This window comes from Sylvia atricapilla, chromosome 1, assembly GCF_009819655.1.
Source record: "Sylvia atricapilla isolate bSylAtr1 chromosome 1, bSylAtr1.pri, whole genome shotgun sequence".
Classification (NCBI taxonomy): domain Eukaryota; kingdom Metazoa; phylum Chordata; class Aves; order Passeriformes; family Sylviidae; genus Sylvia; species Sylvia atricapilla.
The window spans coordinates 1243-123138 of NC_089140.1; the positions used below are offsets into that span (position 1 = coordinate 1243).

Genomic DNA, 121896 nt, shown 5'->3' on the forward strand with positions numbered 1-121896 from the left:
TCAGCCAGAAGAACATCCTGAAAAGAGAAAACCACCTCCAGCAGCAGCTGGAATGATCCCATTTCTGTCCTTACCTGGTCTCCAGGTGCTCCTGCCAGGGCTCCCAACAGCCACTGCCCTTCCTGAACAAGGGTATGGAAGACATTCCTGCTCTCCATGAGGGTGAGGAGGCGGTTTGGGATGTCCTTTGCTGTGGAATCACACAACAGAGTGTAAATCATCTTCGTGCTCCCTTCCAAGCCAAACCACCCAGTGATTCCACAGCAGGATCAGCACCTCTCCCGATTCCATTCCAGAAACATCCTCCCACTAACCCAGAACTTCCCTTTTCCTGCATCTCATCAGGGATATGCTGCCCAGTGCCCTGGGCAGGGGATGTCTCGGCACTCCAGGGATGTCTCAGTATTCCCTGGGATGTCTCGGCACCCCCGGCATCTCTCGGCACTCCCCCGGCATCTCTCGGCACTCCCCCGGCATCTCTCGGCACTCCCCCGGCATCTCTCGGCACTCCCCCGGCATCTCTCGGCACTCCCCGGCATCTCTCGGCACTCCCCCGGCATCTCTCGGCACTCCCCCGGCATCTCTCGGCACTCCCCGGCATCTCTCGGCACTCCCCGGCATCTCTCGGCACTCCCCCGGCATCTCTCGGCACTCCCCCGGCATCTCTCGGCACTCCCCCGGCATCTCTCGGCACTCCCCCGGCATCTCTCGGCACTCCCCCGGCATCTCTCGGCACTCCCCCGGCATCTCTCGGCACTCCCCCCGGCATCTCTCGGCACCCCCCGGCATCTCTCGGCAACCCCCGGCATCTCTCGCACCCCCGGCATCTCTCGGCACCCCCGGCATCTCTCGGCACCCCCGGCATCTCTCGGCACCCCCGCATCTCTCGGCACCCCCCGGCATCTCTCGGCACCCCCGGCATCTCTCGGCACCCCCGGCATCTCTCGGCCACCCCCGGCCATCTCTCGGCACCCCCGGCATCTCTCGGCACCCCCGGCATCTCCTCGGCACTCCCCGGCATCTCTCGGCACCCCCGGCATCTCTACGGCACCCCCGGCATCTCTCGGCACCCCCGGCATCTCTCGGCACCCCCCGGCATCTCTCGGCACCCCCCGGCATCTCTCGGCACCCCCGGCATCTCTCGGCACCCCCCGGCATCTCTCGGCACCCCCGGCATCTCTCGGCACCCCCGGCATCTCTCGGCACCCCCCGGCATCTCTCGGCAACCCCCGGCATCTCTCGGCACTCCCCCGGCATCTCTCGGCACTCCCCCGGCATCTCTCGGCACTCCCCCGGCATCTCTCGGCACTCCCCGGCATCTCTCGGCACTCCCCCGGCATCTCTCGGCACTCCCCCGGCATCTCTCGGCACTCCCCCGGCATCTCTCGGCACTCCCCCGGCATCTCTCGGCACTCCCCCGGCATCTCTCGGCACTCCCCCGGCATCTCTCGGCACTCCCCCGGCATCTCTCGGCACTCCCCCGGCATCTCTCGGCACTCCCCCGGCATCTCTCGGCACTCCCCCGGCATCTCTCGGCACTCCCCCGGCATCTCTCGGCACTCCCCCGGCATCTCTCGGCACCCCCGGGCTGCCGCTGCCCGCCGATCCCGCTGCAGTTCCGCGGCTCCCGGCGCGGCGGCACCGGGCGCTGCCGTGTCCCGAGGCTGTGACCCGCCGGAGCCGCGGCCGCGGGCAGGATCCAGCCGCTCCCGTCCTGGCAGCCCCAAAGGATCGCAGCGGGGCCTGAGCCGGGAGCGACCCACACGGAGTCCGGATCCTGGCCCCGCACAGGACACCCGAGAATCCCCCCCTGTACCCGAGAGCCTTGTCCAGACGCAAACTCTTCCCCAGAGATCCTGAGAACGCAGCGGGGCCGGGAGAAGGATGGCGGCGGAGGGTTTTTATCTGTGTCTCGTTATACGATCGTTCCGTAGACCCGTGGTGTATGGCTCCAGGTAATCAATCCTAGGATCCGGGTGTCCCTCACATCCCGCTGTACATCGCTGCACGGTTACACACCCAGCGGCCGGCGGAAGCCCGTTCTGACCCCGCTGCCATTCCCGCAGGAAGGCCGGGTTCCGTCCCGGCTCCAGCCCCGGATTCCCGCGGCAGCCTCGGGTGCCTCGATCCATAACGCAAACTAATTCTCCCCAGGAACACAGAGGCAGCCCGAGCTGGTCCCTCCGCTGAGCGCCCATCGCCTCCTTCTTACCCCAAACTGCGCCTTCTCTCTCCTGCACATTCATTCAGATTTTACCCCAAAATGTTCATTTTGGCCAGTAGAGAATCCGCCCCAGAGCGGCGCCCCGGGACCCGCTCGGCCGAGGCAGCTCCGGTGGCCCGTGCTCGCAAATCCCGCTGCTGCCGCGTTCTCTCTCCGTGTCCCGGGATGGGACAGAGATCCCTGGGCAGGGACAGCGATCCCCGTGCCGGGACACCCATCCCCGTGCCGGGAGACCCATCCCTGTGCCGGGACAGCGATCCCCGTGCCGGGACACCCGTCTCTTAGATGTCTCTTAGACATCTCTCTTAGAAATGTCTCTTAGAAACAAGTCCTTTTTGTGTTTCTGTTCCATAAGCTTTTTGAAGGTTTTAATACCTTTCCTGTCCCTAAGCTGGCTTTCTTACCCAGAAACAGCTCCCATCTTGTCCCTAACCCATAGCTTTCACACTAGAAGGGCACGAACTAAGAGAACTATTCTCCCGGGCTCAGTGATTATGATTTATAAAAATTTTATGCAAGTACTGGAAATTGTCCCAGGTATGTTTAGAGTTTCTAGTTCAAACCACACGTTTTAGAGATTCATAATTGCACTCCGTTTGTTAGAAGAAGAGTAGGAAGTAAAGTTTTTCAGCCTCACCTTTCCTTGTTCTCCTTCAAATCAGTTACAGCACTTCAGACAATGTTCATCTGAGGTGAAGCGATACTTAAAAGACAACTGCCATGGTGACTCTAAGGAGAAAAAGCTCATTGCAATAAGCTAGGCTCTGGCACATGCTTATCACACACTGCTAGATACTGTAAGACAGCAGATAAAGGCAGGGAAGCAAAGAAATAAATCAGCAGCTTCCCAGTTACTCAGGCTGCAGCCAACAACCCCACAGCTACTCCAGTTGTAGCTAAATCAAACAGTGAGCCTCAGTCAGCAGCTACACCAGAGAGTAAGCCTAAGACACCAGCGGTCACTGCGAGGAAAAAAAAAAAAAAAAAAAAAAGCACACACACCAGTAGACGATAATCCAAGGGAGACTCCCTATCAGGAGCTCTTCAGTCAGTCTTAGATATTGCTAAAAGAAAAAAGTAGCCAAAGCTCTTCCTCTATACTAATTCCCACTTAGTAGCCAATGCTCCATAGGAACTGTTCAAAAAGGTAAAAAAGGGCTAATTAGCAATGTTAAAACCTCCCCATTTAATGCCAGTAAAAAGTAGAAAGACATCACTACCAAGGCAGAGAATCTATCTGGAAAAGTTCACCACGTAGATACCCATGTCCTCAAAAGTAAAGCTAATAAGGACACCGAAACAATAAACAAGTAAATCAAGCTACAAAAATAGAAGTGTCAAAAATAAACTTAAATTACCAACACAAAAGAAAGCTGTTCCTAGCTCACTAAGCTCATGATACCTCAAGTGATCAGGATAAAAATGCCACCTATAAGTAGGCACAAGGCCAAAAATAGATCTAACCACAAACAGTATTTCTCAAGCTATCCATAACTATGAGACATGGGCTACAACCAAGCAAGCCAAGCAAATGAAGCCCTTACAGGATAGTGCGCAGTAGTCGAAACATAAGCATAAGAAGGCCTAACAAATTGATTATATTACACTGCTCCAGACACACCAAAGTAATAAGCACTGTGTACTCACAAGAATAGAAGCCACCACAGGATGGCTGGAGATCCACTCTGTGCCTCACCCTACAGCCTGTAACACCATTCTAAGCCTTAAAAAGCAAATTCTTTCAAGGCATAGTACCCCTAAGAGAATTAAGTCACACAATAACACTCATTTTAAAAATAACCTTATCAACACCTAAGCTAACAAACATAGCATTAAGTAAGTGGATCATATCCCCTACCATGCACCAGCTGCCAAGAAAGTGGAGAAATACAACAGACTATTAAAAACCACCTTAAAAACATTGAGCGATCTTTCAAAAATCAGGAGCAGTATCTAACAAAAGCCACCCGGCCAGTTAACACCCGAAGTTCAACCAACAGAGCAGGCCCTGCCCAGTCTGAGCTCCTACATACAGCAAATGGAGACAGAGTCCCCGGAGGACATGTAAGAAGTTTGTTAATTAAAAAAAAAAAAAAAAACCACACAAAAAAAAAAAACCACCAGTTTAAATCAATTCTACCTCAAGTACAGACAAACCCATCCGTGGGATTGTCTTTGCTCAAGGACCAAGTTGCACATAGTGCAATACAGAAAAATGGAAGAACATGATATGTACTTCAAGAAAACCTAATTGTTAAGTAAGAACAATGTGTAAATAACACTGTTCATTAACTACCATTACCACTGCCTGTATATAGCTATATATATTGTTTCCACAGAGATACATGTACGTGTAATGGATGTGTTTGGAGAGTTAGAATTCAATGTGTTTTGAGAAGTTTACTATAAGGGGGTAGATAAAGGGTAGAATGCAATAAAGTAACTTTATGATGCTGCTATCCCCAGTCATCTGTTCTGTTTGTGCTGTATGTTGTGTTCGGTACCTGTCGGACTGATTTTGAGAACGAAGCAAGAAAAAAACTGAAAATTGCATGGTTTGTTTTAAGAGAGAATCACTCCTGTGCATTCCCTCTCCAGTATATTCAGCTCAAGCACAGACAGACTGCAGCACAGAGAGATGCCTGGCTCTTAGCTTGTTCCACCTAACTAGGGCAGAGAAGTCCCTTGGACTATTTTGTTTCCTTTTTCTTAGGGCTGATTAAACCTGCTGCAGACTGACAAACCCAGAGGAGCACGGAGAGCTGGCCCCTGCAGCCCACGGGGCCTGGGCCTCAGCATTTTATCAACACCGGAACAGCTGATAAGAGACCAAAGGAGCTCAGCTACAACCCACAGCAAGGACTTTCTAATTTTACCATCTCACTAAAAAATAGCAAGAAGTTTCATTATTTCATGCTATTCATTCTTGAGGCTTGTGAGCGCTTGGTTTGTTAAATAAAGAGCTTTGTCCACTTTTCTCCAAAGAAGTTCTTGCCCAAACCAATTTAAGAGAGATGCCCTTTGGGTTTACTTTCCAAAAAAGCTCAGTGCAAAAGATTCCTCCCATATTTACCCTAAGCCACGACAATAACAAACAAGTCAAAGTACAAAAAAAAAAAACAAGAGCACATATACACTGAAATTAACAACACCAAAAACAGTTACTCCTAACTTCATAAAGCCACAGTGCCTCAAAACCATCAAAACAAAAATACCATCTATAAATACACAGAAAGCCAAAAGATCCATTTGACTGTAAACAATATCTCCCAAATTATCCATAACTACAGAACGTACACTGTAGTCAAACAAGCTGAATATATAAACCCCTATAAGACAGTAAACAATAATGCAATTATAAACATTAGGAAACCCGAAGAAATTAACTACATCACATTGCCTCAAACCCACCAAAACAAACACTACACACTCCCCATGATAAGCCACCACTAAATAAATAAAAACCTCCCCTCTACCTCACACTACAGCCGGTTACACCACTGGAAACTTTAGGGGACATACCCTTGGAAAATATTAGACACGACCAAAAAAATTCAACAACAAATCTCAGTTCAAAACCAATCTGATCAACATGGAAACTAAGAAACCTAACATGAAATAAATACACCATATGCCTCATCATACACTATCTATTAGCAAAATAAAGCTACACAATAAATTATTTAAAACCACTCAACAGAAAAAGCTTGAAAAAAATTTAAAACTGCATATAACAGAACACCCAAACTTTGACCAGCCTTCCCCAATTGGAATCCTTAAATACAATAAACAAAACCCCCATAACACGTATCAGAAGTCTATCCAAAAAAGCCACTTGAATTAATTCTACCTCAAATACAAACAAGCCCACCCGTAAAAGTTATTTCTTTGAGTGAAAGTTATTTTCACTCAAAAACCAAATTACACATAAATAAGACCAAACCAAAAAAAAAAAATCAAACAAAACACTATATACCACCAAAGAACATCATATTGAATAAAAACCCACATGTAAGTACCACTACTTATTAGAAGCCACTACTTATTAGGTGAAGAAGGATTCCCTCCAGGCTAAACACAGACAATAACAGAAGAGGAGTTTCTTCCCTCAATTTCAACTCCTTTTATCCTCACAACTCCTTTTTCTTCTGGGAGCACCAGGGAAAAATTGGCAAGATGGAACTGAAAAGGCAAAGGAGAAAAGTCCCCCCTACAAACCCACACTGGCTCACCTGCTGCTGCTGCTCGGCACAAAGGTTTGTCCCTCAGCACCTCCCGAAGCAATGTTCCACATCCAAGTGCTCCCCATGACCCTGTGACAGGCTCTTAATGGCGTTCCATAAAAGATGTAGGAACCCAGAATGAGATCCTCTCCTCGCACAGCTCCATGCCAAAGGGAGCGGAGGCTCCTCTCTTCAGCAGCCCTGGCAGGAACTGCCCCCTCATTCTCCTTTACAGCTCTCACCTGGGGCTGCTCTGTGCCCTCACCATCCCGCGACAACTCGCACCTGCAGCTGCTGCCACCCCGAGTGTGAGGGCGGGGGCAGAGGGGACTTGCTGCTCATTCCCTGGACAGTTCATTGTCTGCACCTGAGCCTGCAGGGGCTCCGGGCTTCCTTGGTATGGATTAGGACCCGTCTTCTCCCGCAGGTGCCCAAGGCTCAAACTGGCATTCGCACCTCCAAAATTCTGTATGTGCTGAGATAATTCCTAATAATTCCTAAGGAATTTCCCCAGCAAGCATTACCCTCATTTACAACTTTTCCTTTGGAATAATTGCCAACTTGTCTTTCTGTGGAAGTGTTTCTAACATTCATTGAGAGTTCAGGAGCTGAGTTGGCTTTTTCATGACTCAGCTGACAATCCCAGGCTAAATCCAAATACCCAGAATTAAGGAATGTGTGGGGCAGGAATAGGGGAAGGAATCTATGGGGCAGAGATCTATGAGGCAGGAATGGGGCCAGGAATGTGTTGGGCAGAGATATGTGGGGCAGGAATGGGAGCAGGATGGGGGGCAGGAAAATCTGTAAGGCAGAGCTGGAGGGAGAAAGATGGGGTCAGAAAATCTCTGGGGCAGAGCAATCTATGGGGCAAGAATGTGTGGGGCAGAGATCTATGGGGTCAAGATGTGGGGCAGGGATCTATAGGGCAGGAAGAGGGTGAGGATGTCAGGCAGAACTGAGGGAGAGAAATGGGTCAAGAAAGCATAGGGCAGAAATGTGTAGAGAAGAGAAAAGGAGAAAAAAGGGGTGAGAAAATCTCTGGGGCAGGAGAGGGGTCAGAAATGTGTGGGGAAGAAATGTGGGGCAAGGAATGGACTCAGGATGTGCGGCACGATTTGTGATCTGTCAGGAAGGGAATGTGCAGGAATGATGTTCCCTGCCCCACATATTGTCGCCTCATAGATTTCTCTGCCCCACAGATTTTCTGACCTCATATGTCCCACCCCCCAGCTCTGCTGCACACAGGTCTTGGGTAGACCTGCTGTCCCTGGCTGGCCTTTGTACCTGCCTCTGGGCTCCTGGAAAGACCAGTTGTCCTAGGGCCTTTTTTATACCTCCCTCTGGCCTCTCAGGTTTCCTGTTGTCCCTGGCTGGCCTTCAGACCTGCCTCTGACCTCTTGGGTAGACCGATGGTCCCTAGCTGGCATTAATACACGCCTTTGAGCTCCTGGGTAGACCTGATGTTGTTGGCTGTCAATACATTGTTGTGGGCTCCTGGGTAGACCTGTTGTCCTACGGCGGCCTTCGTACCTAGCTCTGGGTTCCAGGGTAGACCTATGTACCAGGCTGGCCTTGGTACCTGGCTCTAGGGTCCTGCGTAGACCTGTTGTTCTAGGGCCAGTTTTGTACCTGCCTCGGGCATCTCAGGCATTCCTGTTGTCCCTGGCTGGCTGCCAGACCTGCCTCTGGCCTCAAAGGTAGACCAGTAGTCCCTGGCTGGTCCTCAGACATCTGCCCTCTCAGGTAGATCTCTTGTCACCAGCTGAACTTAGTACCTGGAACTGGGCTCTTGGGCAGACAGAAACACCTCAGAATTCAACCACAAATCAACCCCAAATTCACCCCACATTGAGCCCAAAAATAGCCCAAAATCAACACAAAATTACCCCACCCAATGGCCAAAACATGTTGAATATTGTCCCAAAATTATCCTAAAATTGTCTTAAAACAACCCCCAAAACACAGCCCCAAATTTTCTACAATCAGCCCAAAATTGCCCCCAAATTCAGACACAAAATCAGTGAAAATTCACCCCAAAAATGACCACAAATAAAATGAAAATTCTCCAAAAAATTACCCCAGAATTGTCCCCAAATTGTCAAAAATTGAGCCCAAAAATCAGACAAAATCGGCCCAAAAACCACCCAAACATCTACTCCAAATGGTCCCCAAATCAGCTCAAAATTCAGCCCCAAATGACACAAATTTCTCCCAAAATACTGCAAAAAATTACCTCACAATCAGCTCAAAAATCAGCCAAGATTCAGCCCAAAAAGCAACCAAAAATGGCCCCAAATAACCCCCAAAATCATCCCAAATTTGGCTAAAAACTGGCCCAAAATGCAGTCCAAACTTCAGCCCAAAGTATCCCAAAATCAGCCCCAAAACAAGCCCCAAATCACCCCAAATGTGGCTCAAAATTGGACTAAAATTCAGCCCAAACAATCCAAAAATTAACCCCAAATTCCGCAGAAATTGCCCCCAAAATGAGCCCACATCACCTCCAAATTCTCCTAAAATTCAGCCCCCAAATCTGCCAAAAATTCAGCAAAAATTAGCCCAAATTGTCCCAATCCCAGCCCAAAAATCAGACAAAACCACTTCTACAATCAGCCCAAAACCCACCCAAACATCTACTCCAAATGCTCCCCAAATCAGGCCAAAATTCAGGCCCAAATGACCCAAATTTCTCCCAACAGAGCCCAAAAATTACCTCAAAATCAGCTCCAAAATCAGCCCAGGTTCAGCCCAAAATTCAGCCAAAAATGTCCCAAATCACCCCCAAAACCACCCCAAATTTGGCTCAAAAATGGCCCAAAAATCAACCAAAATACTCCCCAAACCAGCCCCAAAACCAGCCTCAAATTACTCCACAAACCAGTGAAAATACAGCACAAACTCACCTCAAAATTCAGCCAAAAATGACCTCCAAAATAAGCCCACATCACCTCCAAATTCTCCTAAAATTCAGCCCCCAAAGCAGCCCAAAACAGTCCAAAATTCAGCAAAAATTACCCCCAACTCAGCCCAAAGTTTCCAAAGTTCAGCCCAAAATCAGCCGCAAATTCAGCCCAAAAACAACACAAAATTACCCCCCAAGTGCCCAAAACCTACTGAATATTTTTCCAAAACTCTCCAAAATTATCCAAAAATTACCCCCAAAATTCAGCCCCAAAATCTTTAAAATCAGCCCTAAAAATGATCCCAAATTCAGACCCAAAATCAGTGAAAATTCACCCCAAAATTGACCTCAAATTAAACCCAAAATATTTTCCAAAATATTAAGTTCCAAAGTTACCTCAAAATTCAACCCAAAAATCAGCCAAAATCAGCCCAAAAACCACCCAAACATCTGCTCTAAATGGTCCCCAAATCAGCCCAACATTCAGCCCCAAATGACCCAAATTTCTCCCAAAAGAGCCAGAAAAATTACCCCCAAATCTGCTCCAAAATCAGCCCAAAATTCAGCCAAAAATGGCCCCAAACGACGCCCCAAATTGGCTTTAAATCAGCCCAATTTCAGCCTGAACAGTCCCAAAACCAGCCCCAATAGCAGCCCCAAAATACCCCATAAATCACTGAAAATTCAGCCCAAAATGACCCCCAAAATTCACCCACACCAGCTCCAAATTCTCCTAAAATTCAGCCCACAAATCAGCCCAGAACCGCCCAAAATTCAGCAAAATTACCCCAAAATTCAGCCCAAATTTTTCCAAAATTCAGCCCAAATCAACCTCAAATTCAGCCCAAATATATCCACAACTAAGCCCCAAATCAGTCAGCATTCAGCCCAAATTGCCTCTCACTTGTCCCCAAGTCGGCTAAAAATTCAGCCCCAAATCAGCCCGAGAATCCGCCTCCAAAGACACCCCAAATCCACAGTCGGGCGGCAGCACTGCCCTGGAGCTCACAGCCCGGGGCTGCCGTGCGGCTCGCTGACGGGCACGGGGAGCAGCTGCAGTACCGCCCTCTGCCCACACGGTGGCAGCACCGCCTTGAGCGCAGCCCGGGGCTGCCGCGGGCTGGAGCTGCAGTACCGCTCTCTGCCCACACGGTGGCAGCACCGCCGCACAGCCCGGCCCGGGGCAGCGGCGCACAGCGGGAGGCAAAGAAGCGCGTGGCCAAAAATGCCCTTCCGAACATCCTCTGGAATAAACGACCCAAAAGACCCCCAACCGCAACTGCAAGAACCCAGCCATCAGCCAAACTGAAACCAAAAAAGCCTTTCGTTTAAGCTATGTTCCAATTTTTTTTGTATTAATTTTTTATATATTTTATTTATCATCATTACCATTCGTCTTTTTTATTCATATCTATGTCTACTGCATATAATACATTATAAATATATTTAACATGTAGCCGTATATATTGTACTTATTTTAATTATGGATATTTTTTTAATTTATTTTTCTATTTTTTTAACTTTTTTTTTAATTCGTGTTTAACATATTAACAAATAAACAGTATTTTAAACTAGATGAAATCATCAACCTAACACATCAGAACCACACTTAATGAGGATTAAATGCACCTGGGTCTCTAAGGGCTCAAGATGTAATTTTTATTTGAAAATTACTGGCATATTTTCTCTTTCAGTGTTTTGTTCTTCGGGGAGTGGTTGTGAGGGGGTTTTTTTGCTTTGTTTTGGATTTCTTTGTTAATAAAAGTTATAAATAACGAGTCAAATTTCATTTAAAAATGCCAATTCATTAATAGAATTTTGTGAATCAGTATTTTGTGGAAAAAGCCAACATCAATGGGACAGCATATAGCCCCCGGGATTAAATGCTGGGTGCACACCTCAGGTGTGACTGCAAAGCTGCACCCCTCCCCGCTCACAGATTCTGCCCCAGACAGTCTCTGCTTGAGGAAAGAGGTTGCCTCTTTCTCTTGTCTACTCTGCAGCTGTTTTCAAATCTACATTTCTTTTCCTCTGCTGATTGGGGCTCGGGGCAGAGCCGATACTTCTGATTAGTTTTTCGGGAACTGGGCATACCCACGGCCACGGGGCAGAGTGTGGATAAAGGCTCAGTCAGGCGAGGAGCATTGAGTCATTAGGAATGTCATCTCAGGAGAAGGCCCATCTCCTTCAGGGAACTCCTCCCTTTAGTTTGTAGATGGGGGGTTAACGTCATCCTGGAAACAATCACGGAGCTGCAGAATACTTTTATTTCAAAGAGACATAGGCATTAGATATCGTACGTGTTTTATACAGAATGTTTTACTAAAAGAACAAATTAATTCCACCATGGCTATAATAATAACCAAGGAGGTTCGGGGAGCTACAAAAGAAAGCGTCGACTTTGTTTTGTGGCTGCCTCTGAAATACACCCCGACATCAGGCTGCTGCTGGCGATTCTGTGCACGGGTGGGACGAGACCTGTTCGGGGGCTGAAAGGAATAAAACGGCCCCGGGGGGTTCAGGGCTTTCTCCGTTCAGCTGTTTGACCCGAGCAGAAAACACGGAGCTTTTGCTGAACTGCGCCCTCCATTCTATCCACACGTCCAGGGCACGGGGAGGTCGTTTCTCAACTTCTTTCTTGCCAGCAGCCAAACTTCCACAGCCCCGGGGACAGAAAGAGTCTGGGGAAAAAAGGAACAAAGAAATACATAAGGTAAGAAATAAAACTAAATATAAAAAGAAAATAAAATGTAAAAGTAATAAAAAATGAAAAATAAAAATAAGTAAAATTTTATAATATAAAATTACGAAAAGTAATTAAAAATTAAATGAAAAACAAATAATAAAAGAAAATTAAAAATTAAAATTATAAAATAGGAAGAAAAACGTTTTAAAAACACAATACTAATGAAAATAACATAAAAAACCACAAAAAATATACATAAAGAAGACAAAAACAAAACAAAACTAAACCACAAAATGAAATAAATGCAGCTCTGCCCTCATGCCCCTGCCTAACACAGCTCCAGGAGTTTCCTGGATTATGCTGCAGTATGGAAAAAAAAAACCACCCAGTGCCTCCCACAAACTAAGGTTTTCTAGACAATTCCCAGTTTTGCTTGCAAACAAATTCTATCTTAGCGGGAAGCTCACTTTGGATGAACATCCACACGTCTGCCACGGCAGGAAAGAACCACCTCACTGTATCCCAGGAACAGCAGCCAGGCCAGGACTGAAGTTTTAATGGAATTACAAATGCAGCAAATTGAAATTTACAAAGAGATGAATCATGGCCATGAAACACTTGGCAAGTTTTGCTGGGAATTCACAGAATTCTGTGGGTACGGTGCTGAACAGCGCCTGATTTACCAACATTAATTTGGTATATTTCCTTGGAAATGTGCCCTAAATCGTACCAAAATCCCAATCAGGATGGAAAACTAGCATTTGCAATAAACATTCCCTTCCTAAAACCAGGGAGAGGAGAAACATCCAAGAAAAAAAGGAATCGTATCAAAATCTCAGCTTGCTTGGAAAACAAGCTCACAAATTCCTAACACTGAAAACTTTTGCAACAGTCATCAAGTCAGTGGAAGTTCATGGAATGATGATTTAAAATCTGCTTCCTTTGCTCTGATTTTAAAGGGAAGTGAGAATTCAACAGGTCTACTTGCTCCTATCCAAGATTTACCTGTATTTTGTGGGAGTAACAATCCAAAGAAATTCCAATGTTACTTGTATTTGACATCTGAAACTCCCAGCAGAGTTGGGAAGTTTCAATAGAACAAAAGAGCCACAACTGCTGGAACAACAAAATTCAGCTCGGAAAAGATCAGGAATTCTAGTAACAAATCCATGGAGGAGGAGGCTGACACCAAGAACACACTCCAGCTGAAAGCAACAATTTATCGGAAAAGGCAGGAAATGAACCGGACAGTCTGTGGTTATGGCCAAGCAATTATCCAGGAGTCAGTGAGAAAAGTGGGAACCTTGGACTGGGATAAGGCCTGCCAGCGCCTTCACTTCCTACCGGCTCTCTCCTTCTTGGCCTGCAACCATCTGCAAGAGGAAAAACAACAGCAATAAAGTTTCAAACGTGGCCAGGACGCCCTTGCTTCAGGCAGACTCAAGTGCAGCTCCCAGGCAGAGAGGCCGGGCCGTGCCTCGGGCAGCTCCGGGAATCCGGGATCGCCCGTGGGATCCGAGGGCCGGAAAAGCGCACCCGCCTGCCGGGTTCAGTGCTGGGACACGGCGAGGCCTCGGCTCAGGGGCCGAAGTTGGAGCCGGGACTGCAGGAGAGCACCCCAAAGCCCCGTCAAACATCCAGCACTGCACGCAGCACGCTCCAGCAGAAACTCGGGTGGGATCCAAGGCCCCCGGACGCTCCGTGTTCCTTGCCCTCGGCAGCTTTGCCAGGGCCTCCCTCAGAACACTCACCTCACCGTGCAGCTCCTACAAAAGAGGAGAACTCACGGCAATCACCCAGCAATCCACGGATCTCCAGTAATTATTAAGAAGCAAAGCTGCAGCAAGATGCATCCGAACTCCACTGCAACCCGGCAGGTCTGAGGAGACGCAGGAATTTATTCCAGAGGGGTCACAAGTGTCCCTCAGCCAGCCAGGATTTCTCTCAGCCTCTGCCCACTGCTCTCTGAGGACACAAACAGCAGTTTTTCCCTGGAGCTCCCCTTTCCACCAATGCAAAGACTTCTGTCCTCCTCCAACTCCAGCGCCAGGTAGGAAAACAGGAATGTTACCATTGCACAGACCGGCCAGGAGAGTGTGCCTGAGGCAGGAGCACCAGCTCCCAATGCACTGCTGCCTCTGGATTTCTAAACAGTACCTTCCAGCCTGCCCTTCCCAGCACCACTCCCTGGGTGCCACGTCCACAGACACCTTTCACCATGCAGCTTAAAACCCACAGAAACCAAAAGAAAGAAGATCAAAAAATCTATTCACATGTTTCTAGTCTGGAGTGAATGAGGGAGGTCTAAAATCTGTATTTTAGAACAGCAGAGCAATTTTTTATTGACCTTGAGTATCAGTGGAGGGCAGCAAAAGCTGATGAACACCTTCATTAACTTATCAGCAGCAAAAAAAAGTGGGTTTATGTTTAGCAAAGATCAAGTTTTGCTGCTAAAAATTAAGGAGGTAGCACGTTGGTGTTAGTGCTTTAACCTTCTGACATTAGAGAGCATTTGTACAATCAATTCATTATTGAAGCAGCTAACTTTAAAATAAGATTTCTTTAAAATAAAGTTGGCCAAAGAAGAGAGGCTCAAAATCAAGATTTAAGACGCACAGCTATTTAAAAAAAAAAAAAAAAAAAAAAAAAAAAAAGCTGTCCTTGGTCTGTATAACTTGACAGCCCCTCATGTTTTCAGCCTTTACCATTTATTTTTACCAAGTTGATGATTAAAACCTTGTAGAAAGCGCAAAAAAAAACCAAAACTCCGGGACAAAGCTGGTCATTTTGCCAAGTACCCCCAGTGTGGAGCAGCATCAGCCCCAAGGGGTTTGCTCCCTCAGCCCAGCCCGGAGCAGGCTCCAGCTGCTGCCCAGGGGGGGTTAGCAAGGGACTCACTCGTTTGAAGCTGTAAATGCAGGTGGTCTACAGTGGAGTGCCAATAAATGTGAAACACGTGACTCTCCTCTTGAGCAGTGGCTGATCTTCCAAGGGGAGCCCCCTCACCCGGCATGGGGCACTCTACCACCGACTTCATACCTCTGCATCTGAAAGAAAGTTACGACATGAGTCAGAGTGCTGCAGGGTAACTTGACAGCTCCAGACATCTCGTGTCAATCTAGAGGTGCCATCTAGGGTCCAACTACACCCCACATTACAAATTCCAACTCCCCGGGCCTTGCCCTATTACCCCTAGCCCCAGACTAAGCAGCAAGGCAGAGCAGCTCTGGGCCAAACACACACAGACACCCGTGACACAGGACAGGACAAATGAAGGGACAGAAATCTCTCGGCAACAAGAACGACCACAAGGACCGAGAGAACTCGGGATGAGATGACCGAGGTAAGACCCATGGCAAGCCAATGAGGCTCAGGGAACCCTGCAGGAAGAAGATGCCAATGGGATGACTCATTCCAGGAACCACAAAGATGGATGCCCAAGAGTCCTACGGCCAGAATCTTCTATGTGCACATTTTTACATGTCTTCATCTGCCATAAGGGAACTTACATACCACCAAAGAACGTAATACTGAATAAAAAGCACATATAAATACCACTATTTATGAAATAGCACTGCCATTATCTATCTTTAACTGTATCTATATATAAATGTATATATATAATTAAAATATATTCGTTTGAGCATTAAGCTGACAATACAAAGTAAAATGTCCTAAAATGACATTATAATATATCCTCTATCATCCTCCCCCCAAATTATGTCTCAACTATATTATCTAACACAAACAAACAAAAAATCCATTTTTTACTTTTTTTAACTAACTTATCACTTAGAAGCCAAAACGAAAAATTTTGCTAAAACTGTTTCTTCTTCTTCAAAAATTACTGAACTTTACTCCAAGCAAAAAACCAAACTAGCACCAAAAACCCCATGCCGCAGCTGAAAAAGTCCCACGCCACAGCCCCAGTGCAATTACCGCTGCCGCTGTGTTGACACAGCAACGAAGTAACGTAGACCCGAAGGTCCCACGGGAGAGTGCAAATTGTACCGGACACTGTTTCTAGAAGGTGCCCACTTTATTATTTACAGGTGTGCCTCGGTTATAGAGCAATACCAACAAAGCCCACAGACGAAAAGCCTCCGGGGTCGGGGCTGGGGTTTTTTCCTCTCCCCTCCCTTCAGTGACTTTTGCGAGCACGGTCTGAAGCTGACAAGCCACAAGCATCCCCCCGCGCCCCCTGCCGGGACTCGCTCCCGGGCTGGCGCCGTTGCGCGGTGCCGGGGGACCGGAGAGGCAATGGAGTGGTGGCACCGGGCCCCCGGGCGGGATAAGCCACTCCTCCCCGCCCGCCCCGCGGCACCGGGCCGAGGGGACGCCCGAGCCCGGCGAGGACAGAGCGGCCGGGGCGGGCAGAGAGCTCCGTGCCGCGGGTCCCGCCTGCCCGCCCGGCACAGCTCGCCTCGGTTCCGTACGGCTCGCACTGGCGCGGCTCTGGCAGTCACTGACGGCAGCCCTGACACCCCCAACAACGTGGAAAAGGCAAGTTTTCCTTCAATCAATACCCTTAAAATCATAAGTGAACGGGGACTGCCCCAGTTTAAACACAGACAACAGCGGAAGAGGAGTTTCCCTCAATTTAAACTCCTTTTGTCCTCATAACCCCCATTTTTTCTGGGGGCACCGGCAAGATGAAATTAAAAAGGGAAAGGAGAAAAGAATTCCTATTCTTTGGCAATGCCCATAAAACAAAAAACTTGACAGCTTTTAGTATTCTACACCCACCCCCGCTCCGTGAATTTTTTCGGCAGCTTTGGGATCCTCTGGGGGAGGGCACCCAGCATGACCCCTCCTCATTCCCCACTCACTGGGCTTCATTCCAGCCCTTTTCACATGTACATCTCTCCAAAAAGGGACTCTGCCGCAACAAGAAAGGGGGACAGCCCCCAGAAGGATTGCAGTCCCTCTCCAGCCCTGCAGTCACAGGTAAGAGGCAGAAAGAGGGAGTGGCAGCAGAGAGGACACAGGAAGAAAAGGAAGAGGTGCAGGATGAAATTGAAAAAAATGAAAACAACCAAAACCTGGGATGGGGAGCATGACAGAGGGATAAAAAAAAAACAGGGAATGGATCAAGGATCCCGTGAGAAACAACGGCACAAGGAAGCACCACAGAGCCACAGAGAATAAAAAAGTAACACAAGTGAGGCATGGAGAAGGACGAAGAAAAAGAGCGTCAAACACACAGCAAGGACAGAGGGATACAAAGAGAGAAACTCACTCAAGACCACCTACCCTGGTTGGGCGGTGGGCAGCTGTGCTCCTTCCCTAAGGAGCAGGGTTGTTCAAGCGCTGCTCTCCAACACCTGGGTGCAAGACTTGGGGACACTGCCCTTTCCTGGAACTGCTGCCTTGCATAACTCTTGAGATGGGGAACAGCTCAGTCTGTCATTTGAGCTCAGTGTTGGTCTAGGTGGCTGCAGCATCAGCCAGGGGCGATGTTTGGTGTCAGCAGCTCCACACTAGGAGGACAGAGAGCACACGGCAGGGTGTGAAGCAAAGCCTCAGGCCCTGAGGCTCCAGTGGCAGGCAGCCCTGTGCAGCCCAGATGCTCCAGGAGGTCACAGCTGGGGGGCAAAGCACAGGGCTGAAGGGACTCATCTCCACCACCACACACCTCCAGCCCTTCTGCAGGGACTCGGAGCATTGCCTCTGTAACAGGGAGGGAGGTCTGGAGCTGGGTGGTGACTGTGCTGCCATGGGCCTCATACAGCCAAACCACGAGAGCCTCAGCTCTGTCCTTGGCCTTTGGGGCAGTTCAGATAGATGAGACTGGCACAGCCTCTCCAACACAAGCTGCTGTGCTCAGCTGAGCCTGACCACCATTCAGTGTGGGTGAAAGAGCAAGCCCTGCCCAACAACAGCTCCTTAGCCCTTCTGCCCTCCCCTTCTCTACCCCAGCACAACGGCAGGTGAGCTGACAGAAAAGGCACTCCAGGCTGGGCACTGGGCACAGCTGGCTGGGACCACATGGAGGGGGAAATTCAAATTGTGGGCTTGCTGAATCACTCCTGAATGGAACCTGCAGCTCAAGAACCTCTCTCTAAATCTGCCTCTGTACACTGATGAGCACCACGACAGAGATGGATTAAAAAAAGAACAGGGACAGCAAACAGAACACAAGGATCCCGAGGGAAACAGTGGCAAAGGATGCACCACAAAGCCACAGAGAATAAAACAGGAACAGGAGCGAGGTGTGGAGAAGGATGGAGAAAAAAGACAGAGTGCCAAACACACAGCATGGACAGAGGGATACAGCAACAAAGAGGAAATCAAGGACCCAGAGAGGAAATGACCAGGGCACGTGCCGGTGGGGGGAAGACAGGCAAGATGCTTCTCACTCCAGCCACTACACAAGTGCAGCATCCCTGGAATTTCACACTCAACATATCTTCCAAGCTCATCATGTGAACGAACAGGTACTCCCAACATCTCCTTCCTTTGGACAGACCCACTGGGAGAACGTGGAATCCAAGGATGCATCTTAATATGGGAGTCCCACTTGCTACTCTCTCTCGCCACCTTTTCTCCAGCTTAGCCCTGGGCTGGGAAACAAAAGACAACAAACATTAAAAAAACCAATCTTGAGGTGTCTTGAGGATGCCCAGGCCTGGGAGAAAGCCCTTCCCATCACCCTCTTGGCCTTTTCCCACTCTGAAGAACTGTGGAAATGCACATCCAGTCCCTAGGCAGACAGCCTGGGATGTTTTCTGCACACCAAATGCCACAGCCCCAAGCACCAGAAACCGGAAGATGCTCTGGATTGCAATTCACAGCCTCAGTGAATCCTGCATGGGACAGCCAAGTCATTTGTGTGCAGAGGAAATAAAAGTCACCATTTTTAATAGTTAAAATATCCGTGGAAGTTACTGGCTACTTACAACAGTGAGCTTCATACAGCCTCCCATACTTACGCATTTATCAAAAGAAGCAGCTTCAGGTTCTTTCCTTTTGGAGCCCAACTCCAAACAAGAAACTTCTCACGTCTGCTCCTGAGAGAGGCAAGTGGAACTTCAGGAGCTCAGGAAAGCGACTCCCTCCCCCGAGTCATGTCCCACTTGCCCGAGCACCCACAGTGCTTTTATACCAGCTCTCTCTCGGGCTTTCCACGTTCACTTAAATGTAAGAAGCCTGCAAGCTCTGCCCCAGCCGCATCTTCCCTGCGCCCCACCACTGCCCCACCTGCTCAGGTGCTGCTTCCTTCTGCTGTGCTGCCCCTCGTCACGGGGCCGAGGTAGGAGAAACCGCAGGTTTTGTTTCCCAGGAAATGAAATTAATAAAATGTAAGAGATTCCCATTTTCTTACACAGTCTGTCATTTGTTAAAAAGTTGTACTGTTTCAAATGTTATGCCAGTTGTAACCTGTCTGTTAAGCTGTTTGTACCAAAGTTTGTACCCTCAAAAATCTTATTCCGAGTTGTATACCCCCTCTAAAACCCCGGGTTCCCTCCCCTTCCGTCGGGCTAGGCTGTCGCCATTCGCGCCGGCTCCTCGAACTGCTGGCCCCGCCTAATAGGAAAATCCAAGGACTCTCATGGTGCACCGCTCCAAACCGAAGTGCAGTTGCCGGCAAATGGACCCAAAAGCCGCGACCCAGCACAAAATCCAGATAAAAAGGAGACACTACAACACCGAGAAGACCCTCAGCTACCTAAGGACTGAATTCTGCTTCTGCCGCCTTGCCATGACCACAAAGAGACTGGGAAGAAGTGACGCCCCTAGACCACACGAGCCCAGTACAATTCCTGGGGTTTCCCGCGAGACCGGAACCCCCGACTCTGCTGCGGCGAGAGCAGAAGGTCCGACTGACACCTGATCCTCAGCGGCGACAAGAGCGAGGACAGCGACAAGAGCGGCGACGGCGCAGGCGACCCCTCGAGTTCCCCCCTTGAAAGAGCTGACTAATAAAGGCTTTTCAAAGGAGCAGGTGTACTGGCCCGTTTACAACAGGAAAGGCTCTGCCGGGCGGCTGGCAGCCCCGCTGCTCCTCCCCGGCTCCGTGCCTGCGTCGGGACAGCCTTCCTCCCCCGCGCAGCCCCAGCCTCCTGCTCCCGGCCCGGCTCTGCTCCGGGGCAGCCCACCGCAGGTGCCACCGCCGTCCTCGGGGCTTCTCCCGGCACCTGCAGTTCTCCGCTCACCTTGAACCTCGCTGCAGCCACAGCAACTCCCGCCCTCCTCCACTGTCAGCACAACCCTCACCCGCCACTGCCGCAGGCGGGAGTCGCGTGTGGCGCTCCCGAGCCGCTGACGGTAGCTCCGCACAGTCGACCCGGCCCCACCGCGCGTCCCCACAGAGCAACAGCGCCGCATGAAATCAATGCGCATGCTCAACGGACCAGCTCCATCCCGCCCTGAAACACCGCGTGCCGGGCACGTCACTGCGCATGCGCTGCCTTTTTCCCACAACACTGCGCATGCTCACGGGTTCTCGTTTCGCCCTGTACCAGGTGACGGGCTTCCCCAGACAATGCGCATGCGCGCTGTCCCTCTGCAATACCGCTTCTCACCAGCAGATGCCACTGGCGAGTCACTGACCGTGCCCGCGTCACTGCGGAGCCGGCCGAGCGCCAGGCCCCGCCCCGCCCTCACACGGGGAGCCCGAAGACTGCGGGCGCTGAGGGACCGAGTGCCGGAGCGAATAAATCACAAACGACTTGCAACACTTCGTCCAGGTTCCTCTCCAGCCATTCGTAAATGGAAGTCCGCGGTTTTCCCGCTTCCTTCTAGAAAAATGAAATTATTCCTCAGCTATGGAGTGGTCTCAGTCCAGTCCGAGCACCTGAGGAAAAAACATCTGTTCCCTGTGTGCCAGGAAGAGCTTTTCTAGGTGAGATAACTGAAAAAGACGGCCTAGCGCATTTTCCCCCTGGAATAAGAACACAGGCAGACACTGCTTATCAGAACACACTGCACTCTCTTCTCCAAACACAACTCTGGGCTCCTTCATAAACTGCCTCTGCCATGTGGTTTTCTCCAGGAGAAATTAAGGAAGATCTCCTGGAACTTTGGAGATTATGTTATCACGAAGGAAAGAAAGAAGAAATATTCCCAGTAAGAGCCACTGGGACATTCTGGGCTGAATTTGGAAGGGGACATTCATTCCCTGCAGTGCAAATGCACAACCTCCAACACAAAGCAAAGATGTCAAGTGAGGTCTGAAAGCACAAGTTTGACAAACCTCGTTGACATTCTTTTTTTCAGTGACTTTTGCAATCAAACTCTAAAACTGACAAATGACAACTGTCCCCAGTGCTCTATCCAGCCCCTCGGGAGCAAAACAATATTCCCAGCCAAATTGACAATGGGCAGGCAGCAGGGGTCTCCTCTTCAGAAGCTCCTGGCCTGATCTGAAACTACAATGACATATTACACATAGTAGAAGAAACGAATTTTTTTTTTTTTTTTAATTTAAGCAGAACCTAGGGAGAAGTGCTACAGAAGCGGCATCTACCTATTTGCTACCACAGTAGAGGTGGTGACTCTGTAATTCCTACACCGCCTCTCAGCATCCAAACTTTAGCTCTAGGCTGTCCAGAAGAGGAGCCAGATCTCTCCAATGGAAACGATTTCTCACTTACTGAGTACAGAAATGGCTGAAAGTGGAACCTACTGAAAAAAGGAATTCACAAGAAAGATCTAAGGCAATACACTTCTCACCTTTGTCAAGTCCCATTAAAATCTGTAAATGTTTGCCTGTCTTTGTGTGCATTCACAAGTGAAGAGAAATCCAAACACTAGAGATCATTATTAAGAGCAGAAAGAAACAAAGGTACTGGTCTTCATTAAGACACACAAGGTTAGTGCACCAGATACAAAGAAACAAAGTATTTATTGTTAAAAGGTCTTCAACGAATCACTCAGCATCATACAATGGATATGGTGGCTACAGAGTAGAGGGAGTTTCTCTCTCTCCCTTCCCCCTGTTCTTTATACACGTATTTGCTCACTCTCACAAACCCACTGTTGTAATTTTTAAATGGACTTCCTCTCTTCAGTGAGTTTGGAAAAGATGCTTATAATAAAGGATCTGGCAGAACAGATACATCCTATTAAACAACAGAGCAGTTACACAAAGGAGACCACTTTCTTTAGGAAAAAAAGAGCCTTCTTTCCCTCCTTATCTCTTTACATTGCCATGAAAGAGTTCTCCACACAAAATCAGACCAACAACCCACAAATACCTGATTAGCATTTTGGCAAATTTTGGAGCCCTAGGATATGCACTAGTATAGATTTATACACTAATATTTATCACTTGGCTTCCACAGGATAAGTGCCAAACAATGTAGTGTAAAAAAGCTGTCAGCCAAGATGTCTGCATAACAGCTACCAACCCTGCTGTGTCAAACAACCAAATCCCTGCTGGTGACAGTGAAAAACCTTTGACAGGGCGTCTCAAAGTTACCTGCAAAATTTGGTTCTGTCCTTGCTCCCCACTTCCCAGGCTACACACCGACTGCCTCTCCCACGTGCTCTCTGTGTCCATATACAGAATGCACAGACTCTCGTGGGCTGCACTGTTTCCAAGAGTACTTTGCATGTTATATTGTGCTCTGTCTTACTAGTGCTTCAGTGGCACTCTGCTCCATTTTTTAATTTCCTTTCCCACTGTTGTACTGTTCTCTTTATTCCACAACTGAACATTTGCTTCCCCTTCGATCTCTAAGAAACATACGATCTAATTCCTGCCTCATAGCCAACAACCCAGAAGACTAAAAAAACCTGTTTCTAACCTGCCATGTCAACACTTCTGCTTCAAGATACATTTCCCTCCTACTGGTACTCCAGAATTCTGATGAACCCTTTCCCAGTTTGATGCTGTATTTTCTAACAATCTGTATTATCATCTATACATAAATTACTTCTATGCACAGAATATTTTTTTTTTGCAGTATGCATAGATTTGAATTGTACTGTGGCAACTGAAGGTCCCAAAACATCTTCTTGTAATCTTTTATACACACAAAAAGACAACCATCCCAAACTTAAACTCCTCAATTCAGAGTCTGCCATAGTTACCTGCCTGTTTAGTGCCACTATCTTTCGCTTTCAATGCCCAAGCAACACTTGGTCTAGGCTGCTTCCAGTATTGCTCCATTATTTCTCTTCAAATAAATTTTTTCTTTGTTTTGCAAACAAGCTCTTAGCTTGCTTGTGCCTATGGAACAAACGATAAAATTTTTCTCTCTCCGTCTTCAGTAAAAGACCCGAACAGCTCCTGAACACCAGAAAAAGGCATCAGAATCTCAGACCCCAGTTTAAACAAAGGGAAGACACCTGACACCTATTCCTATGTCTCACTGGTAGTGAACAGTCTTTTTTTTATAGACAGTGAAATGTAAGAATTTAGATTCTGGACTGCTATCTCCAGTGCCATCTTCAGTGGCTGATTCATGCACATGCCCATTTCAGTGTAATGCTGCTGCTTGACAGAGCTCCAGCTTTCAGTGGTGCAGTTGTGAACACTGGCACCAACACCACATTAGTTTTTTGCTCTGAAAGAGACTTGGAACCAGGTCCATCCAATTAATTCTGCAGAGGCTCTAAAAGCAGGATGGACTTCAGTATGTTGTCAGCTGTAGCAAATGACTGGTATTGCTCTCAAATATCTTCCACTTCAGTGGGAAGGCTCTCAAACCCAAAATTCTCTGGCAGATATTCTGAAGGCACCTATCTCAGTCCTGTGCCCTTCTCATAGCCTTGCCTACTTTTCTCTGCCTTTCTTATTCCTGCAGACTGAGCAGAGCCCCTGAATGTAGCTGCTCTGTTTGCCAGATACAGACAAGAGTTTTATACACTGAGCAGCATGCACACAATGGGCACAGCAGCGTAACAAATATGGAAGCACAGTAGATGACTCCCACCATTTTTTCCTTGTAATTCTTGTTTGTAGTCCAATAAATGGAGTCCTAAATTAAGTAACATTTCAAGTCAATCACTGTGGCAGCCTCACAGCCCCTCAGTATAACCCGTTTAAGACTATAGGATTTCACATTTTACTGTGAAAAGATGTTTTAACATGAAGGGGAAAATTCCGAATCAAACCATTCCCAGGTAAAAGGTCTCAGACAATGAGGTACTGCCATACTTCTCACACCAATAGTTTTTGTGTGAGAATACTGCCATCACGTAAATTCAATCAAGAGTAAGTTTTCCAAGACATCTCTGAACGTGACAGATGGACTAAAAGCTATGGCACTATTAAAGATATTAAATAATAAAGGGGTAAAGGGATGACTATCTCTTCTGTGACTGAACAGCAGAAACTTTTAAATTAAACTAAGAGAGAAATTGGCAAAGACAGCAGAAAACACAATACTAGTGAAAAAAGCATTTATTCAGAAGAGCTGCCTTCCTTTCATACCACATGTGAATTAGACTCTCTTTCCAAGGAAGTGAAAGAAAGGAGGTGAAAAGGAGTAAGCTGGAAGAGGATTTTGAGCGCCATATCAAATGCACAGTTATACTTTGGCAGCTTCTTTTTGGACTAGAAATCATGTTGGGCCTTTAATTACAACTCATCTGTGCACTACAAAAACGAGGAGGGGAAGGATTTAAGGAAAATGTCCCTGCTTCCAAGTAATTGTTCTATAAATTCCCAATGTCTGAAATTGTCATACATTTACAAAGAAGATGATTTTCAGGGGGTATGTACTCTGTGCTATTTAAGGCTGACAGTGCTTTATAACTCAGCAGCATCTAAAATAACCAGCACATATCATATATGGGAGAGATAAATAATTCATAGTAAAAGGCAGTTCACCTATGATCAAAACGTGAGACCAATCCAGGACTCTGTCAACATCTTGAAGGAAAGAAAAAATTACCATGTGACATGAAGTTAAGCTTCTTGGATTCTACACCAAGAATTAGGAAGTTCTTTTCAGTGATGAACCCTACTAGCACACAGAGAAACACTTAATTTATCTGGTATTTTACATACATAGTTATTGTTAATATCTGCTGTGTTAAAGGCAGGCATCAGCAAAGCACCATTGCGTTATTTTTATTTGCTCTGAATGCCTCATTTGTTGCCAATACCACTGATATTAGGGATGCATAAGAAGCTTTTATCTCAGGGATGATTCTCTCAGTACAGTGTATGGACCATACCCATCTAGTGATATGTGATTCAATCTACCTTTCACTGCTGGGACAAGGGCAAGAGAAATTATTTGCATCTGCAGAAGAGTTGGCCTGACTATATGTCTTTCTTCCAGATGGGCTCTGCATTCCAGGATGCAAAGGCTCCTAGTTTGTTCTTTCAGATGGTGAGATAGCTTCTTGCATTGGTCCGGCTGAAATAAAAACTCTCTTCAGGAATCTAAAGCATTCTACAGCTATAAGAAAGGCTATCATGTCTAATTCCAGATAAGTTACTGTGTGAGACTCTTGTGTACCATAGGGTAAGAACTGCATTTATTTCTCTAAATCTGTGGTCGACTACAACACCTATCTCAACCTCCCCCATCGGTGCCACCCATGATTCTAAGCATAGCCCATTAGGATTTGCTGTGTAGTGTCTAACTTTCCACTAAAACTTAACGATGTGCGTTGATGAGTGAACCTTTAGTCTTCTTTCACACTGACACTTGTATGGTGCGGTCTCTGGCTTGGAATGGTTTGAGACACCCGTCCTGGGCAAGATTCTCAAGGGTCACTCTAAAGCTGGTGTTCTGACTGGTGTGTTGATGGCATGTTCTCACCCAGTCAGGAAGCAGGTCCATGTGTAACAGTGAGCTAAGTAACACTGAGAAGTCCACTGGTTTGGTGGTCATGATGCCAATGGAATCTTGTGAGCACTCTTTATGTGTTACGCACTCCCAAAGATTGTTCCAATTCCTGTCGGCGCTGCTGGATCTGAAAGAAAACAACACACTGTACAGTTTAGCACATTAAATTGCTCAGTGGCAGGAGATGCACTTATAAGTCAGCCGTGCGGATATTTCTTTCATACCTTGCAGTAGAAATATCTGCTCACAGCTTCTTGAGACCATGGCTCGTGATAAAATTCGGCTCTGCGTTCTTCCTCTGGGTTTCCAACCACATCGGTCATCACCTGTGACACAAATTAAACCATTTTTCACCATAGCTCTTCTATCACATAGAGAAACTTTTAGATTTACCCAGAGTGAAAACTTATCTACATTACACATAAAAATGGTCAGAACTGTTCTCAAAGCCCAAAGCAAATGGACAAAGTGTGCTTACTGCCAAAACAGGATCACAGAATTATCAAATGGTTTGTGTTGGAAAGGACCTTTAAGCTCATCTCATTCCACCCCCTGCCATAAGCAGGGACACCTTCCACTACATCAGCTCCAAGCCCTGTCCAATCTGCATTCAAGGATAGGGCAGCAGAGGGTTGGAACCGTTCTGCAAAAAATAGAATTCTGATGACTATGTGTCCAGCATCACAGAATCACTGCTAAATATAGTTATTGGTATATTTTGCAGTGTTGCGGAATCACAACTCTGATGCCAGCAGGGCAGAACATTAATAGAAAAGGCTCTTGTAAGACTAGTTGTCTGTCAGGGAAAATTCTGAATAATCATTCCATGTATGTAGCTAGAGAAGCTCCACAACACCTTGTTTTAAGTTCCTCAAGACAATGTCTGCTTTATTTAAACATGCTTTCAGATGCCTGTCCCGTTTGAATGCAATATAAATAATAAAAACCATAATCTTAACAGTAGATTTTTAGAAGACTATTCAGTTAACAATAGGTGTTTATATAAGAAAGACACAATCATTTTATTAAAATAATCTCATGGATTCAATAATACAACTGATTTTTGAGGCATGTCAGCTAAAGACAGAAAATGTGAAACTTAATGAGAGACAAATTATTAATTTTTGCTGACAAACAACTGAACTTCTCTACATTGCATTTCTTGCATATCTCAAAGATAAGCTCAAGGACAGCAGATAAGATTAAATTATGAACCAACACCCAAATTGTGTTCTCATACTATGGGATGCTCCTGCTGAGTTTTATACAGCTTTGAATTTACAGAATACATCAACAAAGCCCTGTGTTTTGAACTTCCTGTCTGGCCACAAACTGACCTACCACTCCCATGAAACACCACTGTTCCACTGAAATGGAATACAACCTAAACTATCTTTCCTGCATACTGTCTACTCTGAAACCACAGTAGTCCACTCATTGTTTGCCTTCCAACAATTATCCATCCTAGATGTTTGGCTATATGCTCAGTGTACATTTAAATATAATTCTTCCATTCTGGTTCCACTATTCAATCTTTTTCAAACATTAGCTCACCTTAAGATCCCTACTTTGGGACCGGAGAAGGTCTTGGATGTATCCTTTGGGATCTTTGGAGAAACTCAGCATAAAATCACGTTGTATTTTTAGTTGATTTATGGACTCAATTGTCTCATGAATCTGACAGAAAAAAAAAAAATCAAAGTGGATATTCTTTAATTTCTCCCATGCTCCAGTGACCATCAGGTCAGCTCCGTTACTGTCTTTGTATTCCTGGTAACGTACAAAGGTGACAATTCTACACCACAGACTTGTGCAGCCCTTCCAAGGGCTTTTTCAACTCAAAAAGCAGCAACTTAACTGCAATCCTGCCACTACATTTTGGTTTCACTTGTACTTCTGCAATACAAGTATGTATAGGATTGTCCTTCACTTCCTGCACTGAACTCTTGCATGGCATGCAGAACCAAGCCATCACTGCACAAGGTCATAATTTCCTGCCAAGACTGGGATCTTTCAGGAAAGGTGCTACGTAAATATGCAGTTAAGCAGTGCCCAGTGCAAGAAAGCAGTTATTCCCCTGGTTACCATCATCACCACATCTTCAATATCCTACTGTAATCCTTAAAAACTCTAGCAGTTTCCTGATCAAGTCCATGTCAAATGAAAAGCCATGACTTCTAGACTTTTTCTTAAGAGAAAGCCTGTCAAAGTCATGATGGCTGCAAAAAAAAGAGTGTAAACAATGAGAAACCATGAGTATGGAAGGTTTATAGAAAATTAATCATATCTTTAGATATATTATGGCAGAAATATTAACTAGCAGGGAAGAATGAAGATGAGTCAAGGTCCTATAATGAATAATATCATCAAGTATGAACAGGAGGAAGGCAGTTTATGAATCATTCGCACATAGACACACACAAAAACAAACTTTTGCTATCCTGTTCCTCTAACATTCTAGTTTGAAATAGTAAACCTATCTTGTTTAGTTTCACGTATTCAATCTCTTTTGCCAAAACAGCTAAGGTGACCAAGCATGTCAGAGAAAATAATCATCCCATGATCTGGTTATGCCATCAAGGCCACTAGTGTAGGTAATATGTGGTGCATTAAGAGAAGAGAGCTGCTGTCAACTTAAAATCATTCCTTCTTTGGGAAAATTCTGTAGTTGTGTGGAGTGAACTCCATTGGTGTGCGCTGAATTCCCAGGAGGGGACTCCATGGCAGCACAGCAATGCAATGCACAGAGTGTAGCAGGAGCAGCTCAGGCCCATTCTTTCACCCAGCAGTGACTTCAGTAACTTCACTGATCACAGCTTGCCCTGTGCTGTAGCAAACATTAAAAAAAGAGGTGACACAGAGAGGAGAAAAGGTGACTGGCACTGGAAACAGAATAACCCTATGCATGCTGCTTGCAAGCTTATAAAGGCTGGGAACCAATTGACTGAGCAGCTGAAAAGGACTGTCCTCAAGAGCCATGACAGCAAAGACGCTGCAACAGTTACCAGAATCCATTGTATTGCTGGTGCCCAGACCCCCTTTAAAACTGCATGAAAACCAGAGTTTAACATATTGTTTGTATCAGCAGTAAACAAAGAGAACCTGTGCCTTGCTCTGAGATTTTTGTTTATCCCTTACTGATCCAAATCAGCCAGTGACACATGCTGGAACTGGCCAACAGCCCCTGGGACACGAACCCCTAAAACAGCCTGCAAAACCCACCACTGCCTTAAGACAGATATTATTTTAAGTGCACAGGATCCTCTTCCACTAACACTTAAAACCCCCAAAGTGCTCCAAGTGATGTTCCTGACATGCATGTTCCATATTTCAACCTAATGCAGAGAGCCATTCTGCAGTTATGAGTACAAAACCCACAGCTGAGTATGACATTCTCCTAGCTTTGGCTTAGCAATTCAGCAAGATACCATGACCTCTCAATAAAAAGCTAGTCATACAGTTCAGGTGGTTCTCAAGTGTCAGGGCACTCAAAACACTACCTGTGAAACTCTACTACCTCAACAACCACGTTGGGCCTTAAATCAAATCCTAAGTGGGAATGCCATTCACCCTTGATGTATTCCCACTGCATTTGGCTGGTTCATCCCTTGAAAGCACATGCCCTTAACAAGTCCCCATCTCAAAACATTACTGTCTTTGACACATGACACCAAACACATGTGAAGCTACACAGTGAGTACATGTACTATGGGATACTTTACTCTTGGGCCAATACCTTGTTATCCAATGCTGTAATCTCCTGTTGGTTAGCTGTTGAGAGAAGAAAACTACTCATCTGGCCCTTTAATGGGTCTTCAACTTCTACATCTATGTCATAGCAAGCCGTCTTCTTCTGATCGTTGGGGTCAACACTATGGAGAGTATAACACAAGATCATGAGAACTGCCATCATGAATCAGAAGGGATTTCCATCCAGCCCAGAATTCACTCTTCAATAAAACCTGTTGCAGATGCTGTGAAAAAAGTCTAAGAAAGTCTAAAAAGTCTAAGGGTATCTTTATTTATTTTCATATTCTAGTATATTCTCTCATCTTCTGTCAGTCAGATTTCAAAGACTTTTGAGCTGGAGCTTTTGACCATCAAATTTAATTTCTAACATCCTCCTGGGACCTGTTACACTAAATATCAGCATCATTCTTCAGCTTGTCCTGTCCTAAATTCATATTTAGTTTGCCAACATTTAGACTTTATTGTTAGACTAAAGTTTCTTAACACGAAAACAGTCCTCAGTGCAGTTGGTAAATCAGACTTCAGTCACTGTCACTCGCAATATAAAAATGCTTGGCTGCTCTGTGAAATGTGAAATGTGTGGGCTGTTTGCCTCTGCAGTAGGTAGTAAAAAAACCTGCTCAGGATCTAACTGAGTTTGAGAGACTTGGGGGAGCAGAAGGCCTTCCAGGCATGGAATTGCATTAGGTGTGTTGTAAGCAGGTGGACGAAGGTGATCCTTTTCTATTCTCAAGACCAATGAAGACACGCCTCTAGTACTGTGTTCAGTGCTGGGCTTCCCAATGAAAGAGATACATGGAGCTACTGGAGCGAATTTTGCAAAGGTCCATTAAGATGATCAAGGCATTAGAGCACCTCACGGCTGAGGAAAGGCTGAGAGGTCTGGGACTATTCAGCCTAGAAAACATGAGGCTGGTGGGGAGAGAACTTACCAGAACTTGAAGGGAGGATTTAAAGAGGATAGAGCCAGAATCATTTCAGTGGTACCCAGTGACAGGGCAAGAAGCAGTAGGTGCAAACTGAAGCAAAGAATGCTCCAAAATAGAACACCAGGAAACACGCTTTTACTGCAAGGGTGACCAAGCAATAGCATAAGTTGCAGAAAGACCCTCAAAGCTCATCTCCAGTTCCCCCAGCTCAGAGTGTCACATGCTGGAGACATTCCAAAGCCATCTGGATATGGCTGTGGCCAAACTGCTACAGGTGGGTCTGCATGAGCAGGTGAGAGCATTTGACCAGAGGATTTCCAGAGAACCCTTCCAATCTCAAACATTCTGAGAATCTCTGATGCTGTGGCCACCTGCAAGAAGTTCAGCAGCAGAAGGAAAGCTAAGGAAAAACCCAGGTGCAGGTGTGGTTCTGCTGCTCATGTCAAAAGCCACAGAGAAGGCTCCATGTCGTTTTTGGCTCCACTGCTCCTGGCTGAGCCCTGTGCTCAGGCCTCTCAGGGTCCTGAGCCCAAGTCCGTCAGGGCAGCAGGGCTGTGCACACGGACCCTGACAGGCTGCAGCAACTCCTCAGCACAGAGTTCCGCACAGGAACAGCTCTGCTGCTGGGACGGAATGACACCATGCAGGGAGACAGGTGGGCATCGGCCGGGAAAAAAACAGGTTGGCAGGAGAGGACTTGGGCACCCTGATGCACAGACAGCAAGTGCTGCAGGAGTCTGTGGGGTAAGACAGCCGTAGCAAAGGGCAGCTGCAAGAGGGGCTGCATTAGCACAGGCGCTGCCATCCAGCCCAGGAAAGAGGCTCTTTCTCGCCCGGTGAAACTGGATCTGGACTGGTGGGCACAGGACCACAAAGATGTGACACTCTGGAGCGAGGCCTGCAGAGGCTCAGTAGGATGCTGGGGGCTGGAGCGCAGACCTGCTGAGAGAAGCTGCAAGAGCTTCTCCAGCCTGGAGAAGAAAAGGGAAAACGAGATCACCTGGGAGAGTGCAATGGCTGCATGGGACCGGTGAAGCGCAGACAGGGCCAGCCTCCCCTTGGAGGTGCATGAGATTAGGGTGAGAGGCAACAGAAGCTCACTGCAGCATGGGCTATTCACTCCCTATAAGGAATTGGTTTGTAAAAAAAATCATGACAGTAGTCAAAAAGGAGGAAGCCAGTGATAACCTGTTTGGACTAGAAGAATATTGGAGAGCTATGCTTTGCAGTCTGCTTGTGTTCTTTTATAATGTGGAAGATGTCTCGCCTCTTTGCAGAAATGGAAATCCTACAGAGGTTATTCTTTTTATTTCTGACTTCAGGATCAGCTGTGTGTCAGCTGCAATTAGGAATGCAACTCAAGAAAATCTCCACTTCTAGCTTGAGCTCAGATAAGATTTGACTTCTATCAGTTTTAAATTTGATGCATTCAGTATCGCTGGGATCAGAAACCATTACAGAATCTATATTTTTAATTGCGTTCTGCATGTTTAAGTCTACCTAGTATTTATAATATTTGTCAAGATCAGAGACTTTTTGTTCATCTCTACGTCCACTTCAACCCCATTGCCTTGTTTCTTCCTTTTTTTGTGAAAAAGGAAGGTTGTTGGTGCCCAGAGAGTGATTCTACAATACTATTATAATTTCTAGAATGCAGTTAGAATGCTTCACATTTTTATCTCTGTGCATATCTTCTGAAACTAGAATGAATATTTGTGATCTACTTGATCTCCCTGTAAAAGGCAGGTCTGAGGATTTATGTGAATTAGGAGCACATGTATTTATGATCACTAGTGATCAAAAATTCCCTTAAGTAGTGCGCTGGTTTTGGCTGGAATAGAGTTAATTTTCTCCATAGTAGCTGGTATTGGCTGTGGTGTGAATTGTGCTGGAAATGGTTACACAGAGATGTTTTCATTATAGCTGATCACTGCTTACAGCGTGTTGAGACCTCTTCTGCCCCTCATACTGCCTGCCAGTGAAGAGGCTGAGGGTGCACAAGGAGCTGGGAAGCGACACAGCTGGGACAGCAGACCCCCAAGTGACCAGAGGGATATTCCAAACCATGTGGCACCATACTGAGCAGTAAACTGAGGCAGGTGTTCACTGCTCAGGGTCTCGCTGAGCATCACTCAGTGGGTGGTGAGCAATAGTTTTCATCTGTACCACTTGTAGTGCTGGGTTTTGTTCATCACCATCATCATTTTTTATACTGTCTTCTTCCCTTTTCAGCGCTTCCCCCTGCCCTGCTGGAGAGAGAACGAGTGGATGGGGAGCCTGAGCTGAAGACTGGATTAAACCAGGACAGGGAGTTGGCATATTGTTTCAGCGGCTGACTACATTCACTCCAAAAAACTGAACACAGGGTGACAGGGCATTTGTGAGACCCTGTAATAAGCTTGGCTGGACCAGGCCCTTAACTATCCTGGATAGACTTCAAACCTGATTTGAGTTTTGATGAGGGAGCTCTCAATGACCACCAGCAATCTCTTCTACTGTAAATTATTCTGTGACTTTATGAGTCTAAAAGTTACCTACTTTCTTTAAATTCAGTGATGGACTTCCAGATTTATTTTATCTTAGCCCAACACTGTAAAGGCCTCACTGCAAAAGTACTGCCTGTTCCCAGGAAATTAATTCTTCCTTTTTCCACACTGTTATATGAATATCGTTTAAGGCTGTCAGGTGCTGTGTGGTGCACAGTGTACCAGAGAATGCTGCCAGACACAAAGCTTTGCTTTGTGACACACACCTGTTCTTTAGCTGGCACCTGACAAAAAGCACTTCCTCCAGTACCTTTTTGTCACCTCTCTGCCCCTGGAAACATAATCAGCATAATCATTTTTCTCTAAGCAATGACTATCTGTCTCTGAGTACTTCAGCTTTTTTGTGGTCCACCAGACAGGTCACTGAGTTGTGCCCCAGGTACACAGCTCTCAATCTGCATGGGTGTCACCACCCTGACACCACCAAGCTGCTTTTTCATTACTCTGTTTGATATATTCAAATAAATAAAGAAATGTGCAAATTTTATTTTCATAGCCTATGTAATATTTAAACTTCTTAACACCTGTTACAAATTTAAAATAAAGAGCCCAATTTTAAGCAAATTCAGAAACATTTGCTTAAAAATATATTGTATATATTCTGTAGGAAATCAAATCAGTATCTTAAGTAATAATAACGTTTTAACACCCAGAATTAGAATTTTAACACTGACCACAAAGAAACTTAGAAAGGACTGAAATATCTGAACAGTAAAGTTGCAATCCCCAGAAGTCTCTTTATCCTCCTCCTCTGTGTACACAGTTGTCACTTAAATAAGGCACATGCTGGAAGAGTCCTAGAGACCTGAAAGCTGTGTTTCGTCTGCTGTGCCCCAAAGACTTTTGTTTTGACAAGGATACGAGAGCTCAGTATCTTGGCCACAAGGATGTCCTCTGAATCCAGGCATTCTCTGTTGTTAATCTCTGGAGAACTCTCGACTCCTTGGCATTCTCAGGGTAAGACTAACAGTCAAAAAGCTGACCCAATCCCAACAAAGCATGCATGGACTGGCCCTGCGTTTGAAATTGTAACGTTGATGTACATTTTACATAATATATCAGAGATCAAAATGGTTGCCCAAAATGTACAATACCTCATTTCAATTTTTTTATCTCTTTTTGTGGGTTCAAACTTTCATTCCTCTCTCCTTAGGAAAAAAGCCCAACCAACTCTCTCAATGGTATTCTAGTAAATATAAAAGTTGGTTTTCATACTCTAAGAAAACTGGTGCTGTGCTAGTGAAAATAATTCAGAATTATACAAACTAGAATAACACAAACACAAAATGACCTTCCGAGGTACTCACCTGAAAGTTATAAAAAATGGATTCTGGTCACTACAGCTACTGCAGCCATTTCTGTACTTTATCTAGAGAGTATTTTGCACATGACAGTGCTGAGCGGACCAACCAGCTTACCTGATGATGTGGTTTATCACTATTGGGTCTGGCGGCAGCAGTAGGTTAGTGAGTCTCTGAGGAATTTCAGAAAACTTTAGCCGTGGGCAGTCAAAGATCTGGAACACAATAAATAACAAATGTTTGTCCAAAGCCCATCTTGAAGTTAAATGAGAAAGTAAGAAATCTGCACCTCACAAGTAACTGAGGCAATTACAAAAGGTGATTTTGAAAGCTGTAGTTCAGGTTCCTTGCACAGATTAAATTTTTGGTCACTTCTGTCCCTGTACTTTCACCTGGGCTTGCAGACATATCCATTGGGTCATGACAATTTCACAAGGGTCACTGAGTTGAACTCCTGGCTCTGCCCAGAACAACCCCAAAAATCACACCATGGATTTCTGCTGAACTCAGGAAAAAGAAATTCTGGAAAGGGCTAAAAGCTGTAGAGTTTGGAAATTTTCTGTGAGCAATTCCAGTGCATTGCTATGAATATAGAAACAACACTCTTTACACCTCGAGAAATATAATTATTACAGTCTTTGTTTCCTACTGTGATTTTTAATGCTTTGAACAGGCAAACAGGCTTTTCTCTGGAGATTCTCCATTTAAACTGACCTTAAAACAAACAAACAAACAAACAAACAAAACCAGCAACCTGAACTTCCTATATATTAACATTCGCCTTAAAATGTGCCCTTATGTGGAGGCATTTGTAAAAATGTTTAGGCCTATGCAGACGCTAACACCTCTTGAGGAAACTATTTTCACCTGACAGAAGAGATACACTACTCACAGTAATGTATCTATGAACAGAAACAACCTTTGCAGCTCTAGAGGCAAAGGATGCAGGCAGGGTTGAAAATAATTTCCATGTTGTGTAACAGACATACAAAGTCAGATGCTCTGGTTCCTCAGATAGAGTATCTTTTGAAATTCACAGTTTTCTCAAGTGAGTGAATTTGGCAGCAGAAATACCTAGGAGCCAGCTCTAGCAACCATTTTCAAGGTTCTATTGCTTTTGAAATACCTTTGAACCATTTTCCTTGCTTTTGCTTGTAACACAGCAGATCTCAAATCTCCTTGCTGATGTAAATATTGTTTTTAAACAGAAAAGGATACATCTTCATCAACTCTAAAACCTGTGTTGGACTTGCCTGCATCCAGGAATTCAGCCAGCTAGTTTCTGAAGAACAAAGAAGTAACAAAACCTACTGAGTCTGCAGCTCACTCCTTATTTGAGTTATGAATTCTGACACTTGATAGAGATGACTGTGGAATTCCAACCCAAAATCTCTCCACGTCAAGCTCCATCCCATCTGCTGTCACCACTGGCTCAACACCCATGTCAAACTCCTAACACAGATGTGTGCCCAAGCGACAAGAGCTTCAAGAAGGGAAAAGGGATCAAGGACACACATTAGTGAGAGGAGAATGGGAGGCTGGAAGCTAAGGGTGGGTGGAATTTTCCCAAAGTTTCTCACATTCCTGCCTAACTGGAGTTAGTGGTCTGAACTAAGTTAGGCTCTGAAAGCCTCTCCGGCTACAGTGATGCTGATGGGTCAGCTATCTCTTTCAGTGGTAATTTTTTAGTCTGTACTGCTGCCTTGTGTCCTTAGACACAACCACAACAACAACAACAACAAACCACCTCAGAAAAGGTGGCATACTAAATGAGAAGACCAGTATCTCAAGCGGAATGCCAGAGACACTGATGCATTATGTACTGATCCCCTGAGTGATACACACACTTCCAGCCAGGACACCACTTTTCTTTTCAGGAGTTATGTGGCTAAAACGATAGAATCTACAGAAATATTAACAGATTGGAAGGCATTACTAACCCAAATCTTTTGACCTCCATGTCTCAACCTGAGAGTATTACAGTGAAAACCAAAATTAAAGCATAATGAAATATTTCATTTATTGTAAGGGGATTCAGATTCCTAAGCAGTAGCGTCAGCTTTGAAAGCAAGATCAGCTAGTTAGGACAATTTTGCCAGAGACCTAAGGAAAACAGAAACACTCAAAACAATCCCATTTATGATTTAAATTTGTGCAAGCACTGAATTCTTATGAAACTATTCCAGATTAGCCAGCTCTTGCAGGATGTGAGATTCTAGAGTCTTCTAGAAAAGCAATCAGCTACTTCCCAACTTTCTCACTTGACTGATCTTCTGAGGATGAGAAGACCATTGTCAGGTGTCATAGCTTTCTGCAGAGTTCTAAGAGAAAGGAGTCCTAAGAGCAAGTAAGTCTTCTAATGAGATGCACAAGGAGAAGATAGCTTCAACAAGTTCTTATTCTAACCAAGTTCTTATTCTGAAAGTTAAAATAAATAAAATCAACAAGGCCCTCTTGCTTAAAAAAATATGTACATCTATGGAGGGTCACACAAAGGATCTGCTGCAAATCTACCATAATATCCTACCCTTGGTAGTGGCCAAAAGCGGATAGTAAAGGAAAAATGTAAGAACAGGAGAAACATACACTAGTTCTTCTCCCAACTTCGTCAGCTTTGCATTTAAAACAGCCCAAGATTTTTCATCCATTAGTTTGTCACTTTTGTCACACCTATATACACTCTTAGCATTTGCAAGGTTCTATTGCAAGGAGTTTTGAAGTTTAAATATGCTTGAGTCTTTTTGTTTGTTTTCAATTTGCTACCTCCCAGTTTTAGTTGATATATAGATATATATATATATAACATATATCATTTTATATATATATAATATAAAAATTTATTCCTTTTTCACCTTTTTCTTTCTGCTCATGATTTTCTGAATGTTTTTCATGTTGCCTTCCCCATTTCCTCTCTGGGCTGGCAGAAACAAAACTCAGTCTAAATTTGCTATAGAAAAATAAAGAATGGAAATCAAATAATCGAATCAAGAGAACTAACAGAATTGTAATTTTGCCAAAAATTCTTACATGGTTTTAATATGGAGTTTTCACTATTTGTGAAAAAGACTGTATGCTGTAATTCTCAAAAAACCAAAACCCAAACAAACAAGTGACTATATAATCCTGATCACTTTGGTTCTATATTCCTATAAATACCCATGAATTTCACAATTATGTTGTTGCATTTTGTATTTTCGAATGTGCAAATGTGTCCTCAAGTTTACTTCAAGCATTGGCTACTTTGAACTGTCATAGGGCAAATTAATATACAGAAAATAAAAAGAAAACCAGGACACAAGTTTCATCACAACATTTACTTTCAGTGCTTGCTAAAACATTATTCATTCATTGTAACTGCCAGTACTTTCCTTACATGGAAGTGTGTCACAAACCCTACTATTAATTCCTTTCAAAATAAGTCATGTGAGCCTGAAAAACAAAGCCAGGTAAGACACTGATAGCTCAGTTAACATTACCTTTAAAAAAAAAATAAAATTAATCGTATCTACAGAAAGGGTGGAGATGCTTTTAAGTGGCCTTCTTGGTTAATTCCAGAGGTCATTGTAAAAGACAAAAGGTCTTAATGTTATTTTCAAAACATCATGCAGATCATTAAGGGTATTTCATTATCTGAAGAAGATTTAAGAAAAAACAGCTTTTCTAATTATATCTTCCACGCCTTTTTCCTTCATAAACAGGGAAAAAGAAGGCAAGAAAACAGGTCTACATATGATTTGACAATCAAAATCAGCAGATTATTTTATGTTTCCTAGTATAAAAGGATACAATGGAGGAGAAAACCCCATCTAATCAATACAGAAGTCCTCCTTCCTGGAAAGGCCACAACTTTTGTGGAAGTGCTAGACCAGATGTAGGGAGTTTTGACAACACTGGTACACGGAAAGAGTGTTAATGACATTAGTTGTAGTGACTGCTGAAAGCCATTCGGTACTGAGGATACCGCAAATCATTAAGGGAAAATAAAAATCAGTCATTTTCATTCAGCCCTAATTTGTGGCTGGATGTTACAGTTTGCTTCTAAAGAGCTGCTGTGTCCAAAAAAGTTACCTGCTGGAAGTACTTGTCGCAGTTAATGTATTCCTTATCGTGGGAGTCTTGCAGCTTGTTTGTTTTGATGTACTGCCAGAGCGCCTGGATGATGGCTGAGCGTGTCTGCGTGTGGATCCCCAGCAGCCGCGCCAGCCGCGGGTCCAGCTTGAACTGGGGAGGCTGCAAGGGAAAGCCAATGAGGTGCCAACACACAGGAAAGCAGACACATGCACAAGCCTGAAGTTTCAGTTTTAATTCTCGGACGACTCTGCTCCTCAGGGGAAGCATCCCATTCAGTGGCAGAGATTGCAGAAATATAAGTTTCTATTTTTGTGTCCCACCATTGCTGCTCTGGAAGAGGGACCTTGGGCCTGTGCTGTGCACACAGACTACCCGTAGCACATGCTTCAAATAATAAAACTTGCACAAAGACTCAGGAAGAATTTTCCCTTTCAACACTGATGCAAAATTTGACTTTTGGAAATGAGAGAAGAAAAAGAACATTCCTTCCTCTGAACTACTGGAAGTTAACTACTTCCAGAGAGAGAAGGAGGGCAGGATGATGCTTCCACAGTTGCTAATAACTGCTGTCTCACATCAACACACTGTCTTTGAACTCTGTTTGTTCAGGCATGTTCCCACCATTCTGGTGCACACCAAAACATTTACCCAACCACAATCAGTCAGTGGATTTTATTTCTTTTCCTGATCTCAGTGATACAATGCAACTTTCCTGTTCTCCATCTCTTGTAACATAAATTCCTTGGGTAATTTGGAATTTGATGTTTATTCAAGTGTGTACTCACTCAGGTTTAGTATCCACCACATTATTGAGCAAGGACTAATCTGATGGGTGGCAGGCCACCCAAAGCTAGCTTTAGAACAAATCAAGACCCAAGGATAACAGAACATCTATTTTAAAGTATAAATTTATAATAATGGTGAGTGTAACGAAGATCATTATATTGTCTTAATAGTAAAAATTCTCGCTGCCTATATCAGTATTTCAGTTAGCCCATATGCACCCTAAAATGAATAAAATTTTCTTTCTGTTAACATAGAATGGAGTGTCTATATCTTGAATAGATGCTATTTGCCTGCAGACAAAAGAAGGTGGTAGAGAACAAGTTCTTAAAGTTGTACCATCAAAATGCATCTGAGCCTGAGCTGCCATCTAGTCGCAGCAGTGCACTCTTAACAGTTTCCTTAAAACAGCAACATTTCTTCCAGGGATGGTTTCAGATTAGAGGGTTCCACAACTGCAGTATCTGTCATTTGAGCCAAGGTAAGGCTGCCACAGCTACACAGCTAGTTCAGGTACCACTAGCAAAAGCTTCTCCTCTGATTTTTTTTTTTGAAGAACCACATGTGTAACTTGTGTGCAATTTATCTGACTATTCTCTAGGAAGTTAGAGGAAGAAATACATATTTTTTCTGGGCAATAAAAATACTAACTATCATAATGCAAGGATCAGTATTTTGCTAGACTGTATTAGAAACTCACTTGATTTGTCCCCTTTAAATTTTAAATAATCTGTCAGTTTGGTATCATTCTAACTTCAATGGACCATGTGACATGGCAAGTACAAGTACATTGGGTTTTGAGGCGTGTGACAAGACGAATTTGCTCTGTTGCACTAGGTCCCAGTGGCTGTATGTTCCAGGCCAAAAGCAGTGCACTGACCTGGTAGTCCAACATGAGGAGTAATGTGCATCGCACGCTGACATCCCCAGGTCTCTTCACCTGGAAGCCATCTGTTTCCTGGGTCGTGGGAGTTCTGTGCCACTAACAAAGGGAAAAGCAAAATTGTTGGTCTTTTTTTCACTGATGTCCATGGATGTGCACCTTGTGCAGTACACCATGCCACAATTAGACAAGTACAGGCTTTCTAAAGATCTGGCAATCTAAAAAAGAAACCTGACAACAACAAAACCAAACCATGACAACTCACCCATCCACCCCCCAACAATTTCAATTCAGCTTTAGTGCAGAATCTGCTCTGCTGTCAACATACTTTACTTGTTAGGAGAAATATGCACAACATTTTCATCTTTTCACACATTCTGTTCTAAGATGTGCACTGCATCACTAAATCGTCTATGTTTTTAGAGTAGATTCCTTTAGCAAACATTCTTAAGAGGAATGGAATTTTGAAAACTTTGAAAATACCTTAAATGAGATAATGAATGCAAGGTCCCTTAAACAAGGGAGGCAACAGACACGAGGTGTTTATGCGTGCCAGTAACTTGTTTGTATGCAAGGAGTGCACAGCATTCTCACCTCCACAAGATGATTGTCAGGTCCATAAAGATCTTTGTCCAGTTCAATAACCAAACTCTTAAAAAAAGATGAAAACTTCCGTTTCTGTTTGCTGAGCTGTACAAGCAGAAGAACCAGACATGTGTAAGGCTGCAATTATTAGCTTGTGTCCTAGACTTTCTTCTGAATCTCTCTGACTTGAACATCAAATCCCATGTAAACCACATGTGTGATCAATCTAACTGAGTTCTCCCTCTGACAAACACAGGGTAAGATGTGAAAATCTCAACAGTACTGGAACAGTGCACACTTTGGGGAAGATTTCCTTGACTCTCAACGTTATTGGAAAGGAATGGCTTCTAAGGTGAACATGGCATCTGTGAGAAAGGTCCAGAGAACATGAAAATTAGGACTGGAACACCTCTCCTGTGAGGACAGGCTGAGAGAGCTGGGGTTGTTTAGGCCAGAGAAACACAGGCTCCAGGGAGTATTTAAAGGGGGCTTGTAAGAAAGATCAAGGGAGACTTTTAATCAAGATCTGTAGTGACAGGGTGAGGGGCAATGGTTTCATTGAAAGACTGTAGGTTTGGACTGGTCTTAAGAAAGACATTATTTACTCAGAAGGTGGTGAGGCCCTGGCACAGGCTGCCCACAGAAGCTGTGGCTGCCCTATCCCTGAAAGGCTCCAGGCCAGGTTGGATGGGGCTTTGAGCAACATGGGCTAGTGGAAGGTATCCCTGTCCAAGGCAGGGGGATGGAATGAGATGGTCTTGAAGATCCCCTCCAATTCAAACCATTTTATGATCCTAAGTCCTCTGTATAGCTTTCTTTTTAACAGCCTGGGTTTTTTTGATGAATGCTAATTTCTTGGTCTGATTTATCAGATTACAGTAAATTTTGCAGACTGGTCATACACTAAGCAACACTATTTCCTTTAATTTTTTTATTTTTATTTAATTATCAGTATTTGTTGTTTACTGCACAGCTCATACTGTCTATATTAAAAACTAGGTCTACGATTACCTAATCTGACTTTCCACAGCATACAGGTCACAGGACTCCAATTTATTTCTTTGTATTTAAGCAGATAATATTTTATTTAAAAATGCTGGTAATTTAATAGCTATGTTGTTCCAATAAAGAATCTCTTTCTTTATTGAAATATATGCTCGAATTTCTAAACTGAATTTGTCTAACTTCAAGTCCCAAATGTTGCACTTTATCACCACTTCCTCCTCCAGCAAAACTCTGATTCATAAACAGTTACATTCAGACAGATTGAAAGCCTTGCCTTCTCCATGCATGCATGTTTTTCATCTGTTTAGCCTGTAAATACTTACTTGTGAAGTCTACTCAAAGAGAGGATGCCTTTATTAGGAAAGTCCAGCCTTCCCCAAGGACAGCTAAATTCATCACTGAGGTTGCAGAGGATTTCATAACGGTAAAATGTTTCTTCCATCCTTGCTCTAACCATTCGTTCATCGTGTTGTACCCCCTAAGAATATGAAGTAGTGCCTTCACCTTATTATCCTGCTCTTCACAAGATACAATGACCACCGTAGGCCAGAATTATTGCACCTCTTGCAACCTGAACTCTGCCACCTCTGTAAAGGGATTAATCTCAGTCCTCTTCTCTCCACTTTCTTCTACCTGTCCTGTCCTTATGTCTGCCTCATTTTCTGCTGCACTCTCCAACATTCCCATCAGGGCCCTATCCCTCGCTTGGGTTGGGCGCAGTGCCTTCCCAGCAGCAACAAGCCAACGCTGCCATTCCAACAGCTTGTCTCAGCTGATGGCCCCAGTAAAACCTACCACCCCAAAGGAAGTCTTTAGACTCCTGCCAGCCCCAGTGAAGCAGAGATAAGTCATACATCATCCAAGAGCTTCCCCTCCACACGCAGCTCCCACGAAGCAATGCTGCCATCAGAGTCATCAGCGTCTGATTTTGCAGGATTAAATGTGTTGGAGATGTAAAGTCTCAGTTTCCGCTTTTGCTGTTATGCACATAGACAAGGGAAAAATACATATCCAGTTTAAGTTCAGGATCTGAGGAAGCAGCAGGAAAGGTGATAATTACACATTTAATAGGGAATCTCCATGATTTGCACAGTTGCACTGGTTGCATTAGAATTTAAGATTCTGTTACATGTACAAAAATACATTGAAAAGCTGAATCTGAAAATTCCTTTCAAAAACTTTTGGCTATACAAACATGCTGAAATTCACTGCAAATGGAGGAAGACAGGAGGCTGCCAGGCCTGAGAAGTGATACATCCTGTACTTCTGGATTAGATATTTGAGAAATCATTGTGAGAAAAGCATGATATGATGTCCTTTTTGGCTTCAACCTAGCTAGGTTGCTAAAATTCAGCCGCAACTCTGTTGCAACACAAATGTCTTTCACAGTTGCATCAGTTCAAATTTGTAAATGGCAGTCACAAATACAGCTCATGCTGCAGACTACCTGCTGGGCACATCTGCACCCATCTGCATTCTACCATGATGCAGTATCTGGTAAAAGCCTCCTGCAGACACACCTGAACACACCGACACACACACACTGGCTGCCTTATCCCACCTCTTTACCCTCAGCAAACATGCTGCAGTTCCAGCTTGCTGGGAGACCTGAGTGAAGAAGGTACCCTCCTACCTCCCTAACCCAGGTGCTCAAGCCTGTCAGAGATACACTCATGCCTACACATTGTTATTTTTACACACCACCAGAAGTTTCCCAGTCACTGCAGTGGCTTATGGCTGTGTAATTTCTCAGCACCCTTCCTTCCACGCACCATGTGGAAAACCCAGCTATTAAGTCTGATGCATGGATTCCAGAAAAGATTATCACAAAAAATTACTTTGAAATTCTCAAATATCTCCAATACCTACGTACAACACAATGTCAAAAAGATTACAGTTGTCAAGTTAATGCCGACAAAACAATGTAAGAAAGGAGCAGTCTTGTAAAGCTTTCACACACACACAGGAGAGAAGGAAGTTACATACAGCAGACTATACAGCATAATCTGGCATAGAGGAATGGAGAAGGCAGAGATGTATGCCTGAAGAGGAACAGAAAATTACTACATTTTGCCAAATCTGGAGAAGACGGTGACAGAGAGGTTTGACAGAAATGGCATGTCAACAGTATGCTCTGACAGGGAACAGGACTTTCCAAAGTGGCATCAGTGCAGAAAATGACAAGTTTACACAGGTAAGAACAGGCAGACAGGCAGAAAAATATTCTTGTAATCCATGTTTTCGCCATCCTTTCCTACAGGATTTCTGTTGCCAAAGTGGTCTTTGATACTATAATTATTTTAATGACCCCACATGTCTATTTGGTGTGGTGGACTTGTGAAGGACTTCACATTTCTAAACTCAAAACTCTTCAAATTACCCTGCACATTTTATGGACCATTCCTAAATTCTACCCCCACCTGAATTACTTGCAGAACTGTACCTACATACACAAGCAGGCTTTTACTTATAGGGATCTAGTGTCACCAGCACCACTGGCTCCTTGTAAGAGCTACATGGGAATGATTCTCCCAGACATTTTGGGAGGCTGTCTCCTCTTCCAGGTCCAGGAGCTAGACAATGGCACGTGAACTTGCCCTACATACCCTTATCACCAACAGTGGTTGTGCATACTTGGTACAGCAGAATTTAAAGAAAATAAATTTAGAAACCCCTAGCAAAATTTCAGGACTGCGGCTCTACAGCCAGGAACAGTTACTTTGGACCCTCAAGCTCCTTCTCTCCTACCATGACTATTTTCCTGGGAGCTGATTCAAACAACCATCAAGCCTGGGAAGCAAGACCCTTGGCAGAGACCCAAGAGTATAGTCTGAATCCTACCTGAAGGGATCTATCCAGTAACAACTCCAGCATGCACAGCTACACCGCCATCATAAAGATGTCCAGGCTTGGAAGACACCACTTCAGAGACGAGATATAGTCAGAACTGAGCTCAAGAAAGAAAGACACCAACATGGTGCTGGGTGGGGTTTTAGAGTACAGGCCTCAGAGTCTCTTCAGCTGCTGACATACACAAAAAACAGTGCATTTGGTTCATTCTCAGTATCCCCGTGTTCCACAATAATGTCAAGTTCATATCCAGAAGGCTCTCAGAATGACATACTCTTCCATCTCCAGTTGAGCAACTCCACCTCATCCAGGCAGGAAATAATAAAATTTATGAGCTACTTGATTGCTTTGCAGTTTAATAAAGCAGTGGCAAGAAGCCACTGCCCTTCAACAAATTCTGCAAATTTCTTAGCCCTCTGCTTTATCACAGAGACCTAAAATCTGTTCTCCTCTTTTTATGGTGGATTCTCAGAGATCAGAAGAGCAAGCAACCAAATGATTCTCAGTAGCTGAGAGCAAAAACTAAAGAGTAGACTTACAGCTCTAGAGCAAAAAGAAAGCATCACACTTCATCTCCTCAGACACATCAGAACTTTACCCCCCAAAAACGCAAAGCTAAGAAGGGGAAACTTCACAGAGATTTGATCAACATTGTGAATCAAATCATCTCGTGTCCAAAAATCAGTAAATACTTGATCTCCTTGCCTTCTAAGAGTAAGATACAGATCTTTGACTAAGCTTCAGCAAAAGGAACTTTAAATAGCAGTCATATTAAAATGAAATGTCTTCCCTTAAACCCACTGTGTTTCACTTATAATTTCTCCATGAGAAAACAAAAAGGAAAAAATAATCATATGAAACAGATGAGTGGTCATTTCAGAAATGAACTCCTGCAAAGGTCTCAGCACAACTGATGGGAGGGCTCATGTGAAATCAAATAGATTTAAATGGGAGGCTGAGAGGAATGGTGGAACAGCACACCTACAGCTTGCTCTCTCTCCAGGTTCTCTGATGTCATCTTCACACAAATCAATACAGCTTTAAGTTCAAGTAAATGGGTGAAATGCTGAAATCTGTCAAAACCTTCAGAAAACTTCCCCTGGTTTCCAGCATTACTTTTTTTCCCCCAGTTTCCATTAGTATTGAAAATCTAACAATCAGGAAGTAAGTATCTGATGATCCCATGATCTGTGTGCTGCCCCTCAGACAAATCTCCATCAACTGCTGAAGTTAGTTCTCTTCAATGAATTCCCAGGCTGGACACAAACCCTCCAGGACACTTCCAGGGAAGTTGGCATTTCAAACAAAGTTATTAGCAGATACCCTATTGCTGACTGACTCAAAAAAAATCTGACTGCCAACTTTATAAGTAGCATTGTATTAAGAGTTCTCTAAGTATATCTTAAGGGTAAATTTCTATGAATCTCAAGATAGCATAAAACCTTCAAGCCAAAAGCACAGAAAAAATTAAAATCTGTGTTTCTCCCTTTGCATATAGAGTAACTGTTTCCTGGTCTCACATACACACACAAAAAAAAACATTTAGGAAGCAAAATTAACAGTGGTAGCATGGAAACTAAAAATCAGGAGACAGAAAAAACAATGACCACTATCTGTTTATTATAAAAGACCCAAATTAAACAAAGAGTGTCCATATCAGAGCTGGAATATAGGGGCATCCTACACAGAGCAGCAGCCAAGAGATGTCAAAATTTGTAGAGGAAACAAAATTAGTTAGGTAACTCCTTAAAAAAATGGACAAGAACTTAAACATGGCCAACCCAAAGCAGAAAAACCAGTGACTTGGTAGACTACACAAGTATGAATAATAAAAGGAATGAGACAATATTTGCTGAGTTCAAAATTGCACTGATACATGAAAAGCACTTGTAGACAGTTCTATAAAAGCTTAAACAACAACAAAACTCAAAGGTGAAGCAAATGCTACAGAGGAAGAAAGTGGAAATTAGTATGCACAGCAGTACAAAATCAGCTATAGCAGCTTATTTCTCAGTTGTATATTGCACTTTCTCAGGAGAGAGTGAGGTATTGTATAGCGACAGGTAATAAGAAGCCAGGTGCACTGAAAAATTCCCTTTCTGCAGTGATTGGCAGGAATGAATTTTTACCTGAGAAAAGAGAACATTAAAGAACCTGGAAGACATATTTAAAACATTGACTGATCAAAGGAGGAGATTAGGTGTTCACATTTTCCTTATCTCATAATGCAAATAGCAGAACACATGAAATTAGGCCACAAGATAAGTGTTTCAGAAAACAACCTAAACTGCTTTCTGGCAACAATCAGATATCAATTCCTCAATCATCTTAAAACCTGGAAGTGGGGGGGAAAATCTCAATTCATGAAACTAGGGAGAGAGACACTATGATGGTATTCTGATGCTACTACTTGTTTTTCACTAAAAATGGAGAACCTGGTATCAGATAATTTAGTTTGGAAACTGCAACTATACACATATCTGGTAAACTGAATGTCTCACACCAGTTCACTGCAAAAGAGTGACAGTCCCTGGATGACAGTTTCTGGTTTGAGTGAGACAAGAGTATTGTCTGTGGTGCCAGGACTTGGAGTAAGGAGCCTTGCTTGTGATATGGGTCAGAGCCCTCTTTCAGTCAGGAGACTCTGGTTCAAGCTTCAGGATGAAAATCGTCTAGGTCTTAGAATTATGTTTATGGCCACAACTGTCTAACTCAGGCTTGCACAATGGAGAGAAAAAAGACATTTTTAGGGTGTTATTTATCTATATTCTTTTAAACGTCCACTTCTGTATGAGAAGAATTGTGCCCTGAACACCATTGCCTACACCAACTTCATTCCTCAACTACGAAGGGAGCCAAGAGTGACTAGCTCACAGATCAATGAATAAAACAGCTATGTCTATACTCAGCCAAATAAATCCCGCTCCTGAAGTCCACCATGGTCTTAGAGCTGCATAGATTTTCAGTAATTCATTCTTTAATGCCATCTACTGGTCTTTTGAGTGTACTGGTTTCTGTTTCCTTCAGGCCATGGAGCTTGCTGTATCTGTCCAACAGCCCTGCCTACCTGACCACCTCCTGTAGATTCTTTCTGGAATTCTGACCATGTGGGTCTCCCATGAAGTCAGTACAGGGACTCTTGCTAATGCTTCTCTGCAGACAAGGAATTCTGAGACTCTCATGACAGATGTAATCCAAGAATGCAGGACTGGCTGAGGAAGAGGACAGTACACAGCAGTACCCAACCAGCAGAAAACAGCCAGGGCAGGATCTAAACTGGAAAAGCTGGCAGCTGAAGAGGGCTGCTGACAGTAATCAAAGGAGCTGACAGGTGGGGAAGGCCATTTCTCCCTCCAACAGCCGCACAAACCCCAGGTCTCCTCACTCCTTGAGCCCTCCCACAGCTGTCAGCTGGTTCAAGAGCACAGCTGCTCTAAGGAGATCCAAGTAGGACCAACAAGCCAAACATATTTTATGCACTGTCCTCTTGAAAAAAAAAAAAAAAATGCTTAAACCACTTCTTCCTAAAACCTCCCCACAATAGTTAGTCTTCAGACAGAAAAAAAAAAGCCAGCCTGAGTGATACTAGACCATAAATCTGTGGCTCCTTATGACTGTCTCCAGCTACAGCTCAATCACTGTGACAAACACTGTAACTGCAATTACAGCTAATAACTCTAAGAAATCCTGCATATTGCCTACATAATTTCACATACCTCAGACAAATTCATATTTCTCCCGGGATTACAATCCCAGTTTGAGAATCACTGTTTTAAGGCAAATATTTCAAAATTACAGGAACTTTGATAAGAGATGGAAATGCAAAGATAACTTCTATTGCTGTTACCAATTCTGTAACTGTAATAAAATGGAAATACTTAACATTAAGAAAAACCCAAGTGTATCTAGGTTTAGCCCTATTTTGACAGGTCTGATACCTATATGCTAGGACTACATGAATTTGAAAAACATCTGTTTGATCATTCTCTCGATGTGAGCTGAGTAACTGATACTTAAAATGTGTTTGCTGAGCCCTAGATGGAAACAGAATTTTCCCTCTACAGTCTCTGTAGAGTTTTGTGCCTTCTACACTCTTCCCTATCCCAGACACTGAATTTCTCCATTGCACAGCTTACAGCTAGGGCCTTGTGGACCTGTTAATTCCCTCATTAAAGAGTTTGCCACAGAATGAATAACTTCCTGCTGATTTATGAATTCAAGTCAGTCTTCAATCACCTTTAAATCACCTTTAAAACTTCAATAACCTTTAGCCAGATTCCTAGCTAGTTTAAAAGAACAGTGTTCTACATGTAGCAAACAGGTAAGACAAATCATTTCTTTCGAGAGTATAATCTACTATGCACAACACTTTTTAAGACTTAACTCATGATTTAGATCATCTACAATTCAGTTTCCTATCTAGGTGTTAATGGAACTTGATTATTTCTTTTTTGTTTGTTTCCCATATAGCAACTGGTAAAACTGGAAAGAGGTAAAAGCCTTGCACATTTTATCAGCCTATCCCATTTTATCACCTGTACAGTAACAAAGACAACAGAATATTGATCTTTGTTGGGCGTACCCTCCTCACTGTGGTACAGACAAGAATGATAGCTATAATAGCTTTACGTCATAGCAGACATACAGCTACAAAACCCCTTATTCTATTGCAACTATTAGAGGAATAGAATATAAGCTACCTAATACAGTCACAAGAACTTAAATAAAACATGAAAAGAAATTCTTCACAATGAGAGAGGGCAAAAATTTTAACAGACTGCCTGACGACGCTGTGAAATCTCCATCCTTACAGATCTTGAAAACTCAGCAAGGTCTTGACAGCCTTGTTTTTAGCAGAAGGTTGAACTAGAAAACTTCCAGTTTCCTCCTATCCAAACTCTTACATGATTCCAATGAACAGACTCCGAAAACTTAGAAAAAGACCATTTCAGTGGGAAATTACGAAGAGTGAAGTGCTGGACTTGATCTAATAGAAAACGCAGAAAATGTCATCCATTCTTTTCCTACACAAATAATAATTTCTGTAAGTAAATCTTCCCATTGTATGCTCTGTTGTTCCACAAGTTCCACTTCTGACCAAATCTGAATTGGAAACGTTAATACATACCTTCAGCACAACCCTCTAATCTCTTATTTTCCCATTTTTTATCATTTGAATACAAAGTTCCCAAACCAGTGTTTATCTATCCTTTATTTATCCCTAGGCTATTATTCCCCTTATTAAAGACTTTCAGAAGCTAGACCTGGTAATAGCCACAGAATTTTCTCTACCACTTTTCTATGCATGCTGATTCCCAGCTGTTTGCTCACTGACCCATTCCAAAGCATTTCTGCTAATGGGACTTCTACTGGAAACGTATTTCCACCATTTACTATAAGAATTATTTTCCTCCCCCGACAGAATCTACAAATTTTTCACATCATACCTTCATCGGCCTCTTCAGCGCTTCCTGAATGTCCACGCGCTTCCGCATAATGGTCTGGTCCAGCTTGCGCTCAAAGGCCAGGAGATCCATGTAGGCCTGGGACTCGGGAACCAGCTCCCGGATCTGAAAGGAAGCAATCAATAGCCAAGCACAGGAAGCACCAATCTGCCGTGTTCCAGAACAGCAATACTGACATTCCCAGCCCTTGGACAGATGTGCCCAGAGGAGTTCTCCCTCCGACAGCAGTTCCCAGACAGTGGGCAGGTCTCAATGGCGTGGGACAACATGGCACAGACTGAGAAGCGAGAGCACAGAATCAAGGCTAATGCATTCTCGAAGACCCTGCCTGAATCCACAGGACCTGAATCATGGTTGTTTTCTTCGAGGGAGGCTTAGCTGCCAGCGGCCACGGAGCCACTACTTTGAGCAATCCGAAGTAAAAACTGTCACGTGGGATGCCAGCCTTTGTTAGCAAATCTTCCTGGCAGAGGTGACACTGACCTGCACATCCAAGTTTCAACATGACCAGGTATCAGGTGTCAACTTAGGATCCTGCCAACGTTTATTGGCACTTTAATACATCAGTTAACTACGTTAGATCTATTGAGAAACCCCCTTTTTCATTTTCTCTTTTACAAGGAAGTTAGCAGAGGAGTGGATATGAAGTAGGTTGGAATGAAGACCTAATGAACAGAGCTTAGAAATGCTAAGTATACCCTTAAATGAAAATGTGGAATAACTCATGCAGGAAAACCATGAAAAAAGGGTACTGTAAGTAATTAAAATAGATCTACAAGACGACCTTTTCTATTTCTACGATATTCACTCTAGCTTTCACTTCTTTAACTAAAATAAGTTTATAGTTATATAAACTACATAAACTGTTATAGTATTTCCATAGGAATTAGAAGTGAGTTGGTATTCCTGTTTTGCTTTAGAATCACACTTAGTTACAGTTACAACTACAGTTTATATCTGGTGTAAGGCACAAACACCTATGTGAGAGACACTAGGCATGCACCTGTTCCCTGTGTCCAGCAAGGACATGAGCACTATTGCAGGAGGTCATGCCAACCGCTGGCTCTCCTAGTATTGTCTCTGACAAGGTTTCAAAGTTGCTGCCTTTTAGCAGCAATAGCCCAAGGCAGAGGGTTCCAGAACCTCACCAGGCAATGTGGGAGGAAGCTTCTTTTGCCACGGGTGAGTTTCATTTGATGCCATTTCCCTGCACTGCTGGAGCAGCAGTTGGCATGTATTCCCTAGGCACCTTTGCCCTAGGTTCTATGGGTTTTTGCCATCCCTTTCTTAATAATTTTCTTTTCCAGCCTGAACAATTTCTCCCTGCTGTATTTAGACTGACTAAGAATACCAAATAAATGTCTCCTTCAACCTACTCTGTTTGTTTTGAGATGGCAGAATACCTGCTCTACTTACAGCAAGAGTGACACTTTGGAAACCACAGAGCAATAACTGTCCAGCTTTAGCCAAACCATGATATTTTTAACTGCTTATATGCTTTCTCAAAACGTTCATATCAGCAGAATAATAAAAGAATCATGAGCACGAAGAGCAAGCATTACCCTGGAAACATCAAAGAATTGACAGGCAGTTTGCAGAGCAAGGGCAGCAACACAGTGAGTGCCAACTTTTGGACACAACAGAACACCCCAATGTTTGTTTCCTGTTCTGCACAGATGAAAAGATTCCTCAGTTCCTTGCCTGAAGAAATTAATCATGGTGTTCTGCAGTCAATTAAAAATTCTTTAAATTTTTACCAAGAAAGTAGTTTCCAACCTTTAATGCCAAGTTCCATCAGAAACAGTTTGTGAACCTCCCGGACACAGGGTGAAACAGGGAGAGGCCCACAGAGTCCTTAAGATACAGCCCATACAACACAGGTGATCCAGTCTTTCCAACTAGTTCAATGGGTACTAGACCCAAGATCTAATGAAAATTCTAGGACATTCATAGAAACAGCAGAAACCTTCAATAAATACTTTTATTCCACACGTTCACATCTTTTGTAACATGAAAGTGAAAGGGCTATTTCCTATTCCATTCCTATAACCAAACTGGATGTTAAATATTTTAAGATGCTAAGAAGTACAAACACTTTAAAATCAGCTAAAGACAAAACTGCATCTAATTCCATGAACTGCAAATGGCCAGAGATTGGGAGAGCATTTGAGAGAAGAATTGTACTTGCTATGTTTGTATTCTTCTTGAAGATGTGTTACGGTCACAGCAAAGATGAGATTTTGGGCTAGATTAAAGGTTCACTCAGGCCAGTTTTGGCAGCTCTCACAGTCTTCTGCTTTCTCACCCTACTAATGGAATAACCTTTCAGAGGCATGATAGTGCATATGTTATAAGGGTCTGTGCAGCCTGCCAAATTCCTTCTCTTGCATGGTTTGCCCTAACTGAAAAGTTCATGGCTCCATGCAGGTCTACGCGCTTCTACTGAAGTTCTAACAATAAATGCAAAAGGAGTATTTCAATACTTAAATTCTCCATTCTGGCCTTTACCTAGTTGAAGAAATTCCAGAAAGCACCTAGCAGAAGCAGCATCTTGTCAGCCAAGGTTTTGAAGCATATATTGTTGCACTTTATCTTAGAATTCCATGGATAACTGTAAGAGATTACTATTAACATTAATAAGAGAGTGTCTTCCTTGAGGCTGGAGTTATTTTTCTATTATGAAAATTCATAGGTTTCAAACTTTTACAGATTAGTAAAAAAGGCAATTATAACTAAATTATGCAATTTTATCCTTGATTTCCAGAGGTTTTTTATCAATGGCTAACTTGCAAGTGGGGGCAGTGAAGACAGTGTGCGAGAAATGGCATGATGGGAAAATCTCACAATTTTCTTGTAGAAGCAGCACAATGTGGAGGCCCCACCACACCTGCCTGTAAACAGATGTGCAAGGCTTGTGAGATGGAATCAGAAACCAAGAAAAAGCTGCAACACTACAAATTCTGGGATATGAACAACAGCTTTGGACAGCTTCTATGACTGTCAGAGTATGACAGCTTGGAAGGCAAACAACTGCAGTCAGCAGGATGGGAAAAGCAACAAGGAAGCTTTCTACAAGAAGTTCAGCAGCAGAAGGAAAGCTAAGGAAAAACCCAGGTGCAGGTGTGGTTCTGCTGCTCATGTCAAAAGCCACAGAGAAGGCTCCATGTCGTTTTTGGCTCCACTGCTCCTGGCTGAGCCCTGTGCTCAGGCCTCTCAGGGTCCTGAGCCCAAGTCCGTCAGGGCAGCAGGGCTGTGCACACGGACCCTGACAGGCTGCAGCAACTCCTCAGCACAGAGTTCCGCACAGGAACAGCTCTGCTGCTGGGATGGAATGACACCGTGCAGGGAGACAGGTGGGCATCGGCCGGGAAAAAAACAGGTTGGCAGGAGAGGACTTGGGCACCCTGATGCACAGACAGCAAGTGCTGCAGGAGTCTGTGGGGTAAGACAGCCGTAGCAAAGGGCAGCTGCAAGAGGGGCTGCATTAGCACAGGCGCTGCCATCCAGCCCAGGAAAGAGGCTCTTTCTCGCCCGGTGAAACTGGATCTGGACTGGTGGGCACAGGACCACAAAGATGTGACACTCTGGAGCGAGGCCTGCAGAGGCTCAGTAGGATGCTGGGGGCTGGAGCGCAGACCTGCTGAGAGAAGCTGCAAGAGCTTCTCCAGCCTGGAGAAGAAAAGGGAAAACGAGATCACCTGGGAGAGTGCAATGGCTGCATGGGACCGGTGAAGCACAGACAGGGCCAGCCTCCCCTTGGAGGTGCATGAGATTAGGGTGAGAGGCAACAGAAGCTCACTGCAGCATGGGCTATTCACTCCCTGTAAGGAATTGGTTTGTAAAAAAAACCTCTGAGAAAACAAACAAGACACATGATGGTATTAAAACCTTGGAACAGTCTGTCAAAAAATGCTCTGGGGTGTCCATCCTTGGCTGGGGCTATTCAGAACCAGTCTGGTCAAGGTCATGAGCAAGCTGATGTAACTTGAACCTGCTTTGTAGAACAGCTGGCCTGCACAACTTTCACAGGTCCTATTGTTGTGTACCTCCAAGTTCCCAGAAAAAAACCCAGTAAATAAAACTGGAAGTATTTCAGGCAGAAACAGTTGGAGCTGCATTGTTCACTGCCTAGGCAGGACAAACAAAACAGTTTCAGCAATCTTGATTTTAAAAACCCCAAAGCACTAATAAATAGAGATCTGGAAGCTTCTTTAGAATCTGGCTACCCTAGAATTCCCATCTTTGAGTGAGGTAACAAAATCCAAGACCTCTTACTACCTCAAGTCTGACAACCTCAATTTGATCCTCAGCTCTTTTTTTACTATCTATGGCAGGTGGACCTAACCCACACATTTCACAGGTGTAGTTGAGAATCAGAATTTTTATATCTTAAGTGGCAATGACTGAAGTCTGACTTGGCAGCTACTGGACAGTTTCCCTGCTAAGAAATTTTAGCCTATAGCTGATTGCCAAAAGTGTCTCTACCCCTGAGGCTTCAATGGTGGTCAAAGAAATCCAGCTAAAGGCTGACACTCCCTATAAATCATAACTGTGCCACCCTGTGACCCCTTAGAGAGTGTGGTTTGAGGAGGATTTCTGATTCACTGCCACAGGGCCAGTAACACAGTCCATTAAAATGGCAAAAGCAGTCCATGCTCCTAGGTAGGAGCTGACAAGACATTGCTGTTGCCAGGTCCCCTCAGAGCATTCTTCAGACTGAACAAGGCCAGTTGCCTCAGTCTTTCTTCATGTGCTGATCCAATCATTCAATCAACCTGACAATCACCCACTGACCTCAGTCCAGTTTGCCAATGTTTTTCTTGAATTCAGGATCCCAAAACTGGACACAGTGCCCTAGCACTGAGCTAATGAGCACTGAGCAAAGAAGGGTAATCAAGTCCCTCAATCTCTTGGCTCTGCTCCCAGCCAGAGAGCTCTGGACGCTGTTAGTCATCTTTGCTGACAAGGCATACCTCCTGCTCACACTCAGCTCACTGTCCACCAGTGCCTCCAGGGCTTTTCCAGCAGTGCAGCTTCCCAGCCAGGCAGCCTTCCTCTTTGCCAAGGAAGAACATTTGACTTACTTGACTTTCATAAAGTTCTTGTTGGTTCATACCTCCAGTGTGTCCACAAGCACATCAACTGGTTTCCCCACCCAGTGATTGGTGTAATCTGTAGATTTTATAAGCACTGCCTTTTGCAGTTGCAAAGATGCTGCACTGAACTGCTGCTATGACACATCCCTGCAGTACTCTGATGTCAGTATCTTCATGGCCAAGTGCAACCATTAGCCACCTTCTCAGCCTCATCATCCAACCAGATGGTTGTCAGCCCTTTTAGACCAAAATGTCCCAACCTGAATACAAGACTATTACGTACGAGACAGCAGCCTTGAAAGGACATTGGCCAGCTCCCTCAGATGCAGCCTGTTGGGTATCATGGAGTTGTACAGGTCAAGTTTCCTTAACTAATCCCTGGCCCTACCCCTGTCCGCTGTCGGCTGTTCCCCTTGGGTGTGCTCACTGATCACAGGCATCATTAGTGCAGACTGAACAAAGAAGGCTTTTTGAGTGCTCCAGACATACTGCCTCTGTCATCACTGGATCACCGAGCCCATTCAGCATGGGGCACACATTTTCCTTGGTCAGCCTTTACTACTAGTGCAAGAGGAGAAGCTTTTCTTGATGTCCCTTGAAGATCTCAACTACAGCTGACCTTTGACTTTGCTGATACCATGCCCCCCTTGCACCCCAGGCAATGTTTCTATACTCCTCCTTTGTAGCCTGTCCCTGCTTCACTTCTTGTTACATTGCCTTTTGAGGTTGGGACCACCACTGTTCTGGGCTCCCTAATAAATCTGCTCATTCTCCTGCATTTTAAACAGCTGCTCTTAAAGGTCCTTACAGACCTCCCAGCTTTCCTGAGCCACTCTGCCCTTCACAGCTGCTTCTCAAGGAATCACACCTACTAGTTCCCTGAATAAGCCAAACTCTGCTTGTCTAAAGTCCAGAGTCTGTACTTGACTATTCTCCTTCCTCATCCCCTGCAAGATTTTGAATTAATTTCACAGTTGCTATATCCAAGGCTACCACTGATTATCACACCCCCTAAACTCTTCTTTCTTACAAGTGAATGGTAGATCCAGGTGTTCCTCACCTCTGGTTGGCTCAGATGGAGAAAGAGGTGGACAACAGCCATGCAGTGACCAAACCACAGTAGGACAGCTATTATGGCATGGGATCTGTGCAGAGAATTCCACATGGTGGTCAGTGAACAGCAGCAGCAAAATTGACTAAATATTTGTGTAAAGGAAAATGAAGCAGAGAAGATGAAAAGGAGAGGACAGCTAGACAAAAAGTCCCCAGGAATTTGGGGCTGAGTGAGAAGAAGGGCAGCTAATACTCAGACAAGCATGCCACTGGAGGAGGGGCAGTTTGCTGTTTCAAAGTTGCACCCCACTCAGCAAGCTAAACAAGAAAAAGCAAAGACAGGCACAGCTATGGCACCAGAATGGTTTTCAGCTGAGATTCTTGCATCAGAATGGGTAGGCAAGGAAGTCAAAGAAGCAGAATGGTGGATCACATTCACAGGTCCCTGGGAAAAAATGTAATGACTCAATACTAAGAGAAAATAAGACTGACCAGTGGTAACACAGAGGCAAGGCCTGGAGAAAGAGGTACAATCTGAGGAGTAGTCATGTGTCCCTACAGACAATTTGTGGTCTGAGGTCAAAATTGAGGCACAACTGCTAAACTTGGGTCACAAGAGCAACATCAGCTCCAAAGATTTAGGTCCTCAACTACGAATGAAGATGCCTGTGAACTTCTCCAGAACTTCATGAGGGTTTCAGCAACAGCCAAGAGTGAACAAGAGAAAGATCCGGAAGTGACCAGAAGTGAGGAAAACAGGGCAAGAAAGAGCCTGCTGGACAGAAAGAGAGTTAATGTTAAATACACTATAAAAATACTATGCCTTGTAATGTTACAGTATGTCAATGTTAGCGTAACCAAGTCCTTGTGTTCATTTAAAATTGTGTTCATTTTGCATTTTAGACAAAAGATATTCAGTCAATACAATCAATTTGCATTTAAGTAAAGCATTTGACATACAGTCATAAAGGGAACAACCCCTTAAGACTGAAAAATGGGAGTTGGAAGAAGACCCAGCATAGGAAAAAAAGTGCTCTTGTAAAAACAGGAGAAGTATGCTAAGAAAACTTAGTAATGATAAATTTGGGTGTCACTGTCATTGCAAGGCAGAGGATAGTACAACGAATCTAAGGAAGCTCAGAACTGTATAATGGAGATGGGATGAAATACAGCATTACATATAGCCTCATGCCTCAGTCTAAATCCTGCTCTAATATGAGACTTCATCAGTTGCATATGACAGAAAGCAGAAATACCCATATTAGCCGATCACAGAATGACCAGAGGCTGTATCAATGTGAAAAAAAAAAAAAAAAAAAAAAAAAAAAAGCACAGCACAGCAATCCCAATTTGCAGTGCTATTTCCAATAGAGTTCAAAATGCACGAGCAGCATTCAAGCACTGGTGATACTGGCAATCTGTAATATTATGTATAATTCTGGTTTCATGAGAGCTAGATTTTAAAAGGTTTGAAAGACATTAATTCAACCTGGATCAGAAAAAAAACAAATGACTAAGAGGATTTCAATGGGGTGCCTGTCTAACTCAGTGAAGTAAAAGCACTTTCCTTGCCAAGCCTAGCAAAAAAAAAAAAAAAAAAACCAACAACCAAAACAAAAAATAACAAAAAAAAAAAAAAAAAAAACAAGCAAGCTGCCAGATCAAAAGTATGTCTCAAGTAAGGATCTTAACTAGTCTTGAAGTGGCAGTTGTGTTACAGCTTCCATGACAGAGGGAACCAGACTGAAGTGCCAGGACTGGAAGTGCCATGCAGTTCCCTAATCCAATCACGCTATGTGCAATAGTTTGCTGGATTGAACTTTTCATACAATTATATTTCTGCAAAATTAAATCCTTCTCAAATAGTTGACCTGTAGTGGCTCAGTGATCCTAGCCAACCAGCACTATGCTCCAGGACTATGGCACAGGCTTGACCAGAGAGTCTGGAAATCCAACTAGAGGTTACCTGTGCCAAATTCCTGAGTCATTATTGTAGTGAGGAACACTGAGAACCCACCTCCTCTCCCACTACTACTTAAGATCATTTTCAAGAGTCAAATAAATTTAATATCTTCCCCTCTTCCCTTCAAAGTTCCTAGAAAGCATAAGCAAGAGTCTGCAAAAAGTATGTAGGTAACAGGTGCTGACTGGTTGGAAAACACTCCAGAGGTACTTCCAGAAAGCTGGAAGTTTTACCCCGTGTTTCACGTACATTCCACAGCCACCAGTGCAAATCCTCCACTTGACGGGACAAGGATGTGCACAGCATTTCTTCATCCCACAGATGGTGTTAAGGATTTCTGACACACTGACTGCAGCCTAACAGAGCACCTTAACCCAGACAGAGGTCACATCATCAATACCAGCACTGCAGCTGCACTAATAAAAACCTCACTGCAGAAAAGATCTCTAGCAAATGCCTTATTATCCCACCAATTAAAGCTATTGGCTGGTAGCAACAAAGATACTGAAAAGCAAGACTATGTGGTGACAGTATGGTTCTAAAAGCATCTGTAAAGCTTTATGACACACCTATATCGGACTCTATCTATTAAAAAATTATCATGGACTAGGTAGAGTCAGTGGTCTTCTGCTGGCAAAAAAAAAATTTGATGACCTCTTATACCTTTTAATCTTATAAAGGCAACAGGCAAGATAAAAACACTCCCACAACCAACCAACCCAAAACAAAACAAAAGCATCTTGAAATAATTGACTTATATTTCCAGCAACAGCCTCACTATACAGGATGTATCACTGTCTGTGAAAACAGTTTGTGTGGGACAGACAAAACTGACAGTGCCAGAAACCTAACTTTCATTATTTAAAAAGTACAGACCACCAGCAGAGCAGGAATGAGGCTTCAACACAATTACTAGTGAGGCTGCAAGTAGTTCAAAGGTCTGGGTTTAATGGTAGCTTAGTCCTTTCAAGACAGCAACCTGAGAGATCTAATGGCTTACATATGAAAGGCTCTGCTTTCAGCAAGTAGCAGGAATAACAAGAGAAGAAGTGACAGTATAATATCAGGAGTACCAAAGTGGGCTCATCTCTTTGGATGGCTGGTAGTAGGCACCTGTGAAATGTCACAGAAGTGACTTTGGAGCCTGCCAGCAAGTTTAGGCTCACATTAGCAGTGGAGCTTGAAAACTGGAAAAGGATATGGAAGAAAAGGACACACCTGTCCAAGGGATTCTGAGCCCAGTAAAAGTACCAGCACTCAAAGTAACTGAGACTAGGATGTGACAAGGGTGCATGTTTTGAAGCCGTCAGGGACCAGGCAGGTTCTTTGGAACTGTACTGAAGAGGGTAAAGGAAAGGAAAAGTATGGGAAGAATAAGAGAGGAGAGCAGAGAGAAATCCCAACATTTAGAAAGGAAGTAGAAGATGTAAGCATTGAGGATCAAACACAGGCAGACACCAAAAGCTAGAAGTATCCCCAGGGATAAGAGAATTAATAACTCTCCAGACAATACAGACCCTTTGGACTCTGTTGTTTATACGGGTTCGCTTCAGCCCTAGGGTGACACAACCACAAAAATCACAACCTGGCAGCTCCACTGGGTCAGAGACCTCACTCTGAAGTCTGAGCCCACCCCCTCAGATGCAGGCACACTCTGGAGCAGGTTTTGGCCAGCCTCAAGAAGGGCTCCAAGGCACCGTGGAGCCCCGAGGGCCCCGGAGCCGAGCTGTCGCCTGGCAGCCCAGCCACGGTCCCTCCAGCAAGCGGCAGTGCTGGCTCGGCTAAGCCAGGCTCCAGGCCGGGCTGCTCCACGCTCCCAGCCCCCAGCCCAGCCCCAGCCTGCCTCTCCACACTTCCACCCTCTGCCGACTTACTTTCTAATTAGATTTTTAAACAAAAAGTGAAAGAATTTTCTAAAATTCCTCTAATTACACTAAGATGCTGAACTGATTGTGATGGGAATAGGAAATGAAAGCGACTCACCCTCTGAGGGAGAATTTTGTCAGCCATCTTCCTCCTCTTGGCACTGTACATTTTTTAAAGAAAAAAAACACGTTACCATGGTGACAGATCTAGGAGTAACGAGGCCACCTGCTAAATTATCCTGACATCTCCACATGCTGGTGCACAGCTGTGCATGCATCAGCAAAAGGGTCTCACCCATGGCCAGGACCTCGTACCCCTGCTCTCAGCAGCCTGGGGAGGCAGTTAGGTAAGGACAAATCAGGGCTGTCTGTTATGCATCCTGGAAAGAAGTCTGTAAGTTCTTTGATCACAGCATCTTGTGTGGTGCAGAGCAGCAATGTATGCCAGTGCAAGTGCACACCCTGCTCGTAGCTACAGACCAGTGTGCAGGGACAGTCTCCAGTGTGGTGTGCACAGACACACCTATACCTGTGCACATCTGGGTGCCTGCAAATGGCAACTTTTTCAAACAGGCAACACACGTTTATTCAATCATGCCCGAAATCAAGTGCTGAAGAACACACACACAGATGTGTGTATTTCATATGAGGTATGAAAACACACACATACAAACACCTTTCCTTCCTTATGTACATACACACTTGTTTTAATGCAACATACTTGCATGAGTGATGGACAAAGGTAAAAGACATTACATTTCCACATTTCTTCATCTTTATGAACACATGTGGGGAGATGTATGTGTGCTTGCAGCGTGTATACACACTGTGTCCATACCCACACACAGGCACACTTCTATAGCTATGCTTTTAAAAACACATTTGCACTCTCGTACATAAACACAAATGTGTATGTGCCCGAGAAATGGTACTGTCAAAAAGACTGTCTTCAGATTCTAAGAACTGCTCATGCCCACCAAACCTGTCACCCAGCTTTCTCTAACAGGGCCAAGAGGGAATTCAGGTCCTATTCTTTATCTCTTTAATTTGTGAGGCCTTTATCTTAAGCAAGAGATGAATCACTCCATCTGTGACAGACAAATGGGAGAAAGCAAACCACCTGCTGCCACTCTGCCATGTTACAAGGACACCCCTCCTTACTGTTCTCACACTGGAAGACTGTCGTCAGCTGTGTCCACATAAAAGCTGTTTCCATGCACATTGGTGTGGCATATTCTCGTCCTATGTTTGTTATTAATAAGCCAAGGCTGAAATATCAGATTCTTAAGACTCATCTCCATCCCCACATAAGCCAAGGCTGAGGAACTCTTTGTGCACGGAGGTGCAGAGGGCAGAAAATTCAGTTACACCCAACTTAATAGGTGAACAATGTCCCTTTTAAAAAGTGTAGGAATAATGGGAACGGAATGTTACATGGTGTGAAACTCCAACACCTTCCATAGCTCAGAAAATCAAAGCTGCACTGAAACACTTCAAAGAATCTGGAAGTAATGGCTGAGCAAACCCCAGCCTCACAAAGGGACTGGGATATGCATGTACCTGCAACAACCCTAGAGGCCTGCAAATAAAAAGCAAGAAAGAAACCAAAGCAACATCCCCAAACAATTTAGATCTCAGCAAGTTCTTCAATAGTCTGTTACCGAAATGAGACTTTTGTCTCCACCAAACCTGCCAAGAAAGGACAAGTGCAACTTTCTTGGCCCGTGCTAGAAAACATGGAACTCATCTACCCCCAGAACTGGGCCAAAGATGCCAGAAAAGCGTGTCTTAAAAAACAGAATGAGAAATGACAGGAAAGTGGAAATGAAAAAAGGGGAAAAAACATTCATCACATTATCTGAAGGGAAGGCAAAGCACAAGAAACAGACAAACTCTCTCAGTACCCAGGGAGCACTTGTGTGAGCTGGGCTCCAGATAGTAGACAGCACTGCTGGGTCCCGAACTAAAAACACTGCAGTTAAGAACAGGGGAGGGGAACTTTTGTTTGTGAGTCAGGTCACCAACTTTTAGCAAATACTGTCCTTTAATGCTCTCTGGAAACTAGTCAGTGACTAAAGTTTACCTTAATTATCCAGCAGGGGCAATTTTTCAGGTTATATCCACCCTGCATTATTTTGTGCAGTTTCCTGGAGAACCTCCTGGGAGGTGCTACAGAATGTGCATTTGTGCCAGTGCTGGGCAAGGCCTCCAAGATGCACACACACTTCTTGTGCTCATCTGCTGCACTCACACACGTTCCTTCAGTGTCCAACCTTTTTCAATTGTAATGTATTAATACTCTCAAAATCAGTGTCCTTTCCAGATGCATCCCAGACACAAGCATTCCCAAATCTGGCTGCTGATCTACACCACCTGGATAGAGCAGGGCTCCTGAAGACCTGAGCTTAAAGAGTCATGTTTTACCTACAGCTGGATTCCCTGACACCACCAGAACACTGCCTGAAGCTGTATGTACATCTACAACGACTTTGTAAAAGACAGCCCACAGAGATGACTGCCCCCTGTGTGTGTGGATCATACTCAACACCTGAGACTGATCTAACACACTGCAAAAAGAAATCAGTTAATTTATTTAAGAGAGAATGCAATGTACAAGGTGGGCATATTTCAAAAAGAAAGTTCCTTATAGAAATTCCTCTAATTTTATTAAATTACTTCCAGTGCATATTTATTCACCTTATATGTAAAGACACTTGGGACAACTGCAAATTTTATGACCACCCTTCTGAGTGACCATAGTACAAGTACTCAAATGACAAACCAAAGTTTTTTCCACTTGTGTCATTTACAAACTACTATGCTAGCCAGTCAGAAATCATAGCAACTATACAGAACAGGCAACAAATAATACAGTAATTGTACTATATTAGAAAAGAACTGTTCATTAATTCCAAAGGCTAAACATACTCGACAGATTTATGGCCTGACAAACCTGCAAAGTAAAAGCAGAGTAACTTCAAAACCAGATATTATTAACGGTTGGTTTGTTCAAGCCCACTCACAAACAAAAAAAAAAAAAAGTAAAATTTACCAATGTTTTTCCTGCTTAAAAATCTGACAATACATGGATCTTCTGTCCTGTCTCATTTGATCTCACAGGTCTTACCTACTGCTAAACAGGTATCATCTTTACTTCTTCAAATTGTCCTCCTGTGTTTTCTTTCCAGAACACTCACCTCCTAGCTCGGTTCTGAGTGGCTTGCTGCTGCTGTTGCACCTGCTGCTGCACCTGCTGCTGCTGGACCTGCTGCGGTGCAGTGCGTTTTCTTGTTGTCTCCATCACAGTCTGGGGCATCCCAGGTCGCACAGAGGGGCTCCCGACGTATGGGGGGCCTGGAGGACCCATTGGAGCCCCCTGATGGGGCAGTCGAGCTCCTGATGGCATCCCAGGGCGCTGGGAGAAAAGCGAAACAGAAAGAAAAGCCGGTCTGGTTCCTGCTTCTGCAGCCAACAAGACATTTGTATATCATGCAACACTGGCCCCACCAGATCCCCAACGGTCTTGACCATCCTCATGAGCACTAAGCAGCAACCCAACGCACACAAGCTCTGTGATTGGTGTATCTTGGATGTCATGAAGAAGTATTCAGGGATCAAGCACACAGGAAACAGGGAGGTGAAATACTAAGCTTGGGAAAACAGTCAGTGGTCAGCAGCATATCCAGCCCAGGTTAGAGGTGGAAGCTCTACCTTCAGCCTGAAGAGAGCACCCCATGGCAGCGCCATGCAGCCCAAAGTGGTGCAGCTCAGGCGCTGCTCAGAGCTGTGAGCACGCTCCCACTGCACACACTGCCCTGCCAAGCAGGCAGCTCTCATCAGCTGTGAGACAGAACCCAGCACAGGCAGAACACCAGGAGAAACATCTGCCATTTAGAGCCTTCTACTTCGCCTGCACCAGAGAGCAGTGTAAGTTCATAACACAACACAAATCTTTTAAGAAAAGGGTCATGTCTCCGATCAAGCCTTTAAAATAAAAAAAAAAAAAAAAAAGAAGAAGATGTGGTAGTTTGTCAGCAGCCCCCTAGGCATTCTAACGCCCTGGCATTTATGATGACTTCTACATGCTCTTGAGAGACAGTGATCCATATCACCAGCTTAATGCTGCACAAGACACAGAGTAAACCTAATTCTGAATTCTGAAAGTTTATAGTCATCAAGGAAAACCACCAGTAAAATAATTACCACCTGTAAAATGTAATTCAAAACAGAGTGATCAGCTTAGTCTCATACTGAGAATTATCAATATTTATACGTCCACATATATGCAAAAATACAGATACACACTCTCTAGGCATTTGAACAAGGATGAGAGTAAGAGTAACCATACAACAAAAGTCCTTTGAAAGCCAAGTCCCTTTACAAAATCTTTTAAGGAAACCAAAAGACAATGTCATCCATTATGGATAAACAATTGGTTAAAGGATAGAAATGAGGCAAAAGTAATTGGTTCTGAAAATACAAGAAAGAAACATGTAAAATTCTGCTGAGACTCCTCCTTTTCAGCATATTTAAAACAACCTGGGGGAAAAAGAAGCAAAAAAGCCAGGAAAAAAGCAATGAAGTGAAAAAGTTTGTTGGTAATGCTAACTTGTTCATGCTGGAAGGATGAAGGTCAGTTTAAAGAACTTCAGAAGGATTTTATGAGACAGAATGAACACCTAAAAGGAAGATACAAATGTAGTTCAATACATATTAAACTGAATTACAAAAGGAGAAAAAACAGTCCAAGAATTACAGAAAAAGTGTTGGGCCCTAAGCTGATTGCTTGTTCTAGCAGAACCAAGATCTTGTTTAAACAGACACTTCCAGAAAAGTATCAGTTCACTGGTTACTAGAGGTCCAAAAAAAAGTCATAAAGAAAAGAAGTAAGTGTGGAAGGAACAGAAGGTATCAGTGTGCCACGGCCATGGCGTGTCCACAAGGGAAGGTCTGTATGCAGCTCGGGCTCCTGCAGCTCAGTGATGGCAGAGCAGAGCTGAAACAAGGACAATGAATGGCACAGAAACTCTTAACGTGTGGAACCCCATCAATGGAACTTAAGGTAAATATATTGTGACTTCTCATCTGGAAAGAGGTGATCCAAGGTGATCTAAACAGGCATTTGCCAGAGCTCTGCAGAGTCCCCCGGGGCCTGGGGAGGACAGTCAGGTACTGACTGCTCCCTGCCCTGCTAGAACAGCGAATCCCAGGGGGGTCAGGCTCAGAGCCCACTGCAGGGGTGAGTTTGTCACACTGTCGGTATCCCTGTGGGATCCTCTTCCAAACGGCTGAAGACAGACTTGGCTCAGTAACTGCAGACTGAGAAAGTACTTGGGAGAAATACACTACTGGGCCCCAAAGTGAGATGCATGCACCCCTGAGGGTATGCCAGTCCACTGGGGGTGGGAGGAAAATATGCAGTGCACAGTCAACATACATAATTATTTTTTTAAGTTTATTTCATCCTTCCCTCATAATTTCATTGATTTCTAAATATATAACTATTATAATAAAACATAATTCTACAAATAATTTGGACCCACATCTCCAAATTAACCACCCAAATCCACCATAGCTCTCAGTGCCCTCCCTAACAAGTCTTAGACATTCCTCACACTTGTATCTATAAAGGAAACTGGAAAAAGGAGAGGAACGGATGAACAGCAAAGAACCAATATGGGCTATAACTGGTACAGACAGAGAAGCAAGGCAGGAGGTAGGAGAGTCACCAGCACAGGAATCTAAGCAGGTGAACTCAGCACGTGTCGACGTAAGAAAGCAATGGCAGGTATGGCCATGGAGGGAGCAGCAGGCAGCAGACAGGCCAAACTGCAGCTTTGTGCAAAGCTCCAAATGTCTTCTGCCATGAGCTGGGAGCCCCAAGAACAGCTGAAAGGGAACAGTGCTCTCTGTTCTCGTGTATGCACCCTGACCCTCTGACCCAGGCAGAGTCAGCAGAAAGAAATGGCCCCGAAAATGCTTTTTCTCTTGAGCCTGCATTTAAGATCTGTCATCTGTCAAGCCACACACTGTGGCCTCCTTCCAGCAATGGGCAGACCACCAGGCCAGCTGCTGCCTGTCAGTCAGCTGGGGACATCTGACAGTCACTCAGAAGGATCTTGAGCACAGTCATCTCATGGAGACTGACTGGCCCACTGAAAAAAACCTCAAGGCCCATTTGATGCTGCTCTAAAGGACAACTTAGGGCTTGAAGAACAAGGTCAACAAGCTAAATCTACTCTCAGTCTTGGTCTTACGTTTTTGAATTTTCTTCAGTTTCCTTTGTTAAGAACTAAAATAGAGAAATATAGAGAAAGGACAAACATGAGAAAAAAGAGGCAGCTCTAGCAAACGCACATTCGATCTCATCCCTTGACCACCTCATTCCTTTGCCTCTGTTCTCATGTTCCTACCTCCAATATCACTCATAGATAAAACATTACTCACTATGCAACTGTGCAACTGTCTTCTTGCTGCAAGCCTACTAGACTGCCAAGATACAGAAATGCTTTACCTATTTAAATTTTATAGAAGAAGAACATACAAGCAGTATCTCACCTTACCTGAGAGCTTATTTTGCCCTCAAATGCATGTGCAAGACAAGACTGTAATGGACAATACATCAAATTTTTCACAAGAGTGACATTGAAAAAAAAGAAAAAAAGTCCTCATACTAAAGAATATTCCAATACCACTATGGCTTTTGAAAGAGATCTTGAAGTTGCATCTATCTACAGGTTGGGATCTGTCCCCAGTTGAAGGGACCACTCTCACAGCTCTGAGAAGGTGAAGCGGAGAGCAGAGCAGAGGCACAGCAGCAGGGCAAAGACAGAACAATGCACAAAGGCACATGACCAGTATTTCATGCACATGTACTGGTCCCTAAGAGTTCTGCCAATTGTCTGTGTACATGTGCACAGCCCATCACGGTTCTGGCTACAGCTGTTCAAACCTGAGCACACTGTCTGTGCAGCAGAACACCACCCCCAACACCTGAAGGCCAGAGCCCTTCCCTGCTCTCCACTGAACAGCCACATTTGGCCTGTCTGCTGTCTTCCTTGCCTGAACTTCCTGTCACATCAGAGCTCTGCCTCTGTCCTCTTTGTCATCCTTAAGTGAACTTCCATCTGACAGCAGTAACAAGACAACATTAGAGCAGTGCTTTTCTACATTCTTCTACTTCGAAGTCTTTTCTCAGGGGATGTGCATCACAGCAGTCAAAACACAGAAGTAGAAAAAAGGAGTCCTGTCTGGACAAACCAGTAAGAGGAAAATAACCTGGAGAACTGACGGATGAAAGTAAAAGGAAGTGTCAAGAAAAGTAAAGCAAAAACAACCACAAGAGGCCTCAGAAAGAGACAGAATGGAGAGCCAGGAGTTGCTGCATTGCAGTTGAGGGCTGAGTGCTGCACTTACAGCATCTTCTGTCCGGACAAACTCCATCCACCTCAGCACCACACAGGAGGCTCAGGAGCCACAAGCTTCTCGTTAACACAGACATGGACAGATTTTGAGAATAACCACCACCAAGAATAAAAACAGCTTATTTCTTAATTAAAAAGGAGTCTCCAAGAAAGATGGAGAGAGACTGTTTATAATGGCCTGGAGTGACAGAACAAGAGAAAAGGGCTTTAGTAGGTTTAGATTAGAAAAAAATTCTTTACTTATGAAGGTTGTGAGGCCCAGGTTGTGGCTGCCTCATCCCTGGAAGTGTTCACAAGCAGGCTGGATGGAGCTTGGAGCAATGTGGTCTAGCAGAAGGTGTCCTTGTTGATGCCACAGGGGTAGGATAAGACGATCTCTAATGTTCCTTTCAATCCAAACCAGTCTATGATTTCTATAGGGCGTAAACATAAGCAAGAGGAGATACCTGATGCTGTCTGGAAGTAAGAATGAGTAACTAGAAGTGCCCGGAACTCTTAAGAAATTTAGACTAGATTGATACTGTGTGATGGGAACAAGATTCTGACTGGACAAATGGTTTCCCAACTGATGTGTTGTTTCAAAACGGACTCCTAGAAGTACAACCAATAAAAACCAGCACAAGGCTTCTCTCCTCCTCACAATTATAGATGTTACTTCATAAGTTCCCTTTCTTAATGTCTATGAATGTTTTAGAGGCTTAGTAAGCTGAAACATCAGTATTGCAATTCTTGCTTCCTGCTATATTCACCTTCCTCCATTTCCCAAAAGCTTTCAGTCTGTAAGCCCAAGTGTTCCAGGTACCACGTATTTTAACATAATGTTCACAACAATCCAGAAGTCTTTAACTTAGAAAACATCCGATTTACAGAACTGTGAATTGGAAAATGAGATGAAGTTCAGTTCTTTTTCATGTATGTCTGTTTACAGCTCAGAATAATCTGCCACCAAGCTCATGCAGAGCACTTGGATGTAACAAAAAACCACAAACAAACAAACAAAAAAACAACAAAAAAAGCCCCCCCCCAAAAAAACAAAACCAAAAACAAAAACAAAAAAAAACAAAAAACACAAAACAAACAAACAAACAAAAAACACCAGTCTTTAGAATTGAAACCTTACAGATTAGCTTTGAGTTCCACCAGCTTTATTAGATCTGATCATACCACTGCTGTGATCTAACGTATGGAAGGGATTTTGTACGAAGAACTACCAGAATACACCTCTTGAAAGGGATGGCTTTGGGCGGGAAAGGAACAACAGAGCTCTGCAGCACAGTGGCTAGCCTGGAGAGAGAAGTAGATGGTCAAGAGCTCGTTGCCTCTGCCCTTACAATAATCAAACAAATCAGCAAATCCAAGTTTTCTCAACCAGCAACTCAAATTTTTTTAACAAGCCCATATTGCACAAAATCACTCTGATCTCAATTAAAGCCTTGACTAGCATTAATATGATTTTATTTTCTTCATTATGTATGAACCTTTCTCTGTCTGACTGCCTGAAATCAGTCCATGGCTAGAAAAGGACAAACCTTCCATCTCTACCAGCAGCTTGCTCACACAGTTGAACATTGTACAAGGTTTTCACTCTAGCTGTCCTCTGCAACCACCTTCCCAATCAAATTCCTTGCTGTAAGGTCCCTTGATTTCTCCAGGCTGCCCTGCTCACCCCAAATACCTCCCTGTTCACCCCAACAGGGAACATACACACAGCAAACCAGTGCCTCCATTCCAGGCCTGTTCCCTGAGGATGCCCTGCAGGAAGAATCAGGCAGGGAGCTCTGTGGAGCCGCGAGGGCTGCACCTTCTGTGGCAGAAAGTGGAACAAACTGTCCAACACAAACAGTTCATGAGGCTCTTTTCTAGCCATTCCAGCGCTAGCTGGCTTATGCTCTGACAAGACAGCATCTACATGCATGACAAAAGAAAAATTAGTAGGATATTTTTAATTAGCAAAGCTCTACTTTTTTCAGACTTGGCCCATACTCTCTCTTCACCTCACTATTGCCAGTAGTGATCTCTACACCCTTGTGACTGGCTGGGAGAAACAGTCACTTTTACTCACTTACAACTAAAACAGGCCACCATTCAGTTTTGGGAAAATATCTTTAGTGCTTTCCATTCTAATAAAACCTCCACGATTTTTATAATATACTGAAATATGAGTCCTTGAGGTCATGCAGCTCTTTCTCATCTCAAAGAAGGATCACCAGTATCTCCATCATCTTTGATAGATGCTTACTTCTTTAACCAGTACCTCAGAGCCCCCAGTGACAGAGATTTTTACAACTGACATAATCAGTCTCTATACTTAGATATTATAAATAAAATCAAAAATCCCCGTATTTCCCAACTGATTAAGCCTTCAGAGGTCTCCCATTACTACTGCCCTCTGAGTTCCCAGTCTTTTGGCTTGTTAGTCACACAGATTACCAAAAAAAGAAAAACATTCTTGTAAGTATATGCCATGGATTTACAATTCCTTCTGCATTATTCCCTGCCCCACTTCCCAATCAGGCTAATAGTTTACGTGATTTCTTATTAGTTAGACACTAGGCAGCTCACAGGACACCCAAGCCTTTCCCCTGAATGCTGACATTCCATTTACACCCACAATTTATCAGGAGATGCAAAAGTCATTTATGAAATTCACTGCTTCCCCTTTTTCCAAATCACAAATCAGATTTTTGATAAATCTGTTATAGATCCTCCATACCAATCAGACCTGTTGTTTAGTCTGTTCTAACACTGACAAGTCATTCATCATATATATTAAATATTTGTTTACATGCTGGCATGCTCTGACACTCTCCTTTTACTGTTGTAAATGCCATTTCATATAAGACAGTTTGTGTATTTACCATAAAACCCTATGACCAAATTTGAGAGGTAGAGAGCCAAACAAAAGGAGGACTGAGGATAAAGCAAAGGAGTCACATCAGCGATACACAGGTTTGCATGAATTAGCAATCTTGGAGTGTAACTAATATTAAACTGTAGAGATTAGCAGGAACTATGAAATAACACCTATTAGCAGAAAATAAATATGGATAAGGACTTATATTGCCACAGAGAGCTTCCTAAGCGTAGCAAAGAGGACAAAGATCAAGATCAGTATGGGAAAAAGGTGATTTGAACTGACAGCAAGTACATTGTAAATACAGCTGTGCCTCCCGAGTTAAGAAAGTCACACAGACATTTATAGGGGTATCTGGTGGATAAAAGGCAAGAAGATTGGCTTTGGAAGGAAGATAAAGTGGGAACAGGAAAAGGACACAGAAGCAGATTAAAAAGGTCAGAACAACGGGAGGAGAAAATGAACCTCTCAGCAGGTTCTTGTGTGCAGATGACACAGTCAAGGTCACCAGCACAAGGCACCAAGCGAAGGCTCCTGCAATCCAGTCACAAGAGGACAAATGTCTGGACAAGAGTTTTGGCAAGACCAGCACCACAGACCTTCTGAAGACTAAACAGGCAGATACCTCTTTGAGTAAGAAAAAGCAAAAAGAGACAAAGAAAAAAGCAGGGGAGGGAGACGTGGGCAGGATCCATTATGGGATCCAGCCAGCAATGAGGCCTATGGTAGGGACCAGAGGACAAGAGGAAACGGAGGACAGGAATGACCTCCAGCAAGACCAGTAACTTGTCCAACAAAATATAAGGCAACAGCTGGACACCTACAAAAACGTCATGAAGACTGCCTGAAATGTATTACTGGACAGCAGAAAATGCACTGATAAAAAGATAATCAACTTAAATGTGGTTATTAAAGCCATATTTGTCCACACAAATGCTAGAAAAAGAGAGGACAACAGCAAAAGGATGAAGTACAGGATGAAGCCTTTGGAGGGAAAAAAAAATTCTTCCCACAAAAACAATCTGCAAGACGCAAATGAAACTGGAGTAAATGTATAGTAAAAATAAATAACTGAAAAAAACTTAACCTTTCTAAATGCCCAACTGCTAACCAGAGGCGTAACAAACGACCAAGGTCTCAAGGAGAAAATGAAGCGTCCTACTTTAGAGTTTTAACCTTTATGAGATTTCACCTTTCAGGGGGATCCTTTCTGCCTGGGACAAATGAGGAAGGAGACATCATCTAAGTGGCAGTATGGAAAAGCACAAAAGCAGGATCAGGTGCACAAGAGCAAAGGGCAAAGTGACCTTAGCAAAGGAACATATGTTTCAAGAAAGATCAAGTGAATCCAAGAGCTAACTGCCCTTAGGAAGTACTGCAGAATTATCCTCCTCATGTAAGTGTCAACAAAGCAAAAAAAGATTTCTCACAACATTCTACCTCTGCTTCTCCTTTTTTTTTTTTTTGGGTGGGGGTGGGGAGGAGGTGGGAAATTAGCCATTGGAGGAAGAGATTGGTCTCTGAAATTAGAACAGAATCTGACTCCAAGAAATTCCACTAAAGTTTGCTATGCAACTTGATTTTTCAAGGAATTAATTCAGGCGTTGACACACATTGGGTAGTAATAAAACAGAGGAGCCAGCACTAGGTAAACTCCAGGAAATGGCTGGCATGGCACATTCTCTTATTTGGCAGGATACAGGACCTGGAGAGATAAATAAAGTTATATTTTTTTTCTTCTTTTTTAAGTAATAGAAGAGTGACTGCCCCAACCCATGTTTTGATCAAAATGAACCTGAGATGAGGGAAAAAGCAAAAGGAAAGAACAAAGCAGGCACCAAAGAAGAACTGAAGGAGACGATGATGACGGAAAGGAGAGGCTGATACAAGAGCTGTTCAGGCACCAGAACACCAGCCAAGAAGCCCCAGCCTCAGCAACAAGAAGCAAGAAGATATATACAGATATTCCAGGCTAATGCATATATTCAAATAAGATGCCACTAGCAACAAAACTTCCAGGGCAGAAAAGGCAGACCCTCCTGGCATCCAAATAAATAATGGAAATGAGTTCGGCTTTTTTTCATTCCAATATAAATTTAAAATCCCCAGGCTTAAGAGCCCTGCTGCATGCTGCTTTCACACGAAGGCCAGCTAGATGTAGAATAAGCAAATTCATGTAACTATTTTTGCTGCTCTTCTTGATACTGAAGGAAGAGCATTGGTGTACAAATGCCAAGGAAAACTTTAGAAAAGGCAAAATCATCCCATCTGCCATCCTCCCCACTTGCTTCTGGTTCTGGTCAGATACCACCATCACAATCCAGACCACCTTGGCAAACCCACACGTCCACAACAAAATCACTGCTGCCACCTGCACACCCACTCTCCATCACCCCTGAACAGCTGCCCACCTTGCACAGCCTGTCCCTGTACACTGGCACCACATCACCTCTTACAGCTCTCCCAACACAGCGTCACCTCACAGTCCTTGGCCCTTCCGGTGCCATCACACCCAGGATCTAACGGCCACACGCAAGATCCTACACACCTGGAGGAAGCCTGACTCATGGAGACAACTCAACAGTCTGCCACGAGTCACACAGGCTTTTGTGATCTCTGTACAAGAGCCCCCACCTGATGTCTTCAAAAAGGTGTCACAGGAGGTGCCAGGATCCTCAAGAAAGAAGCACTTGGGACTATCAGTATCCAAACAATATCACATTCCTTGGGGCTCTTTAACAGCCTTATTTCTGTTCCATATATGTATCAACGACAGAAATCCAAATGTTTTAAATGGTGACTGCTCTCAGACATTAGAGTCATTTAAAGAACGTTTCCAATGGCAGCAAAACAGAGTGAGCATTTCCCCTTAAATGGAGATCAAAGACCTGATTCTTAAACAAAAGCTGGAACATTTTTAAAGACCTGAAGGATTGCTTTAATTAAGCATGGCACCCTGAAATTGTCTCGTGGGTCAGTTTCCATAGACTGTTACAGATCTGTAGAGCTAATCTCTTCAAGCCCCTGAAAGTCACCTGTTAAGTAGCCAGAGGATACACAGGAGCCAAGACTGGAGACAAGAACCAGAGGCAGCACCCCAAGGCTTCATCAGGTTCTCATCAGAATTGTTTTCCAAAACACAAGTTTGATTACAGAACAAAGTGTCCTATAAGCCCATTTGGGTTAGATCCAGTGCAGATTCTGCACCATGATCAGGCTGAAAAGCATGCTATTCACCATTCATGGAGAATCACAGCAAAAAGCACAGCACACATCCCCCCAGACACAAGCCTGTATTATCAATGAATCAGTGCATAGGCTGGGGGCTCCACAGACCCCGGTGTTCTCCTGGAGAGGCAGCTACCAGCGCCCCAGGAGCACACTGCAGGAGCCGATCCAGCCCAGCACAGAACCTCCAGTTTCCACTCATCCCTCTATTCAGAGCCAGCCAGCTCACTAACTTTCCCGACTCACCACCCCATGGACCAGAAACTCAAAAAGTTTGCTTTTCGTAGCTTTGCGAGCCCCTCCTGTAACTTCATCTGTAGCCATCAGGGTCTGCTCAGCCTCTCTCACTCTCTCTCTTCCTCTTTCTTTCCCTTTTCTGCCTTTTTCTCCAACTCTCCCCTCTGAGTCCTGCTGGGCTCTCACACTTCTAATAGCGCGGAGTGGGGAGGGGGCCCCTTCAGGGCCTTCCTGACGGCCCACTCGCGCTCAGCCTCAGCTGCTGCATTCCTCCACTGATAAGCCAGAAATAGTTTGTGCTGCCGGGCTCTGTCTGTTTACTCTGCAGGGACAGAAAATCCAGCTTTTTAAACCTCTCTGTCCAAACAGCAGAGATAAGCAGGAGGCAAATTGAAAAACACGTCTCCGTTTTCCATGGTAGTGCCGCAGCCTCTCCTCCTCTGCATCAGGGATGGGAAATTCTGGGGCAAGGGGAAGGGGGAGGGGGCAACTTCAGCAGTGACACAGAGCTCAGCACCTCGCAGAGATGTTTTCCCATTAGAAAATGCAGCAGGCGAGCAGTGGTTTTCCCTTGCTCCCACTGCTCCTCCCGCACTGCATTTCCAGGCCCTTTCCCAAGGGACCTGGCAGGCAGCACACAGAAACATTCGCTGGCAGCATTTCCAGCATGAGAGACGAGAGCTAACCCCTCTGGACAAGAGAGAAGCAGCGGGAGGCCGGAGCTGGGAACAGGGAGGGACAACATGTGGAAGCGAGGGGAAAGCGTGAGATCAGCGGAGGAAGGGGGTGGGGGGCAACATGGCGGCGCAACTCCCACGGCTTTTTTCCAACCCTGCACTCCCACTGCCTCTCCCCAGTGACCCTTCTCGGGATGCTGTGGTACCACTGATCCTCTAGAGACCCCAGGTGACTGACAGGCGCAAATTATTAACACCACAGCTGCTGTAAGACATCAGCAGCTCGCTGCTTGTCACACAAAGCCCTGCACCGCAGCGTGTGACATCCCAGGACACTGCTGGGAACACGAAGCCCAAGGGGGAAGGGAGCAGCAGCCCAGCCCCTCGGCGGCCCTGGGGCGAGCCATAGACGCTGGCAGCACGGCGGCCATTGCACAGGCAGAGCGCGGCTCCACAGCGTTGGCCGAGCCCGCAGCGATGGCCCATGATGGCCCATTCCGCAGCGATGGCCCGGCCCGCAGCGATGGCCCGGCCCGCAGCGATGGCCCGGCCCGCAGCGATGGCCCATTCCGATGGCCCATTCCGATGGCCCGGCCCGCAGCGATGGCCCATTCCGATGGCCCATTCCGATGGCCCGGCCCGCAGGGATGGCCCATGATGGCCCGTTCCGATGGCCCGGCCCGCAGGGATGGCCCATTCCGATGGCCCGGCCCGCAGCGATGGCCCATTCCGATGGCCCATTCCGATGGCCCATTCCGATGGCCCGGCCCGCAGCGATGGCCCGTTCCGATGGCCCGGCCCGCAGGGATGGCCCATTCCGATGGCCCGGCCCGCAGCGATGGCCCATTCCGATGGCCCATTCCGATGGCCCATTCCGATGGCCCGGCCCGCAGCGATGGCCCGTTCCGATGGCCCGGCCCGCAGCGGGGGCCTTGGGGCACCGATCCGCTCCCCGGCACGTCCATGCGCCCGCGGCTGACAGGGGCCCACGTCCCTGATCTCCCTCAACACTGCAATAGGCGAGATGTTGCCAGGTTACAAAAGAGGTTTGTTCTATTCCTCTGCTTGAAATTCTTGTCTAGGGGCTGTGAGTTTTCTGGCAAGACTGCAAACAGAACAGAATCAGACCAGAAACAAATAAAAAATATTCTGCCCTCATCCAATAATAAAAACAAGCACAGAAAACACACTGCATTGACTAGCAGCGAAGGGCAAGCTATGAAGGTCACATGGCCTTCTGAACATGGGGATGAAGACAGTGACCTCCACTGATTTTTAGGACCACCCCAATCTAAGTGCTGCTGTGTGGCAACAGCCCTAGCGATCACAGAAACTTAGGGAGGGCGAGCGTGGTTATCAGTTCTCCCTCTCAGCCCCTCAGAAGGAATATGCTAAGCAAATCACCATAGCCTTAACTTGTTCTGTGCTGGAAAAATTCCTCAAGTTCTAGCTGAACTAAAGGCACACGTAATCTGGAACCAACTGCTCTGTGTTCTGGTGGATGTGGTAACATCAGGTTAATTTGATCTGGAGGGGTTTTTCCAACTGAAACAACTTTAAATTCTACATGCCAGCGTGATTGGCAAGACAGCATCCAGGCGGTATCTGCCATGGTTTTTAGACCCCAGACTCACACAGAAATGTTGGCTCCCATCATGTGAGCCCTTTCCCTGCTCCCAGCAGACACCGTGCATTTCCCTCACAGTCTGCACTAGCCGTTGGTGCCGCACTGGCCGGCGGTCTGAGCAATGCCGGCCGCGGAGGCCACCGGCCCCGGCCCGTGCGGCTGTTCCCTCCCTCACGGGGAGCCGTGCGGGCCCTCACCGCGGGAAACGGCACCAAGGCCGGGCCGCAGCGCCTCCTCTAGCAGCCGCGGTGACGGGCCCTGCCCGCCCGCCCGGCGCGGGAAGGGGCGGCGGCTCCGGGCTGCGGCGCGGCGCGCGGTACCCCCTCGCGTCCCCCCGCGCTCCGTCGCCAGCACCATCGGCACCGAACGGCAACGGCGCGCCCGGCACGGGCAGGGCGTGCGCCTGCCACGGCCCCGGCCCCGCCGCACTCGGGCGGGGACAGGCCCGGCCAGATCCGCCCGCCCGGGGCCGGGCCGAGCCGAGCCGGGCCAGCAGAACCGCGGCGGGCGCAGCGCGGGCCCAGGGCGCGGCGCGCGCATGCTCGGCGCGGCCCCGTGAAGGTCAGCGCGGGCCGGCGGGGACGCGCGGGCGGGAGCGCTTTAACCCCTCCCGCGCCTCGGCCGGCGCCGCCCGCGGACGGAGCGGGGCGGGGCGGGACGGAGAGGGACACGGCGGGACGGAGAGGGACACGGCGGGACGGAGAGGGACACGGCGGGACGGAGAGGGACACGGCGGGAAACGGCGGGACACGGCGGACACAGCGGGAGTGGCCGTTCTCGGGCCGCGCCGGAGCTCTGAGCCCCGGCCCTTTGTCCCGCCGCAGGAGCATGCGCTCCACTGCGCATTTCAGGGTTTTCTTCTTTTGCCCCTTAGCTGCAGATACGGCATGGAGCCGCAGATGCCCCGATATCAGTAGTCACTGATGACCTCCTGGAGCAGGACATTTGCTATGAAGTGTTACTGAAATTTAAGTTGAAAACCATACAATACATATTGTAATCTACCTGGATGTTCTTAACAGACATCCAAAACTAGATTTCCTTGAACACCAAATTTCAAGGCCAGCCACTTGAAAGTTAAGGAATGGCAGTCTCACTGCAGCTGTCAACTGGGTAAAAAAAAAAAAAAAAAAAAAAAAAATCCTGTAATAATAAAAACTCAGGTCTTACTTAGCATGATGGGAATTCTCCAAGCACTTTAGAAAATAAATCAGTACATGCAGCTCTTATGTTTTGCAATGGAAAATACAGTACAAATGGATGGAAGTGACTTGCCCAACATCACCTAGAGCTGAGAATGAAACCCATTTCCTGTGATTCTTCAACCCTTCACAATAGTGTCCAGGAAAACTACCGTGCAAGGCATTAGCACAAAAGGGTGAAGGTTACCATGCAAGAATGTCATTTCCCATATTAAGAGAAACAGCTTATAATTTTATTTTAAATAGCGTGCTTTTCTATTTTCCCAACTTTTTTTTTTTCCCATAACAGTGCAGAAAATAGTTGTCAATTTCTTTTAAAAAGTGATTTAACCCAAGTAATTCCCAACTGCTGCAAGTATCCTGGCAGGTCCCAGTCAGCTCTGGCCTGGAAGTTCTCTGTGCCATGGGGCTCTCTGTACGGTTTGTGTTCCTCCACTGGTTCTTGAAGGCTGAGCTTGCACTGGGGCCTGGTTCACACTCGCTTTCACCTGCCTTCGTGTCACATTCCCAGACCATTTTATTTCAGAGAAAGGCTGACCTCCTTCCCTGGTCCTTCCTGGGGCACTGGGAGCCCCCCTGGTCTCCCTGTGTGTGGTTTGGTTTAACTTCTGTGCTGTTATTAATGCTTTACAGCCTGTTAAACTAAGATGGTCCAACTAGAAAAGTGATGAACCAAGTTGTGGTTTTAGAGAGACATGTTTGCTGCTACTTGTGACTTTTTAAACTGTAAGTAATTATAGAAGTACATGCAGGTACAGATTGTCTTAAGCAGGCGTCGTTTCCCTCATCCCAGTTTCACTAAAGTCAGCATCACTCTTTTCTCTGAAACTTAAACTATTCGCAACAGTTTTGGAATTTATGCAATGTGGCATAGAAGACATACTGGAAGGAGAAAATATCCCAGGACTGAGGCTCTGCTTAATCTAAATAAACGTCCACTTGTTCCTGATTTCAGAATTATTCAATGGTCTCATTAACAATATGGATAATGTACTTAGAAAACATGCTTATTAAATTTCCTAGCAATATATGGTTTGGAGAGGTAACAAGTTTGCTACAAAAAATTATTAAAATTTAAATCCTGAGGACCTGGAGATATATCCTGGTTTTTTCGAACCATAATTCAATCAGAAACAGTGCAAGGTTCCACATGAAGATACAAATCAAACAACTATCTAAACAGAAGATGGGGAACAAATGCCTGAAGAGAGCCTTTTTCAGAAAAAAATACCTGGGGATATGATATGATAGATCATAAGCTGAATGTGAGTTAACAATACTACACTGTCACAAAAAAATCAGATAAATCCCCAGAAGATAAGGAACTGCAGGAATGCTGCCCCACTGCTCTCGTCCCCTTGGTGGCAGCATAGACACTGACAATACTCTAGATTCTTCTTTTCTCTTCATTTCGACTCTCCTCCTTCTCCCCATCCCCCGAGCTCTCCAGGGCACAAGCTGTTGCAGCTCAACATTTCTTTAAGGTTGCAAAATTAAATTTTGCCAGAATTGCTAAGGAACTTTTCCAAAGCAATTCTGTCGTGGTATGAATTGTCAGTGTCTCATGCAGACCAGCCTTTGCAATCAGGGGCTCTGTGCATCAGAGGATATGTGGAGAAACCAGGAAGCCAGGATGGTTAAGGAAAGGACAGTAAGTGTGACAAGGACTGTAAGGCCCAAAGAAGATAAAGAGAAAACAACAATCGTCAAGTATCCAAACGGCTGCTGCAAATACAGGGAAGAGCCGCTCCCCATGCAGAGAACAGGAAATTAGGGATTTCATTTCTCCCAGGAAGATTTGTTAGATATCAAGGACAAGCACAGTAGTGACAGTGGACATGTTCTGGGATAGTTTGTCCAGCAAGGATGGGAATCCCAATCACCAAAGGTCTTTCACCATCAGGTTAGACAAGCATCTATCCAGAGTAATGTAGGTGGTGTGGATTAAGACTTGGGCCAGGACAAAGCACCAGCTGATTTCCAGAGGCTCCTTTTGTCTTATTTCCCTACAGAAACAGTATGAGATCTTGTAACGCCAAAGTTCCTTTCTCTGTTAGGCCTTTCCAGTACTTATGTCTAAAGTCTGTCTGAGAGGCAGGGCAGGGGAGGGCAGGGCAGGGCAGGGCAGGGCAGGGCAGGGCAGGGAAGGGCAGGGCAGGGGAGGGGAGGGGAGGGGAGGGCAGGGAAGGGGAGGGCAGGGCAGGGCAGGGGAGGGCAGGGCAGGGGAGGGCAGGGAAGGGCAGGGAAGGGAAGGGAAGGGAAGGGAAGGGAAGGGAAGGGAAGGGAAGGGAAGGGAAGGGAAGGGAAGGGAAGGGAAGGGAAGGGAAGGGAAGGGAAGGGAAGGGAAGGGAAGGGAAGGGAAGGGAAGGGAAGGGAAGGGAAGGGAAGGGAAGGGAAGGGAAGGGAAGGGAAGGGAAGGGAAGGGAAGGGAAGGGAAGATTAAGGCAAAGAAAAGTGTTTGTCTCTAAAGGTTCCAAACATTGTGCAGAGGTAGAGATAAACTTATTTCCTGATTATTTTAAAAGTAATCAAAGGCAACAGCAGAGATGCTAAAAGACAGAGAAATATATAAAATATATATGTAATATTATAGGATACAAAATAATGAGTCACCAGAATTATCATGTCATCAACCATACTAATATTTTAGCCAATTCTGCACAATTCTGTTTGACCTCATGGTAAGCTGTCCAGTTCGACCATATCTTTACCTCCACTTTTCCATCATCACCATCCCTCTTTACACTGAGTGTGCAGCAACAGCTGTGCACAGCTTCAAACATCTGAGCAAAGAACCAGAGCACTGCAAGATGCAGCCACAATCCTCATCCTCTAGCAGCAGAGCTGCAAAGTGTGAGAGTAAGTAAGTGTGAGAGTTAGTAGTAAGACTTTGGTCCTGGAAGGAGAACAGTTGGGAATACAGATTTGAATTTTTCAAAAGTGAAGGAGATAGAGGAATTCTTGGTGGGTAATCCCGAGGGAGCAGAAATAAAGACCTATCAACAACTACCCTCAAACCAATTTCCCCCTAGTCCAAAAAGTGTACCTTCATGATATTTGGTGGTTAGAATGATGGCTTTGGGTAAGAGCATTTTACAAGTTTGCCCGCTGTCACTCACTGGCAGAACAGAGCTGGGGGAACCACAGGGTCAGCAACTGGGAACCACTGGTTTTTCCCAGTGAGGGTGGTGAGACCCTGGCACAGGCTTCCCAGAGAAGCTGTGGCTGACCCATCCTAAAAGTGTTCCAGGCCAAGCTGGACAGGACTTGGAACAACCTGGTCTACTGGTTGGACTGGAAAGTCCCTTCCTACTCAAAGAATTCTACAATTCTCTGATTCTACATATAATCAACAACAACCATGTCACATATAAACCTTTCAGATATAAGTTTATTGCACAGCACTTTAATTCTTGGTATTCCTACGGGACAGCTGCTAAAACTGAGTTCTGGGGCTTTGTATGTGTGGGTCTTTTCATTTACTCTTAACAACACTGCCCTTAATGGTCCTTTGTGTCTAAGGTTTAAGCTTTGAAGCATTTCTACACACCTGTCACATCCACATCCACTCCTCCTTTTGTCAGACTAAACAAGTGAAACTGTTATTTGCATTCTTAAAACTCTGTGCCCATTTCTCATCATTCCATCTTTTCCTTTTCCAGTCCCAGTTAACCTGGCTAGAGTAAGGGCAGAGAGAACTGTATTCCCTGTGTCCAGGCCACACGCTCATGTGCCATTCAGACTTTTCTCATGAGCAGAAATCTATCAACCCTCGCTAGGTTCCCAGCTGCCTCCCACAACATCCTGACAGTGACAGCTCCACGTTCTCTTGAACGTGAACTGATGTATCAGGCTTTTCTCCTTCTCCTTCTTAAGCATTGTCATTAGATCACTTCTGGCATACAGTGCCTACTCCTGTGACAAGGCCCCAAGTGCACTGTATTGTCACCAGACACCAGCTGGTTTCTGTTTGTGTAGTTCACAATCAAGCAGTTCTTTCCATATATAACCTGGTTTTTTCTGCTTCAACAATACCTATTTTGCATCATCAGCAAATTTAATTATTACTTTGCCTATTTTTGTGCCATGGGCATTAGTGAAAATATTAAATGACATCAATGCCAAGACAAATCCTGAAGAAACTGCAATGTTTTTTGTGTCTTCTTTAATGAACTCCTTACCTACTTTACAGTTCTGCTATTACCTGTCTTTCTGAATTCCAGCCAGATTTTCAGATCACATTGTATCAAAGGCTTCACTCAAGCCTAGACAAGAAAAACAGTGATTCCTTTGTGTAGAAATTATCTGAAAAACAGTAGCTTAGTAAACTTAGGCTGCTTTTCCATACCAAGCATATCCTTCTCATGCTCACTTATTTTCTCTTTTAAAATCATTCTTGAGCCTTGCATGGACTTAGGATGAATCTAGTGCATCTGCCTAGAGTACTCTTGCCCTTCTGTATTGTCAGAATACCTACAGGATTTCCTATCTGTTTGTCAGGAAATACAAATTTAAAGTCTCTTTCGATTAATACTAGCAATGCTAAGAATTGTCCTATTCTCACTGAAAATCATATGAGAAGTATCTATAGTTTAAGCAAATCAATAGTAAGTAAATATGGACTGAAGGATGTATTCATATGTAAAGCTGCCTAGGAACTGAGCACTAGGAGGCTGGAGAAAGCACAGAACCAAAGAAGGAAAACAGAGCAATCTTGGCATGGACTGTCTCATAAATCCAGCTCCCACTTCAGCTGAACTGGAAAGACAATTAGCAGGGGAATACAACACATCAGCATGATGGAACTGAGAGCAAGTAAGAGTGGTGATCATAAAAAAACGGCGTTGCCAGACAAGGCCAAATGTCTTTTAAAATTATTTTATTTGGCAGAATGCTTACAACAATTACAGATTACCCCAAAAAGTCAAAGTTAATCTCAAACAGTACATCATTACAGCAAACAATGGCTTTGGAAAAAAACCAATGGCAGCCAACAGAAAATGGCAAATGTGACTTAGAGGCAATGTAGTAAAACATTATCATATGCCTAGAATTCTTAACAGGAACATAATTTGTATGTAATTTCAATGTAAGATTACTGAAAAGTTATAAATAAGTAATAAAAACAAGCAGAAGGAAAGAGACTACTATGGACTCCAAGGTGTAATTCTGTTACACACAGACTTTTTTACCTCCTTCAAAGGTTTAAAAGAGAGAAGCAAAATATATGTAGATTAAATCCTCATGCAAGAAGATTTTGGAAAAGTTTCACAACCAATCAGGAGAGAGGATAAAAAACTCGACTCAGCCTAAAATGTTAGACAGGAGATTTAAGCTGGAAAAAATCAAGCTGGAAGATAAATCCTGAGGTAGAAGAACTGTGCTGTGCCAGTGCAGCAGACAGGTAGGATGGTTTGCTAATCCTTTCAGTGCTGATTCACCCAGTACATAGATACAGGTATGAAATCACAGGACCTGCACAGCAGCTCGTGGCACAGGGACATGATTACAGCACTTGGGCTGCAGCTGGACAATGGGCTTTTGACTAATGCTCATCTGAACAACTGAGTATTGCAGCAGCGGAAAGTGTCTGTCTCCAGCACAGCACAGTGGTTTGTCTGGTCCTCTCCCTCACCAGAGCACACAGCAGGCTGCAGCTCCCAGCTCAGAGCCACAATTTGCCTTTGGCACTGGGGGCACCAGGCACACAGCGTGCACAGCGACACGCCACAGTGACCCCAGCAAAGAGCAGGTCTGAACAAAAGGCACACAAGTGGTGGCACAAGTTACTTGTTAAATCATCTTCAAAACACGCAGAAGAAACACAGGCAGAAGAAACGTCAGTTGAATCATTACGGCATTCAGTGCTTTTCAAAACAGAGTTTACTTTGGAGAACTTCCAGGAGAGGGGCTTGTTTATGCATGGCCGTGAACTGTCAGAGAAGAGCTAAGTGTCGTACTTTGTGTCACATTCTCTGTCACATGCCACAATCCTTCCCATTGTTGGGACTCGGTAGTTTCTGGTGCCTGAGAGTATGAGGAGGTCCAGCTAAGGACAATGCAGTCTCTGACCTTGACAGTTTACAGATGAAGTTAACAGATGGAAATAGAAGGAGCACAGTGGAACAGGGAACACCAGTCATCCCGACAGGCATGCCAGCTGTCTGGCTACGCTGGTTTGGAATAGCCACCAAATCCTACCCCATGCACCCCATCCTTGGCACCTGTTTTCTGATCAATTTATACCCAGCCTGCAACTTGAAACCACAGAAATAACACACTTGTGGGGGATTTCAACCACCTTTCTGTCTCTTGGGAAATAACTATGCTTCCTTCTTCAAAGAGATTCCCTAGAGTTCTGACATACATATCAAAATATACAGCCAAGCTGGTATATAGACATATGATACAGCAACACCGAATGCTAATTATAAATATGATGCCAAATAATAATACATACATTTCTGCTAAGATTAGAGAGAGAAGGGCTTTATAAATTGTTGTTATAAGTCTGAGATACCTTGAAAATTAAAACAATATTTCTTTAAATCCTTTTAGTTTGGCTATTAATCTCCAGTAGGGTATTTATCTAATCTAAAAAGCATAAAACAAACTTAAAAAATCAGTGAAAAGTTTATGTAATGGAAAATGAATCACCGATATTCCAATAATACAGGGAGCTAAGAAATATTTCAATACAAAAAAGCTTGTCGTATATTTCTGTTCTTCAGAAAAAGTTCTTTTGTCTATCACATAACTTACTCTTTTTCTGCTGCATTTGATCTTTAGCAACTCTTCCCCTTGGCTGATTTTGTTTTGACAGTTACTCTTTTTTTTTTTTTTTTTTTTTTCCTGTTTCTCCACCTCCTTCTATTCAAGTCAATCTTTCCTCTTCCCAGTTCAAGCTCCTGCTGTTGCATATCACAAAACTGCAATTCTGTCTCTTCTAAACCTGGCAAATACTTTTTCACTCGGATTAAACCCCCTTGGAATGCCACAGGCAAAAATGTGCTCTGAAACTGTTTATATGCAGTATAGATACTGCATATAGATAAGGGCCCAATTCTGCATCCCTCTGCATCCCATCAGCCTTATGCATTTGCTGATTTGACCCTGCCCTGCATCCACTTTGCCATGCAACCCCAGAATGCCTTGTCTCTTCCACAGTGCTGCAAGGATTCAACAATCACAGTTCCTCATAAGATATTATTTAATCAAAAATCAGCTGCAGACCTATATCCCTCTCCTGTTATGGCCTTATTTTAAGGCTTATGATCTTCCCTTACACTTCAACTCCATTTGTCTATCAAAAGACCAGTGCTGTGAACCCTCTTGCCTGCCTGCAGAAACAACTGGTCTCTGACATTTCAAACCAGACAAAGCCCTGAAGAACACCTTCAGAAAATTACTGTTCTGTCTGGCAGCTGGTGAAGAATGGACCACATATAATTCCCACAGTTACTATTTCAGTTCCTGATCTTGTTGCAGTGTCCCTGCAGCAAAGCATCTGAGAGAGCGGGAACATGTGAAATGCTTTTCCTGCCATTTGCCTGTGGCTGGAGGACAGAATGCCGCCCTCAGTCACTGTCTTCAGACTGATGAAGCTCGGATATATTCTTCTGATTCCTATGGCAACAGTGCTGTATCTGCTCCCAGACCAACAGCGCACCCTCTCCCTCCCCCAGAAAGCTTCCAAACATCCACACTGTTACTGACTCTCTCTGGTCCCTTTTCACCCTGAACATGCACTGAATTCCAAGGTAACTGACAACTCACAGGGTGGGAGTGCTGTGATGGCTGGAGACGGACTCCAGGCTGGGGGGTGAGGAGGAGGAGGAGGTGCCCTTCAGCCAAGTGTGTGGCTGGAGCACACAGAGCCCCATCTTGGGATGGTCAGAGAACGAGCTGAGAGCTCACAGACCAGAGTTCGGATCAGAGTTATCAGGCAGATCAACATGTAGTGCCATGGTAGGTGTCTGCTGCAGACCACCTGCTAAAGAAAAAGTAGTGAGACCACAGACAGCAGAAAAAATCCCCACGTCCACGGGCTCTGGTGTTCATGGAAGACTCCAACCACCCCGGTATCTGCTGAGGGGATAACAGCAGGGCACAAGAAATCCATGAGGGTCACAATGAAGATAAACTCCTAACATGGGCAACTGAGGAGCAGACAAAGAGAGGTGCTCTGCTGGACATGGAAGAACTGGTCAGGAACGTGAAGGTCAGAGCAGCCTTGGCTAGACCATGGGATGGTATTTCACGAGCATGAGAGGATGAACCAGGGTAGAAAACAGGATCAGAGCCCCAGAGTTCAAAAGAGCAGACTTTGGCCTCTTCAGGGGTCTTCTAGGAAGAATTCTATGAGTTACAGCTTTGGAAAGAAGAGAGTTCCAGGAGATCTGGTTGATTTTCAAAGATTGCCTCCTCCAAGTTCAAGATGGCTCATCCCACAGGCAGGAAATGAATCAAAAGCAGCAGCAAGCCTGCATGCATGAATAAGGAGCTCTTGACTGCCCTGAAACATTACAAGAGGCAGAAGCAGGGACAGGTGACCCATAAGGAATACAGAGACAGTGTCCAAGCGCACAGGGATGCAATTAGGGTAACAAAAGCCCACCTGGAGTTGAATCTAGTGAGGAACATGAAGGGCAGACAGATTTTACAAATATCTCAGCAGTAAAAGACAGACATGTGAGAATTATGTGGGCTTACTGGAGAAGGGATTTGCTAAGAATGAACACAGAAAAAGCTGAAGTACTGAAGGCCTTCTTTCTATCTTTCTTTATTGGCAAGATTGGCTGTCAGGAATGCCAGGCTCCTAAGACCAGTAAGGAAATCTGGAGCAAGGAAGACTTGCTGTCAGTGAAGGAATACACGATTAGGGAATGTTTAAACCATGTGGACATACACAACAGGTGAACAGTTTTTTTACTTAGAAAAGTTTGCCCAAAGAGCAAGTTCACTCCATCGCTGCAGGTATTCAGAAGTTCACTGAACTTGGTACTCAGCAAATTGCTCAAGCTGACCCGGCTCTGAAATGGGAGGCTGTAACACACAATCTCAAGAGGTCCTTTTTAACTTCAACCATTCTGTGATTTTATGGTTCTATTCAGGAAAGACTTAAGCATGACAAGTAACTCAATCAACTTGCCCAATCAATCTGCAGTAAATTCATGAGGAACCACATCCTGGAGGCTGCAGCAGAAACAGGGTAAGGACAAAACACCTGGAGTGCCTTTACCTGCAAGCATGTATGCCAGTCCAGCAGCAGTGATTGACAGTGTTTTCTGCCTTAAAAGGTATGCATTAGAGGGGAAAACAGTATGATAATGAAGGTAACTAATGCATTTCTATTTTGCTATCCTTTAATGCAGGACTAGGAAGAAACTACTGGAGTGAAAAGCAGGCCGTTGATGAAAAAAATTAAAACATACACTGCTTAGTAATACCTACACACAATACACAGAAATGCATTCAAAATGCTGCTTCTAAAATAATTTTCCCATTTGATCACTCTGAAATAATCACTGTTCCACTGGTGCAGAAGTTCTACTTCTGCATCCCATGCCTCATATTTAAAAAAGATAAAAACATCAAACCCTGTTTCAATCCTACTTCTGGTGCTAAATATGAGTTGGCTTCCTTAGAAGAGTATCACAATGGCTTTAGAATAAGTGGTGCCAATTATACATAATTTGCTTACTTTATTAGCAGTTCTTATGTGGTGGCTCTAGCGCAGATAGGCCTGTCAGTACCTCTGCACAATTCTCCTTTTAGACACCAGAAAGGGCTGCTGAGATGCAGACTCCTTGCATGTATGTTGTTTCCTGTTTTTCAGATTTGCGTGTCCGCACCTTTGAACAAACCAACATCAGACACTCTCTGATGCCCCTCTGGATAGCAAAAATCCTGCTTTCCTTAGGGGAGCTGCAAAGAAGTATTTAATGCTGGCAGTTAGGGACTGAGGAAGGAACTCCCCCGATGAAATAACACTGCACAATTAATCTATTTTACACAGGCAGCAGGAACAGTACCACACTATTCCAGTTCACTCCTCCTTGTCAGCTGCAGGATCATTGCACCTGAATGTGCCCACAGCCTCTGCTCCAGGCAGCAGCAGCGAAGAGCTGGAGCCTGGGCTGAGGAGCTCTGCACAAGCCCTCCTTGAGCACCCCTCCAGTCTGTTGCCATGAGAACAGATAGATGCCTTCCTGTTGCCAAGGAGACAGCCACTGCTTTTGGAGACTGTGCCCGAAGCATTTCGGCATCTTTAAGATCACAAGGAGTTTTACGCAGTCATAATCACCTCCCGCAGTTAAGCGTATCACTCATTCTCCCATTCCTATTTTCAGAATGTTTTAAGCATTTTGCTATAATATGTCAGATTATCCCTAATATCTGGTTTTATATCAACATTTAAAATGACACTGCCAACCTACACACCTCTGTATGCCTGTCTTTTCTCCTGTAGCTCTTTCAATCCACTCTCAGTGATGTGATGTGCAATAAACATATCTCCTTCCTGTGCACGGGCTTCCTGTGGTCTAGAATGGCACTTCCAGAGAAGCCAGTTGGCAAAAGGCAGCGTCCATCTCTCCTCTGTCTGCGCCACTAGTTTCAAGCAGGCCGTGTGTGTAACATCAGCAGGCTGTGTGCACTGGAGGTCCCCGGGCAGCCCCCGGCAGACTCCCGCCTGTTCTCGGCTGCGCGGTGGGAGCAGCTCCCGCAGGCAGGTCAGCGCGGACACTGTCCCGGCAGTCCCCTACTGCCCCTCTGTGGCCGCTCCGCCGGGGACAGCTCCTGCACCGTGGCACCTCTGTGCAGGTGCGATCTGCGCTGCAGCCATGCAGGAGGAGCAAGGTAGTTAGTTCCCTGGCTGCAGGATGCAGTACCCACTGCACTGCTGGTGCCACCTAATCCCGTGCCACATCCTCCCTGACCCAAGCCTTTTCCTCGTCCTTCTGAAAAGACTGCACTAATACTTTGGATCTGCAATTTGGGGAGGAGTGTCAACTGAAACAGGGGCCTGCTGCACCACATACCTGATGTGGGGAAGGAGACACAGCTAGAGGCTGGGCTCAGAGGAGCAGTGGGCAGCATGCCTCCTAATGGGGGAGCCTGGCAGCTTGGCAGGCTGCGCTTCTGGCAGCAGAGGGACCCCCTCTCCACCCTTACACCTCAATTTACTGAGCGAATGCAGGGCAGTGGCCGAAGAATGAAGGGGAACATGGCCCACTTACTAATTGCAGAATAAAATTACAGAATCAATATCATCAAATCCAACATAAATCCAGCACTGCCAAGTCCACCACTAAGCCACGTACCCAAGTGTTATGTCTACATGTCTTTTATCTTCCCTCTGGGAATGGTGACCCTGATACTTCCCTTGAGAAACCTGTGCTGGGGCTTCAGAGCCCTCTCAGTAAAGAAATATTTTCCAACAACTTGAGGCCGTTCCCTCTCCTCTTGTTCCTGTGCCCTGGGAGCAGAGCCCGACCCCCCCGGCTGTCCCCTCCTGGCAGGGACTTGTGCAGAGCCACCAGGTCCCCCCTGAGCCTCCTTTTCTCCAGGCTCAGCCCCTTCCCAGCTCCCTCAGCTGATCCTGGGGCTCCAGACTCTTCTCTGTTCTCTTCACTGAACCTCAATGTCCTTCTTGTCATGAGGGGCCCAGAGCTACACCCCCAGGACTGGAGGTGGCTCAGCAGCGCCAGCACAGGCACAGGCACTGCCCTGGGGCTGTGCCCACAGCAGTGCTGGTACAAGCCAGGTGCCACTGGCCTCCTACCCACCTGGGCACATCTGGGCTTGTGTTCATCTGAAAAAATACCCCAACACCCCCAATATTTTGTGCTGGTTTTAAGCCTGTTGCCTCATAATTTCATCACATGCCTGTGTCTTCTATAAAGTCCAAGTCCATTTGTGCTTTGCCTTTCCTCAGTGGTGGCTGATGATCTGTAGCACTTTTACCTTTGTATATAATTTCTTTAAAGAATTCTCACCTGCCTTCTCTGATGGAAATCTCTCCACCTCTCACTATCCTAATCGCTTTTTCTAGAATTCTTCTAGTTCTACAGTCACTGCATCTTAAGGGATACAGAACTCCACTCTCTCTTCAGAACATAGGAGAACCATGGATTTATATAATATTACAACAGTAACTTCAGCTTAGTTAATTCATTTTCTATAATATCTAACATCAAGTTTTCCATTGTAATCACTACTGTTAAGCTTGTGTTTACAGAGAACTCTCTAGAGAGATGCCAAGATTTCTTTCCTGAGCTGAAAGAGATAATTTTTGCAACAATGTGGCTACATTGGTAGGTTTATTTTCTTTATGCACTTTACATGTAGATTCATCCACCTGGAATTTATTCCGCCATATTATCATCCAGTTTTGAAACACTCTTCTAAGAGACAGATTTAGGTTCTACTGCACCAAATAACATCACATTATCATCTAATTTTGTTGCTTCATTATTTAGACCTTTTGAAATCGTTCATCATACACTAAGCACCAATGGGGAACCAAAAAGAGACAGAAACTCGACATGTATTCATCCTTCTACAGCCACCACCTTCAGCAACTCCTGGTGTCCCAGGGATTAGACCGATCCCGCTTACACCTCTTGAAAGCTCTGCCTGTAGTTTCCTAAAGGCTCATCAGTCAGTGGAAGTCTGCTCTTGGGCTTTGTCACCATGATCCCTTGACTAACAGCCTAACAGTGTCTCTTTTTCTGTAGCATTTTCCTCATTTACTTATTATCCCCTCTGCATGGAGAACCTGACTGCCTGACATTAATGAAGAAGAGGTGTACTCTTGCCTTGCACGTACCCTTACATTTCCTGGCAAAATTCACCAGGAAGTGCCAACTGCTGGCCCTGAGGAAGAAGAACCCCAGGCATCAGGACGTGCTGGGTGCCACTCAGTCCAAGAGCAGTTTGTCAGACAAAGACCCTGAGTGGAATAGCGAGGCAGCAGCGAGGGCAGGGCACCTGGGCTGCACTGGCCCCAGTGACAGGAGGGCATCCTTCCCCTCCCTGCAGCATGATGGGGCCACAGCTGGAGTGCTGTGCCCAGTGCAAGAGAGACACGGACATACCGGGAAGTGCAGAGAAGAGCCATGAAGATAGCAAAGGGACTGGAGCATCCCTGCTGTGAGGGAAGGCCAGGAGTGCTGGTACTGCTCAGTCTGGAGCAGGCTCAGAGGGGAGCTCATTAATGTATAGAAATCCTGATTCAGTGGTGCCCAGTGACAGGACCTGATGCCACGGGCACGAACTGAAACACAAGAGGTTCCCTTGGCACATCAACAAATAGTATTTACCCTGAGAGTGACAGGTTGCCTGAACAGCTTGTGGAGCCTCCCAGCCTGGAGATACTGAAAGGCTGTCTGGACACGATCCTGGGCAACCAGCTCTGCTTGACGACCTCCAGAGGGCCCTTCCAACCTCAACCCTTGTATGAGTCACTGCTTTTTCTTACTGCTTATGAGGAGTTTTCTTTATTCACTATCTATTTCCCTTATTGGATTTTATATTCTTTAGAAACCTGGCTGAAAGCCATTTTCAAAACACTGAAATGCAACATGGTGACAAGCCCACTTTTATTTACATAATGTATCAAAGAATTCTAATCCGAATGAAACAGGGACACAGTGGATAATAGAATAAGAACATAACAGACCCATGGGGTACATGTGTTTGTCTCTACAGAAGACACGCGGACTTACATACTTACACAGTAAGTCTTGAAACAAAAAACAGGACTCCACTAATTACAACTTTGTGTGCAATTTACATTTTTAAAGATACTAACAGGTGGGGATGGCTGCAGCACTAATTTACATTTTTAAAGATACTAACAGGTGGGGATGGCTGCAGCACTCAACAGATGCATTCACTCAGAAAATAAAATTTCAAGGAGTTATGGAAAGCCTGACAGACATTACAGAACATGGTATCAGTTTTTTATCACACTGCAGCCAGTGCTGGTCACATCTCTAAAAGCATACCACAGAATCATCACCATACAGATATAGAAAGACTAGGTACAAAATAATCTTCTTACGGAGAGGAACAGAAGCAGAGTGCCTCTTTATATTGCAGAGGAGGGGGAAATATACAGAATGAAAATTGTCACTGTGATGAAAGGAGCACATTATTTTGTAACAGAACTTGAGGATCACCAACAGAAATTGAAAACTAAGTTCAAAATGAATGAAATCTTTTTCATGCAAAATTGCCAGCCTGGGGCACTAACTGACGTAGGACTTGCCAAGAGACATTCAAGATGCAAAAAGCAGTAACTAGAAAAGGAGCATCCAGTTTTCTTGAACTTGTAAACCACTTGGCAAAACCTGTATGTGTCAAATGTCCACAAGACACACACCACCATTTACTTCAGAGGATGGTGGAGACTAAAAGTACCAGACAGTCCACGCCAAAGTTATGACAGCAGATGTTTCTCAGGTGCCCTGTCACGTTGCCTTAGTCCCTAGGTCTGTGCTGGCCTGTACACATCCCAGGGAGAGCCAGGCATGCTGCTCTTAGCAGTCTGCACTGCTTCACTTCCTTAATAAGATAGGTCTGGACCACCAAGCACAAAACTGGCACAAGAATTACTTATAAATCACAGACAGATACCATTGGACTAGAGACCTTCATTCACACAAGAATGCTAAGCATTACAAGAACAAGCAGAGGGGCTGGCATGGCCTTTAGAGCTTCAAATCCTTCCTTGCCCCAAGTCAGCTTCAATCTGCCAAAACCCTTAACAGATAATTGTCCAAGTTCCTAAACCCTCCACTGATAGAAGGTCTACAAGCAGTATAACACATTTAAATTTCCAAGAGTTAAGCAGCTTATCTTCGTAGAAGGTATAAGGCTAACAATAAGGATCAATGGAAACCAGTAAGTGCTCAGTAAAATATGGGTGTCACATGATCCAAAAGTTTATTTTAGCCATAAGATCCATTAATGTGTAAACAACCATGATCAACGCAGATCAACACCAGGCTTCATGGCTGAGGTTGATGCCAAGGCTTTGGCTTCTCCTGTCATGGGGTATTCTTTGATTAATACAGATTACTAAGGAGAGACAGGATTCACCATCAGCCTGAGGACCCTGGTGTGTGTGTTCATTCCATGGACTTCTGTATGTACATGTTCCTCAGATAGTCTAGGTCCTGATCTACTCCTAGAGTGGGCTGGACTTCACTCCCCGTCCCTATCTTGACATTCAGGGACTCCAGAGACTTAGGAAGAGCAATTACAAGTGAAAACTGAGCATGAAAAAAGTTGTTGAACCAAAAAGTTCTCCATTTTGGTTGTCACTAATTCTCCATCTCATTTATTAGGGGAACAGATCCTGGCCACGTGGGCTGCCATCCCAGAAGCAACCTGTGTCCTGGGCTGATCCTACAGCATGGACAGCATGTGGGGCAGGGGGAATTACTCCTGTTTGCTCTTGTCAGACCTCACCTGCAGTACACAGTACAAGACAAACATGGATCTGGTGAAGCAAGCCCAGAGAAGGCCACAGAGATGCTCTGAGAGCTAAAGCCCCTCCACTCTGGAGATGGGCTGAGAGAGACAAGGGTATTCAACCCAGAGAAGAGAAGGCTCCAGGGAGATTTCCTTGTAGCCTTTCTGCCCCTTTCAAAGGGGGCTTGTAAGAAAGACAGAGACCTTTTACCAAGGCCTGTAGGACAGAACAAGGGACACTACTTCTAAACTGTTTTAAAGAGGACAGTTTTAGATTAGACCTAAGGAAGACATTTTTTACAATGAAGGAGGTGAAACACTGGAACATGACTAGGTGATCTGTGAAGGTCCTTTCCAACCCATACCATTCTATCCCTCTGTAACCTACAGTGAATGAGCTTTGTACTCTCTCCTGCAACTGCTCAGACTGGCCCCTGTCCACACAGTGTGATGATCAGCCTGCCAGCCCATTCAGTTACTACATGGCTATCCCTATGATCTCAAAGATCACACAAGAATAAAACTCCTTAAGTAACCTTCCACTATGTCCCCTCTCTACCTTGAAAATGGAAAGCTTAACAATCTGCAAGTAACATTTTAAAATCATTCCTCACTGGTCTCACAGCTGCAAGCACAGCTCTTCTGTTCCATGTAGACACCACCTTTTAACTGTAAATTCTGCCCATTGCCATGAATCATAGTATCTTGCCAGGGGAAAATGATGGGTTTAAATCTTTAAAATTAATAAATATATAATTTTACAACATCATACTTTGTTTGGCCTTGCAATTTCACCAAGTCCAGTCAAATTTCTTTCACATCATAGACTCATAAAACGTTAAGGGGTTGGAAAGGATCTAAAGATCATCAAGTCCCAAGCCCCTCTGCCCCGAGGAGGGACACCTCCCACTAGACCAGATCACTCAAGGCCTTATCCAACCTGTCTCTGAGCACTGCCAGGGTCAAGGCATCCACGACCTTCTTGGGCAACCTGTTCTAGTGTCTAACCACCTTCATAGTAAAAAATGTCTTCCTAATATCTAACCTAAATCTCCCCTCTTTCAATTTGTACGTGTTACTTCTTTTCCTATTACTGCAGTTACTAACAAAGAATCCCTCTCCAGCTCCCCTGTAGCCTCCTCATACACTTCCACTCTTCTCCAGACTGAACAGTCCCAACTTTATCAGCCTGTCACCATAGGGGAGGTCCTCATCAAAAGCATATTTGCAAATCAAAGGCCACATGCTGAAAAGTTAAGTTTACACAATTTCCCACTTCAATGCAATAGCTGTGCCTGTAAATATAAAAAAATATAACTGGAAAATTGTGTTTTCTTTTCTGCAGTTTAGGATCTTGAAAGGAGCTGAACTACCTTTAAACAAGTAATTTTTAAAAAGTTATTCACAGGCAGAGAGCAAGTGTGCCAAATCTGGGGGTAAAAAAGGTAGAAGATACAATGCTGAATAGAATCTTACACTGACATTCTTGGAGCAGGCAAATTCTTCAGTCTAGCTAAGGCCTTCAAGCTAGCTAAGGCTTGCTAAGGTTCAGAGAGAAAAAGCTTCTATCCCTTGCTTTGGGCACTGATCACAGACAGACACAGACACCACCTCCGTGCCAGCAGAGAAAACAGGGAAGGCTAATGTCCTGGGATGACTTTGTGATGCCTGTATCCCCTGCTGTCTCTTCTGTAAGAGGCCAGAAAGGAAAGGATAGGAGGTTTGTCTATAAAACTCTGAAACCTATGAATGCAGTTTTTTTAAAAAATGGAAGGAAGACTAAAATAGTTTTCCATAAAATTCATTAGGTTCTTGTCCACCACGGAGCTGCCAGTGCTCTCAAATACATACAGGTACGGAAAGGACAGTATCATTGTCACTTCCACATTTACTCAGTGAACATTGGAAACAACTGACAAAGGCATCTCAGGCTGTCAATTCACACCTCACTTGAGGACCTCTGAGGAACACTCCCTGAACAAAACCTGTTAGCCAGTGTCTGCATTATGAAAACACTATGAAGAACACAGTGCAACCTTGTGAGCTAGATGAAAAGGCACTTAAGATGTCGCTACCTGCTTGGTTCCATGTACCCAGCACATTCCTGTAAAAATGCAAAACCTGGATAACTCCGCTGGTATAACACCCGAACTCTTAATTCTTTACAGTTTAAATTAATAACCATTCAATTCCTCCAGCTGCATCTTTCCACAAAAGATAAGCTCCTGGAATGCTGTTCAAGTCAAGGAGAGACTACCAAATTCCAAGTGTTAGCACTCTGCTTGGAAACCACTGTGGCAACACTTTACTGAACAAGGAGATAGCGCCGAGTGATAAAGAGAATGGAATGTTAACATTAACATCTTATCTTCATCAAAAAACTGAAGGCGTTTTCATACATAAGCCCTTCTAATTCCAGTGAGAATGGTTATAACCAGGCTGTTTCTTTCCAAAGCAAAATAGTATGCATTTCTTCTACCACACAATCTATACTACCACTGAGGTGACCTGTCCTGGCTGTGAAGGATGAGAAGTCACCAAGCCAGGTGTGGCAAAAACAAAAGTCCCCTACAGGCATGCTGTGTACTGGCTGGGAAAACAGACAGGTAGGTTACAGGTGGATATTCACCATGGAAGCAACAAGAAGAATGCAAGTGATGGTAGAAAATGAAGATGTGAGTGGCAGATTTCAGCACCTTATCATGGAGATGACCAATGCTCATCCAGCAGGTACTGGAGAAGTCTTCCTAGCTAGGAAGAGCTGATTTAAACCTGCACTGAGAAGCATGGAACCCCACAGATCAATAGGCACCTGACAAGAACTAATGATGTTTACTTGTGGCAAATGAAGTCATGAATAACCCCAAAGAATACCAGCTACTACCACCACTACTACTACAGCTAATACTCCTTTTAGCAACTGCACCCTCCAATGTCACTTCCTCTGAGCCAGTCCACTCTGCCAGATCAACATCTTCTGCCAGCACTAGCACAAACGATCACCGAAGTGACCAGCCATTCAAATGACCAGTTCATGTCAGCAGCAGCAGGCTCGTATCTTAGGATTTCTTTCACAACACACCATTTCCCATATGCATTTTCCATCCCCAGTACAAAGCACATCTTTCCTGACTAAAACAAGTCACTTTTCAAAGAGCTAAAACCTACCTGTACCAGACAAGGCAGCTGAACACCTGGAGTCACATCTGTGTAGACGAAGAGGAAGCAAGAAACTTATCCTGTGGATGGAGCAGGAGACCAGACATTATGTCATGATAAATTAGCAGGAGATGTTCTCATTGACCTTAAGCAGGAACAGCTCTAAGACAGCAGGCTGAGGATGCATTTGGATCCAGCTCTGAAAAGAGAAAGTACATATTGGGTGAGAGGGAAGTAACATACAATAAAAATAGCATTTCCTAGAACAGCATAAACCCATGTGACACTTCATAAGCAGCACAACTTGGGGAAAAAAAGAGGGAAGAGAAGAGCAAGAAAGGGAAGAGGAGACTGACATAGCAGTTTGGGACTTCTCTGGAGACTATGCAAATGGGTGCATGTCCAGGCTGCCAGGACAGCAGTTTTGCCCAGGCACACGCCCATCCATGTGGGCTTTTCAATTTCTCCACAGGACCCAGCTTGTATTTGTGGAGTGACAAAGGTCACTGCTTGTCTGTAACCTGTTAACTTTTTGAGCAGGCTCTGATAAGAACCACAGGGTGGATAGAATTGGGCCCTTGGAATTTGCCTGTCCCAAGAAGCAAGGGTATCTTCTCACACAGATGTTCTCAACCTTGGGAAGGCAGGCCAGTTTAGGAACATTTGCCCAGTCAGCTTGCTTTCATCATTAAAAAAATCAACTCCTTAACTCAAAATCAACTCCTACCAGAACACTGCAGCATTTTATCAGGCACAGTTAGCTGCCCCAGTAGGATAGGGAGAGTGTGGCAGACTGGATTAATTAATGATCACACAGATTTAGGGCATAGTCAGGCAGCTTCAGTGCCTATATGCAATATAGGTCCCAAAGAAGATGAAGCAGGCCAAGAAGGAAAAGGGACTTGCTCCATGGGAAGAGCTGAGCCAGCTGCACTGCACATACAAAGCCCTGCTGCTCCTGACAGCTCTGTACTATAGCTGATGAAGAGAAGCAGCGTTATGGCAGAACAGGTGTGAGCACCAGCACAAACAGCATTCCCAAGCATAAGCTCACACCTAGCCATGCAGCTAGAATCAACTGTTCAAAGAACAGACAGGCAAGAAAGGGAAGTATGAGCACTGCAGTGCCAGCCTGGGCAGTGGCAGCAGCATGAGTAGAGCAGGTAACTCCACCAGGGACAGGACCAAGACTCTAGATCTAGTGGGGTCAGGAAAAGGGAAGAACAAAGGGCAAAAAGAAGAAAATGGTGGATGCTGCTGAAATAGAGCTGTAATCAAGGAAGAACAGAGCCCAGACACGCAGGGGCTGAGGAAAGCACCACAGTGGAGGCAGAGCAAGCGAGAAGGGAGAGTGCATGAGGTACAGAAAGGAACATTACTGCAGCACTGAGGAAAAGAAGGAGAGCAAAGGCTATGTCCTCACCCTGCCTTAGAGGCAAGGCCAAGCTGCAAGTTCCTCCTCATAGAGAGGTCAGGGGATTCAGCAAGGGAAGACGGGCTCGTTTCGCTGGTGGTGTCCCCATGGAAAACAGCAGACTCTTGATTGCTCCTGAGACAACACCAATGAACTGGTTATTTTCAGAAGCTGCAGGACTTCCTTGAATGGGTGGTAGAATTAAGTCAGTCTCTCCAAGAAGGGCAGTGCTGACAGCACCAGGCAAGGATAATGCACACTCTCCCAGATCATGCTAACTGGTGAATGACGTTGCTTGTTCCTCAGTCCCCTATTTCAATTCTACCTCAGTTTCTCTGAGCAGCATCTTGCATTCAGGGATGCTCCACAGACCACGGTAATGGAGTAAATGGAGAAGAGTTCAGGCTTCAGGGAACAGGAGGGAGGGAAGGAAAAGCAATCTCCAGCAGCAAATGCCTGGTGCCAGATTGAGATGGTATGCATGTGTGGGAAAGTCAGATATTCCAGAAGGCCACGCAGAGCACCAGTCTCCCACAGACACGGATCTGTTAGTCCTGAGAGAGTATCTCGGACCATGCATCTCCCTCTGAAGATGGAAATGAGGGCGTCTTAGAGGCAGCAAGTCAAATACTCTCTCAGAAGCTGCCATCTCCTGTGTGAAGGCCGGTTGTTCCTGGAGCACCAGAGACAGCAGTCAGTTAGATGCAGGGCAGCGCTGGGGTGTATCCAGGAACAGGGTGTTAAGAAGAGGACCCTCCTCTCCAGAGATGCATGGCCCCTGTCAGGGCAGGATGGGGAAATCCAGAAGAGTAATAGTGTCTCCCTCGGTAAACTCAGTCCCTGCTAAAGGAGACCCTCCCGAGGGGGCCTGCAGCCCACATTCGGGAGCGGCAAATGAGCACTGGGCTCCCCCTTTCTGCCTGCCTCCCCCAGAGAGCCGAGTTCCTGCAGGGCAGCAAAGCGGCCGGGGCTCGGGGAGGACGCGGGCCCGCGCTGGGACAGCCGGCGGGGCCAGGCGGGCGCTGCACCGCCTGAAGCCGAGCCCGCGGGGGAGATCCGAGATCCGCCGCCAGGGCGGTCCAGCCGCGGCCGCACGAGGCACCGCCGGGCGGTATCGGCGACGCGCGGGTCCGCCCGCACTCCACCAGGCTCCCGGCCGGGCGAGCCCTGAGGGCAGCGAGCGCCCGGGCAGGTGCAGCAGCGGCGTTGGCCGGGGTCCGTGCCCGGCCCGGGGGTACCGCCGGCGTGGGCGGCCCGCAGAGCCGGGGTCCGTGCCCGGCCCGCGGGGCCCGGGGCAGGCCCGGCCGGAGGGCGGCAGGGCTGAGGGGCCGCGCGGCGCTCACCGTCCCGTCCGTGCTCCGCTCCCGCCCGCGCGCGGGGCGCCTGCGCGGCGCTGCGGACAGCGGCCAGGGACCGTCTGTAAAGTGCGTCTCGGCCGCCGCGCTGGGGGACGGGTCCCGCACCGGGAGAGCCCCGCACCGGGAGAGCCCCGTTCCAGCCGCGCCGCTGCGGCGGGAAGGCGGTGCAGCCACGGCCCCTAGCCCGCTGCCAGCCCCGCGGGGGCGGTGCGGCGCGCAGCTCCTCCCGGGGACAGGTGGGTGCGGCGCCCACAGCCTCCCAGCCCCAGGGGCCGCTCGGGCTGTGCCGACTCGACGGCGCCCGAGAAAGGGACGGGCTGGCTTTAGGTCCGCCGCCGCCACAGCCCCCAGCCCCGCCGCCCCTGCCTCCGCCGCCACAGCCACCTCCTTCTCTCCTCGCCGGCGGCCCGCACCACCGCCGGAGCCCCCCGACTATGGCAGCCCCCGAGCCCCGCGCTCACCGCCCCGCACTCACCGCCGCCCCCTGCCGCCCCCGCCGCCGCAGCCCCGGGGCTCTCGCAGCGCTCCCGGCCCGCCGCCGCAGCCTCTGCGCGCTCCGCAGCGCCGCCTGCCGTCCCCGCGCTGCATCGCCCCCGGGCCCGGGGCCCGCCGCAGAGCCCCCGCCCCGCCGGGGCCGGCCGCACCTGCCCGGGGCCGGGCACCGCCGCTCGCAGCGGGCCGGGAGCGCTTCCGACCGCTACCGAGCGCGGCTCGCACCTACAGGAAGCGGGCCGGGGTTCACCGGGAGGCAATGAGAATTCCTGTGGCGATGGGGACGGTAGGAGCAGGATGAGAGAGCAAACAGGCCGGGGGAGCTCTGAGGCACGTCCAATCCTTCAAATTCAGAACCGGCCCTGAGCTGCGACCCACTATCCGCACGCTTTCCCTTGTGTTAAGGAGCTGGTGACTCCCGGGAGGATGAAGATGAGGGTACTGGGCCTGGCGGGATGCAGGAAAAGAAAACTTGCTTCTTCAACACCCAGGGGGAGATCTCTGTGACCTGCACTTTGACAGAACAATTAGAAGGAAACCCCATCGTGACTTGGCAAAGCCTTGCAATTCCTCATGTGAATGAGGATAGAAGTTTGGACAGTATGAGCACTGACAATGGATACTTTGGGGTGATGCTCCACGGAGCTATGAGGGAGCAGTGAAAAGAACTGAGCTCCACCTGCAAGGAGCCAAGCAAACCTGACAGCTTCACATGCTCAAAAACAGTGGATGTCTAAAAGATGAAGTAAAACATGCTAAAGAGCACAAGGGGGTTTAACTCTCAGTGGGTGTTTTCAAGGAGGGACTGTACATGCTTTTGGCTTTTTCACTGTATTTTCTGTATCATATTTTCAAGCTTTTCCCTACAGTTATTTTTACCAGCAAAACACTGTTGCAAATGGAAAATGAGTTTCTGTGGTGCCTGTCACCAGAAAACTGCCCCTTTGAGAATCCATGAGCAATGGTTCAGCATGCATGCTGAGAAGATAGGGTAAGTGCCTAGTACATCCAGGAAAGAGTTCAGAATGGGAGAGGGTGACTGCCTTGGCTGAAGTGCAGCTCCAGGGAATGGTGACCCCTGGGACAGTGGGGCATGAAAACATCTGGTATGGTGGGGTTCAGGCCACGACTCCTGGCTTGAGACCCAGCTGGCAGCTGGCACCTGCACACGCTCTACAGTGATGTACAGAATATTTCACTGTGGATGTGTGACAAGGCAGTGCTCAAAGCCAAGTAGAAGACAGCAAGCTCCTATGAAAAGAACCCTTTGTGCTGGAGTTCAGAACAGAAGAGTATGCTGAGCAAGAATACCTTGCAGTGGCTGGGGAAATGTGCACCTGTTAAGGAGAACCACCTGTCCTCTATCTGCTCATCTCATCTGACCAACAGCAGCTCCAGAACTTCTGTGGAACAGCTTAGACCATCTGCAAGACCTGGGTTGCACTCTCCAGTGTGCTGGGAATTGGCTCTGCAGCACTCTGGGGTGAAGCAGCTTGTGAGCTGTGACTGAGTGGAGGACCTGCCCAGACAGACCTGAACTGCTGGTCAGGTGTGTCCCAGGCAGCAGAGGGGAGGCCACCCCAGGCAGATCCCCCGAAGGGAGGTGGGCTACTTCCAGGCTGCATGGCAGAGGGACATCATTTATATTCCAGTCTGGGGAAGACTGATGGGCACCATGATCAGGTACAGTATCTGAGTTCACAGCATCTGGGTTTGGGGGTTTGTTAAGTATACTTGTTTATTTGGGATAGAGTAGCAGCCCTGACACACATGAAAAGGTGGAAAGTCTATTTTTACTGGTTTCTTGAAGTTAAAAATGCAGCTGGGACAGAATCTTCTTGTGTTTCTAACATAAACTACACATCCTTCTCTAGGATCAACAGATTATTCCAACAGGATATGTCAGTCAGTCTAAAATACGCAGTGGATGAAATTACCTTCACAACTGAAGACAAGGGAAAAAAATATCCATTGCTGTGGACCCCAAAGAAAGTGAAGTATATGCAAAAGTAAACACACCCAGTGCGTGTTGGGGAAAGCACAGACACCACATAAGGGTGTGCATTTCTTCAAGGCTACAAGATCAAACATGACAATCACAGTAATTTCCATGGTAATTAACTTCCTGGCCAGTACGTGACCCCATTGTAGTACACAGACTCGGTATCATGATCCTCACATAGTTCATCATTTTTGTCTGGGCTAAAGTGCATCCTTGAAAAAGATCTAGTCTTTTTCAGCAAGAGAGACAAAAATGGTGGCACAGAGTCATATCATAAGCACACATGACTCCTTTACCCTCTCTCTGAGAGGGGCCAACACTGTCTGCCTAAAAAACCCCATAAAAATAGGGTAGACAAAGAGGACTCCCTCTCTGGCAGTTCTAGCTCTTACAGATTTGTAATTCAGAGACCTGCTGTGCCAGAGACGTTTGCTTTGTGTTTAACAGCTTTTAACAGATTTCTCTTTTGCAAATTTCATACAGTGACAGTCATGAAATTTAAGGCCATGAAGGACTTACTCTACCCACTTACATTTGATAAGTAATTTCACATTTGCCTCCAATGATCTCTGCTACACAAAGCAAGTAAATTGTAGCACGCTGGAAAAGTTACCGCTCCAATTCCACTGGCTACACACTTTCAGCACTGAAAGCATGTGCCTGTTTACTTTGGAATCAATCAGTTGCAGTCATGCCTTACCCCTGAACAGTGCTTTAAGCTAAAGACTGCTTTAGTATCCAGTGTTTTCATTTAGTACCTATACTCACACACCCTAATCAGATCACTCACGTGTTAAGAGTTCGTAGAATCATAGAAAGGCTTGGCTTGGGAGAGACTTTTAAAGGTCATCTAACCCCACCCTGCCATGGACATCTCCAACTCATAATAGGGTCAATAAGGTCACTCCAAGTCCCCTTCAACCTGGCCTTGGAGACTTCCATGGACAAGGTTCTTTGGGCAGCCTGTGCCAGTGCTTTTCCAGCCTGATTTTAAAAATGGTTTCTCTTGCATCTAGTCTGCATCTACCCTCTTTGAGTTTAAAATCATTAAATCCAGTTTAAAGTCATTATCCCTTGTCTTACAACTACAAGAGTTCTGCATCTCACATTGTAAAATACTTCTTACCAATCTTCAGATAAGTTTTGTGAAACTCAGATGTTCCTCTTCTTTTCTCTGTTCCCTAGAAGCCTTAAAAGTAGGCTGTGTGCTATGCCACCAGGGCCCTTCTGGCTGTCTCACGTCAACAGCATGTTTCCTCCAGATTGTCTACCTGTTATGTCTTAAATCTATGCAGGGCTGGGACAGAGCCTGGATTTTAGTGTCTAGAACAGTGGAAAAATGAAGCTCCTTGCACTTTAACTCATTCAATTTCTTTACAAACTTACCTTTTTTTAACATGCAGTCCTCTCTGAAGGAGTGATACACCATCTTCCCCAAGCATGGAAGTCTGCATTTTACTGTTCTAAGACAAAAGTCTGTGTGAAGAGCCTTACTCTGCTACACACTATTTTTCACTATTATCTTCTCTTCATGACTTTACATAATATGCCAATTTTATTTGCAGAGATCGTATATTTGCTTCCAAATAATCAATTAAGTGTCAAACAACACTGGCTGGAGAATTGTCCCTCAGGTTAAAACCAGATCCCCTGCTTATGGATTGGGCAGTTTGCTGGCAGTATTTTCTGCCTTTCCTTTCCCACAAAGCTGGATTGTAAAAAATAGAAGAATCAGCTTCCAGCTTTCCTCAGCTTTCTCCCAAGATACAAGATGCTCTTAAGGATTTTAAGTTCTGTGTAGTGTTGCATCATCACCTGATATGCCCTGACAGAGGCAGGGATTTGCCAACAAGTTGTCAATATTCCTGGCTTTTGAGTTACATCCATCAAATCTCACTATCCCGTTTCCCATTATTATCTTCTCTAATAAGAACTCACTAGTGATTCTTGCTTGCCCTATATCATTTCAAACCCTTTCCTTTAGCAGCTTGTTGTACATCCCAGACATCCCCACCTGTCACATCCCCTACAGCTCTCAGACAGCCAATTCCTGCATCTCTCACAGATAAATGCTCAGCCTGGTGGCATGACACCCACCGTGTCCCTGTGCAGATCTGCTGCTTACTTAGTTTCTTGCAGCACCCAGTGTCCACTGCTTCCAGATGTTATATACAACAAGAACCCAAGGAATTCTTGGATATTACACGGTACTGAAACCTACAATTACAAGTTTTGCATCCTTGCCAACACCAGGATGTTATTTTTCATGCACCAGAATCTATTTTGCATTCAAGATGAACACACCATCCCCAAGGTGAGCAGCATCAGAGTTTTCACTCTGTCTATCTCTGCCATGGCACATGGCATGTGCTCCCACCTGGCAGTGGCTGCATCCCAAGGAGACATCAACCTGAGCACACACAGGCCTGTGCTGCTCACAGGGCAACAGTCAGACCTGGGTTTGCTGCACAAACCCCTTGCCCAGCAGACAGTCTCAGCCAGCTTATCATACAGAAATGCCAGTGGGCAGCTCTTGGTCATGCCCAGCCATTCTACCACTCATATGGCCTCGCCTTTGTCTAACAGTGAGGCAAGAAATTCTCATGCAAACATCCTTTCTGTCTGACAGCAGGAATGATGAACAGAGTTGTTACCTTGCACTCTTATCATGGCTCTAATGGCAAAAAAGGGAGAACCAGCACTGCAGGGGGGTCTGCAGGGCATGCTGGGTGTGGATCAGAGGCCCACACCTAAAGGATATGAGATGATGTACACTATTCTATTGTGTTAGCTCTAACACATTCTATTTTAAATAGCACCCTATACAGCCTGAGTGTCTTTCCTACTTGGATCACAATGGATCAGGACCTCCTCGTGCAGAACAGCCCTCATACTAATAAACAGTTTCCCAGGTAATTTCCCTTGTCCTCATTCTGTGAATATATGCTTAGATGTTTGATATACATAAAGCTTTATAAAATAAGGGCCTTGGTAACCTTGTAAAGTCATGGCTCAGGCCTGCTACTTTGGCTCAGTACAAGAGGACTGTGGGAAAGTGACTCATCTGAATTGGAGGTAGAAAAACAAGTTATATAACCATTACATGTTCACATCATGGTGGTTAGTTGAATTACATTTGTTATGCTAAAATGGAATGTAACTGATAACAGCCTAACTGCTTAAAAAGGCCTGGTTTTTGCAATAAAGGGCTTTCCTTTGCACCTGCCTGGGGACTCTGCGTTGCTCTGCTTTGTACACTTAGCAATAAACACACATCCCCATAAGGCATGAGATCTGTGTTCTTCCCATGTAAATGTAACCGAGATATGCCTTACTTGTTGAATAAGCAAATCTGAGATTTCTATCCAAGTTGAACCAATGTTCCTGACTTTGAATACTTCTTTTAAGCTTTTCTAATTTTTCAGCATCTCTTTTGATGCCAACACCAGACCTTCAGCTCGCTCACCTCATGAGATGAGTGCAGCAAATACAACCTCTCTCCTTCAGCAGTGATGAACAGGGTCGGTCACACTTGCCAGCTTATCACATAAATTCACAAGTTCATATCAGCATTTTAGGCTTTGATTTCTGGGATGTTGGCTGGAGATGATACTGGGAAGGTGAAAAAGTAAAAGGATTAGTGGGGTCCTGATGGATACCAAGCTAAATATAATCCAACAGCATTCCCTCAGAGCAAAGGTGGCCAACAGCATCCTGGGCCTCAGCAGGACTGTGGCCAGCAGGTCAGGAACAATGACCTGTTTGCTCAGCACAAGTAAGACGGGCCAGGAGTGCTGTGTCCAGTCTGGGCTTCCCAATACAAGACAGACATGGACATACTGGAGTTAGTCCAGTAAAGGGATGTGGAAATGTTAAGAAATGGAAATGTTTGTCCTAACAGTGAGACTGCAAGAGCTGGGACTGTTTCATCTGGAGAACAGGCTCAGGGCAGTCTCATCCATGTGTCTGTCAGTAATGGGAAAGTGTAAGAAAGACACAAACAGCTGCTGCTCAGTGGCCTCCAGTGACGCTGAGAGAAGCAGTGGGCACAAACTGAAATGCAAAAATTTTCATTTAAACAGGAGAAAGAAGTTTTGAACTGTAAAGTTACTATGCACTGGAACATACTGCTGGGAGGGAACATACTGCTGAGTCTCTATCCCCAAGATATTTAAACTGGAACCACTCTGCAGCTCGGGAAGAGCCAAAACCACCAAAGCGAAAGTGGTTGAATAGCTTTGTCCAGCTAAACCAGACAAGCTCTATTAATGCTTCTGGAAAAAGTGAAGCACATAAACACACAGGAGGGTGCAGCAACAGCCCTGAGAGTAGCACAGTGAAGGCAACTTTATCCAAGTACACAGCTCATACTCACTCTCTCCCTGCACTGCTCAGCAGAATTACATAGTTTTAAGTAAGGTCCATTCTACAGCTTGTTTACCTCCCTCATCCCAGAGGCTGCAAAGTTTACAAGTGACGACATTACTCTGCCTGGAAAGAAAATTAAATTTATTTTTAAAAAACCCAAAACAAACCAAACCCATTCTACTGAAACAGCCTCATTCCATATCCCATGTGCCTCAGAGTGGGTCTGGGAAAGTCCTCCTCCCTTCACCTCACATACCCTTCACCCATGGCAAGGCTGGGAAGGGGATGGAAAGTGCCAAGTGTTAAGGTGCTGAGAAGCTCTTGATGTTTCTCATCTCTCAAGTGCTGTTGGCCTGTTCCTGCTCAAAGAGGGCCATGGCTAAATGTGAGCGGGATGCAAGTCCTTCCAAGTTACTGAGCACACAGCGGTGGTACAGCTCCTCACTGAGCCGGGGATTGCAGCTTCTCAGTGTGTATTTCTGCACTAACCCCGGCTCCACAGCCCTGAACAGATGCAGGCCAGAATAGTGCAGGAAGACATCAAATACCTCCATGCTCTCCAGTACCTCATCTCGGTCCAGGATATCAGCTGCAAGCTTGGTACGTGCTGTCATATAGTCAGAATTATAAAAGCAGGCCTCAGCAAAGGAATGTCTGTCAAAATGCCCATCTCTCAGGAAGTCAGTGTTGGAGGATGCTGTCTGCTCACCACGGTACACCAGTGCAGGGTTGAACTCCTGGAAATGCACAGGGAAAAAGACCTGCCAATTGCTGATGGTATTCATGCGGCAGCGGTTCAGAAACTCCATGTTGATTTCTGTCCAAACGGTGGCCAGGAAAAACAGTGTGTCCACAGGGTGCTTCTTCGAGACTATATCCATGAGCTTCACTTGCGATGGCACCTCTGTTTTAACACTAATCCACGGGATTTTAACTTCTGCATAGCGTTTCTCTAGCTCTCCTACCATGGCTTTGACTCCAGCAAAAACATCCACCTGACCAACTCTCTGGGCATCGTAGGGATGGTAGATAAAAAGCAAAGTCAGCAAGGCATTATCATGCGTGTCCAGTGTGTTCATAGCAAACATATCCAGGAAGTTTGCTACAAAATCCAGGTCCTGCACTGTCAAGGGAAGCACCAGTTGCACCCTTGTGGCCTCTGTCACATACGGCATGGGAATAATTTCCACCTTACTTAAGGGTCGTACCAAGCTCACTCGCTTGGCCAGAACACGGCTGTGACCCTTCTGGGTGGCAGCCTCCAGGAGCAGGTCCAGGGTGTATTCCATGCCCCGCGTGGGGTCGAAGCGCCGGTAGCCATTCAGCAGCTGCCGCTTGCTGAAGCGCAGCAGGGGCTGATAGAGACGGTTCAGCTGCTCCACGGCAGACTCGATGATTTCACTGACATCTGCCTTGCTGGCTCCAGACAGCTCACACTTTGGGGAGCCATCAGGACAGGAGAAGAGGTGCTGCTCCGTGAAGTAGTCCCAGCTGATTACCTCAAAACGGGACTTTGGAAGGAATGGGGCGTTAATGCCCACAGGCCAGGTCACACCCGCCTCACCTGCAGGGGTCAGTGCTGTCAGGTTCCTGATCTGCATCTGTGCAAAGAGAGACAACAAGCTGATTGCCACCATGTTCTCTAGGAGGTTTAGCCCAGCTCCTCCCCAGCCCCACCTCACCACCTACAACTGTACAAGGGTAATGTCACACCAGGAGTTTTGGGTAATCAGAAGTGATATCAGAAGTGCTCTTTCTGAGACAATGGACTATAGCCTGTGTATGACTGACAGTTGCTCACAAATAGAAGCAAAGATCTTCCTCCAGTGTGCTGAAAATGAAAGAAATCTGTTTGGTTGAGGAGTTTTTGCAGGTAACCCTCACCACATACCTGAAGGTCCTGGATCTCCTGATAGACTCTGTCCAGCTGGATCCTGCTGAACTGTTTGTGCAGCCGGTACATCAGGGTCATGTCAGAAACGGGGTGCACTGCAAGAGCTGCTTGGAACTCCTCTTCTTCCTCCTTCTCTGGTTCAGTATTCTTGGCCAGTTCATAAGTGTGATAATGCTGGCCCTGAAGCAGACAAAACCCAGAAAGACTGGCATGGAACTTGAGCGCACAGAGCAGCTTTTCCTCACCCCAGACACACATCTGTCCCTCTTTCCATACTTACTGTAGTACCCAGAAAATAAATTGGGTAAGTTGTCCCTCCCACCCTGCACTGCATTCCCACTTGCTTCTCAGTACCAACATCCCTTTATCCTGCCCTCAAAAAAACCTGTGAACCAGCCCTGATAGTAGGGCTGAAAATTAAATCCTGTGTGTGCTCTCTCCCTCAACATCCCAGCTGTGATTCTCGCCTCCCCCGTGCTGCCATAGCAGAGAGTCCTTCCTTCCTCTGCAACTCACAGCAGTAGCTCACAAAAAAAGCCACTTGAGAAAGAACAGGATTCTGGGCTTTATCAGGCTCTGCTAACACAAAACCTGAGCAGGGAGGTAGTACCTGGAGCTGGGAAACACAAGTGATGCCAAGGAAATCAATGATGCAACGACCCAGCCACTCATCTGGGCGCACACTGAGGATCTCATTGCGACAGCTGTCCAGGTGTGGGTGCAGCTTAAGCAAGAGGCTACGGGACAGCAGGTAGCCAAAGCCCCCGTGACAGTATCGGGCATGCTCATCTCCCCCGATGAACTCCTCCGCTCGGCCCAGGTACACATCTTGGTTAATACTCAGGTGTGTCACCAGAGCCTTGACCTGCTCAGCCTGGGCATAGGTGTCATCCTGCATGATGTAGAACCAGTCATAGTCAGAACCAAAATGTTGATGGATATAGTTCATGGTCTCATACATGAGCCAAATGGGCCTCTCATCGCCGTGGGCCACCAGCACCATGCCATGAGGCACCTTGGCGCTGCGCAGCCCCGTGAAGTACAGCAGGCGTGGGAAGTGGTGGGCCACTGTCTTGTTCACTGCCACTGCCAGTGTGTTCAGTGTGGCCTTGGAGGTCAGCACAGCCACAAACAGTCTCTCATGGAATCCCAATTCTGTCTGGATGTAGCGAGTTCTGTAAAGGAAGTACATACCTACATGACAAACAGCTGGAGGAGAAAAAAAATCAAAGAATTATGGTAACTTGGGATAAGTCTTTAATGGCTGGGATTTACCCAGGGCAAAAAAGTCAAGCCTAGTCATAGAGCTCTAAGAGAGCTCTATTTTCACTACTGAAAATCCCATTTTGTAGAAACACTTGTTTCCTTCAAGATAGCTACAGTCTCACATCTATCTCAGCTAGAAAACTGTGCCAGTGCAATTAAAATTAAAATACCACAGAGGTAACTATTTAGAGCTTAGTACACGGTGCAGCTTTGCAGGTATGCTCAACAAAAACACAGGAAAGATTGTTGAGGAGTCTCTAGTGCTGGTGGCTGAGGTACACCAGCTGCACATAGGACACTGGCTGCTGGGAGATCCCTGAAGCCTCAGGCCATGAGCCAGCAATGGGTGGTGGTCTTTGGCCTCACAGACAGCACAAAGCCCTGCAGGACTCAATGAACAATGAGAAGACTCCAGACCAAAAACCACCACTGGACCAAGGGGCACATAAGAAAACATATGAAAAGAATATGTTTTGTATCCTCACAGAGACTGTGAGGATACAAAAGTCCAGGGGTCCCTTTGTTCAGGGTCCCTCTGCAGAGGCACCACTCTGAGCTGTTATGATGTTGGTGCACCACAAGTGAAATACTTAGAAAAGCCAAGGGACTCTCCTACAGGAAACCTGAGGCCAAGGAAACTTAGCTGGCAGTATGAGCATCGTGTGTGGAAGGAGCTGAGCAAGGCACCTCTTGGGTCACCAGAGCTGTAGGTGCAAAGGAGCCTCGGTCCCAGCAGTAACAGCCTAGGGCAATGCCAGTGTGATGCCCAGAGAGGCTCCCGGATGGTCAGGCAGGAAAATCTCCTTAACACATACACTACAATTAACACTGATTAAAATTTTTCTAACGAGTAGACTAGTTATAATAAATTTAGAAGAATAATTTAACATGTTGTATTAAACATGAGTAACAAAAAAACCACAGAATCTCAGAATGGTTTGGAGACTGTTAACACCATCTAGTTCCAACACCATCTAGATCCTGCCACAGGTAGGGACATCTTCTGGTCTCCAACCCCTGTCTAGCCCAGCCTTGGACACTTCCAAGGATGGGGCAGCCACAACTTCTTTGGGTAACCTGTGCCAGTGCTTTGCCACCCTCACAGGAAAGCCTTTCTTCCTAATATCTAATCTAAATCTACTCTTATTCAGTTTGAAGTCATTCCCCCTTGTCTCATCACTCCATGTCCTCGTTAAACAGTCTCTATCTTTTTCAGCTGCTCCCTTTCTGGTAGTGTAAGATTGCAGCTAAATCACCCTGAAGCTTCTTCTCTCCAGACTGAACAATTCAAATTTTCTCAGCCTTTCCTCCACCCTTCTAATAATCTTGGTGGCTTCCTCTGGATTCACTCCAATGAGCTGATGTCCTTTTTGTGTTGGGGACCTCAGGGCTGGATCCAGCACCGCAGGTGGGGTCACACCTGAGTGGGGCAGAATCACCCTCCCTCTACTGACAAGAAATATTCTCATTCTTCTTGGACATTTTTGCTGCCTTTTTTCCCCCTCAGGTTAATTTTTTTAACATGTCTCTTACATCCCTTAAGGTAACAATCTTGGCCGTTGCCTTCGTGCACCACGGTCTTACTACACAAGTTATTTTAAATAGCAAATCTCACCTTGAACCTGTTCACTCACACGAAGATTTAGCAGTTCCCACGTGAACATTTTCCTTGAAGGAAATCCAAGCCAGAAAAACCATAACTTACCTGAGCACTTTTTTGTAAGGCTTGTTTGGGTCTCTGTAATACGGCACAATCCGGGGCCTGAAGTCCTCGTAGCCCGGGACCGGCCTCCCGTCCGCTGCCTCAGGCGGAGCCCCACGGGCGGGCAGCGCGGGCGGGCCCGGTGCCAGACAGCGTTCCTCGGCCGCGCCGTGGCTCCAGGAGGCGCGCAGGAGGCTCAGGCTGCAGCCAAGGGACAGCCCGAGCAGGAGAGGCAGCGCGGGCCGCAGCGCGCTGAGGACCGCGCCCAAGCGCATCGCGGCAGCTACGGCCAGGCCGAACTCACGGGGCGGCTGCAGGACATGGCGGGCGCTGGGCGCTCGGGCGGCAGCGGTCCCGCGGGACGGCGGCCCCGGGGCTCTGTTACCCACGGACCGGTGGAAGGACAGAGGGCGGGCCGGAGTTCGGGGACGAGAGCGCGGACAGTGACGGCAGCTTCAGCCCGGCCGCGCTCCGCCGCTGCCACCTCACCTGCCACATCGCCCCGCGCGCTTCCGCTTCCGCTCCACTACCGTCGGTGCCTGGGGCCGCTCCGGCCCTCGCCGCCGGCGCCTCTATGGTAGCTGCGGGGGCGGGGCCGGGCCGGCGCGCGGCATGCTGGGAGGCGCGGCGGCCTTGCGGACTGCGCTCCCCAGGGCCGCGCACCGCCCGGCGCCGGTGACGCTCCGCGCTGCGATTGGCCGGTGTGCCGAGGGGGCGGGGCGCGCGCACGCGGTCGCGGCGGGGCTGTTGCGACAGAAGGAAAGCGCGAGCGGCCGGTGCGGGCGGGCCCGGGGAGCCGAGAGTGGGCAGCATTGGGGCAGGGCCGGGGTGGGCGGCGCGGTGAGGGCAGCGCAGCAGGCGGGCGGGAACCCTCGGTAGGAGCCGGCGGCACCGTGTGCTCCGGGCCGAGGCGGCCGGCCCACGGGGCCGCCGGGGCGGGGTACAGAGGCGGGGCGACCCGGGTCGGGCCGGATCGGCGCGGCCTAACGGCGCCTGTCGCCCCCTCTGGCGTAGCTCCCACCCGCGCCATGCCCTCCGACCTGGCCAAGAAGAAGGCGGCCAAGAAGAAGGAGGCGGCTAAGGCCCGGCAGCGGCCGCGCCGGGTCCCGGACGAGAACGGTGATGCCGGGACGGAGCCGCAGGAAGTCCGGCCCCCGGAGGCCAACGGGACGGTGCTGCCAGGTGAGAGAGTGGCCGCTCCTGTGTCTGCCCCGCGTGTCCCAGGGCTGGGGGCCTGGCCGCCGCCGTTCCCGGCCGTACCGTGTGTCCTCGGCTGTGTCCCGGCTGGACGAACCGCGGCATTGGTCTGATAAAACACCTCGGGCGTGAGTTGCGCGGAACCGGGCGGCTGCAGTAGCTGCCCTCGGGACCGCTCTGCCCTGAGGCAGCAGGACGCCCACGGGCCCTCGGGGTTCCGCATGGGCCGTGTGTATGAGGGATGCCAGTGGCCCTCGCTTGAGGCGTGATAGTCTGAAGATGGAGGGGGCTGATGGCGCTCTTAGACAGACACTTTGTCTTCTGCTACTTGATGCCCGGACCTGTTTGGGGTTTTTTGGGTTTTCGTTTGGTTTGGAGTTTTCTTTCCTGCTGCAGAAACTAATGAATTAATTCTCCTCTTACTGCTATTTGCTCTGACTCTTTGCTCACCTGTTTCTCTGAGACGTATCTGGCCTGCAGAAACGAAGAACCTGTCCTCTAAAACAGTTTTTGTGCCTGTTAAAGAGAGAGGCTTTGCCACAGGGAGCTGTTGGTGTTAAAGGAAATAGGGCAGGTAACGCTTACAGAGGGAGAGTTTACTTTTGGGCCTTCCTTTAGCTCACCTGGAAGCCCGCAATATTCTTCCAGGCTCAGCTCGCGGTGCGCTGTGCCAAGGGGCGCTCGGTGTGCGGCGCGGAGGGCGGAGAGGGCCGTTCTGACCGCGGGTGCCGAGCGCGGCTCTGAGCGCTGGGCCGGGCGCTCCGGGCCCCGGGCTGCTCCGGGCCGGCCAATCGCCGCCTTCCGCCGGGCTGCATTTGCATACTGCCTCCCTATTGGTGCAGCCCAGGGCGGGGGCGGGGCGGCGGCCGGGCCGGGGTCCCCGGGGTAAAAGGCCCAGGTCCCCCAGGGGCCGGGTGGGCACCGAGCGGGCACCGCGGGGAACGGCCCTGCCCGAGCCTTGGGCAGCGCTCTCGGACACAGGATGGGATGGCATGGGATGGTTGGGGTGTCAGTGCAGTGCCGGGGAGGGTCAAGCTGAGTCTCGGTAAAAGGCCCAGGTCCCCCAGGGGCCGGGTGGGCACCGAGCGGGCACCGCAGGGAACGGCCCTGCCCGAGCCTTGGGCAGCGCTCTCGAACACAGCGTGGGATGGTTGGGGTGTCAGTGTGGGGCTGAGACTTGCACTCGATGATCCATGTGTGTCCCTTCTGGCTCAGGACATCATGTGATTCTATGTGGGTCGATACCGGCATATTTCTTACTGAGCTGTTTATGCATTGAGGTAACTCCCTTCCCCATGTTTGCTCACCTGCTTCATTCTTTGTTGTCACTACTCTGTGGCATTGCCCAAAGGGGTCCTGCATCAGTGCCAGGGACGTTTTTTGCTCCTCAGCTAAGGCACGTTTGCCGTGGCGTTAACAGTGATTTTGCTGAGTGAGTGATTTTGCCAGAAGTGCTGGATGCTTACAGCCAGGATGTCATTCCACACTGGCACAATCTAAAAGCAGGTCTGCCTGCCAAGATCCCTAGTGCTATTGGCTACGTCAAAGGGCAGCATCTCTCACTGAGGAGTGAAGTTGGCCTGTGACAGAAGGTCAGCATGATGGGAAGGATGGTGGTGAGGCTCTGGCACAGGCAGCCCAGAGAGAAGCTGTGGCTGCCCCATTCCTAGCAGTGTCCAAGTCCAAGTTGGACAGGGCTTGGAGCAACTTGCTCTAGTGGAAGGTGTCCCTGCCTATGGCAGCAGGTTTGGAATTAAATGCTCTAGAAGGTGTAATCCAAACCATTCTAGGATTCTGCGATGCTATGATGCTAGGATTCTGCGATGCTTGTACTTTAGGAGGAAAGGAAGATGGGAATGTGCAGATGGACATCATAGCTTCTCAGAAAATTAGTAGGAACTGTTTCAGTGTTGCTGCTGCTGCTTCTCTATTCTCAGCTTTTCCTTTGTTTATTTTCTAGTAAATTCGGTTTCTGGCCAAGCCTTTTCTTAAGCTTACAAGCAATACTTTGTGCGCTCTATTCCAAGTCTGGTGCATCCTGCAGGGGGAGTTAGTCCCATCACATTCAGAAAACAGCTCACTGTTCTGGCTGCTCATTTAGTTCTGATGGTCCTGTTTTATTTAGATAACACTTCGATACTTAGCTGGTGGAAGTTCTATCTAGACCTTATATATACTCCTGCTAAGCTGAAAAGCTGAGTGTCATTGCATCTGAGTCTCAACTCTTCCATAGAAATGGGAGTTGTTTGTGTGGTCTTGGGCCTTTTGGTACAGGGGCTTATGGCTTCCCTTGTTTGTGAATAAGTAACACTTCTGGTTTTCTCTACATGTAGAGGTGGATGCTCTTACAAAGGAGCTGGAGGACTTTGAGTTAAAGAAAGCTGCTGCCCGAGCCGTGACAGGAGTGCTGGCCTCCCACCCCAACAGCACTGACGTGCACATTATCAACCTCTCGCTGACCTTTCATGGCCAGGAGCTGCTGAGTGACACCAAACTAGAGCTGAACTCGGGGAGACGCTATGGCCTGATCGGACTCAATGGGATTGGTAAGCTGAGGGGAAGCAGCGTGGCTCCGTGGAGCTTGGTAAAGGTGTTGGGCTGCTGAGAAGCTGGGCGGGTGCAGGTGGGAAGTGCTGGAAACCAGAAGGAGGTTTAGACCCAGCAGTTTCTATTCTCCTATATCTCCACCCAGGAAAGGGAGTTATTAGGATTGCTGATAGAAGTCTGAGATTGCGTTCTAGGTCTCGACTGTGCTTTTGATCTTGTTTCTGTGGAGAGTTGGGTGAGATGTCTGGGATCTGTTAATCTGCTTGATTCCTGTTTGCCTGATTAGCGTGGTAGAGCCAAGTAAACCAAATGCTGATGGTGTTGGTCAAAGAACTTGTACTGTATGGAGGAATAGAGATTGTGTGGTTTGGCCTGATTAGGAAAAGAACTGTACAGTCCCTGGAGAAAGTGACGCTACACTGAGAGATGCAGAATATGGGTGTGATGGGAGAGGTGCTAGTAAGAATGATCATCTGGTTTAAGTTTCAGAAGTTTCCAGGTTGTTTATGGAATAGTGCATTACTTTCCTCTATGTTAGAAGTTTTCGGAATCTGGGATCCTGATACCAGCTGTCAGACCTGGTCAGACAGCAGAAAGTGCAACAGAGATAAAGTTCCCCAAATCTGGGCAAGAGCTGAAGTGCAGTTGTTGCTAAAAAAAAGCTTCTTCATGTCTCAGTCCTGTCCTTGGGGTGGTGAGCCTTGGCTAGGAGGGTGGCCTGTCCTAGCGAGGAATGGACTCTGCTGTGCCTCCAGTTCTCCTGGCTCTTGGGAAAAAAAATCCCCAGGATTTTCTGAGGTTGAAAAAGGAAGGAATCACAGTGGGATCTGCGTATATCTCATCTGTTTCATTGTGATGTAGTGTCTCACTGAATCCAGCAATTAATTGTGATTATGTGCACGCAGGGAAATCCATGCTTTTGTCAGCTATTGGGAAGCGAGAAGTGCCCATCCCAGAGCACATTGACATCTATCACCTCACCCGAGAGATGCCTCCCAGTGACAAGACTCCTCTGCAGTGTGTGATGGAGGTGGATACAGAGAGGGCCATGCTGGAGCGAGAAGCTGAACGTTTAGCTCATGAAGATGGTAAAGCTTCTTGGCATCCCAAGGGACATTTTCTCCATTTCCTTCCCTATCAAAGAAAATTCAGGTTCCTTGGGGAAATTTTCACGTGTTGTGCTACCTGTTTCACCCAGCTGTCGTGTACTAATGGGTGTGGGGACACTTCTTTGGAGGAGTTATTCCATGTGGCATTTTAAGAAGTGTCTAAGGCTTGTATATGGAGGGGGCTAAACTGGGGTTAAGCGGTGATTGTGAGGTTTCCCAGCTGTATAGCAGTGCAGCTGCCATCCTTCATAGGCAAAGGTGCTGACTGGCAGGCTCTCTTTCAGCGGAGTGTGAGAAACTCTTGGAGTTGTATGAACGCCTGGAGGAGCTGGATGCTGATAAGGCAGAAGCACGGGCCTCACGTATCCTTCATGGCTTGGGCTTCACACCAGCCATGCAGAGGAAGAAGCTGAAGGACTTCAGTGGTGGCTGGAGAATGAGGGTGGCTCTTGCCAGGTGAGTGGAATAGTGCCAGCTGCCTCCCGTGAGGATGTGTGCCTGCTCATGACTGCTGAGCCACAGACAGATCTGAGAGCTCAGAGCAGAGCTGAGAGGCTTTGGGTTACCTACTCTTACCCTGTGCTGTCATCTGCCCTGTCCTTGCAGAGCACTCTTCATTCGGCCTTTCATGCTGCTGCTGGATGAGCCCACAAACCACCTTGACCTGGATGCCTGTGTGTGGTTGGAGGAAGAGCTGAAAACGTAAGCATGGAGGAGTGTGCTGCTTCTGTGGGTTGTGCTTTTCTGCTTGTCAGCATGTGAGCATGAACATCTTGTCAGCACGTAAGCAAGTTCTGCAGGAGTAACTGTATAGTTCTTGGGGGTGTGTAACTGTATAGCTCTTGCTGTACCAGTGACGCCTTCTGCTTGCTGCTGTATGAGATTCTTTGATGCAAGGGTAAAGAATTCAATTCAATTTCCTGTCTCCCTGTCACTGAAGAAATGAGAAATGCTGCTTTGTGCTCCCAGGTTAAACGTACTTCCCTAAAAGCCAGGAGCAGGCCTTGGCAGCCTGTGTACCAGCATTATGTACTGTACCAGTCATGTGAGTTTTCCAGACCTGGCTCCCAGCTCATCTTCCTGCCCACCATTTTTCTGTTTCCACAGAACTGTAGTATCTGAGTGTGTTGGCTTCATCTTTTGCTAGTGTGTGAGGTGACTGCTTTTCATAACAAAGGTAAAATGTTAAGGCGTAAGGCAAAAACCTTAGGAACAGTTAGGAAGCTCATGTTATGGAGTGTGCATTAAAAGAACTATATTGTGGAAAGAGCTTTGCCTTTTCAGAGGTTTTTCCATCAGCTCTGTCAGCTGAACGTTTTGCATCCTTGCTTTAGAAGTGAGGGGCTTTAGAAAAGAGCTTTGAACCTCTTTTGGGCAGGCTTTAACCCCTCATTGTACAGATTTGGTGCAGATCCAGATGCAGTGTGTGTAATGGATGGGAGCTGTACTGAGGGGAAAGTAAGCAGCAAAGGTTGAAACTTCTTAGAGATGTGATGTCAGTGGAGTCAGCTGCATCAGTGACACAGTCACCTGCCACATAGGCAGCTAGCTCTGGGCTTTTTGTGATAACAGGCAAAGACTATGAAATGGTGCAGGGTGTCTTACTAAAGTGAGAATTGTTGGCAGAATTTACTCACTGCAGTTGGTAGTAGGTGCTTTGCTGCCAGTTTCCCAGAGTGTGCATATAAAGCTTTTGTCACCATCAGGGCCAAGGAATGGGATTTCTTTTCCTAATTTAGTCTCTAATAACTTGCATGGTGTCCAGGTTCAAGCGGATCCTTGTGCTGATATCCCACTCCCAGGACTTCCTGAATGGCGTCTGCACCAACATCATCCACATGCACAACCGCAAACTGAAGTACTACACGGTGAGTAGACAGAGTCCCACGTAACCAGCAGAAACGGGCTGTTCTCTGGGCACAGCTGATGTGCCATGCTCTTTCCAGGGAAATTATGATCAGTATGTAAAGACTCGCTTAGAACTAGAAGAAAATCAAATGAAGCGATTCCACTGGGAGCAAGATCAGATCGCTCATATGAAGGTACCTGCCTAGCTGCATGAGCACCCTTCTACCCTTTCACTGGACATCCCTTCCCCTCGTAAACCTTATCACTGTGGCTTTTGGCTAACTCTTTTTTTGCAGAATTACATTGCACGATTTGGCCATGGTAGTGCGAAGCTGGCCAGGCAAGCTCAGAGCAAGGAGAAGACCCTTCAAAAAATGATGGCTTCTGGCTTGACAGAGAGAGTTGTGAATGATAAGGTAGGATCAGACATGGGATTGCATCTAGGGATCTGTATTTTAAACACGGACTACAAAAGTAGAAGGGTCTTCAGCAGACAGCAGGAATGGCTGACAGAGCTGGTAGCAAGAGCAAGATACCCTTCCTGATGCCAAGGATCCCTGTACTTAGCATGGAGTAATGCTGAACAATGAGAAAAGGAGAAGGAATTTTCTAGGGGAGAAAAGTGGAGTTCCCGTATCAATAAGGCTGTTTTACAGATGCAGAAATCAGAAAGGAGTACCGGGGGCTCATAGGAGATGAGAGACGATAGTCAGTACAGCTTTGATTTGTGCAAAAAGTACAAACCCACATTTGTTTCAAAGGGAAAGAAACTGGGATTCATTAGCCAGCTCATCAGAATAAATCTGAGTGAGTTGCAAGAAGGGCTTATAAAAAGTCAATCTGGTGCCTTGGTCTACAGCTGATGTTGGTAGTGAGGCATGGTTATACTGGAATGACTGGGCTGTCCCATGTTCTGGGGTGTCTCACAGGTGGATATTCTGTGTTAACAGACTTTATCATTCTACTTTCCACCCTGTGGGAAAATTCCCCCTCCTGTCATCATGGTGCAGAATGTCAGCTTCAGATACACCAAGGATGGGGTGAGTATGGGAGTATGCATATAGAGATCACTTGTATTCCTGCCTTGTTTGGGAGTGGGAGACTTTTGGCTGAGCTTCCTGAGGGGGCTGCAGCATTTGACTAACTGAGCAAAGTCCTTGGCAGTGCTAATGCTGGGCCTGCTGTGGACAGAGCACTACAGGTGCTGCAGGGGAGTTCTGGAGGGTACTGAAAAGGCATATTGTTTCATGGTTTTTGTTGTTTGCAGCCATGGATCTATAATAACCTGGAGTTTGGGATTGACCTGGATACTCGTGTAGCTCTTGTTGGACCCAATGGAGCTGGAAAGTCAACACTGCTGAAACTGCTGACAGGAGAGGTTTGCTCCATACATTGCTTATCCTGCTCTGGGCCTTTACTATTGAGATAGTCTTCAATATAGTCCACTTGTTTGCCAGAACATCCTGGTCAGGCCTTAGAAGTCCTGTGGTCTTATTGAAACGACATAGGGTTTTTCTTTCACATTACCTGTTCAAATTGCTTCTCCTGTGCCAGACTGGAGATGGCTGGATTTTGTATTTTTAGCATACTGCAAGAGGAGAGATTTCCTGATTAAATGATTTTGTCTTCCCCTTCTAGCTGCTGCCCACAGATGGGATGATTCGCAAGCACTCACATGTGAAGATTGGTAGATACCACCAGGTACTCCCTGCAGCAGCCCCCAGGGAAAAGGAATGCTTAGGAAAAAGCTGTCAGGAATGAGGAACCTTGCCCCTCTAGTTCTGTTTCTAAGGCCTCTCCCACTGCTGCCATTCTGTGTCTGGAGATGGGGAAGGAACTGTTCCATTGAATAGTCTCCATCTCATGTTCTTACCCTGCAAAGAGTCTGGCTGTGGTCCTTCTGTTCAGTCTCCCACCTGCTGTGGCAGAGCTGGTTGCCTTGTATTTGGTGCTGGACAAGCCTCCTATTCTGAGGCAGCATTCCTGATCCTGAAATGGAAATTGTTCCCAAATAATTTGGCACAGAGGCTGTCCTGTGGGTGGGATTATTGGTTCGTCTTCTGCTGCTCACCTGGGACCAGAGGGGTGCAGGGGGAGTAGGGCTTAGGGCCATGAAGTAGTTGGCGTGCATAGACTGAAGCTGACTTGTCTTCTGTGTCAGCACTTGCAAGAGCAGTTGGATTTAGACCTCTCACCCCTGGAGTACATGCTGAAATGCTACCCAGAGATCAAGGAGAAGGAGGAGATGAGGAAAATCATTGGCAGATATGGTCTTACAGGGAAGCAGCAGGTGAGTATGAGCTGTTGAGGTTTGCATTTTGTTCATTAGGAGAGTAGAGGTTCTGTGTTTCCTGTTACTCTACTGATACCTGACAGTGTGGTACAGTATGCAGCATGGCACACCACCACATCAAAATGCTTTTTCCATCTCTGCCTTTAAAACTGGAGGTAAAAAAACCCTCACAGCTCATGGGAACTTTCTTCTGAGCACAGCAATGTGTGGGTTGGAAGGGGCGACCCCCTCAGACTCTGGCTGAAAAGAAAGCAAGTTCTGCTATAGTGCTAGACCTGAGCATATTGTAATTATAATTTGAACTATTTTGCTTCTCTCTTATATCCAAGATGAATACCAGGCAGAAGTGCTAGAAGATTCTCAGCTGTTTCAGACTTGGTTCAGACAAGAGAATGGGCTCACCTATGGTGCTCTGTGTCCAAGCATGCTCCTGTACATGACACATCCTATGTGTGACAGTTGTCCACATCACTGCAGTTCAGTGCTGATTTTTACGCTGGTTTTGCCCATTTGTCACTGCAGAAGTTGACAGTAGTTTGAGCATTGTGTCAGTGAATACCAGGCAGACCAATTAACTTCTTACACATCTTCAGCACCAGCTGGGCTTTGCTGTGTACAGTCCTTCAGAATTCTGGAATTCCTTCTTCCTGGGGTGGGAGAAGGTTAGTGTAGGGGACAGAACACTTGGCTTGTGTCATGGGCCCCAAGGTGAGACCCAAGTGGTTGGGTCAGGGTTGCAGGCTGTCAGGTCACTGCAGAGCTGCAAGCCATGTGTGTGTTGGGCAGGTGAGCCCCATCAGGAACCTCTCTGATGGGCAGAAGTGCCGTGTGTGCTTTGCCTGGCTGGCCTGGCAGAACCCTCACATGCTCTTCCTGGATGAGCCCACCAACCACCTGGACATAGAAACCATAGATGCACTGGCAGATGCTATCAATGAGTTTGAAGGAGGAATGATGCTTGTCAGCCATGACTTCAGACTCATCCAACAGGTAAGGACGGTTGTGAGTTTTGTCAGAGCACCTTTCTAACATTTTAGTAGTTTAAACGAGATATTTTCAACTGACTCACTCATCCCAAAAAGATGGGTGAGTGAAAAAAAAATTGCAGTTCCCTTACTGTGTTCATGTTAAACAATTACTGAGTTAACCCAGGAAAACATTAGGTACCTAAATAAAACCCACAACAAATGTCAAATGCTGATCTATCAGCTATAGCTTTGGCTGCAAGTTCAGGTATGATTTTATTTTTCACTGTGATAGATACAAGTAGCTCAGGTTAAGAACTGCTTTTGTTTCATTTACCAATTTAGCAAAAAAGGCTTTTCATCTTAGTCCATGAACAAAATCAGAAATACAGAGGGGCCTAGGATTTTCAGTTCCAAAGTCTTGTATAAATCATGTGAAAAACACCAGGGAAGATGTTTCCCTGTAGATACTTTTCTTTGGTAGTTCAAACTATCTGACTAACTATTGAAGTAACTAACTTTGGTAGTGGTAGTTATCAAACTTTTCTTGCCAGACTTCAGAGAGTGGTTTTTCGTTAACTTTATAATTTTGGTAAGATTATAAAGTTTTGTACTGCAAACCTCTCTCCTCCTCCCCCTCCACCGTCTCTCCCTCCTTGGTGTTGGCTCTCAGGTCGCACAGGAGATCTGGGTCTGCGAGAAGCAGACCATCACCAAGTGGCAGGGGGACATCCTTGCCTACAAGGAGCATCTCAAGTCGAAGCTGGTGGATGAGGACCCGCAGCTCACCAAACGGACCCACAACGTGTGAGCTGAGGAGCCCAGCCCGTGTTCCCCATGGGGCCGGCAGGAGCAGAGCTGCTGCTCCCTCTGGCTGTCTTCTAGGATTGCTGCAATACTGCTTCCCCTCGACTTGCCTTGCACCTCTATGTCTGGACAGAGCTGTTTTCTCCTCATCTGGCTATGTTTGGGCAACTGTTTACTTATTTAGACAATGTCCCATCTGAGCCAGGCCTTGGAATCTGTTGGCTTGGGGTCACGACAGTGGCCAGCAGGGTGTCCAAGCTGCAGTGACACACAAGTGGAGACCCCAGCCCAGCTTCTTCTGCCTTTTCCTTCCCAATTTCTGCTTCAGTTTAGATACTTCACTTCAAACTCCTCTGGCCTTGGTTTGTTTTTAACTATTATTTAACAGTGTAATTAACAGATCTGCCCGAGAATCCATCCAGTCAATAAAGAGAGAAAAAAACAATCTTGTCTTGTTTTGTGAGCCATGGTAGTTGGGGTATGCTGGGGTGAGTCAGGAAGTGCTGAGCTTTGAGTGAGATCGGCCCTTCCTACTAAATGTTCAGTTCCTCAGTACAACCAAAGCTGTGGCCAGAACCTGAGAGATGTGAAGTGGTGAGTACTGAGCTGTGGTGCCACTGGCAGTGAGCAGGGTCCTCACACCTGGGGCACCTCTGCTCAGCCAGACTGAACACTGCATTGCCAGTGAGTCACAGAACAAGCCACGGATGCTCCTGTTGTAGACAGTGACAGACACAACTTGAAAGTGTTCTAAAGATCAGTGTTAGAGACAGAATCTGTGGAACACCAGCATGTGTTTTCACCAACACAGT

The 121896-nt window shown here is 46.0% G+C and overlaps 3 protein-coding genes and 2 long non-coding RNA genes across 10 annotated transcripts; 1 reads left to right on the forward strand and 4 right to left on the reverse strand.

Moving 5' to 3' along the window:
- Positions 1-11598: 11598 nt before the first annotated feature.
- On the reverse strand, positions 11599-19315 carry LOC136375641 (uncharacterized). 2 transcript variants are annotated; one of them, XR_010746095.1, is made up of 4 exons: positions 17289-19315; positions 14934-15082; positions 13041-13408; positions 11599-12030 (listed from the first exon to the last, which is right to left on the reverse strand). It is a non-coding gene; the product is annotated as an uncharacterized lncRNA (long non-coding RNA). The 2 variants fall into 2 exon arrangements; XR_010746093.1 differs by lacking the exons at positions 11599-12030; positions 13041-13408 and adding an exon at positions 13557-13801.
- Positions 19316-24369: 5054 nt separating this feature from the next.
- On the reverse strand, positions 24370-97944 carry SMARCD3 (SWI/SNF related, matrix associated, actin dependent regulator of chromatin, subfamily d, member 3). 3 transcript variants are annotated; one of them, XM_066341300.1, is made up of 14 exons: positions 97246-97944; positions 95832-96021; positions 63129-63346; positions 60050-60092; positions 49937-50059; positions 42494-42616; positions 40644-40739; positions 40047-40148; positions 38381-38542; positions 34430-34527; positions 29523-29658; positions 27341-27463; positions 26011-26112; positions 24370-25913 (listed from the first exon to the last, which is right to left on the reverse strand). In XM_066341300.1, the coding sequence occupies exons 3-14, from the start codon at positions 63335-63337 to the stop codon at positions 25860-25862; spliced, it is 1371 nt and encodes a 456-aa protein (XP_066197397.1). In that variant the 5' UTR covers positions 63338-63346; positions 95832-96021; positions 97246-97944; the 3' UTR covers positions 24370-25859. The 3 variants fall into 3 exon arrangements, with proteins under 3 accessions (XP_066197397.1, XP_066197390.1, XP_066197382.1); XM_066341293.1 differs by lacking the exons at positions 95832-96021; positions 97246-97944 and adding an exon at positions 75986-76060; XM_066341285.1 differs by lacking the exons at positions 95832-96021; positions 97246-97944 and adding an exon at positions 73684-74004.
- A 1957-nt stretch (positions 97945-99901) lies between these two features.
- LOC136375677 (uncharacterized) lies at positions 99902-102621 on the reverse strand. Its single transcript, XR_010746102.1, has 2 exons — positions 102475-102621; positions 99902-102359 (listed from the first exon to the last, which is right to left on the reverse strand). It is a non-coding gene; the product is annotated as an uncharacterized lncRNA (long non-coding RNA).
- A 2955-nt stretch (positions 102622-105576) lies between these two features.
- On the reverse strand, positions 105577-110846 carry CHPF2 (chondroitin polymerizing factor 2). Of its 2 annotated transcripts, none has more exons than XM_066341312.1 (4): positions 110322-110846; positions 107961-108525; positions 107348-107530; positions 105577-107057 (listed from the first exon to the last, which is right to left on the reverse strand). In XM_066341312.1, the coding sequence occupies exons 1-4, from the start codon at positions 110591-110593 to the stop codon at positions 105795-105797; spliced, it is 2283 nt and encodes a 760-aa protein (XP_066197409.1). In that variant the 5' UTR covers positions 110594-110846; the 3' UTR covers positions 105577-105794. The 2 variants fall into 2 exon arrangements, with proteins under 2 accessions (XP_066197409.1, XP_066197418.1); XM_066341321.1 differs by having other exon boundaries at positions 107961-108559; positions 110322-110443.
- A 111-nt stretch (positions 110847-110957) lies between these two features.
- ABCF2 (ATP binding cassette subfamily F member 2) lies at positions 110958-121529 on the forward strand. Of its 2 annotated transcripts, XM_066312944.1 has the most exons (15): positions 110958-111094; positions 111333-111500; positions 113849-114061; positions 114968-115150; positions 115456-115627; positions 115778-115873; positions 116937-117039; positions 117118-117213; positions 117316-117435; positions 117970-118059; positions 118287-118397; positions 118658-118720; positions 119181-119309; positions 120099-120302; positions 120951-121529. In XM_066312944.1, exons 2-15 carry the CDS (start codon positions 111347-111349, stop codon positions 121086-121088), a joined length of 1872 nt encoding a protein of 623 aa, XP_066169041.1. In that variant the 5' UTR covers positions 110958-111094; positions 111333-111346; the 3' UTR covers positions 121089-121529. The 2 variants fall into 2 exon arrangements, with proteins under 2 accessions (XP_066169041.1, XP_066169033.1); XM_066312936.1 differs by lacking the exon at positions 110958-111094 and having other exon boundaries at positions 111106-111500.
- The last annotated feature ends 367 nt before the right edge of the window (positions 121530-121896 follow it).

Coding starts and splice junctions, on each gene's coding strand:
- SMARCD3 (XM_066341285.1), bottom strand. CDS start 73,761: ATGGCTACAGATGAAGTTACAGGAGGGGCTCGCAAAGCTACGAAAAGC. Junction 60,093..63,128: donor ACTCAGAACCGAGCTAGGAG/GTGAGTGTTCTG, acceptor AAAAATGTACAG/TGCCAAGAGGAGGAAGATGG. Junction 25,914..26,010: donor GCAGATATTTCTACTGCAAG/GTATGAAAGAAA, acceptor GTTTTCTTTCAG/ATCCAGCAGCGCCGACAGGA.
- CHPF2 (XM_066341312.1), bottom strand. CDS start 110,593: ATGCGCTTGGGCGCGGTCCTCAGCGCGCTGCGGCCCGCGCTGCCTCTC. Junction 108,526..110,321: donor CCTTACAAAAAAGTGCTCAG/GTAAGTTATGGT, acceptor CTTCCTTTACAG/AACTCGCTACATCCAGACAG. Junction 107,058..107,347: donor AGGAGATCCAGGACCTTCAG/GTATGTGGTGAG, acceptor CTCTTTGCACAG/ATGCAGATCAGGAACCTGAC.
- ABCF2 (XM_066312944.1), top strand. CDS start 111,347: ATGCCCTCCGACCTGGCCAAGAAGAAGGCGGCCAAGAAGAAGGAGGCG. Junction 117,040..117,117: donor GCAAACTGAAGTACTACACG/GTGAGTAGACAG, acceptor TGCTCTTTCCAG/GGAAATTATGATCAGTATGT. Junction 118,721..119,180: donor AGATTGGTAGATACCACCAG/GTACTCCCTGCA, acceptor CTTCTGTGTCAG/CACTTGCAAGAGCAGTTGGA.